The sequence below is a fragment of the Malania oleifera genome, chromosome 12, assembly GCF_029873635.1.
Source record: "Malania oleifera isolate guangnan ecotype guangnan chromosome 12, ASM2987363v1, whole genome shotgun sequence".
NCBI classification, from domain to species: domain Eukaryota; kingdom Viridiplantae; phylum Streptophyta; class Magnoliopsida; order Santalales; family Ximeniaceae; genus Malania; species Malania oleifera.
In genome coordinates, this window is record NC_080428.1 from 4,908,933 (window position 1) to 5,053,111 (window position 144,179).

A 144,179-nucleotide genomic window follows, 5' to 3' on the forward strand; every position below is an offset into this window, starting at 1 on the left:
GGGTATGATAGTGTGGAAGTGTTGAATGTCTCTGATAGAGATTCGGGAAAAGAATAGATATTAGATTCAGGATGTTCCTTCCATATGTGTCCATTGAAAAACTGGTTCAAATCCTTTACATGCTTAGAAGGAGGTCATGTTATCCTAGGAAACAATAAGTCATGTAAAATACAGGGTCTAGGGACTGTGAGGCTTCTAATGCATGATGAGATTGAAAAAGTGCTAAGAGATGTGAGGTATATACCTGAGCTGAAGAGAAACTTGATTTCTCTTGGTAGCTTAGATAAGACAGGGTACACGTTTAAGTCTGAAAGAGGTAGCCTAAGAGTATGTAGAGGTTCACTGGTAGTAATGAAAGGGGTGCTAAAGAATGGGTTGTACACCTTAGTAGGAAAGACAGTGATTGGTGAGGCTTCACCTATCAATCACAGGGTAGAAAATCAAGTTTCCTTGTGGCATAAGAGGTTAGGACATGTTAGCCAATAGGGCCTAAAGGAGCTGGAGAAACAAGGGGCTTATTGGAGATAGGAAACTTGAGGAATTGTCATTCTGTGAGGAGTGTGTCTTGGGTAAGTCTACTAGGGTTAGTTTTAAGAAGTCCACTCACACCACAAAACAGACTCTTGATTACATACATTCAGATTTGTGGGGCTTGCTACGGTTAGTTCTCATGGTGGTTGTAGGTATTTTCTATCAATTATAGATGACTTTTCTAGGAAAGTATGGGTTTATATTCTAAAACATAAAAGTGAAACTTTTGTAAAGTTTAAAGAATGGAAAACCTTAGTTGAAAATCAAGTTGGCAGAAAAGTTAAAACACTGAGAACAATCAATGGATTAGAATACTTGTCAAATGAATTTTCTAAATTTTGTAAAGCTGAGGGCGTAGCTAGACATAGGACTGTTAGGGATACTCGCCAACAGAATGGATTAGCTGAAAGGATGAATAGGACTATTTTGGAAAGGGTAAGATGCATGTTAGCCACTTTAGGTCTGCCCAATACCTTTTGGGTAGAGGTGGTGACCACTGCTATATACCTTATTAATAGGTGTCCTTCCACAGTTTTAAATTATAAAACCCCTCAAGAAATATGGTTGGGTAAGCCTGCTGATTATCAAGGTTTAAAAGTTTTTGAGTGTGTAGCCTATGCCCATATTAGAACTGATAAATTAGAGCTTAGGGCTATTAAATGCATTTTTGTGGGATACCCAAAGGGGGTTAAAGGCTATAAGCTCTGGGTTGTAGAACTTGGAAAACAAAAATGTATTATTAGCAGGGATGTAGTTTTTAATGAAACTAAAATGGGGGGAAAACCAGAAAATTCAGATGACAGTGTAGACACTCTGATACTAGTGACCTGCAGCTTGAGGTGGAGCAACCCTCCACTTCTCATAACCATTTAGAAACAAATGCTGCTGATTTTGAGGAGCAAAACTCAGAAACAGAAACCTCTGAATTAAGTAAAACTTACCTTCTAGCATGGGATAGGGAGAGGAGGGTCATAAGACCTCCTCAAAGGTATAAGGAAGCTAATATGACAACTTTTGCTCTTTCTGTTGTTGAAACAGAAATTGAGGTAGAGCCTAGGACTTTTAGAGAGACCATGGATAGTAAAGAGGCTGAAAAATGGATTCTTGCAATGCAAGAAGAAATGGAGTCTCTAAACAAGAATGAGACATGGGTGATGGTACCCAGACTAGAAAAATATAAACTCATAGGATCCAAGTGGATCTTTAAGAGGAAAGAGGGAATCCCTGGAGTTGAACCACCTAGGTATAAAGCTAGGTTAGTAGCTAAGGGATTTACATGAAGGGAAAGGATTGACTATAATGAAATATTTTCCCCTGTTGTGAGGCATAGTTCTATTAGAATTCTATTATCATTTGTTGTTGTACATGACTTGCATTTGGAACAACTTGATGTTAAAACTGCTTTCTTGCATGGTACTTTAGAAGAAACAATTTATATGCAACCTCCCTAGGGCTTTGATACGGAAATGAATAAAAATCATGTATGTTTATTAAAGAAATCTTTATATGGGTTGAAATAATCACCTAGACAATGGTATAAATGATTTGATTCTTACATGATTCAAAATGATTTCTGTAGAAACAATTATGTTGGTTGTGTTTATTTTAAATCATGTGATAAATGTCATATATATTTGCTATTATATGTTGATGACATGTTGGTTGCTTGTGGAGACATGGATATGTTACATCAAGTTAAGTGCATGCTCAAATCTGAATTTGAAATGAAAGACTTAGGACCTGTTAAAAGAACACTTGGTATGGAAACAACTAGTGAAAGAAATAAAAAGCTTCTCTACTTGTCTCAAAAGTCTTATATTTCAAAGGTATTAAAAAGATTTGGAATGAGTCATGTTAAATCTACTTCTATTCCTGTTGCACAACATGTTAAGTTGTCTAGCAAACAGTATCTTGAAACTGAAAATGAGTCACTGTTTATGAATAGAATACCTTATGCTAGTATGGTTGGTAGTGTAATGTATGCTATGGTATGTTCTAGACTTGATCTATCTTATGCTATAAATCAAGTGAGTAGATTTATGAGCATACTTGGAAAACCACATTGGCATACTTTGAAACAAATTTTTCAATACTTGTCTGGAACAAAACAGCAAGGATTAATATTTGGTAAAAAGGATATGCATTGTGAAATAGGATTAAAAGGATATGTAAATTCTGAATATGCTGGAAATCTAGATACCAAGAAGTTTTTGTCTGGTATGGTCTTTTCTTTTTTGGGTAGTGCTATAAGTTGGAAATCTCACATGCAATCGGTGGTAGCCTTGTCTACCACGGAGGCTGAATATATTGCCATGACTGAAGCCTTTAAGGAGGCTATATGGATAAAAGGACTATGCCTAGAGTTAGGAATGTATAATGGAACCGTTACAATTTATTGTGACAATCAAAGCACCATTCATTTGGCTAGGAATCATGTTTATCATGATAGGTCCAAACATATAGATGTTAGGCTGCATTTTGTGAGAGATATTATTTCTAGTGGAGAAATAGAAGTAAAGAAAATTCCAAAGGAGGATAATCCTTCGGATATGATGACTAAAGCAGTACCTAAACCCAAGTTTGAACATTGTTCGAACTTGGTTAACCTTGGAAGCTGTTAGTATTTTGTTTTGCAGGAACCGCCATGGGAGATGCTAAGGAGGTGCAAGGGTCACAAGCTTTCCAAGGTAGAGAATTGTAGGAGTGTCAAGCTTGATCTGGGACAAATCTGAATCGTCCATGCCGTTGGAGATCCAACGGCTGCTGTGTCTCAAGCTGTTAAGGTGGGGCATTGTTGTAATTTGCTTCCTTTCTCTTTGTTTAGTTGTAAATAGAAAACAACAGGGGCTGGGGGTCGGAGGCTCTTAAGTTTTACAGCAACGCACAAGGTTTTCTTTGCTCTGGCCATGAGAGACTCTTGCAGAGCCGTAGCGAGACTTCTGCTTCACCAGCCGCGAGAACATTCCCAATTGAGAGAGGAGACCTGCAATGAGGAAGCCATCACCGCCAAGAGATCTTTCAGCCGTAGCGCACGGGAGAGGGACACGGTAAGAGGTGGGTGTGGCATTGGGTATCTCCAACGAATGTTCGCACAAGGGTAAGGCAAGGTAAAAGCTCAGATTTAGTTTCTTGGGGAGGGTTTCTTTTAGGGAAGTCAGGGAGGAATATAGGGAGAAACCTAAGGTTCTTTGCAGGTGCAAAGGGGGGATTTCTTGGATTATTCTTGGGCTGATTTCCAAAGGAGATCTGTAAGACAAGAAAGGGTAAATCTGTGTGTACTTGTATTTATTTCCACCGATTTAATATAGTTTCTAGAGGTGAGTTTCTACCGTGGACGTAGGCCAATTTTTGGGTCAAACCACGTAAATGTGTTCTTGTGGATTGTGATTGTGGCATGTTTATGTTTTGCTGAATATTATTTGGTGAACATATAATTTTCTTGATCAGGCTTAGCACACACACGCGCGTCAAAATAAACAGGTTTAAGTTTAGGTGTGATTGTGGTTAATGCTTGGACAAAATCAGATTGTTATTGTGGTTTGTTTGGAATTAATTAAAATTTGAAAATAGAATTAGCAATTAGCTGAATTACACACAATAGGTGGAGATGTGGTTCATCCCATAGGGACAATCACACTACCTGTCACAATGGGGACGACCCCGCAGCTAGTTACTTTGTTGATAGAGTTCTTGGTGGTTGATCGGCCATCGGTATACAATATCATATTGGGCTGCCCTTTTCTTAACGTAGTACGAGCTGTAACATCGACATACCACGTCAAAATGAAATTCCCCACACTGCATGGGACAGAGGTGGTCAGGGGAGATCAAGCAGTAGCTCGGAACTGCTACATTATGGCCCTAAAAGGAAAAATGGAGGCAAGAGAAACCCTAACCATGGAAGATCTAGAAGTAAGGGGGAATATCCTCAAATCAGCATAGTAGATGAAGATATTACTTGCATACCTCTATGTGGCCACCAGGAGAGAACTATGCAGATTGGGAGTCGCCTGCATGACACTCTAAGAGCAGAGCTAAGCCAGCTACTGAACAAATTCGCGGATGTGTTTGCTTGGTCTGCTGACGATATGCCAAGTATTGATCCTGCCATCATAGAGCATAGGTTGCAAGTGGACCCCAACCACTGACCTGTAAAGTAGAAGAAAAGGAGTTTCGCGATGGAACGAATTAAGGTAATTGATGAGGAGGTAACAAAGCTGATCCAAGCAAACTTCATCAGGGAGGTGAAATACCCGGAGTGGCTAAGCAATGTGGTCCTAGTAAGGAAGCCTAGAGAAAAATATCGCACCTGCATAGACTTCACAGATCTAAATAAGGCATGTCCGAAGGATAACTTCAATCTCCCCCGAATCGATCAGCTGGTAGATTCAACCTCTGGGCACGAACTTCTCAGCTTTATGGATGCATACTCAAAATACAATCAAATCCCCATGCATCAGGCTCACAAAGAGAAAACGTCTTTCATCACTGAAAAGAGGTTGTATGCTTATCGAGTGATGCCCTTCGGATTAAAAAATGCAGCAGCCACGTACCAGAGGTTGGTGAACAAGATATTTAAAGATCATCTTGGCAAAACTATGGAGGCATACATAGACGACATTCTGGTAAAAAGCTTGAAAGCTGAGAAGCATTGCGAAGACCTTAGAGAGACGTTTGAACTCTTACGCAGGTACCACATGAAGTTAAACCCATCAAAATGTGTGTTCAGTGTTTCGGCTGGAAAGTTCCTTAGTTTCATGGTGACGCACCGAGGTATAGAGGCCAACCCAAAAAAAATAAGAGCACTGCTAGAAATGGAGGTTCTACAGATGAAAAAGGAGATACAAGTCTTAACAGGGAGGATAGCCTCCCTCAGTAGGTTTGTCTCTTGCTCAGTGGACAAGGGCGTACCCTTCTTCAAAGCACTAAGGAAGAAAGGAGGATTCGAATGAGGGGAGGAACAGAGCAACGTCTTTGAACAGCTTAAACAGTACCTCAACTCCGCACCTTTGTTGAAGAAGGCAAAGACAGGAGAAGACTTATACTTGTACATAACCTCAACAGCAAATGCGGTCAGCTCAGTTCTAGTCCGAGAAGAAGGCAGGCAGCATCAACCCATACATTACATTAGCAAGATGTTGAGTTGAGCAAAAAAGAATTATAGCACCACTGAAAAGGCAGCTTTCTCCATCATTTGTGCTGCACGAAAATTTAGGCCCTACTTTTAAGCTCATAAGATAACTATGCTGACCAACCTACCACTGAGATAGATTCTCCAACGGCTAGAAAGTTTAGGGAGGATGATGAAGTGGTCCATTGAATTGGGCGAGTTTGATATACAATACTTGCCAAAGCAATCGGTCAAGGCCCAAGTGCTCGCTGACTTCGCAGTAGAAAGACCCCCGAAATAACGGGAAGATCAGATGTATGGGCGCTGCACGTTGACGGGTTGTCAAACATAGCCGGAGGAGGCGCAGGATTTATCCTCATGGCACCGGATGGTACCGAGACTCTCTACGCACTAAAATTGGAATTCTTAGCAACGAATAACGACGCTGAGTACGAAGCTTTGTTAGCAGGTCCACGACTAGCAGAAGCATTGGGGGTAGCGCAAATCAAGGAGTCGAGTGATTCCCAGTTGGTAGTAGAGCAGCTGAAAGGAAAATTTGAAGCTAGGGATTAGAAAATGAAGAAGTACCTGGCCAATGCCCAATAATATGCAAAGGCCTTCATTCACTTCGATATAGAACGCGTGCTAAGAGCGAAGAATACAAAGGCTGACGTGCTTGCGAAATTGGCCTCGGCAACCAGCTCAGAATGGAGGGATGCCATTTACCTAGAGCGGATCGTGAAACCCTCATACGAGGACTACGATATTAACTTACTGCATTCCGAAGTCAAATAGGGAGACAGGAGGGCGCCTTTATTGCATTACCTCTGCGACGGGTCCCTATCAGGGGATAATAAGGAGTCCCTTAAGGTGAGAAGGAAAGTGGCGAGATACACACTGATAAATCAGGAGCTGTTCAGACGATCTTTATCGCTGCCATACCTTCATTGCCTGAGTAGAGAAGAAGGAGACTACGTGTTAAGAGAAATCCATGAAGGGATATGTGGAAACCATCTAGCCGGTAGGGCATTAGCTCATAAAGCCCTACGACAAGGGTTTTATTGGCCCACGATGAGGAAGGACGCGATCGAGCTCGTCAAACGATGTGACAGCTACCAGCGCTATAGGGGAATACCACACACACCCTCCAATCCTCTCTCCCCTCTTGCCAGCCCCCTGCACCTTCGCCTAGTGGGGAATAGATATTTTGGGACCTCTGCCTCCGGCAACTAGACAAAGGAAATTCTTGTTGGTAGCAATCGATTACTTCACAAAGTGGGTAGAATTCGAAGCCTTGGCCCATATAACTGAGCGGAACATCACCCGATTCGTCTAGACATCGGTGGTCTGTCGATTCGGAATTCCGTGGGCCATAATCACCGATCACGGGAGACAGTTCGATAATGAGTGCTTCAGAAAATTCTGCTCGGACTTATCAATTAAACTACTCTTCGCGTCAGTAGCACATCCCCAAAGCAATGGACAGGTCAAAAACATGAATCGTACCATACTATACAGTTTAAGGACAAGGCTTGAATCTATGAAGGGAAGATGGGTGGAAGAGCTCCCCTCCATCATCTGGGCATACCACACAACCCAGCGAGCCGTGACAGGGGAAACCCCATTCATGCTAGCCTTTGGGGTAGAAGCTGTCATCCCGGCAGAGGTGGGTATCCCCTCTTGGCGGAGGCAATACTTCAACGAGCAGGACAACAACGAAGAGCTCAGGGCAGAAATAGACTTTCTAAAAGAGAAACATGAACAGGTCGGCATAAAAATCGCCGCTTACCAACAAAGGGTGGCAAGATACTACAACCATCGAGTAAGAGTGCGGAACTTCCAGCCCAGAGACTTGGTCCTCAAGAAGAATCGAATTAGCACACAAGAATCAGGCTCGCACAAGCTAAAGCCAAACTGGGAAGGTCCATACCGAGTTGCAGCAGAGATCAAACCGGGGACATACAAATTGGAGGAGATAGGGGGAAAGAAAATTCATAACACATGGAACTCTGATATGTTGAAAAAGTAATATTCATAAAGTGTTTCATACAACATAGAAATAAATTTTCAATTACAGCAGTTGTACTACTTCAATAAGGTTAAACAAAGCTACAAACGAAATTTCAGCAGTCTAGCTCACTTTGTTCCCCTCTCCCGCTTCCTCCTCTCCCCCCTCTTCCTCTTCGTCCATCTCCTCTACAGAGTCTGGACTCTCTTCTCCATAACCGTGCGAACACACACCCTCCAAAGGGAGATCCGAGTGCTTAGTTCTCACTTGTTCCCAGCACCTCCTAAACCCTACTCGATAGGTCTTCACGGTGTCAAAGACAAACCGCCAAGAGCCCTTATACTTCTTCACTGCGGTTCGGGCCACATCAGTAACGGTAGCTGCAGGAATTTCCTCTCTGCGGATCCGCTCGATTTCCGCCTGAAGGGCACGTTCCTAGTTCTCAGCATCGTGGAGTTCATTTTGAGAAATTACATATTTCTCTCTTGCATCCAATGTCTGGCGGTACATCTCGGCCACCTTTTCTTCTTGCGCCAAGGCCATTGTCGCCAGCTGAAAAGAGAAACAGGGGAAAGCAGATTAGTAAAACTCCACCGTAAGAGGAAAAATAACCCAGCTGAAAAGTATATCTGATAAGAGGTGTGTCGGATCTTCGCTGAAAGAATGTCAGGAAGAGAGCACTGAGCCTACACATAGTCCTCCACATGGACCGCCTGGTGTAGAGTGGAGGCAGAACGGGTCAGCTTATGAAAATTTGCCTTAGTATAAGCCGTGGGGACTGGAGGAGGAGCCGCAATGTTCTCGCTAGTAGGGGCTTCACTATCACCTACAGCGGGTGCATCCCTCTAAGATGATTCTCCCTCGAGCTCCCTTCTCTTCTTTCTGCTCCTGCTTACTCTCTGCTTCTTAGCCTCCCCCATAAGAGATTCGTATTTTTTAAAATCCATATCTGCAGAGATATAGAGAAAAGATGAAAACACCAACAACAGCGGGAATATCCGAACGCATATATAGAAATCAAAGGCTAGATAAGACTTAGGGAAATGGGGCTAATCCCCCACTGCAAGAGGACACGCTCCTGGAGTAGCTCCTCATGAGGGACAATCCTTTGCTCGCCAAGGACTCGCAATTCTTTCAAGATGGCCTGCTCATCAGGGGAGAGCCTCAGAAGAATGTGGTGCACCCAAACTACAAAGAAAAGAGCGAAAGGAAAACAAGTAAGTCAACGGATAACCTACACGCAGCCCTGCATAAAAAGGAGGATGGGGATAGACAACGTTATCGTACAGAGGAGCATACCAGACAAGAGAGCCCATATAGTTCAACTCTCCTGAGGCAAAAAAGTACCGGGACTTCCAATTGTGTATGGAAGAGCTGCCCGGTGTGAAAAGCTTATAACCTGGCAAATAGTTGAAATAATACAGTTCCTTCTCTACAAAGTGCTTTTGCATCTGGAAACAACTCCTAAAGAGAGGAACTGTGGGCTGATGGCCCAGACGAAGCAGGAGGACGAAAAAACAGGTAAGCTAAAGGTAGGAATTCAGAACCAATTGTGAGGGGGCTATTCGGCAAAAGCTTAGTACGTTAGAGATAAAGAGTGGAAAAGGGAGTCTGAAACCTAGATCCAAATAATCAGTGTACAGACAAAGCTCCTTAGAGCCCGAATCAAAAGCTGATTCTGAGCTGGTAGGCAGCCGAACAGTAATATTAGAGGGGATGGCAAAAAAGTATCGAACATCCTGTAGATCCAAGGGAGTCAGGTCACATCGAGCGCTCTTTACAGTAGTCGGAGCCCTCGCCGATTGCGAGGAAGATTTCATCAGGAAAGTAAAAGGTGGAACGAGCGAGAAACAAAGCTTTTACAAACGGATCAAACAGGCGAGCCTCCCATGAAAACAAGGAAGGCAAAATGCCAAAACAGATCAAAACAATAAATTTTGCGTGAAAACAACAAAGTTACCATACAAGAAAAGATCAGGCAAGCAAAGTTCAAGCAAGAACAGTGAAAAACATAAAGAACAATAAAACAAACATGCAATTCAATGCAGAGACGGAGAAAAGCAGGGAAAGAGGATAAGGGAGAGCGTACCTAACAACAAGTAGGGACCCCTTTAGATGAAGATGAGAAACGAATGAAGGGGCCCCTGCCTTTATAGAGAGAGGGCTGCATGAATCCCCGAGGAAGCAGGAATCTCGAAAAGTCTCGTCTACAAAAAAAAGGATTGCGTCTCGAGAGAAAGGACACAGAAATCCTTGTACATACGAAAAATCCCTGTACGCGCATGGCCGTGACGCCAATGCTGAGAATTCGCAACTTCCCGAGGATATACAACGCCTTAAAAGGACAACGTTGCTTTGGAAAAAGCATCAGACTGACACCCCCATAAATGAGAACATCTCATTTATGTGACTTCCCAAGGTACGACACACTTAAACATGCATTTATCACACTTCTGCAGGATAGATGATGCCTTAAAAGGACAACGATGTTGCCTTAGAAAAAGCGTCAAACTGACACCCCCCATAAATGAAGACGACTCATTAGGCGAAATGGGCCCAACTGACGAGTACGACTTGTGAGGCCAACAACAGCCCAGCAAATGAGCACGACTCATTAGGCGAAATGGGCCCAATTGACGAGTACGACTCATGAGGCCGACAACAGCCCAGCAAATGAGCAGACTCATTAGGCGAAACGGGCCCAACTAACGAGTACGACTTGTGAGGCCAACAACAACCCAGCAAATGAGTACAACTCATTAGGTGAAACAAGCCCAAATGAAGAGCGCCGCTCTTGAGGCTAACAACAAGCCAGCCGAGAAGCCGCACAAGAAAGCTACTCGGCAAAATGTGCTTCATGTAGCAACTTGACAAGATCCATCCAAAGAAGCGCTTCATGAAGTAGCCCAGCAAGTATGCTCCATAAGGCAACTCAGCAAAAACTGCTCCGTAAAAAAGTTCCACGAAGCAGGTCGAAAAATTTGCTTCACAAGGTAGCCCGGCTAGAACTGCTCCGCAAAAACGCTCCATGAACCAGCCCGGCCAGAACCAATTCAGTAAGATTGCCATTGAAGCGGCTCGGAAAGATCAAGTCGACAAAACCCTATTCGACAAGCAAGCCATAAATCATCTCGACAAAATTGCTTCACGAAGCAACTCGACTAGAGCTGCTCGGAAAAAGTGTTTCACGTGGCAGCTCGAAAAAAGCTCTTCATGAAGTAGCCCAGAAATTCTGCTCCATGAAGCAGCTCGGTAAGACATGCTCCGCAAAAAGAACTTCATGAAACAACTCGAAAAAAATTCTCCATGAAGCAGCCTGGTAGAAGCGCTTCATGAGACGATTCGACAGATTTGCTCCATGAAGCGACTCGACAGTAGCAGCTCAAAAAAGGACATCTTGGAAAAGGATAGCTCGAAGGGACAGCTCGGCAAGAACCAACTTGGCAAGAACCGACTTGGTAAATTTTCTCCATGTAGCGGCTCGGCAATAGCAGCTCGAAAAAAGTACAATTTAAAATAGACAACTCGGCAAGAACCAGCCCGGCAAGAATCGGCTCAATTAATTCGCTCCATGGAGCGGAGCTTAGAAAAGAGCTTGGCGAAGAAATCGGCTCGACAAGAATCAACTCGGTAAAATTGCCCACTTAACAGCTTGGAAAACACCTGCCCGGCAAGAATTAGCTTGGTAAGATTGCCCTTGTAGCGGCTCGGAAAAATCAGGTCAGCAAAACCATGGCCAATAAGCAGGCCATAGAGCAGCTCGGCTAAAAAAAAAGGGCCTAGGACGCAGCCTGGAAAAACAGCTCAATAAGGTTAGCCCAAGTAGCAGCTCGGCTCGGAGCAACAACTTGGACAAATAATAATTTCGAGAGCATCATATACGTATCCGCAGTAAGAGCGAAAATGCGGGGACACAACAACTTTTCAAAATTCTATCCAGAAATTTGAAACTGAAGGGGGGGGGGGACAACTGATATGCCCAAAATAAACTAGCCAATAATAGCAAGTCAACACGTAGCCTGCACCCTCCTGAGTCAAACCTTCTGACGAGAGCAATCAACTCCAACTCAATAAAAAGGAGGAGAAATCCACGCCAGCGGCTTAAATAGTCGAGTGATAGGCACAAACACTTTATGACCTTGGAGCGATTCACGCCCCCACGCAATGAAGACTAATCAATAAGGGTCAACTCGAGCCCCTATAAGAAGGGATGTGGGGAAGAAGTCAAGGTTAGTCATTCAACTCATTCTACTGTTGCATTCAGCCTCTATAGAGCATTCCTTTCACTTAGGCATCGGAGTGATCCCCTAGAGTATACCCTGGGTCCTCCAAGTCTTTCTGTTTCCATCTTTTTCAGCCCCCCCAGAGATCAAGAGTAATCTTATCAGTCATCACTGATTTTATCCCGCAACATTGTTCATTTGGGCACAATCAATTGACACCATCTATGGGAAACTACTTTTAAATGATTTCGATAAGATCAATTAATTAGGATTACTCTCAAAATCAAGATGATACATCTTGGATCCCATCATAAAGAGGACTAAGGTCTCAAATTAGGCAAATAGAATGAGTTGGCCTCACTACGCCTCTTATATCTTCTATTGCAATATATAATGTAGTTGAGTTGTAAGCATTAATGAGGTATCTTACAAAGCCAATCGACTAAGGGATGAAAATACTGCCAACGAGACAACCAATATTGTTGAATCATTACATCAAGCCCAACACTTATCAGATACGAAGATGTGAATTGAAGTGTCTTGTTGACTTATGCTACACAATCAAGGGAGACATCAACCTTTAGTGGGTCTAAGACAAAGGGTTATTGTGACGGTGAACATAAGAAGATGGGTATTTCAAAACACGAACCTTGGCAAATTTTTGATCTTGGGATAGGACTCTTTAATCTACATAGAGACGGTGTAAAGAATACGAAGAAAAAATATGTGTTGGCTTAATGGATCAAGCAAAAAAAGGAAGAGTGAGAGAGAGAGAGAGAGAGAGAGAGAGAGAGAGAGAGAGAGAGAGAGAGAGAGGAAAGTACCCGAGGTGCTGGAAAAAGTGAGGTGCCAAAAAAACTCTAAAAGTGTCTAACAAAGGAAAGAAGGTTGTTGCTCTAGTATTAGATCCCTACAAACACTCTCTCCCATTTGTTAATAGTATTTTAGATGTGTTAACCTAGTTAGAAAACTAAGGGGGATGGATTGGATGTTTTATAAAGAATTAAATTTTAATAATTTAATAAAAAAACAATTATGCATAAGTAAAACTAGTTAAATCACCTTACAAGAAATACATGCTTTATAGTGTTTCAACCCTTTAGGTTGAATATGTAAAATTAGTAAAAGAGGGATTAAGATTCAAACAAAGAAATTTAAAAGAAAGACATTCTTTGTTCTCTTCAAACTTCATAAGAGAACTACTAGATATGAAAGCATCTTAAGGGAAGAAAATAAAAGAAATAATTCAGCATTTGGAACATATTATTAATACATAATACATAAACTAAAATGTGGCTAAATTTGTTGAGTAGTAACCACTACTTGTCAGGAGATACAAAAAAACCATCTATAGATTCAATAATTTAACCATTTCCTTATTTGAAACCTATACTTTTGATATAAAGAAGTTATGGTCGACCAAATATTATATTTAATTTGTTCACTAAATCTCAAAAAATAAACTTTGTACAAGAAAGGTCATGTTATAAATGGCACAACACTTGCACACCACAAGAACAAGTGTGTCACATCCTATAACATGGTACCGGACAATATTGATAAGAAACTATTAAAAATTTCAAAAATAAACAAGTGTTCCATGCATGTTGTATCGATCTTTTTACAAAATTGCTATAGAATAATATTTTACCTATTAAGTAGGGGTTATTCGTAAAAATCAATATATTCACAATAGATTTTGGTGTACCCTTTAATCTTCACTACTATAGTAGACCAAGAAGGAACACGTGACAACTAATGTGTCATTGAAAAAATGCCTAAGCTCCACCTTGAAGATTGGTGTGATTGAAGTTGAACTTAAGCTAAAAGATTTGGGATCAAGCCACTTAAATTTCTTGCCTCTAAACCTTTAAAGTGTATGACCAAGTTTGAGAGCATTAATAGCAGAAAACTTTGAACGATGAAAAAACTTAGACCATATAAGGATCAAAGGGTCATTGCAAGGAGTCAAAAATAAGAAATAGGCAGTTGAATCCATATACACATATAGTTATAACCTTGATCCCAAATAATGAGATTGCAAAAAAAGAATAAAAAGTGGCTGAAAAGACTTGCATTCAACAACAAAATAGTTGACATTGAGAATACTAACATGACTTCTCCTCTACCATAAGTGAACATATGACACCAAATGACCATGATACAAGAATGTAAGGAATAGTTGATAAGGCAAAGATGCCAAGGTTTGTTTCTTGTAACAACAATGACATACATGATAGGAGGATAACCAAAAATTTTCATTGGAGGAAGATTTACATAAAGAATACGAAGATTAATAAATGGATGATTTTTTTTCCCAAAGATCGAATGCTCCTAGAAGAGAACAAAAGACTAACTAAATAAAATTATTATGTAGGATGTGGAGGCCATCCCTACCATTAGACCCTACTCAAAGGGTTTAAATGGATTTGAACGGCCCTGCAGGAAAAATTGAGAAGAAGCTTATTCCCAAGACAGCTATCCAATTTGGTAGCCTTCTAGCCGTGGAATTTGATTAAAAACTTATGTTTGTGATCCCTACAAAGTTCAAAGCCGAGGAAGCACAAAATTTAGATTAAGAGTCACCTTGGCGCATATCAAGTGTAATATTTGAACCAACAAAAATATAGAGCCCATAATCATTATAGGTTTTGAAAGCAAGTATATTGAGAAGACCTTAATAGATATGAGGCAACAACTTAACTAATTGTAGATGAAGGTCATTATACGTGGTAAGACTAGTAACAATGTTTTAGTTAACCATAAGGATGTAATCAATATACTAGCCTCAACAATGCTAATGAAATTATCTATTTTTGAATTGGTATGAATTTCTCTAAATGTATGGAGCTTCACTAGGTATAGTAAAAATACAAAGATGGATACAAAAAGATTATTATTATTTTATTAATTTTTGTTTTTTTTTTGCATATGTATATGTATATGCTTAATTTCATGACAATGGTGCCGAGGAAGCACAAAATTTAGATTAAGAGTCACCTTGGCGCATATCAAGTGTAATATTTGAACCAACAAAAATATAGAGCCCATAATCATTATAGGTTTTGAAAGCAAGTATATTGAGAAGACCTTAATAGATATGAGGCAACAACTTAACTAATTGTAGATGAAGGTCATTATACGTGGTAAGACTAGTAACAATGTGTTAGTTAACCATAAGGATGTAATCAATATCCTAGCCTCAACAATGCTAATGAAATTATCTATTTTTGAACTGGTATGAATTTCTCTAAATGTATGGAGCTTCACTAGGTATAGGAAAAATACAAAGATGGATACAAAAAGATTATTATTATTTTATTAATTTTTGTTTTTTTTTTGCATATGTATATGTATATGCTTAATTTCATGACAATGGTGCCGAGGAAGCACAAAATTTAGATTAAGAGTCACCTTGGCGCATATCAAGTGTAATATTTGAACCAACAAAAATATAGAGCCCATAATCATTATAGGTTTTGAAAGCAAGTATATTGAGAAGACCTTAATAGATATGAGGCAACAACTTAACTAATTGTAGATGAAGGTCATTATACGTGGTAAGACTAGTAACAATGTGTTAGTTAACCATAAGGATGTAATCAATATCCTAGCCTCAACAATGCTAATGAAATTATCTATTTTTGAACTGGTATGAATTTCTCTAAATGTATGGAGCTTCACTAGGTATAGGAAAAATACAAAGATGGATACAAAAAGATTATTATTATTTTATTAATTTTTGTATTTTTTTTTGCATATGTATATGTATATGCTTAATTTCATGACAATGGTAAACAAAAAGCAACCCCATATGCTTAATGGAAATGTCCAAACCAACCTAGCTCTTGATGCATATAGTTTGTGCAGTTTAAGGATTGAACTGTCTATGATACACTCCATGCTTAACCTGTTTTATTTTCTCAATCATGGCTCTTGCCCTATTAGCAGCCCCCATAACTTGAAGAGTCATCTCACATGCCTGGTGATCCAATGCCAAAAACATGACCTCCCAATATTTATAACATTGCTCCTAAGACTCAAGGAGTGATCTCATTAAGTTAAAATTAGGCAAGGAATCTTCCACGAGTTTCTTTGTCGTACTAGAATCTAGTATAATGCATTGTTCGATAGAGTTTGGATTTATTTGAACATAGGTGTTTTGATAATAAAGGATTTCCTAGTTTGGATGTGTACAACTTAGATAATATTGGGGATTCCATAGTAATATCTATGGAATATCAGGGAAGGTTGCAACAATTAATTAATCACCTAAGACAACCTAGAAGAGGAGAATAAAATGAGCAAAAAGATAAGGGAATTTCACGTAAGGGAATTTCACGTAATTAAATTCCATGTGAAAGCACCATTTCGCTTAAGCATAGGAGAGTTTTTGGGATCACTGACTCTAGTCACCCCTAGTTATTTCATAGGTATTAATTAAAAGTACTAATAGGAAGCACTTCATTGGAATTCAGTTCAAAAACTGATTTAAAAACTTGGCACCATATGTGGGAACATTAAGTGAATAGCTATGGTTTGCTCATGTTCTTGCTAGAGAAATAAATAGAGGAGTTTAAGAAGACAAGTTTGAACACTGATCTTAGTGTTATATTGTTAGGAGAACCCTCCAAACAAGAAGAATTTGTATGAGGAGTAACTTCATGAGAAGTTCTTATGCAAGATTAGTTCCAACCTATACAAGGGCAAATGTAGCTACTAGAGCAAAATGTTTAAACACTATTATCAAATGATAAAAAAGGCAAGAAGAAAAGTAACCAAAATATAGAAAACCCAAAACCCTAAAGGATAAGGCAAATGAAACCCAAAGGAGTTTAGCCCCTTCTAAACACTGCATAGTGTATAGGCCGAACAAGCAATTTATGCATGTCAAAAGAAAATTTGAAGCTGGAGAGTGAAACCAAAAAATGAAGCTAAAGATTTGAGTAGATAATATTTTGTGGATATAAAATGAGATAAATGAAGAAATTCCATTCTTAAAGGAAATAATGGTGAACCTTTACCTATTAATTCTTAGATGCTGGTTATGGAGTCATAGATGACATCACAAACTTTATAGATGATCTTAAGACGTTCTAGGCTCTTAAGTTGTTGCACAATGCAATGATGCCATCATGTGTTGCATTTTTCTAACAATTCAATATTCTATTTATGAGTCTTTTGTCACTAGTTCACATGTGAGAAAGACTTCCCTAAGCCTTGTCAGAGGCCTAGAATCGTTAAGGGAATACCTTTAAGGTTTTAATTTTTGAAGTGTTAGAGGTTCACAAATGTGAACAAGGAGTTTCTGTAGCCACTATGATGCATTAGCTAAAGCTTTCTAAACTTGTTTTTCCCTTTTAAAGAAGCTTTACAAAACTTTTCCGTTATTGTTAAATGACTAAAATGATATTGTAATAGAAAAGAAGTAGAGTATGCAAAGACAAAAATTGAACATGAGAGAGATGATAAAGGGAATGAAAGAGTTATTGAAAACTTGAAATCATCAGAGAGAGAAACAAAAAAAGAATATAAGCTTTTACCAAAGGAGTAAATGCCAAAGAAAAAGTTCAACCACTTTAGTCCTTTAAACACTTCTAGAGATCAAATGGTGATGTACATAAGGGAAGATCCAAGACCATAGTGGTTAGATACCATACCAGGAATACACACACTGAGGATTGCTTGCTATTGAAGAATGCAATTGAATCCTTTATCTAGAAAAGTCCATTAACAAGAGCGCCTAAATGAGCAAAGATGGATCTTAAAAAATCTGGATCATTCATATCATTTTCAAACCAAGACTATAAAATGCTGCAACTACTCCCTAATGATGCTTTGGTAGTCACCTTGGCCACTGCAAATGTTAATGTGAAACGTGTTCTAGTTGAGAATTGGACTGACATATATACTAGGGGTGTTTCATTATATGAAAATTGGTGTAGATCATTTATGTTGTTTTTTTCAAAAGAAAGCATTTTTTTAAAAAATAAAATCATGTGAATTTTCAACATAACTCGTAACACATTCAAACTGAGACATCCGATCATCACATTCTAAACAAATAGTTGATCTACAATCGAGAAATATATTATTATCGTAATCTATCGTAGTTGGGTTGCCACCGTCATTGGAAGTGTAATAGTACTGTAATAATGAACAACATCCCCTTTTAATCCTACCAAAGGAGTAGCTATTGGCTCAAACGGTTGCGTTCCATCTTCATGACTTCTAATACAAACCAAAACATTATGTTTAATGAACTCTTGTTGTCAATTAAGATCCTTATTGCAATTACCAAGGATACTACCAATGCATCATTATGAGGTGTCTACACTCCCTTGATATCCTCCCATATAAATGTAATTGCTTCCCTTGACCTTGAGCTTCTTTTGCCTCTCTTGGTCCTCCTATGCATCTTGGTGTTCAATCATATAAACTTGCCATGCGTATCCTTATAAGCAGCACCACTATCTCCTCCTAGCAATTCCACCAAATGTTACTAGAATCTCCATTGTCACATGTTCTTCTCCTGGTGTAGACTCTAGTCTCTTGTCTTTCTTCACAAATATTTTCCCTTTCTTCTTTTACAAATTTCAAAAAATGTTCATATCAAATTAAAGCCTCAGTCTCATTTTTCAAGTGTATGCAATCTTTCGTATCATGCACATTGTCTCCATGAAACTTGTAGTACTTCACAAAATCATGCTTGTGTGGTGGGGCCTTTATGGCTTCATGCCATCTCATATAGCCTTTCTCATCAATTTGCATCAATACATAGGTACAAGAGACATTTAGGGGAGTACGTCTTTGGTACTATGGGTTTGCCTCCCATCCATAGTTGAATTAGGATGCTTATGACTATCATTTTTCTTCTCCCCCTTCAACACATCTTCTATACTCCTTTACATCCTTTCTCTTCAAATCTACTTTGTTCCTCCTAGTTGTCATCACCTTATCCAGGTTGATATATATATTTGCTCAAGCTATTAATTCACCCATGTTTGCTAGGGTTTCTTGCCTAGTGATATCAATAACTCTGGAGGATGAAAATGGTTGTTAAATCTGCCAAAGTCACCTCATGGTCTAGATCCTTAACCTCTAGAGTAGTGCGAGTAAACCACTGCATGAACTCTGAGAGTTATGGTGTATTCCCAAGAGGGGGGGTGAATTGGATATTTAAAAAATTCTTTCTAGGTCAATTTATCCCTATTTTAATTCCACAACCAGTGTAACACAACTTAGGATCTTTCTAAACAAGCATGAATCCCACAAATAATAATGTATGCAAATATTTAAAATAATTATATTATTCAGCACAAATTGAACATAAGCATACAAGTGCGGAAAGTAAAGTGTGGTAATTAAATAGAGTAGGGAAGAGGGAGCACAAACACAAAATTTTTAATGAGGTTTGGAAACTCCAGCCTATGTTCTCGCCTTGGGCAAACCACCCAAGGATTCCATTATCCGCTCCTTAAAACTGGAACGGAGCTTCTTATTACAATCTGCTTCTTACCAGGGCGAAGCTTCCCTTTACAATTCATTGCTTACACGAGGTGTTGTTACCTCTTTACAATCCGCTGCTTACACGAGGCGTAATTACCTATTTTCAATCTGCTGCTTCCACACGAGGCGTAGCTACCTCACCAAGGTTCACAATCCGAACCGTATATACAAATGATATAAGGAATGAATTTTTCGTACAATGAAATGCTTCTCAATAAGTTGAGTTGTACAATATAAAAACCTTAATGCACTTTTAAATGATTTATAAAATTTGAAGCTTGGTAGAGTAAGGATATTCCTCTCAAAAATATTTTTCAAGTAAAAATGAGAGAGTTGAATGATTTGCTCAAAGTTACCTTGTAAAACTCAAAATATTTTCTCCAAAGGATTTTTCAAAATGAAGAGTATGAGAATAATATTACTTCAAGATTGACCTTTAAAAACAAATAGCAAGAAGGCTCTCAAGCAAAATATATGGAAGAGAATATATGCTCAAGCCTTACTTGTATAACCCAAAAGAATTTCCCCAAAAAGATTTTCAAAAAGAAAGTGTAGGAGAAAATAGATTTTGATATTCAAAGCGAGTATATAGATGAATAAGAATGAAAGAATTTTCAACAAGACTTTTCAAGTATCTCTCCTATCTTATCCAAGTGTATAAACTTGGTATTTATTGGCAAATTGGAGATATAGCCATTTTATGGCCTTTGGGGTATTAAAATATGAATAGATTTGAAAACTAGCCGCTTTTTGCTCGGACACCCTTCAGTTTTTTAGGTATAATTTTTTATATACAACTTCAAATTGGACTTTCTTGATATCAACAAAAAGCTAAGAGAAAATCCCAAAACTTTTATGTTGAACACTTTTTAGGATAAGGAGTTTTGATTGATAAAATCGCTTATCAATGAGACAGAAGAAACATGAAGGGAATTTTTCTACTGCAGATACCCTTCAGTATTTTGTACATAACTTTTACTATATAACTCCAAATTGAACATACTTAGTATCAACAGAAATATAAGGGAAAATTCCACAACTTTTCTATTGGAAAATTTTTAAGATAAGGAATTATTGATAGAGAAATGTACTCATCAATGCGACGGAAGAAGCATGTAGGGTTTTTTTGAAGAAAAAAAAAAAACTTGTTTTGGAAAAAATGTTTTCATGAAAAGTTTATGCCCCTAAGGTTAATCTAAGGTCTTGGTCATTTTGTAAGAGCTTAAATTCCAATCATATGATTATGTATGCACAAATTGAAACCTAATTACTATTACAACTTAAAGAATAAATAAAATCTTCATGCTTCTGCTCCTTAATACTCCATGGAATACACCATAATTTGTGCTCGATTAGGTACTCCTTGGCTTCCATTTTGCATCTCTCATTTGCACCTTCTGCATCATAAGTCTATTCAAAGACTAAACGCACAAATGAGATGCCGTGATTTGTCATAATCAAAATAGGGATCGGACTCAAAAAGTCAACAAACTCTTTGATGACTCTTTCTCACCTTAGATCAATATCATGAAATGGTTTTGGCTATCTTTCAATTATTGATGAAATGTCCAACAAATTATTGCTTCAAGTTTGGAAAAGTCTTGGTTGACCTTTGTTATAATACTTGATACCAAGATCAAGCATACTCTTCACTATTATCTTAAAAGCTCTGCACTAACATTTTGAACGTATTGGAGTTGAGGTACCAACATACTTATTAAAAATCATCATCTTGAACTTTGAAGGTAGGAGAACCCCTATCACCTCATTAGTTGAGGGAAAATTTGAAACTTGATGATTTTTCTCCTAATGTGATTGATCCTGGATTGACTTTATTATCTTCTCGAGCCAAACATCAATCTTCTAAAACTTCTCTTTATACTCCAAGGAACGAAGTTCTTTGACATCCATGTTGTTGACGTCTTTTGAGCCTGATGCCCTTTTTGCCTACCTTGAAATGGTTTTTGGGGTTTCTTCTTATTGTATGGGTGTTAGAGTTTCTTTCTCTTTCAATGATGTAGCTAATGGATTTGATGTTTGGTTCTATGCTACTGGGGATTCTTTTTTATTTTTATTTTTTGCTGCAAAATGTCCCCAACCATAGCCTCCCCACTTTCATATGAAAAGCTGAAAACTAGTCCATTGGAACCATTGGCTCTTGTGGTGAACCACCTAGGTTGTGCCAATCGAATTGACAAAGGGGAATTGTCTCCCTTTGAATGACTAGAATAAGAATTATCCAATGTTGCCATGATCTTGTGTCACTTCTTTAGACTCGACAGTGGGCACCAAATTGTTGTTGTCGAAATTCATTAGACAGCTCCATAAACTCAATTTATTAAAAAGAAAGTAAAAAGAGGTTGGAGTACCTGACATGTGCTTCGTGGAATCTATTTGATGCTTAAGTTACAGACCAAAGAAGTAATAGAAAATATGACAACAATGTAAAATGTTTGTTGTTGTAAGATGTTTTAACTTCCCCCTTAGGATTCCCTTTTTATATTGAAAGACCCTCTTGGTATTCATTACTTGTCGCCTTCAATCTAAAGAGTGTCATAGGAGTTCCACTCTTTTATTTCTAGTAGGGGTTATGAGCCCTTTATTGACTCTTCTTAATTACTTTTAATAACACCTCAAGGTAACTATTGTAGATATTATTATACTCACCATCAACTAGAACACTACATACTTATAGTCACATTTTTGTAAACCAAACACCTCCTTATGGATTTCTTTTTTAAGTGATATTATTTAAAGATAGGGTTTTACAAACGAACCAAACCGCTTATGGGTGATTCGAAAGTTCGATAAAAATTCATTTACTATATAAAGGATTCGAAGCCTAATTTTGAAGCTTGTTTAATAAACAATTGGACTCGTTTAATAGGCTTTGATTAGATTCACCATGGGCAAGATTAACAAGGCTCAGGCTTGAATGACTATGAGACTAATTTCTCACACATGAAATAATCGACGCGGTTCACCAGTCGGCATCAGCAGATCATTCCATCTCCCTGCACGTGGTTCCAGTTCGTAATCTACTCTTCTGAGCTCCTGCAAGTTCTCTCTCCAGTTCCACCGCAACCGTCTGCTCGGTTCTCCCTGCAATCAGGTAAACGCTGGGGTTTTCCCGCTCCGATCCGCTGCCCTGCGAGTATCCGACTCCGAGGTTGATCTTCCAGTTCTCCTCTCCTCTCCTCGGACTCATATTTCCCTTTCAATTAACCACAATATCTCTATTTCCATGCATCTTTCGTTTCCTTACCTGTCACTGGTTTCAAATGCTTGAATGCAGGTTGCTGCAATTCTGTAGGAGAAAAATTGAGGGATGGATTCTTCTACGATGCTATTTAACGAGCTCAAGGTCTGAATCTTTTTTTTTTTGGGAACATTTGTTTGAATTCGGCTTATTCATTTCCCCCAACAGGCGGCGGAGCCATTTTTCTTGTTGGCGGGTCCCAATGTGGTTGAATCTGAGGATCACATTCTGCGAATGGCCAAGCACATTAAGTCTATTACTTCAAAGTATGCACACTTTCGCCTTTAATTTTTTTTTTTTAATTTTATTTTGGGTGCAATTTCTGTGTTTAATTGCAGATAAGATGGTTTAAGAGCAGATGGGTTTCATCCATGTTTTACTAGCCGTCAGTGTGTTCTACAACTTCAAATTTACCGTTTTTCACTTTTCGGAGAAGAATGGAAATTATGGGGATATCAGGAAATTATGGATTTTTCAGAAATTTAAAATGAAATTATTTTGGTAAATTACTAGTGTATTCATGTCTTGAAAATATTGTTATTAAATGATGACTTGTAATGACGAGGGCATTCTAGAAATAATGAGGGAAAATATTGATCGAAAACTACCTCCCCTTCCCTTAATTACTAGAGAGATGATATATTTTGGTAGGATAGATTTTTCTTTTATTTTTTCATTTTCTGCTCTTCTAGTGGAAAAGGTGATCAATGTGTTTCCCTTTTTTTTTCTTTAAAATCTGACTTATTGATGTCTAATATAATTGAGAATTCTATTTTTGGGATTTTATAGAGTTGGCTTGCCACTGGTTTTCAAGTCAAGCTTTGACAAAGCTAATCGGACCTCTTCAAAATCTTTTCGGGGTCCTGGCATGATTGAAGGATTAAAGGTTGTGGCTGTTTTTATTTTGTTGTAATTGTTGTTTCCACAGTTTGAAATGTCTTCAGTGCAGATTGAATTACACCTTGGAAAACAGGATAACCAGCGGCGTTTAACATTTTGATAATGTAATCCAATGAAAAGTTTTTTATGAAGAGAACATTGGAAATTTTTAATGAAATGTTTTAATTGCTGAAAATGACAGTCATTCTTAGTAAAGCGAAAAAAGTGTTAAACATATTAACATACTACATTCAATGTAGTGTGGGTGCACTAATAGCAGAAATTTTAGGAAGCAGCGACACGAATGTTGAAGATCTTCATATAAATTTAGTGAAAGATTTTAGGGAAAAACACCGATCTCCTTTGGCATTTGGCAAAAATATGTTAACCTAATCCCACGAAGTTTGAAAAATAAACCTCTCTTGAAGTTTCAAAATCCAATAGACCTTTAAGGACATTTAATTTTTGGGACACTTATACGCCCTCCGTGGGCTTGAAGGTATTTTAATTAGGGGTATAAGTATACCAATAGTCAAATGTTTAGGGAGATCCTTTGGATATCTGAAACCTTAGGAGAGATTTGTGTCTTTTTGTCAAATCTCAAGGATGGTCTAGGATTTTTGAAACCTTAGGGGAGGTCCATGTCTTTTCTTCAAGTTTAGTGTCTTTTGTCCAAGATTTAAATATAAATTTTTCAGCCACAAAATGGTAAGCAACTACGTGCTGTATTTCTTGCAACACAGGCATGTAGTATTAATAAGTAGCAGACCATTTTTGTACAAATTTGATTACATGCACACCGTAACAGTGCAACTCAGGAGAGAAACAAGAAACTTCAAAATTGGAGTCATGCATTGAATGCAAAGTGAAAGAAATGAAGAAATCATTTAGGAAACCAAATTTCATATATTTTCATACTTGAGAACCTTTGTATACTTGAAAAGTTAGGGGAGTTCCATGGGATTTTTGAAACCTTAGGGAGACCTATGAGATTTTTGAGACCTTGGCAACTATAGGCAGTCTTGCTATTTATTCATGCAGTATTAATGTGTAACAAACTGCTCTTGTCCATCTTTCATAACATTCAAACCATAACAATGTGGCTCAAGAGATAAATAAAATACTTTAAAATCAAAGTTTTGCACTGAATGCAAAGTAAAATAAACCATTTTAGGAAACCAAAATTCCATATCTTAGCGTATTTGAAAACCTCTATATGCTTTAAAACTGCAAATTTTAGTTTAGTTTGATCTGACAAATGTTGGAATTTTTTTATCCACTACTAAGAACAATACTTGTGCAAGATTTGATAAAAGCACATGCAATATTTTGCTGGAAGTTCAACATTGAACATCATATACAAACTTTTATGTTTTATTAAATGTGCTTTTGATTACTATGTTAGGCTACCTTTTACTAAAATAGGACATCAATTTTTGCTATATTTGTTTATTTATTTTCCAAGGATGTTCCTACATTTTTGTTTCAGATCCTTGAAAAGGTGAAAATAGCATATGATATTCCCATTGTTACTGATGTGCATGAAACTAGCCAGGTAAATTTCTTGCTCACTCTCTGAACCACTTTTCTTTTCTTTTTATTTTATTTTTCTAATGTTTCCTTCAAAATTCAATAAAAGGGTGCTTTAATTTTTGGTTATGCTGGTGAGTTATGTTTTCTATGAGATGCGGAAATCCCCATGAACGATTTTAAGCTTTTCAATGCACAGGTGGAGTCCTGGTTTCTATAATCTTCATGAATTCTATGAATGTTAGAACTTATTTGTATTTTTATTTGTAGCTGACATTTTGTTGAATCATCAATCGGTGGGTATAGATGTGAAATTTTGATGAGTCAAAGAAAAGGAGAGAAGAACAACAAAAGAAGGGTTGATTTCTTGGGACAAGAAAATTTTCTTTTTTTGTTTTCAATGGTTGAACTATTTAGCTCATTTGCAATTTTGAGGGCATATTGATTTGTCCATGCAGCCACCAAAGGAAAACTTGAAGGGCTAAATGTGAAACCAAGAATAATTTGCTTTTGGAGTTGATTGATTTTTTGAGACGTGAGGGGCTGGAATTTAGCATTCCAAGCTTTTTATTCTTTTGCAGTAGTTTATATGGAATATTAGAAACAATTCTCTTTAAGGCTCTGAAGCTCTAAATTCATGAATTATTGTTGTTGCTCATAAGCACTTATATTTAACACGAGAAAAATTTTGGACTTTCTAAAAATTGCATTAATTTCCAACACTTCCTTTTAATGCCCTTTCTACATGCCTATCAATTCTCTAGGACACAAAAAAATCTCTCCTGTGTGAATGCGTTGGTAATAGTGTGAGCCACCTGCTTTATGAATTTGCAATATTTCAAATTTTCAATTGTAATTCACCTCTTCCAACTATTCTAATGAAGTGATGTTTTATGCCAATGTGCTTGGTGTGGTCATGTGTGACATGAAATTTAGTAATGGCAATGGCTGATTAACTATCATCATAGATCCAATGATGATGGTGTATAGCATAGTTATTAGAGAACACTAAAACAAACCACGAATTGGTACAGAAGTTTCAAAATGTGGTACATTTTTGTTTTGGAATGCTAAATATGTTGATCCAAAAATAATTCAATATTTTTCACATAAAAAATTTAATTGGGAATCATGGCATTGTAATTCTATTTTATGTCATTATTAATCTGTTTCACAAAAGAAATCTCTTCTAGATTTCAAAACACCTCGATATCATCACCAAAATATACAAGTGTTGTTACACATTTTTTTTTTACCAATATATCTATAGAAGGATACCCCTAATGTTCCACAATATAGAGCCTGCTGTGTCCTGCGGTCTCGTTCCTGTTCCACAAAATATTCTATGTTCTAGGTAAGATTGGTGTACGACATTGTTGATTGGTAACGTGGTATTAGATGGTGGTGGAAGGAAGGTAAATATGGGTGCTATTTTTAAATTGGATTATGATAAAGCTTAGGATATGACATGTTTGGCCTTCTTATATAGAGTGCTAGAGATGTAAGTTTTTGAGCCAATTTGGAAGAAATGGATAAAAGGTGGTCGTGTTCTGGGAATATGCCAATGATTGTCTATTGCTAGCATAGGGATTGTTTCGATGCCTCTTGTGGGTTGACGTACGAATGCCTTTCTCCTTTTTGTTTACATTTATGGGGGAATTGGGGATGTTGTGAGCATGAATGGACTTTGAGGACCTCTGTGTTATTAAGGGGGTTTAAGGTTGGTAGGTATGAGGTGAAGTGCCCCATTCTTCTATATGCCGATGACACTATTTTTCTCTTGGAGGGTTGGAAGAGAGTTTACATTTCTTTAGGGGGTGTTATAATACCTTTGAGCTTGAACACAAAGCAATGTGTGATTTACCTTTCCCTTCAGGGTTTGTGTGGCTCTTGTCATGGACTCTTCCAAACAAGTTAGCCTGTGGTTACTCGATCAAACCCGGATACATGAGCATCATATAGATGACACGAGCCAAGGAGGGAATATCTAGAGTAATATCACAAGGAACCAAGAGCACGAATGGGGCAAGAGTTGTATACGTAATAGACATCTACAAAGCAATAGCGCACACAACAAACATGCTCACAATGCACATGTATGAAAGGGTATGCTTATATCATTCAACATGATAACAACATATTCATATACTCAAAAGTTTAGATTACAATGTAAATCCATGAAGTATTACATATAGTGTCATTATCCCCCTTTGTGATCCCCTTATTCTCCCCCACTCAATTTGTTGGCATCCTCATCAACTTGCAGTCTAAGAAGTCCTCAATCTTTTGTTCAGAATGTGGCTGGTATTCGGCTTTTTCGTGGTGTCTCAGAATTTAGGAAGTCTTGAATATTCTGCATGGAATGCTGAAGTTCGGTCTTCTCCCATTGATTTCTTCTTATCCCAACACTTTCTTTTGATTAGGTACTCCTGTTTTTTGATAACTTGCTTCCTTGATGACTTTGTACACAGGGATTTCTTCAACTTCTTTTGTTGTAGCCTGCTTCCTTGAAATGGGCAGTCTCCTTGCTTTCCTTCAGTTTCAATCTCCTGCATCTGCATGGTACGACTTCAAGTTGGTAACTTGAAAAACTGCCTAGATTGGTGATTCAATGTGGTATGATGCAACTTTTTCCATCACTTGGATTGGTTCTTCATACTTGCATGAGAGCCTTTAAAACATTTCTCATGATGCAAGTACCAAGTCCCCAACTTCTACCTGTTGTGGATGTTGCCGCCCATTTCTTTGTGCATTTTGAGGGTTTATTAAGATAATATTCACCTGCATTTTTTCTCCATTCTTTTGTAAAAGGACATGTTTTTGGACTTTTTCCATAGTATGGGTCATTGAGGGTGTGTGGCAAAGCTGGTTGTGACCCATGACAATCTTGAAAGAGCTTTTGTTAGTCATGGAAGCCTGCTGAGGGTTAAAACAAAATTGAGCTACATCAAGTAATGAAACCCAAAGCGTTGCATATATTCTTATAACAACCGGTTAAAGTGTTTCGTTTGACCATTTGTTTGTGGGTGGTAGCTTATGGAGCGGTTAAGGCTTGTTCCCATGAGACAAAAGAGCTCGGTGCAAAACATTCTCGTAAATCTGGCATCTTGTTCACTAGTGAGGCTCTTTGGAGCTCCCCAATATTTCACCGCATTTTCTGAAGAATAGCTGAGCTGTATTTTTTTGTAAAAACCAGCTCAAAAGTCCTATACAATTACTACTAAGATAGCATCATAGCCTTTAAGTTATGGAAAGGAAGTTATGGAATCCAAGGAAGCACTCTCCTTCAGTCTTGCATTCTAACAGCTTGGTAGTCTTTTGCCTTTTGGATTTATCCTATTGACATATTAGACTATATTTTTTGTATATCTCATCTCATCCTCCTCCATTTTTGGGCAATAATGCCCTTGTCTAATTGGGAATACATTCACTGCTGACCCAAATGACTCACTCACAAGGTGTTATGACATTCCTTAGAATCCTTCTTATGTTCCCCACTCTAGGCACATACAATTGTTGCCCTTTGTCATGAGGAGATCGTTTCGGAGTTGTCGAGTTTTTCCCACTTTAACCAATATCATCAATGCTTTGGCTTGATGGTTAGTACTCAGGTGTTTCTTGCTGAACCATAGGGACAAATTTTAGCCGACAGTGCTGCTATAGTTGATGGCGAACTTATTTTTGGAAAAACTGTATTAGTCGCTTATATGCCATGAAAAGGTTACGACAATGAAGATGCGATACTCATTAGCGAGCGTCTGGTATATGAAGACATTTATACTTCCTTTTCACATATAGAAATATGAAATCTAGACTCATGTGACAAGCCAAGGTCTTCAAAGGATCACCAATGAAATACCTTATTTAGAAGCCAATGTACTCCGCAATTTAGATAAAAATGGAATTATGACTGATCAATGATGTAACGCTGCTAGCATGGTTGTTAAAACTGTGATCTGGATTGAATGATTGTGGGATCCTTCATTCCTACTTTACCGAAACAATCCTAATCCACATAGGATTGCAAATTGGTAGGATTGCTAAGATCACATTAGGATCGTAAGATCCTATGATGCAATACATTTTTTAAAGATCTTTACCTAATTACTTGCACAATAGGCTTGATGATTGTCCTAAGAAATGGACAACTTAGGAAGTGATTTTAACTAACATTAACAAAATTGTGGACTTGAAAATTTGTTTCAAGGTTGACGTTCATTAGGTGATTCAAACTTCAAACATCATTTTTAAGGTTGAAAATGATATTCACTACACTAATGTATTTTATGCTAATAATGATGATGATAACGATGGTTTAAATGAAGGGTTGGATTAAGTCTCCTATGATTATCTAGGTGATACTAACAAACCAAATAGTGGCTTGAATGTTAACATATATGTTAATAAGCTGATTGTTAGATGAGGGCCCTGCCAAAATGCTACTTGTTATTTTCCTAGTCATGAACACTTGCTAGACATTTTTTGTTTAGGTTTATTATATTTGAATTTATGATAACATATAAGTGCATTTTGTATATCTGCTTTATATCTTTAGTAGAATCTTATGATTCTCAATCTAGTCGTCTGATTTGATCTTGCAAACCCTTGTAGCGATCCCATGTAGGATCTCAACTTTAACTACCTTGTCTACTAGTTGATAGGTGGTTGACAAGTTTTAGTGCAGCTCTTGAGCTCAACTTTTTGGTGTCTACCCCTTGGTTGGCCTTTTTTTTTTTTAATAGGAAAAAAGATTCATTCAATAAAGATAGAATTTACAAGCGGGATAGATGACATCTCCTTAACAAAGTCAGATAATCCTCAGGAAAACCAAAAAGAAAATTGTAAAAATAACCAATGACAAAAACTCAGGGCACCCTTAGAAGAGACTTCCAATAGTGCTAAACTTCTGCAACACACATCGCCTTGAAATTTCCATAGCCCATACACCATAAAGAAGCCATGAACAGAATCTTTTCCCGCACCAACCAATATGATAACTTCTTCCTTGCAAATATACACCCATTACGTTCCTTAAACACTGCAAATATAGCACAGTTACATAATGCAATTCCTTCCTTCTTCCTTCCAAACCCCACAAAAGAAATTGCCAAGAGCTCCTCTACCGTTCTAGGACAAACCCAGCTTTCTTCAAAGTAATTGAATAACTTGTTCCAAACCTTCAATGCATAATGGCAGTGCGGGAAAAGGTGTGAAACAGACTCTGAACAGTTAAAGCACAACATGCAAATATCAGGAAGGAGAGTCTTTAAAGTTCTCCTCATCCGCAACAAGTCATTAGTATTTTTCTTATTAAGCACAACCACCAAAGAAATGCTTTGATTTTAGGGGGCATTTTGACCTTCCATACAACCTTGTAAAGTAGAAAAGAGGAATTTGTTTGGACCAAGATTTCAAAGAAAGATTTACAAGAATAGACTCCCTAAGAATCCAACAACCAATATCGACAATCATTTTTAGAGGATACCTACAATTATTCAACATAATCAATAAATAAGATAACTCAGTAGTTTCCCTATCATTCAAGGCTCTTCTGAAATGGAAATCCCAAGAGGGTAAAGGACCGTCCAAGCCTACTCTAAACGAAGAAATGAGATCATTTGCCCTGACCTGAATCGAAAAAGGTGAGGAAAATAGGTGGACAAAACAACATTTCCCATCCATAGGTCTTTCCAAAAACAGATATTACAACCCTTACCCAAACAAATTTAGTATGGGGAATAAAGAGAGGGTAAATTTGAGATATAACTTCCCACAAACTTTACAAAGAGTATTAAAACCCAAATTAGTATCCCATCCATTCCCACCAATTCCAAATTTACTTTTGATACTCTATGCCACAATGAAGAAACCTCTAGCAGGAACTGCCAGAGCCACTTAGCTAGAAGAGCCATGTTTCTAGACACCAAATTTCCAAGACCAAACCACCACCCTCCCTCTTAGTCCTACAAACCACCTCCCAACTCACCCAATGATCCATAGAACCCGCTACTCCCGACCAAAGAAAATCTTTCATAATTCTCTCAATCCTACTAGTGACTCCCATTGGAATTTTAAAAATAGAAAGAAAATTTCACAGAATACTAGAAATGCAAGCTTGAATTAGAGAATCCTCCCTCATGAAGAAAAAAAAGCCCCCTTCAACCCACCTAAATGCCTGGACACTTTCTCCACCATAGGATCCTGAAAACTAGATGATCTAGGATTACCTCCCAAACCCCTAGATAGGACATTGGCCAACCCAGCTCAACGCACCCAACTTCCATGGCTAAATCCCTAAACGCTCTGCAGGCACGTTAATAGCTGCAATACCACTCTTATCCAAGTTAATCTTAAGCCATGAAACCTTTTCAAAGATTTTAAGGAGCCCTAAAGTATTAATGAAAGAAGGCTTATGATCCTCTAGAAAAAAACATAGTATCATTCTCAACATGAAGGTGTGACACCATGATCTCCTCCCTACCCACTTTAAGGCCTTTCACTAAACCTCTATCCACTGCCCTTTCTACCATTCTACTCAAAACATCAGCCACTAGCACAAACAAGAGCAGAGAAAGAGGATTTCCTTGTCTAATCCCCCTCGTGGCCTTGAACCAAGATTTAGGCTCACCATTCACTATCACCGCAAAATTCACATTAGACATACAACATTTCATCCATCTACGCCATCTATTTTGAAACCCTTTCCTCACAAATATCCTATCCATAAAGTTCCAACTCACTCTATCATAAGCTTTTTTCGAAGACCGACTTAAAAAGCAAGCCCCTTCTTCTTCCTCCTTATATCCTCAATGGTTTCTTCGCAATCAAGATTGCATCCACAATCTGTATACCCCCGACAAAAGCACTTTGGGCTTTAGAAATAGTCTTATCAAGCACCACACTTAACCTTTTAGCTAGCACTTTGGTGATTATTTTATAAACACTTGAAACTAGACTAATTGGTTTACAGTCAGAGATTTTGATAGACCTACTTTGTTTAGGTACGAAAGTTATAAACGTAGAATTAATACTCTTACTTAAAACCCATTCTAGAAGGGGAGCTTAGGCGCAACGGTAAGGTTGTCGTCGTGTGACCTGGAGGTCATGGGTTCGAGGCATGGAAACAACCTCTTGCAAAAATGTAAGGTAAGGCTGCGTACTATAGACCTATCATGGTCCGCCCCTTCCTCGGACCCCGCATACGCAGGACCTTTGTGCACCGTGCGGCCTTTTTTTTTTTTATACTTAAAACCCATTCCAATAGAATTCATTGAAAACCTTCATTTGGTCATTCTTCACCACAGCCCAACAATCTTGATAAAAAGTTAAATTAAAACCATCCGGCATAGGAGCTTTATCCCTTTCCATCCCAGAAATTGTAGCCCTAACTTCTTTTTCCTCAAAAGGTCTCTCTAACCAAGCTATCTTATCAACAAGCAAAGGATTATTCTAATCCTTCCACCATTGGTCTACTCACATCCTCTTTAGTATATAGATTATAATAAAAATCAGTGATCTTAGAGGCAATTACATTAAGATTTGAGATAAACCTCCTTATCCACAGTCAAATTCTTCCTCATTTTTCCATTGGCTATCCTATGGAAAAATATAGAATTTCATTCACCATCTCTAACCCATTTAAGCTTTTGTCTTTTGCCTCCAACTTCTCATATCCTTAAAAATTAGCTCTTCCAATTCGTTCTTAAGAGAAACTTCTTTAACCTCTTCCCCCCTATAAAATATCACTCCTTCCTCTCTAACTCTTCCAACTCTCTTAAAATAATAGACTTTTTACTCCTAATGTCTCCAAACACCTCCCTATTCCACCCTTCCAAATTTTCTTTCAACCTCTTCAACTTCTTCTTAAATCTAAACCCCTCCCATCCCTTTCCGCTTGGGACCCCAAGGCACTTTCCTAGATTCCAAAGTTAGGAAAATGATCAGAAGTGGGTCTAGGTAGTACCACTTGAGAAAGATTAGGAAACCCCTCCTCCCAGTCAATGGAAAATAAGAACCTATAGATTCTTCTAGCGACCTCCCTAGCCCCACTCGTCGACCACGTAAAATTAACATTGCCCAAAGGAAGATCCCTTAACCCACACTCAAATAACCAAATCAAACTTTTGCATAGAGACGTTAACCCTGCAACCCCCTTTTTTTTTTCTAGAGGGAACCTAACTGCGTTAAAATCACCTCCCACTAACCGCCTAGGTGAGCATGAGCCAGAAACAAAAAATAGCTTATCCCAAAAATTTCCCCTAAGAGTAGGTCTAAAAGGACCTTACACTGAGGGAATCCACTATTGATCCCTATCTCTAATATCGAGCAAGATAGAAAGAGAGAAAAAACCCCCTAAACTCCCCACACTAGTAATAGACCTAGTGTCCCACAAAAATGCCACCCACTGCGCCTTGAGAAGGTAAAAAGCCCCAATCCTTACACCACTCTTCCCAAATCCCTGTAACTACCTCTCCGTCTATTAACTCAAGCTTAGTCTCCTAGAATAAGACAATATCGTAGGAATTCCTTAACAAAACCTCCCTAATTAGACTTCTTTTCCTAATAACATTTGGACTCCTAACATTCCAACTAATAATCTTCATAGTCTAACGTGCTTACCCCCTTTCCCTGCCCCCTTCCCTCCCCCGTAATTGATGGCATAAATCAAAATTTTAAACTTTTTTTCCGACTTTTTTTCCCCCTCTTGTAAGTTCTTGGACTCACCCCCAATTTAACTTCAACTCTTGTAGGACTCACTAACTTCAACCAAATAACATTTAAGAGCTCGTTTGACTCTTTATAGCCTTTCTCACTAACCCTTCAGCCAACACCAAAGTCACTCCCCTCATTAGTTCCCTCATTGTGGCATAAAGAATCATTATAAAAGAAGGATTGAATAGGAGTAGGAAGAATACCTTTTCAAGGTTTTGGAAGAATTCGAATCGCCCACCGGAGTAGCTATCTCCTCATCATCTTGATACGTGAAGGACTAAAACCAACATCCACCTTAATAGGAATAAGCTTAGGAGCAGAGGACAAATACCCTTCGTCAATTGAAGTTATCGTTTGATCAAAATTGTGTTTAATAGAACTATCTAATCCTTGGCCAATACCAGAGGACAATAAAGAACTCTCTTCTTGTGCAAGCTGAGCTGTATGAGATTGCTTCTTAGTAATAACTCTTCCGCTTTTTCGTCAAAACCTAAATCTCCAACAAGTTCTTCCCAATTCTCTTCTCCTTCCATATCTAACTCCTTTCTTAACTGATTGACTAGAAGGTCGAGTGGTCATCATCTACTTTTGAGCTCCTCTAATCCTCACTGAACTCATCAATTTTAGTATCTTCATATACATCTGAATGTGTCTCTTTGCTGCAACTTGGGTCAGTTTCATAAGAGAACCTACCCTCTTTCTACTATGATGATTTTTGTACCAGATCCTCTATACATACCCATTGCCTAGTTAACTTCTCCACCCCTGATTTCACCTCTAGGTCTTTGGGAAGATTAGTCATATCCTCTAAGGATAAATTAACTTGAGTATGCTTGGTGGAAGCCTTCATCTCTGGGCTGATTTTTGTATTTTCTTCTACATTTCTGGTCTAAGTATTGTCCTTGCTAGTTTCTCCATCAATCTTTTGGACTTGGGTACATGGTTTTAAATCGCGGTAGCGGGTAGCGTAACGTAACGGTAACGGGTGTAACGGGAAGCAGGAGTAGCGGATGTTACATAACGGGAAGTGGGTGTAACAGCCGTGAATTTTTTTGAAGCACGCACAACCTTGTGCATATTAGCGTACTTGCATGTTTTAAACTTTTAGTCATTCTTAGAAAGGGTTTTAGTGTATTTTGGACCCTTTAGTTCGAGTAACTAAGTTATTTGGTAAGGGCAACAAATTTACATTTATTTTAAACCATCATTGATAGAAAATTACGTGTGTGTGCATATTTATACTTCTCATTGTTCTTATCTGTGATAAATTCTTATGTGTGCTAAATGAATTAATAAAATAAAATACATTATACACTTCATTAATCTATTAGACACATAAAACATACGAATAATATAAATATAAAATAGCTAGAAAAGAAAGAAGGTTGAAGTTGAAAAATAAAGAACATAAATATCACATTACTAATATTATTAAAAAAAAAAAAATTTCCTAACAAGTTAGTATTTTGAAATTGTTAATTAATGCATCTATTGTGAGTATTTAAAGAAATAGTAAATTTTGCATCATTGTCATCCTCATTATAATCTTTTCCCCCTCTTGCGACTTGGTATATTGAGAATGATATATGAAAGAGAGAGAAAAAGTGAGAAGAAAAAATAAAAAATAAAATATTTTTTTGGTGTAAGTTGGGTACTAACCTTTGATCTCTTCTAAGATAGACCCAACTCCCCTTTGGATAAAGCTTGGCCCACTATTTTGTTTCCTTTTAGTTGCCCATTTAGTGACTATAAGAGGCCCACTAGTAGTAGGCCCAAACTTCCCTCTTCCAATCATAGAATTATATTTAGAAGCAAATTAAAATTGTGATTGGGTAGGAAAGTTGGAAAATCTTTCCTGATATCATGAGATTCTCCAACTTTCCTTTTTGAATCCCTCGTTCCCCTTGTTGGCACATCTCTAGCAACTTCTATGAAGGATCATCTCTCTGACTGCCTTGAACCCCCACTTAGATCCCTCCTTAACATCTTGTGGTTATTTATGTTCAAGACACCACAGTATGAACTTCTAAATACAATCTACTTGCCTTGTTCAGATGAGAACTAAAATGGAGATGCGAAGAAATCTCTTTAGCCTTCTTTGTTCTTACTCTCAAGGACCCAAATAAAGCTTCGTTTTACTCCTACAATCCCCTTTTCAACTTGTAGGAATCTTCCTTTAGAATTGGATTGCAAATAGATTGAGACCCAGGGTCCTTCGCCTCGTAGGTATAAGCCTCCTTGAGAGAGCTTGTCAACTCCTCGATTTCCTTCACAAATCACCCCTAGTAACTTAACGAACTAAAAAAGTTCCTCTTTCTCTAGTAAGATGTGACTTGTGAGAGAAGTTTCTTCTTGCAAACTCTGAAATTTTGAAGTCTGAAGGCCCAAGACGATTAGCATAGAATATTTTGTGATTGACCTGAATTGAGGAATGTCCTCTCTGCCCAAACAACTTCTTACATGATATGCAGCTTGTCTCACCCATTTTGCAATACCACCTCTAATCAACTAGAGTCACGAAGAAGCCAAAAATCACCTTGCCAAACTTGAGACTAAGACTCGTAGCTGAGTAATCTCCGAAAGCCAAGGATAATTTGCCTTGAAGGGACTCGAAGATCTAATGGGATGATCTGAAGGGATTCGAGAGGGTTTTTTGAAAAAAGGATGGAAAAAAAAAGAAAATGGGGCTCAATAGATTTTCGTAGAAAGACACTCGACTAGATGGACAAATGATCAACTATGATAAAGTTGAATGATCACTCTTTATCGCTAATGGAACTGTGCGAACCCTAAAGCCATGGTTGACTTGCTGAATGCATCGCAGGGGCTGTATGAGAATGACAAGTCTCATTGATGACTATAAGGTTTGAACTCTTTGAATGTGTAGAGTCTACGATTTGATTCGATCCCAGGTTAGGGATAGTTGAGAAACTAAAATTCAGGCTAAAAGATGAGGGAGAAGGATGTCCGGTGTAGTTTTCCATTCTCGCTGTTGTGAAGGGTGGCAGTGTCGTGCAGGATGGTCCATCTCCTCCAAGACAAAATTACAACTAAAACATATTTGGACTCTTAAATGCATGTATCACCACATTAATGAGATTTCTAAACCAAATGCTTAGGTCACATATTGTAAAGTTTGTTGAAGTGTGCTTCAATGATATCTTAGTTTATAGGAGGATTCCAATTTCCTAGCCACTTGGTTGGCTATTCCTACCATATATTTAAAATGGAAATCGAACTTCGTGACCATTCTTGTCAACGAGCTTGTTTTGAGCTTGACCTCATATAGGATGTGGAGTGACTACCACATTATTTGTTTCTACCAAAAATCTCCTGATTGTCAAGAGATAATGCCATAAAGACCGAGTTAGTGTACCCTAACAAGGAGCTCTTGCTCTTGGAGCAGTCTGCATTGGTTAACTTTTGACTTTAGAAAGTGGCTAGTGGTCCTTTTTGCAAGAGAAGCCCTCTTAGAGAAAAATTGGTAACATCAATCTCGAAAGGCTTCCTAACATTCGGGAGAACTAATACGGGTACCCATTATCTTCTATTTGAAATCATCAAAGTTTGTGCTTGCCAGTGCCATTTTACTATCTTCTTCAAGATATCTGTTAACGACATAAATCTCCCAAAATACCCCTTAATGAATCTTCTATTTTAGTTGGCAACTTTATGAGGAAGGATGGTAGTTTGTTATGGAGGTGGGTGGTTTCCACTTGCACATTGCCTAAACCTTCCTTGCATCCATTTGTGTATGCCCCTCTTCAATTATATGGCCCAAAACGTTGATATTTTTCTATGCAATGACACATTTCTCCCTTTTGAGGTAAGAGTTGATTTTCTATGAGTTTGTAGAGGACTTTCTATAAATGTTCCTTGTGATTTGATAGAGTTGAGCTACAAACCACGATGTTGTCAAGGTAGACAACCACAAACTTGTCAAGATATTCTTAGAAAAGTTGATTCAGTAGGGTGCAAAAATGGTATTTGTGTTGGTTAGTCCTAAAGGTGTGTCAATAAATTCAATTGCTCCATGCTGAGTAACACAAGTGGTTTTTGGTTCATCTCTTTGCAATGTCAACTTGATGGTATTCCAATCTTGGATCCAATTTGGTAAAGTATTTGACACTGCTTAATTGATCAAATATGTTTGTGATCAAGCAAATGGGATGGTTGCTCACACGGTCACCTTATTAAGTATGCAATAGTCAACACACTCCTACAAGCTTCCATTAGTTTCTTTTGGAACAAGACGATGCACTAGAAAAGGCTTTAGAGTGTTGGATAAGCCCCAATTTAAGTTAACTCATTTAATTGTCTTCATGACTCAGCTCATATGGTTCGGGGCTTGAGTAGGTGGCTTCACTATAGGAAGGATTTCAATTTTGAGATCAACAATGTCAAGGTGGTACTACTGGAAGGAGTTCAATTTCAAGATCAACCATGTCAAGGTGGTATAAAGTTGATCCAACATTACTTCTTGTAATTCCTTTAGCACCTCATTTATTTCATTTGGATGAGGATTTTATTTTTATTTTTATGGTACTTAAAGTTACATGAACTTTGTGAGCTTTGTCCCAAAGTATTAAGAGACAATTGGCTGCAAGTTCTAGGATAGTTCAAGTAATCTTGAGAAAGTCCATCCTTATCAAAATCATCTAGGGTGCAGTTGTGAGGTCCATTGTCCCAAGCCTATACCCCAAGTGATATGTTACTCTTGAAGCGAGTTCCATAGTGAACAAGGCTTTCGAGTTCACTGCCTTAAACTTCTTTGAATCCTTGTCCACCTATAATTTCAATATTTGAGCTTCCCCCAATTAGCAAAAAAGTTATGGGCATGGTCTTATATTTCCACTTTCCATCATTGTCAAAATTGAAATAGCGTTCAATTTCCTTTTTACAAAATTCTCATCAAAATTTCAATGAATTACCCGAAATTTATCAAAATCTTGAGATTTTCTTGAAATTTTAGTAAAACTTGTCGAAATTTTATACATAGAATGGATTTACTTGGAATTCAAATGTGAGATTTGAACATAGAGTGGAATTTCTCTCTTTATTATTATTTTTATTGAAACCGAATAGGCCTTTGAAATTATGTGAAAAAATAAACTTAGATAGTAGCAACAACATTTTATTTAACCATTTGTATATAAATTACATTTATTTGCATAATTATTATATTTAGTTGATTTTTGAATTTCATTTATATTAACTGAATATGCTTACAATTGTTATAGTTCAGTTCAACTACCACATCTCATACACAACATACTTGTCATTGATGTATTTAATTTGTATTATATTAGTTCCAAAACTTATATGTTATGCCTATTACCATTTCTCAAGTTTCATAAAAAGAATTCCATGCTTTACTAGTAATTTCCATCATTTTTTTAAAAATAAAAAATCGAATTTGGCATTCAATCAAATTTTCTTGTATTTTAAAGCTTTGAAATTTTAGTCAAAATTTTAAGACCTTGGTTATGGGTGGTGCCAAAGTTAATCATAGCTTTTGTATTTTTTCCATTAAGAACTAAGCCAACATACACGAGGCCTTTTAGGTTTTGTTCTAATTTATTTGTTGTTCAATCTCTCCCAAAAATCTCAAAGATCCCACCATATTTTGTTTCTTCGACAGATCCTCCACTAGGGTTTCCCCTTCCTCTTGTAGTGTCTTCAAAGCACCTAATGTGCGTTTGTTAGGATATTCTACTACTCGACGAGGCGCCTCGCAAAGGAAGTAGGAAATGGCAGGTTAGGTTTGTTCTTTGAGGTTCGTGTTTAAGCTTTTTGAGTCTTTGAAATTGAAGGGCTTTCTTTCCCTCCTGAGATTGAAAAGCCTTCTCTGCCCTTCCCTGCTCATAGTTTTAACCCATCTTATTAGGCCTTAGCTCATTATTGGTTATGTTGTGTTCTACCTCTTTGGATAGCTTTTTGAGGAGTTACTTAGTTGTTTAGCAATGGCAAGAGCCAAGAGGAAAGGGAGGTCCTAGACCCTTGTCTTCTTGGCTCTTTTTTAGGCCAAGTCTTAAGCCCTATGGGGAAACTAAACATCGGTGCAAAGACTTCTTGTATGCATTCTCGAATAGAGCCATTTTTTTTGCATATTAAAGAACTTACAGGCGACATATACCACATTATGAAGATAAAATAGGCATTAAATGGGTCTTTCACGCCCTCCCACGTGTAAATGGTGCATAGGTTTTGTATTTGCGCTCTATTTTATTAATAAATTTTCTTTTATCCTAATTAATTTTTGTCCTCATCATAACTTGGCATCATTTGTGAGATTCATGATCGCTATTGTTACTTTTGCTTCATCCAATTTACTTCCAGTGGCTTTGAAATACAACTATAGGTTAAAAGGTTAGATATAAAATTCCTTGGCATCTTGGGAATTGTTGTAAAGAAGGTTATTGGTAGTTTCATTTGACCCTTGTCAGTTGTTCCATCCCAAACTTGTTGATCCTTTGCACAATCACATTCAATTTTGCATTCATCTCTTGCATTTGGCTTTGGAGTTGGGCTATTGTGTCCCTAATCTCACCAACTTTATTAAGATCTCCTCCTTCCCCCAATACTTCATTTACTCTCTTGTCAACTCCTTGATATTACCTGCAAGATTGCAAGTATAGAGAAATTCTTAGAAAGCTCCCATAGGGTGGCCTTAAGCTCTTTGGCCCTCCCAAGGAGTTAGTTTTGACATCATATGCTGAAGCTCATTTAGCATGGTCATGAAGGCATCCATTCATTCAAAACTCCTATGGGAGGCCTCAAACTTTACTGGCCTCTTCTCCATGGGTTTAACTTAGGGAATAAAGCCCTCTTGTTTGGCTGACCTTTCCTCAAAAGCATTTGTATGCTTCAAAATCCCTTTGGAGTCCCTATGGGTGGCCTCAAGCTTAGACACCCTTAGATTTGGAAAACTTCGCCACCAGTGCCTAAATTTCATCAAATCTTGTGTCCAGGGTTTTGAGGTCATAACTATCATACTTGACATATATTGTAAATAGAGAGAGAGACCTATTGTTGAGGGAAGGTCGTCCATTTTACCCAATTATTCAACATGGTATCAAAACATGATTCTGAAACCTAAACCCTAATTGTTATTACCATGATCAAAACCGAAGCCTAAAACCCAAAATCCGCTGCATGTCTACCATCATAGAAGAATTTCCAGCAACACTATAGCCCTAGAAAACAGCCAGCAGCTGCCGCAAGTCTGACCAGTTGCTGGAAATTTCCTTGACAACACTGCCAGTTCAGGAACACAAAATCTACTATAGATTTTGCAAAAACAACACCATAGTCACTCACAGACACTGCCGATCTGCCCCCCAATGAAATCCCATCTCCAGGAAGTGTTCCACGCGCCCTCACACGCTGGTCGAAAGCTGCCAGGCCTGTGAAGCTACTTTCAGGCATGTTTTTTATCTGAAATCATCCAGCAGTGATCCTATCACTCTATTAACATGTTGATGGAGTTTTTCGTGATGTTTTTTGTCCAAAGTTCTCAACTTTTTTAATTGCTCATGTGCGGTACCCAAGGAATGGTTGTTTGATACTTCATGAAGCCGTTTATCAATGGTTATTGAGTTTGTTGGGTCTGAAACAGTGGGATTTGCTGTGTTTTTTGATTCAATGTTCTAATTTCTTCCATATACCAAAATATCAATTTTTTGGGCTTGTGTTTTGCTCAAAGATCCAATCTTTGTTTTGACCATGCTCTCCTGGTAATTCGTTAGTTGTTGTTTGGTGTTGGTAAAAGTCATTGTTGACTCTCTTGGAGCAGTGGTAGTGTTCATAAGCTGTTTTTTGTGAGGCTGTGGCAGTGTTATATAAGTTTGTTGATGATTTCTCTATGGTAATTTCGGTGGTTCACATCTCCAATTGTTCCAATGCTATGTGTTGCTTTCTTGGGGCTGCGTCTGAGTTTCTTGGTGCTATAGCAGCCTTGTGCTGAGAAATTTGTGACTTGTTCGCGGTTGTTCCAATTGTTCCAACAAATAATCTTGTTATCATTGGTATGAGTTTGTGAGTGTTGGGATGGAGTTTGCAAATCCCAAAAGTATGGTTCTTTCGTTAGTCACTTGCTTGAGTGAATCGCATATTGTGACTATATCAGAGGAGTATTCAAGGTTTCTACAATATCAATTGTCTCAACAAGAATCTTGTCACATTGCGTATTTTCCCAGAGAGATAATCCTACAGTTTGTATGTCATTTGGTTTCTTTCCCACTAGTCCTTAGGTTATTGATTCTGCTGCCACCATATAACAAGTGCAACCAACTTCTTTTTTGACCTCCAGTATCTTAAAAATCTACCTCAAGTTATCCTTGCTGATAGGTCCACTATTGTTGTTAAGGGGATACGAACAGTAAATCCTACTCCTTCCTTATCTCTTTCTTCTGCTTTATACAGTACAATTTGGTGACTTCGTAAGCTTACTAACTAACATGATATTGACATAGGACATGAGGATCGTGAACTTTACTACTTTGAGTCGCCTTCACCCAATTGCCTGCACAGTCGCAACTACACCGCTTCAAATCCATTGTTGCTTTGGTCATCTGTCCTTGGACAAGTTGAAACAATTAGTTCCTACATTGAGTTATGTGTATAATCTTGAGTGTGAGTCTTCTCAATTGGAAAAACATCATTGTGTTTCCTTTGTTTCCTAGGTTGACAAACTGGTGGTTAGTCCTTTCATGCTAGTCCATTCCGATATTTGGGGTCCTAGTCATGTCATGTCGAAGTTGGGGTTTCGGTACTTTGTTATGTGTATTGATGAATACTCTACTATGAATTGGTTATATTTAATGAAAGATCGTTCCAAGTTGTTTAATATCTTTTGCCTTTTGTTCCCAAATAAAGACTCAATTTGATATGTCAGTCGAGATACTTCATAGAGATAATGCTAAGGAGTACTTCAATACCCAATTCAGTACCTATATGACTAATTCTGGTATGATCCATCAGTCCTCTTGTGTCCACACCCCACAACTAAATGGAGTTGCAGAGTAGAAAAACAGACATATTCTTGAAGTCACTCATACTCTATTGCATCAAGTGAATGTCCCCAAAGGTTTTTTGGAGTGATGTGCTCACAACTTAATCCATCAATAAAATGTCATCCTCTGTCCTTGGTGGTAAAATCCCATATTCACTTATCTTCCCTAAGGCTCCTTTGTTCTCCCTTCCTCCTTGCATATTCGGTTGTGTGTCCTTTGTCCATCAATTAACTCTAAGAATGGACAAGTTGGATCCTCGTACTATCAAATGTATTTTTCTGGGCTATTCCTATACTCGAAAGGGATATCAATTTTATAGTCCTACTTTACATCGATTCTTTGTCTTTGCTGAAGTCACATTTTTTGAGCCTACATCATACTATAATTCCTCAAGTTCTGTAGACCTTGATGCGTCCCTTCCTCTGTCTTGCCTTCCAAATTCAAACCTATTATCTGTGCCCAATCCTCCTACATCTTCATCCAATTTGAGTCCTTCTCGTCACTTGGATGATCCCAATTTGTAGGTATACACATTGCGACTCAAGGGAGGAGTGCCTCCTCTAGCTTCTACTACTTTGCCTCTAGTTCCCTCATTGGATGATCTTATTTCCCATGATGTTGATCTTCCTATAGCTGTTTGGGAAGTTAAACGCACTTGTACCCAACATCCAATCTCTATTTTTGTTTGTTATGATTTCTTGTCACCTTCTTATTATAGTTTTATTCGTTTTCTTTCTTTTGTTGCTCTTCCAAAATCTATTTCTAAAGCCCTATCCCATTTTGGGCGAGGACTGCAATGGTTGAAGAGATGCGTGCACTTTGGTACCTTTTCCTTCTGATAAGTCTGTGGTTGGTTGTTGCTAGGTGTACAATGTGAAAGTCAATCCTAATGATTTTGCGGCTCATTTGAAGGCTTAACTTGTTGCTAAGGGATGTACTTAGGCACATGGTTTGGATTATTTAGACACATTCTCTCTGGTTGCTAAACTTGCCTCAGTACGTTTGTTCATCTCTTTAGCCACCACTTGTCATTGGCCTCTACATCCGTTATATGTGAAGAATGCTTTCCTACTTGATGATCTTCATGAGGAGGTCTACATGAAGCAACCACTTGGGTTTGTTGCTCAGGGGGAGTCGGGCTCAGTATGTTAGCTTATGAAATCATTATATGGATTAAAACAATCTCCAAGAGCATGTTTTGGCCGTTTTAGTGTTGTAGTACTTGAGTTTGGCCTCTATCGGTATGTAGTAGATCACTCTATATCTTATTGCTATACTCCATCTAGTAGGATTTTTCTTATTGTGTATGTGGATGACATTGTGATCACTGGTGTGATGATCGAGGCATCCAAGACCTAAAGCTTTTCCTACAAAGTAAGTTTTAGATCAATGACTTGGGGATCATTGAAGTACTTCTTGGGTATAGAAGTTTCGAGAGCTCATACGGAATTGTCTTGTCACAGAGGAAGTATGTTCTTGATCTTTTAGATGAGATGGGGATGTAGGGATCCAAACCTTTTGATGCACCCATGGATCCCAATAGTAAGTTAGTCCTAGATATTGTCTAACCCCGGTTGGTACTGGAGACTTGTTTGAAAGTTGAATTATCTCATAGTCACTCGTCTAGATATATTCTTTGCAACAAGTGTTGTGAGTCAGTTTCTTGATTCCTCGAGAACAAGTCATTGGGATGCAATAATTTGCATTTTGAGATATCTCAAAGCTGTACCAAGGTGAGGTATCTTATATCAGGATCGAGGTTACACTCATATTTAGGGATATACAGATGCTGATTGTGCTAGGTCATCTTCCGACCAAAGATCCACAACCGGGTATTGTATCTTTTTCGGTGGTAATTTGGTATCTTGGAAAAGTAAGAAACAAACTGTGGTGGCTAGGTAAAGTGCTGAGTCAAAGTATAGGGCTATGGCACACACTACATTTGAACTTGTTTGGTTGAAGAGCATTTTGAAGGAACTAGTTTTTCTACATTCTCAGCCTATGGAGTTGATGTGTGATAATCGAGTTGCTATTCATATTGCCTCCAACCTGGTTTTCCATGAGTGGACAAAGCACATTGAAGTTGATTGCCACTTTATTTGGGAGAAACTTGTACAGAAGCTTATTACAACCGCTCATGTGAAGTTTGAGTTTCAGCCTGCTGATTTGTTCACTAAAGCCTTGGGAGGTGCTCGTGTGAAATTCATTTGTAACAAGCTAGGAGCATATGATATATATGCTCGAGCTTTGGGGGGGGGGGGTGTTAGTGGTTATTTAGTCATTTAGCTTTATAACTGTGAGCTAGTAAGGGTATTATGGTAATTACAATTGTGCTTGACATATATTATAAATAGAGGGAGAGACCTATCATTGAGGGAAGGTCTTCCATTTCACCCAATTATTCAACATACATAATAGCATCCATGAAGCAATAGAAAACATCTTTGAAAGGGTCTACTTATATCATTCATCCAACAAGATGACAACACATTCATATACTCAAGAGTTTAGATTACAATGTAAATCTTGAAGAATCACATATAGTATCATTATACCCCCTTTGTTATCCCCTTACATTTTCACCATGTGACACAATGTACATTTGGAACAAGCAGAAACCCTTCTCTACTTGGAGCCCCAAAATGAAAAGATGATGGGTTTTCAAAACCCTACTATTCTGTTGCCATTGCAGGAATAGAGAGGAGAAATCTTGATTCTATAGTTGGGATACAGCTGCTTTGGAGGAATAGGCGTTCAAGGGAATGTTCACTTGTGTGATAGCATTAGTGATGCCCATGGGTCGCTAGACATTACCATTTGCTTGCGTGGACGTGTTCCAACTTTCTAATGAAGTGCATTAATTTCTGGTAGTTACTCTATCAAAGTTGTCGTTTATTTATTCATTTTGAAAGGGAAGTGGGCAATGAAAAAAAAATTGATCAAGATTACATTGTGCTATGCAATTTCAGTTTTCATCTTAATCTTTAAACTCAATATGTTTTGTTGCTACCAATAACTTAAATTGAATACCTATTTGTTGATCTTACATTTGTTATGCTTCTCTATAAAAGGCTTAATATTCATGCTCATAAATTTTGTGTTCATTGTTCTTAATATTGTTATTATTTCTTTCTCTATCTCGAAACCAGTGCCAACTTTTAACAATGCAATGTGTCTGCTGATACTGAAGCAGGGGAAGCAGGTGTAGAACTGCTGTTCAACCTGCTTTGCATTGCTATACAAATCTGATGTTTGTGTTTGTGTATTTTGTGATGTTTGTTTATTCTTTTCTACTTTATGTCAATTCCAACAAATGATGAAATGCTTCATTCGCTGTATAATGTTGACAAAGTGTGAAGTCAAAAGGACTGGCTTTCACCATGGCCTGAAGAATTTCTGACTGTAGATTTATTTCAGTGTGAACCAGTTGGAAGAGTAGCAGATATAATTCAGATTCCAGCTTTTTTATGTCGTCAGGTCAATTAAATATTATTTTGACCTTCGAAATGATGACCTAGTGCTTTTGGAATGAGCAAATATCAAGGTCTAGGTCTGAACAGTGTGATTTTGTACCTTCCAATGACAGACAGATCTTCTAGTTGCAGCTGCCAAGACTGGAAAAATTGTCAATATTAAGAAAGGCCAGTTTTGTGCTCCTTCTGTAAGTGAATGTTTTTTCTCAACAAATTTTAAACCCTTTAATGCATTTTTCCATTGGGTTTTATTGGTAAAAATTTCTCAATCATGCATTTTTTTCAGGTCATGGGAAATTCTGCTGAAAAGGTTAGGTTGGCTGGAAATCAAAATGTTATGGTATGCGAAAGGGGAACAATGTTTGGCTATAGTAAGTCCTTCCGGATATGATTTCAATTGCTATATAGGCTTCCAAGCATCATTTTATCAACTACTACTTAATACTTCTGGAGGTTTGTAAATGTTACCAAATTTATGTTTTCAACTTTTAAGGCCATGTAGATTGTTACGTGTAACTCTGTGACAGCAGTGTAGAATTATGATAGAACTGTGGGCTTCACCATTGTGATTACTACCTGTGGGCCCATTAACATTTATTGTGTAACGTGTGGATAATTTGTCTGATCACACATCAGAATTTGTGGGAAGGTTCATGTCGATTGGATTGTTGAAATTTGATGAATTCCAGTGGGTTTTAGGGAAGCTGGGTATGTCTGATTTTGGTTCAGGACTTTTTAAGGATCTTGGAGGACATATTTCCAGAACAGTTGGGGGTCCTTAGCCTCAAACTTTTGTCAAATAGAAGGGGTTGATTTTTGTGCTTGGAGAAATTTAGAGATCAAGGTGTTGATCCTATTCTGTTTGAATTCCTGAGGGTGTGGATGTGTCTGGTTGGAAAAGCCTTCATTTATGCTTTCAAGGAGATTGATGCTGTCAAAGTCGAGGTTTTGAAGAAGAAATCGATGGTCATTGAGTTGGGATGGAATGGTTCTGATTGTGGGTCAGCGAATGTTCGGAGAAGCAACAGTGGGGGTGGGGGGGGGGGGGTGAGAAATTGAGTGTGTTTCAGAGGCTTTCGCTAGGGGTTTCTAACACAGATGCTCTTAGAATTCCTCTGCTGAAGGCTTTGAACACCACTGGCAAACTGTCTGTCTTTGATCTTCAGTTTTCATCTCCTTCTTAGCAATTTGGTAGGTGTGAAATTTAAATTGTTTTGGGATAAATTTAAACTATCAGAATTTTGAGCCTGTCGAAAGATGGGTAGTTTGCAGATAGGTTGAGAAGAAAGGACAAACTAGGCCCACAGAAGTTGGGAATTTACCCAATGAAGCTGCGGATTTGGGTCATTTAAGGGAGCTGGGCCTGTATAATGTTAAGAGAGAGCAATCTGGGCCCAATAAAGTTGTGTATTTGGGTCAGTTAAGGGAGTTGGGCCCAGGTAAGGCATTTGCACAGATAGCTTTTGAGCTGGACCAAGTTAAGCCCACTTAAGCTTGAACATAACTGCTGACGATATTCAGAAGGAAGGAGAAGCTGTAATTCTGCTGTAAAGAGAGTTGGCCCTGAATCTCCAGGTGGTTTAAATAAGCAGAAGCTGGAGCACTTGGTTCATTCCCTAATGATCAAGAGAAGAAGATTAAGGAGAAACTGCCAGAATCTGAATCCCTATTAAATGAGCTCTTTCTTATTTGTTGTCTGATACCCTATTAAATGAGCTCTTTCTTATTTGTTGTCTGATATAAGATATGGATCAAATTCTTGGGATGTCGGTTCAGATGTGAGTTATTATTATGATTCATGAAGATATCGGAAGCATGTGTGAATCTGAAAAAGACATGCTAATAGATCAATATTGTTGGCAGGGAATGGAATTGCAAGGGAGGACAACCTGTCTCTGCTGATTCTGTGAACAAATCTGTGAATGGGTCAAATGCTCAAGTTAGTTTGGAAGACGTTCCTTGGTCCAATCATCAGGAAGATGGGAAGATAGTCCTAAGAAGCTCTCTGAAGAAGCACAGGGTGGTTTTCACCATTTGAGGAACACTGAAAATCAGGTAAGAGATTTCTTTGAGAAGGATTCTTTGGCCATTGTTTCTGATCTTGAGCCTAATCCCATCAATGTTTCTGGTGATTCTATGCCTATTGAGAGGGTGGTTGATGATGTGAATATACTCTCATTGGAGGATTCGCAGCTTCTTATTTTCAAAGAGGTATCTTCCCATCCCCATTCATTGTAATTTTATTAATAATGTCCTATGTCAGGGGGAGGACTCTATTGAGGGCGATGTCAGTTCTATTAGTCCTTTTTTGAAGAGAGGGGGGGGGGGGGTGGTTGAGAAACAAAAAGAGACCTGCAAAAGCTCCGAGAGGATTTGGGTTTAATGTTAGTGAGTCCCTGATCCCTTAGGCTGCCTGGTGAAGGTGGGGTTAAATACTAGAACTTATGAAAGGGTCAAAAAGAAGGTTCAAAAGGGATCTAAGAAGTAGCCTCTTCTATTTATTACAGTGAGGTTAGCTGTGAAGGAGCGGAATAGAGTTAAATTATGAGGCTAATTAGTTGGAATGTTAGGGGTTTAGGGGACATTAAGAAGAGGGGTTGATTCGGAAAGTGTTGCTTAGGTGTTCTCCTGACTTAGTTTTACTTTAGGAAACTAAATTAGAGAATGCATATGGGGAGGGGGTGGTTAAGAGTATTTGGGAGGGGAGGTGTAAGGAGTGGGAGCTTTACTTAGGCAGCACTTTGGAAATGTGTTTCTTTTTATTTTAAAATTTTGTTGCAGTCTTTTGAGGTTTGTGGAAGGAGCGTAATGCGCACTTCCTAGGGAAGAAGTCATCTCAGTTGCTGGTTTGGGAAAAGATACATTATTTGGCTTCTCTTTGGTGTGTGGGACAAAGGAATTTTAAGGGAGTTAATATTCAGCTTAATTGGTGTTTTGTGTTGGAGTGTTAGTTCGTGTTGGTTTTTCTCTCTTGTTTTTCAGTCTTTAGGTTGTTTCGTTTTGTTTTTTATCTAAATTTTCCAGACTTTGTTAAGGAGATATCTTATTCTCCTAGCTGTATATTATTCTATTAATGAAATTGTTGTTTGGCATACTCAGCCCATTACCAAAATTTATAATCTTGTTCTTCTCCCTTTTGGTTTTGGTGGATATTTAAGGCAGAAGTCAATGGTGGGTAACGTCTGTTTTCGATCCTTTTTTCCAGGAGGAGTTGTATGTGGTCTTTAGATTTTGTTCTCTTAGATGGATTGTAGGTGGTGACTTTAATGTTGTTAGGTTTCTTGGGAGAAAAATATTTATATAGGTTTTCTTTGAGTATGCTGTGTTTTGAAAGATTTATTAGGGATTAAGATTCAAGAGATTTTCCATTGGGTAATGCCCTTTTCTCTTAATCTGTGGGTGGGAAGAGGGCTGTTGCTAGTCGGTTAGACATGTTTTTATTTTTTAGTGACAGGGAGGATGTGTTAAATGCAGGTCTAGTAGAGTACCTGTGAGGAGGAGTGAGTTAGTTATTGTTTCTGGCATGAAAAGGGGTAGGGGTAGGCCTAAACTAACGTGGAATGAGGTAGTGAGGAAGGATTTAATAGCCCTTAATCTAATAGAAGAAAACACTCTCGATCGGGTGAATTGGTGGAAAAGGATTCATGTAACCGATCCCATCTAGTGGGACTTAAGGCATGTTGTTGTTGTTGTGTTTTGTTGTTTGTAGAGAGGATGGGTTAAGTGTTCTAATCTTTCCCAATTTTTTTTTTGTCTAGACTTGCTTTTGATTGTTTTTTTGTCTTGTTGGAATCTTCTAAGGCGAAGTGGTGTCCCTATCTTTTTGGTTTAAGAATACGTGGTTTGATCATGATTCTTTTCCTCCTCTGGTTAGAGATCCTTGGAGTGAGGATTTGAAGAAAGGTTTGACATGGTTTAGGTTTATGAAGAAGCTTAGGCACCTTAAGGTGACTTTGAAGGCTTGGAATAGGGAAGTTTTTGGGGATATTAGGATTAAGAAGGCAGTCATTTTGAGCGAGTTGAATTTTTTAGATAGAAAAGAAGAATATGTTACTCTTTTGGAGAGTGAGGAAGCTAATTGGGCTTCGTTGAAGAATGAGTCGGAGTATTTGATTGTTTTGGAAATGTGGAGTTGGAGGCCAAAGACTAAGCCCACATTTGGAACATGTTAAAAAATAAGTAATTTTTCATAAAATTATTGTTTTTATGTACTTGCATCAAAGTGGGAGCCTTGTGCACTGGGTACGGCCTTTTTTTTTTATAAGTACTTGCATCAATAAGTAGTGTTTGGTTTACACTTAAATAAGTATTTATTTCAAAAACTACTTTTCCAAACTATTTTTTTCAGGAAAATAAGTATTTTCTTAAAAATTATTTTTCTGAAAAAATGTACTTGTATGAAAAAGTACTTATGATAAGTAATCCTAGACTAATTTTTATATAAGTAATTTTTCGGATGAGTACTATTTCTAGAAAATTACTTTTCTATAAGTGGTTCCAAATGATCCATTTAAGCAGGTTAAAGAAGGCTACTGTAATACCGCACTTTTCCATAGGTTGGCTAATGGGAAGATGAGGAGAAACATGATTACAGAATTGGATTTGGGTGTAGATGGGGTTATTTCTGATCCTTGCTTGATTGCAAATAAGATTACTAATTTCTTTTCTAATATTTATTCGGAGTAATTTTGTAGACCTATAGTCCGATTTCTAGGAATCGTGTGAGCTGGTTGGAAAGACCCTTTGAAGTGGAGGAAGTGAAGGCAACTATGTTCGGGATGGAGAGGGATAAGGCTCAAGGTCTAGATGGGTTTAATAATGGGTTTTTTTTTTCAAGATTGTTGGGATGTGGTTAGGGTGGATTGGAAAGGTCTTTAATGAGTTTTATTGTAATGGGATCTTGAGCAAGAGCATTAAAACCACTTTCATCACTTTGGTGCCTAAAAAAGTATATATATATATATATATATATTGAGATTTCAGATTTTGGACCTATTAGTTTAGTGACTAGTGTGCATAACATCATTGCTAATCTACTAGCTAATAAGGTTCAGTGTGGTGCTTGATGATACTATCTCTAAGGCTCAAAGTGCATTTGTTTTGGGGGGGGGGGGGGTGGTTCACAGATTATGGATTCTATTTTGGTTGCTAATAAGGTTGTGGAAGAGGTTTGTAGGAAAATGAGAAGGGCATTCCTTTTAAATTGGATTTTGAAAAAGCTTATGCTAGGGTTAGTTGGAATTTTTTGGATAAGGTGTTGGCCAGAAAAGGTATTGGGGAAAGATGGAGTTTTTGGATGAGGGTTTGCTTGTCTAATGCTTTCTTTTAGGTAATCATGTATGGAGAACATAAATCATGGTTTAGAGCATCAAAAGGTGCTGGACAAGGAGATCCATTATCTCCTTTTTTGTTTATTTTTGTAGTTGATGTTTTTGAGTAGATTAGTGGAGAGGGCGGTTGATAAGGGTTTAATAAAAGGGCTGGAAGTGGGTAGAGAGGGGTTTTGCGTATCCCATCTTCAGTTTGCTTATGAGACTTTGTTTTTCATTTGTGATCATACAAATTCTTTTTTGAACATTTTGAATCTTCTTCAATTTTTTTGAAAGGGTTTTTGGGCTTAAAATTAATTTATGGAAGATTGGTTTTTAGTGGCCATCGATTTGACATTTAGTAGGTCTAGAGGAGTTGGCTTCATTAGTGGGTTGTGGTCTTTTGGATTGGTCCTTGTCTTATCTAGGTGTCTCATTGGTTGGTGATCCAAAGTCTGTGGTTTTTGTGATCTGGTGGCAGAGAGAGTTTCTAAGCATTTGGATGGGTGGAAAGGTGTGTTATTTTCTCTAGGGGGCTGCATTATTCTTATTCATGCTTGTCTTGCTAGTGTCCTTTTTACTATTTGTTTGGTTTTTGGATTCTCGTGGGGGTTTCCTTTGGTCTTAGGTTGGGGATAAGAGATCATCTTGTCGAGTGGGAGATTATTTGTAGGTATAGGTTGGAGTGGGTTTGGATCTTGGTAAGTTGGTGTGTAAAACACTGCTCTTCTGGCTAAATGGTTATGGTGGTTTCCATTAGAGAAATCCTCTCTTTGGCATAAAGTCATTAAAAAGTAAAGGGTCTTGGTAAGTTGGGGTGTAAAAACGCTGCCCTTTTGGCTAAATGGTTATGGTGGTTTCCATTAGAGAAATCCTCTCTCTGGCATAAAGTCATTAAAATGTAAATTTGGATTGTGTTCAAATGGGCGGGATGCTAATTTTGGAATTAGATGTTTTTAAGGAAGCCTATGGAGGTGTATTTCTCATATTTACCCCCTTCTTTTTCCTCGTACTAATATTGTCTTGAGTAATGGGTTGGATTCGTTTTCGGGGAGACATCTGGGTGAGTAATGTTGCTTTTCTTGAATTCTTTCATCATCTTTATCATTGGAGATTTGGACATAATGAGATTATTTGCTTTTTGAATTTTGAAGGTCTTCCCTTTTCCTAGGATTTCCATTTTCAAAGAACTATGAATGATAGGGAGGTAGAGTAGTTGTCTTCTTTGTTGATGTTATTGAGGACCTGCTCTCGTTCCTTTAGCGTGGATGGTCATTCTTGGTCTTTAGACTCTATGGGGCGTTTATTTATGCAATTTTTTTTTCAATTACTCGATTAATGCTAATTTTTCCTATCCATTCTATAAAATTATTTGGAAGTTCCCTCAAAGATAAAGGTTTTATATGTTTGGTTGTTCTTAATAGAGTTAACATGAACAATCTGTTCTGGAGTAGGACACCTTCAAAGGCAATTTCTTGCAATATCTGTGCTCTGTCTTGATAGTTTGGACACATCATCTCATTTTTTCCTGCACTGCCTTGTTTTCTTGGAATATTTGGAACAAGCTTTTTGGTCTTTTGGGAGAAAACTGTGTTTGTCTGGTGTCAGTGGAGGATTTGTTAGCCACTTCTTTTTTCTGATTTTGGTAAAAGAAAGGATGCTGATGCTTTATGGATTTGTTCGGATTTTGCAGATTTTTGGGTTTATTATTTGAATGAAATGCTCTTATCTTTATGGGGAATATGTTGAATTTATCGTTGTTACGGGAGAAGATTCATTATTTACCTTGTTTTGGTGTTTTTCTTCTGGTTGTTTTAAAGGAGGGAGGTTTTCTAATATCCAAAGGAATTAGTTGGCTTTGTTAGTTTGATAGTGGCATTTTTTTATCTTTTATTTTTTTATCCTTTCTTTCTTTTGTCAGGAGGATTTCTTGTTCTCCTTCTTGTATATTCTTCCTTATCTAATAAGTTCATCTCTTTTGCTATCAAAAAAATTGAAAATCTTCTTGAATTTTTATTTATAAAGATGAATTTGGAAAATTCTAGTTTTTGCGTGAAAATGATTATGGAATCATTAAGAAGTCTTCTACGAATCTACTTCTAGATTTAAAATTAGCAATGACTCCCAAATTAAATAACTGAAGTGATAGAAGCCTTAAAATAAGCCACCACTTTTAAGATAGGTTGCAGGAGTGTGGTTTGTTAAGAGAGGAAGATAGAGCTAGGGGAATTGACGTTTGTAATGAGTTGGAGGTATTGTTGTTGAGGGAAGAGAGTTGACTCAAAAATCAATGATTAGTTGGGTTCATGAAGGGGAAAGTGATTCTAGATTGTTTCATTGGGTGACTAATGATAGGACGAGGAAGAGTCTGATCAAAGAGTTGGAGTGAGATTCTAGAAAGGTGGTGAGGGATCATTTGCAGATTGGGAAGGAGCTCACTAAGTTCTACAAGGTGTTGTATATTGAGGAGTGCAAGAATAGGGTGATGGTTGAGGGGCCTCAATGGAAACCTCTTGGGGAGGAGGCTGCAAATTGGTTAGAGAGGCCTTTTGATATGGAGGAGAAGTAAGAGTTGTGTTTGGCATGGATAGGGATAAAGCCCCGGGACTAGGTGGTTTAATGATGGATTTTTCCTAGTATTGTCGGTAAGTCTTAAAAGATTGAGGTTTTTGTGGAGATCCATAGGAATGGGATAGTGTTTAAGAGTATTAACTCTACTTTCATTGCCCTCATTCCAAAAAACTTGGACGTCAAGGAGGATGAAGGATTTCAAGTCGATTAGTCTTGGGACTTATGTTTATAAGATAATAAGTTTTTTTTTTTAAGGATACAAAGAGTTGTTTGGGGATCTAGTCTTTGTTAAAGAGAGACTGATTTTAGATGCTGTTTTGCTAGCTTATGAGGTGGTTGAGGATGTGAGGAGGGATAAAACAGGCATGATTTTTAAATTAAATTACAAGGATGCCTATGACATGGTCAATTAGGGTTTCTTTGATAAGATATTGATTAAAAGGGGTTATGGTTCTTTGCAGTATAGTTGGATTAGCAGTTGCCTTAGCTCAGCTAATTTGTAGATGATTGTTAATGGTGAACCTAAGGATTGGTTTCGAGCTTTAGGGAGGTTAAGACAAGGGGATCTGTTATCCCCTTCTTGTTTACGTTGGTGGTCGATGGTTTGAGTAGATCTATTCTTCGCACTTAGGATCTAGGAGTGATTAGGGTCTTTTGGTTGGGGAGGAGGAGGTGAGGTGCGTCATTTGTAGTTTGCAGATGACACTTGTTGGAATTGGTGTATTCCCAAGGGGGGGTGAATTGGAATTTTAAAACTTTCTTCCTAGGTATAACTAATCCAACAACAGTATGCCACAACCTAGGGTCTGTTTAGAACAAATACCAATTACCCAACAAGAATTTAACTGAGCAGATAATCAAGGCAAGTTCAGCAGGCTCTGTTTATCCCAATCATTCACAATATTTAAATCATGCACACATTCATAATAAATTAAATATAAGCAAACATGTGTAGGAAATTAAAGTGCGGGAATTTAAGAACAGACACAAGATATGTTATTGGGGTTCGGCCAATACTGCCAACATCCCTGCCTCTAGCTCGCAAGCTTGAGAATTCCACTATTGCTCACTTAATGGGTGGAGTGACACCATATATAATACCAGGTCAAATTACCAGGGCTGACCTCAACCTTTACAGTCAATCCTTACGGGTTAGATTAACACCCCCTCAAGCCACGCCTGGAATATAAAAGATAATTAGTATAATTTTCGTGTACAATATACGTGCTTCTCCAATAAGCAGATATGTACCAATACGCACAATACAACAACAGATTACACTTTAGTATGATATGAATGTATAAGTTCAATGAAGTCTATATCCCAACTCTCAGTTGTATGCAACTATAACAATTTACATGTGAGAGTGTGTTAGCAAAGATTCTTTGAAACAATATATATATAAATATATCAACCACAAATAATGTTTCAAAGATTTCAAGAGTATAATCAAATATCTCAAAAATTAATTTCTAAAGTTCAAGCACAAGAGATATTTGTAAAACAAGCTTGTCAAAAATATTTTCTTCAACACACAAGACAAGCTTAAGAGTCTTGCAATAAAAGTGCAAAGACTCACAAACTTATAAAAGTTTCCCCACACAATAAATTTATGGATTAAATCAATGGGGAAAAATTTTTGGGCTCAACTCTCTTTAAAATCAACAATCAATCACAAACATGAGAGTATAAGCTTGCAATGGAAGTGTAGGTAATCTCAAAATACTCTAACTGAATATGATTTTGCAATGGAATGAGTAAAAGGTGAGGTATATAGGCTTGTATATGAAAGTGTAGCTCAAAGAATTTCAGAGAGAAATTTTCTTAATCAAGACACTAATTCATTCTTAATCTTTGCAAATGAGGGTATATATATAGCCTCCAATAAAAATATGACCATTAGGATATAAAGGGAATTATTAAAATTGTTTAATAACCTTTTAATCCAATTTACCCTTAATTAACCTTAGTTACCGCGGTTAAAAATATGACAACCCGAGAGTTTTGGTCGCCCGGTGCATAGGCTTGGTCGCTCGAACAGACACAGGTAGAAAAGTTGTTTTTTGAACTTCGGGTGCCCGGGGAAAGGTTCGGGTGGCTGAGTCAAGGCGATTTTCTGAACGTTCGAGGTTCGATCGCCTGGTGAACGGTTCAGTTTGCCGAACTTGTTAGTTCGGTTGCCTGGGTTGAATTTGAACTTAAAGTTCAGGCGCTCGGGGAAGGTGAAAAAGTCAACATTCATGGTTCGGTCGACCGTGAACAGTGCGTTCATTTTAGGTTTGGTCGCTCGAGCCAAGTCAGCCTTTTTGACTTTTTACCTATTTGGTCAACCGAGGCGTTTTCAACGCTCTAGGTTCGGTCGCCCGAAGCCCTTTCAAACTTATGATTTTTGAGCATAAGTTACCCTTGTTTGCATACTTATGATTTATAAGATAGAGATGATTTTTCCAAGTGATGTGCAAGGACCTAGGGTCATTCTAAGGTCTAGGATTTATAATTTAGCCTATAAAAAATGGCATTCTTTTCTATGGTCTTTTGAGCTTATGCATCTTATCATGTATGCAATGCAATTATTATAGTCCATAATATTACAGACCCAAAATATAAAACAAAATGCATTTATAGTATAGCACAAATGTCTTCTCCTTCTTCTTTTGCTCCTCTAATTCGTCATGGAGTATGCCGGATAATATGGTCTTTATGTTCCTTTTGGCTTCCATCACTTCCTTATGTGTGCGCTAAAATATTAAGCCTGCTCAAGCACTAAAAACACACATAAGTAACTCGTGGTTTGTCATTAGCAAAACTAGGGATCGGACTCAAAAAGTCAACTACACTATTTCTAAGAAATTAGTGTTGAGAAATCTCTTTAAGGTTCTTACTTTGCTAAGCATTTTTGAGAAGATTGCGGGGCTGAAGGTAAAAATTTCTCCCAAAATGGTTTAGCGGGTATTAGTTTGAGTGGTAGGGAGAAAGAGGGTTTCAGACCTCTAGCAGGGTGCAATACTTTGGCTTTGACCTATTTCATACCTTGGTCTTCCTTGTGCGCCCCGGGGGGTAGGGTGGTAATCATTTGTCAGATGCTTTCTAGGATCTAGTGACGGTTGGGAAAATATTAGAGAGGTGGAAGAAAGGCTTATCCATTATTGGTGGTAGAATACTCTCATTAGTGCATCCCTCTCTAACATTTCCATGTATTTTTTTTTTCTCTTTCTAAAGTCCCAACAAAAGTGGTTAGTAAGTGTATGCTTGTCAAAAGGCAGCTCGTATGCGTGCCAAGATGAGGAAGTTGTTTGAAGAGGAGAGAAAATTCTGGTGTGATAGGAACAAAGTTTTTAAGGAGAGATTCTAACGGAGAACTTAGTATACTGGAAGACTCTCTTAGAAAGGGGGTTGGGTGTAGCAATGTGGAAAGAAAAGCAAGGACGTAAGGAAATGGGGAGATTTTTCAAATTCAGTGAGTGATGATTGTAGTGAATTTGACTGAGTTGGGGGCTTGTCGTTGGATGAGATTTGAAAACAATATGAGTATGTTTTTTATTCTTGCGATGAAGTAAAGGATTTATCTAATGTTCTTGAATGGTCTGGAGGGAGTGTATTTTTGAAAATGACGGTTTGGTCAACAATTTACAGCGTAGGGATGGAATATTGCTCACTCTCATGGAGGACATTCCCAAGGACATAGTTCAAGATCTTTTGGATAAAATGGATTTAAATTTGAGTAATATTGGAGGAAAGGAAGCATGCTTGGATGGTGGCAAAAGTCAAAAGTTGAAGGGTCAAAGGGAATTAGTAAATTTTAAAAGCTCGGTAAATTATGATGGGAAGGGTTTGAGAAGGGGGTTTTGTTGATTAATTTTGTCTAGTTTCATGTTGCGATCTTCTATTTTCGTGTTTTTTGTTTTTCTGCTTTTTTGGTGGACTACTTGTCCCCACATGTTCTGCCTTCTTTTTTCCCTATCTAATATACATTCTTTTATTATAAAGAAAAAAAGAATGAGAGATTTCTTGTGATCTCATTTCATGGAGGACAAGACGGATTGCCTTGTTAGTTGGGAGGTGGTTAGGAGACCTAAATTTGAGGGGGGATTGGAGCTTGGAGATGTGGTTTCTAGGGACATTTCTTTAATAGGTAAATGCTTATGGAGCTTCCCCATAGAGTCCAATTTGTTATGGCATTATGTTATTAAAAGAAAGTATGGAATTAATTGGAATGGGTGTGATACGAGGTGGAAAATGGCATTTTTACCCACCCAAATCCCTAGAAGGTATCTTGTTATTTCTTTGCTCTCATTCATTTTAAAATGAGTTAATGGTGCCAAAGTCCATTTCTAGGAGAATTGGGTGAGTGTGATATTTTGTTGGAATCACTGGTGCTGCATTTGTTTAGACTTTCTTCTATCATGATGCATCTATTTCAGCTTTCTGTTTTCCTAAGGGGGCTTTGTTTCTTGGGATTTCCTCCTCTTTAGGAGTCAATGAAAGAGAGGTTGATGAGCTCGCTTGCTTATTGGATGTTTTGGATTCTTATATTCCCACTACAAGAGGTGATGCTAGGCATTGGATTGGAGACCCTTCAGGGTCCTCCTCAAAGTCCTTTTTTTCTCATCTCAAAATATCTGCAAATCCTAGCCTGTTCCATTTGGACAAAGGTGTGGAAAGAAAAAGTTCCTTTTAAGATTTGAGCTTTCTTTTGGACCTTGGTTCTCACCATGATTAATACTAATGACTTGCTTCAGACTAGGAGGCCTCATAAGGCTCTTAGACTAGATGTATGTATGATGTGTCGCGAGGAAAACGAAACTAATTATCCATGAAAGATGCATAAATCCATTCATCAATATGATTGAGAAGAAACACATTAAGCAATAATATTCATGAAGCAAACCTATACTTGTTATCATTCCAAATCGTAATCACATATGATCCATCATGAAGAATAAGCGAAGAAAAATATGATCATTTTTTATTTTCTATGGACCATCACGTTCAATTGTATGTGAATATGATCTTTGCATATTATGGATCGACATATTTGCTCAAACATGAGAGCAATGATAAAAAGATATATTCTTGCATAATCAAGGGATAAACATATCGGGGTTTTGGATTACTTACTAGTAAAGTTTGAGGTTTTGAGAAGAGCAGGAATGGAAGATTTTTTGCCATTGTGCAATTTTTGCAATCCTATGGATACTTTGGCTCTAGAGGAATGCTAGAACCTTCAAGGGCTGTTCTAGATCTCCTAGCTTATTATGGGGTAGAGTGGTGTTTTTGGCATCTTTATGGCCCCTTTCTTTTGGATTTTCTATGGGCTTTCTCCATCTGACTGCCAAAAATATTGGAAGGCAAATCTAGCTTAATTTATTTGTTTGTTTGCACATTTCATGTTGTCTTTTGGAGGTTATCTCATTATCCTTTCCTCGTAATCCTGTTCTATTTTTGTTAATCAAGATTTTCTATTATACCAAAAAAAAAAAAGAAGACTAAACATGGAATAAACATTAATGATATGATATCTACATAATCCAAGTATGATATTTAATTAAATGAGGTAAGCAATACAAACATAAACTTTACCCTGGATCCTCATGTTTAACTTAACATGAAACTGTAAGTGAAAATAGAATTGTTGGACCGTGACTTGACTAAGCCTATGTCATAGGGTTAGGTTGAGCTAGCCTTGGGAATAGATAAACAATAATTAATAATTTCAAAAAAGAAAGCTATTTAAATAAAAATGAAGGACTAATCTATCAACAAAAATGCACAAAGATGTTATGGCTATAGATATGTGTTTGAAGTAAAATCCAAGGTTGCTTACTTATCCTTGTCTTGGATGGGGAATCAAATCCCTAGTAATTCAAAAGTCTCAATGAAGAGAAAATACCACTGGTACATGAAGGAAAGAACCCAATCAATCAAGAGAAAACATGTAATTGCATACCTTGAAACAAGAAGCAAAAGTTGTAACAAAACCAACTAATTGATTGTACCAAGTACTGTCATCTTAGAACAAATGTAAAAGGCTCCTTCTTGACTCTATTCTCCAATAGCTCGATATCCATTTCCAAAAGAGGCACCTTAGGCTTTTATTTATAGAAAACATGTAATTGCATACCTTGAATCAAGAAGCAAAGGTTGTAACAAAACCAACTAATTGATTGTAGCAAGTAATGTCATCTTAGAACAAATGTAAAAAGCTCCTTCTTGACTCCATTCTCCAATAGCTCGATATCCATTTCCAAAAGAGGCACCTTAGATTTTTAATTATAGACAAATTGGAGTCCTAGGTTAGGGTTTTGCCTTAGAAACTAAGTCAGCAATCTATGGGCCGAAAGTAGTCTAGAAGCTCATTAAAAATCAGAAATGTGGTATCTTAACTTGTGGCACTGCAAAGGGTACTAGATTGAAAAAAATGGCAAGAAAACAAACCTAGAGAAAGGGTGTCTTCTGGCACTTGTGGCATGCACCCCTGTTGCCTGGTAACACCCATCCTGCACCGCCCATTTCCAAGCTTTCTTCTCTTTTTATTTTGCCCTAATTTGAAATGTGCATTGCCCGAACACAAAATTAGGTTAAAACACACCCAACTCAAACTTTCTTAATACATGTACAAAATATCCTTGCAAGGTGTGTAATCTGCAAACTGAGTTCTTGATGGATTTAAGCTTAAACCCGTACAATTGAGCTTGGTGCACAAAACCAGGCTTCTACAGCTATTAACTGTGGATTTTGACTTTAATAAGCCTATGTTAATTTGTCCTACTAGGCAAGTTGTGCTCCATAAACTCTTTAGATTAGCGCCACTTTCTGTGTGATACATGCTTATATATTTCCAATATAGAATCTTGTGCGACTCAAAAAGTGACTTTCCTTGTTTGAACTTCCAAAAGTCAACTCTGCTTCTGTGTTTCTGAAAGGTTATCCTGAACTAATTTCTAAATTTTGGACTAAAGATTAGGATGACGTGCATTGTTCCCTTTCTTTTTATTTTTTTTCTTATTGTTTTAATTGATTCTATTTTTGTCCTTTGAATTGCAGATGATTTGGTTGTTGATCCACGCAATCTGGAGTGGATGAGGGAAGCTAATTGTCCTATTGTAAGTAAAAAATATTCATTGTCATACATTTCTGTATATTGTTTGTAAAACAAGTGTGTCTTTGAAGTTAACAGAGATGAAATAATTGCACATGTTATCTTGCACATTTGTTCTTCTGCGTGAGGTCCTGTGCCTGCTATGTTTGGTTTTCTGTCTTGAAATTATGAAAACTAAAATAAACTTTAAAAATTGCTATTTAAATGTTAAAAAGTTGAGAAGTTTGGAATTGAAAGAACATTGTCTCATTGTCATCTGTTCATAGACCATTGCAATTTGATTTTAGATTTGATGGGGTGAATGCATGCCTGGGTGCAAATCATTTAAGCTGTTCTTTTTACAGTTTTATAATATTTAGTAATTGAATGTACCTGTAACAAGTACTTCTGCATGACTATAAGAAGTCAATATTACATGCACACATAAGAACTAAGATGTAGAGATGTCAGCACTCACCAACGAGGGGGTTAGGTGATGCCGGACGCCAAAATAATTGACGGGAGAAAATTAAAAGAGAAGGTAAAGAAGATGAAGATGAAGAGAAAGAAAGCAGAAGAGGGAGAGAGAAAGTGGAGAGAGAAAATGGGCGCTTGAGAGAAAAACTAAGAAACATATTACAGTTTCAAAATCTCAATCAATAGTCCAGAAGGCAGTGGTTCAATAAACTAATCCTAACAACTAAAAGTTAAAAAATAACCTCAAAATGATTTAAATTCTAAAACATCCAAACATCCCAAATTAAAATGAAATTCTTAATTTTGCATTTGTTGAGTGCCTCTTCCGTACCTACTTTCACTTTGGATAAAATTGTTTTGCAAGCAAAAGTTTTTTTAAGGTTAAGGCTTTGCCCTGAATAATGGTTCTTAGCAGAATTAATACAAAGAATTAATGATGCAGGTATGAAGTTCTCTCAAAGATTTTAACCCAAACATGTATGTTGTGTGCAGTTGTTGTCAGAGAAAAACTTAAGAGGGCCCCCAGGGGTATGGAGCACTGCCTGGCATCTGCCCGTGGCCAATGAACAACTGCCTGGCTTCTGCCTCTGTCCAATCATGGTGAAGTTCCCACTAGGGTTTCAAAGGGCCACTGATCCTTCTGCGATGCTTGAAGCTCTTTGCTAGGGTTTGAAGCTCCGTTTCGTCCTGATGATCACTCTTTTTGTGAAGTTTCTTAGGCTTGCAACCTTTTGCCTTGATGTTTCTCCTGGCGACTGGGTCTCTTGAGACAATGAAGAAACTTGGTGACCATTCTCTGCGTCATTCCATTGTGCCAGGCGACCATGGAAGACCTCTCTTGATGGACCCTGACCTTTCCATTCCCATGATCCTAATTCCTTTGTATTGTTAACTTAAGCCAATAAAATTTCTGTCTTTCTCACCTTGTCGTTTTTTCTTTTCTCTACTTTTTTCTGCTATAACTTCTTTCCAGTTCTATAACCCCTTTCAGCAATTTGTCCTCGGCTATCAGAGTCTGGTCAACCTACTTCAGTGTGTTTGTTTTTTTTCTTGCATTTGGGAAGGCTTTTGAGCAACTCGTCACTGGTTTTCAGAGTACTCTTGAGCCATTTCAGTGAGAACCTTTGATGGTTTTTTAGGGCTTTCTTTGACCATAATAAATCTTCGGTCATGATATTTTCTGTCTCCATTGATGGTGAAATCGTTCTCCTTTGAATGATTCCCAATTCGCGTGCGCTCAGAATTGGGGAAAGATCTGGAGTGGGGTCGGCTATATGAATCCTTTATGCGATCGTGGACCATTTCTTTTGATAGATTCAAAGATATTAAATCCTTACTCACTATCTCCTCCAAAGTTATTTTAGGTCTACCCCTACTCCTTCTACTGCCCCTCACAATAACTAAGTCACTCTTCCTCACAGGTGCACTATGTGGCCTACGTTGTAGGTGTCCATACCATCTGTGTCGCCCCTCCCCTTTCTTATCTTCTATAGGCGCTACCTACCATCTCAGTATCCTTGGGTAAAAACAATGAGAAATCCAGGTAGATCACTGAGCATGTGTCTGATATCAAATAAATTTGGATGCATAATTGTAATAGAGAAATTCTTTTATTCCAGGGGAAGATTCTCTCTGAGAATTCCAGGGGCTAAGGAGGCTTCCGGTTGGTGGTCTTTTTGCAAAACTTTGTTAGAAGGCAAAAGAAAAATAGATAAACAACCACAGCAGAATCTAGGTCTCTCTTGCAAAAATTGTGGATCAGAGACAGTGAAAAATGAAGGTAGAAATCCTGAGCTTAATGTGTTCACAAGTTACTGCATCTTTGCAGAGATGGTAAAGTATGTAGTTTATGGTGATTAGAGCTGGAATATTTCTGGTGAAACTAGCTAGAAAGCTCAACAAGGCAAATCACTGGAAATTGAAAGAGGAAATCTGGGAGGGACTTATTCTTGGAACTTTTTCAGACCTAAATCTGGTTCAAATTCAGAATTTTATTCTCTTAAAAATGGGCTGAAAATCATTAATATAGAGAATAATTTTTACACTATTCGGTTTGGGCCAGGGGACCTATGTTTGAAACCAGTCTACCCATTAGGTCCAAGGTGGGGCAAATGGGCTGGTCTAGCTTGGATAGAAAAGGAAAAATGCAGTTTTTAAATACTCAGGGCCTGAAGGGGATTTTTCTTATGATGGGGGCTTGATTGTAAACAGTAAAGGGTTTTCAAGGGCAGTAACAGAAGGGAAGTCAGAGCAGCAGTTGATTTTGAACAAGGAGGACAATCAACTTTTGCCAATTATAGACAATCCACAGGTTTCAGAAACACAGAAGGAGAAGTCTGGGAAAGGTGTTGCATTTCAAGCACCTAATCAGATCTGCCGAGAGTGTATTGGGGATATAGCAGAATTTTCAGAGTAATTGTCATGTGAAGACTATACAAGAAAGGCTGGTTATGCAGAGAATATTATGGAAACTAAAGTAATAAACAACAAGAATTCAGGCAGGGCTTTGGATTTGGAAAGTACAGTTTCTTATAAGCAAGGAAGTAGCGAAGGGGTGTTGTCGGATAACCAAAAACTGGATCATATATCTGACTGGGATAATGAAGTGGAAGACTGGTATGAAGACAAGAATAATCTGCAACTGGATCAGATTCAGGAATATGAGGATGAGGGCTTTCCTACATCTCAGCTGAAAGCTATAGTTAATTCAGTGGATGCTGTAAATTCAAAGAACTATTTGAGCAAGTGTTATACTGCTAACTCTACACAAAAGGCACTCTTGAAGGAGATAGGGAATCATGTCAAATTGTCTTTATTCTGATCAATCTGGTAAGTTTCTTTCAAGTTTCTCTATAGGTTCAAAAAATCTTTTGGATGAGAAAGCTTTGGTTGCTGATAAACTCTTGAGGAAATCTTTGTGCTGTTCTTCTCCTCTGAATCTTAATTCTGCATTTGTTACTTCTGATGTTCATTATGAGTCATTTAATTCTGGCAAAGGGATCCTACCTATGCCTGGGGCTGATATAATTGAAACAAATTGTCTTTCTTGGCAAAGAGATTTAGATTCTGTAGGAGTGACTTTAATTCTTGATCCACTGGGAGGTGAGAGGGACAGTTGGAACCCACAGGACCTTTTAGATAAATTGAGGTGCTCTGTTGTTAACCCATTAGGCCTGGAATTCAAAGGCTGTGCCCCCTAGAACCTATGAAAAAAAAAAGTGGGAAAAAAACTGCAAAATTTAGCCTCTTGTATAAACTATGGAGGGTGAGGGGGGGGGGGCGGGGGGGGGGGGAAGGAAAAGAGGGTTAGGGGCAGCACATTTGTAGAATGAAGATACTGAGTTGGAAAGCTAGGGGTTTGGGCTGTTTTGATAAACATCATCAGATTAAATATATTATATTCAAGGGTGCCCTGACATTATTATGATCCAAGAATCTAAATTGGAGATGGTGGATGGTTTTCTTGTTAGGACTTAAGAGCATCTGTGATTCTAGATTTAAAGACTGGGTGCGGTTAGCGTCTACTGGTTTCTCGGGGAGCATGGTTATTATTTGTCATACCAGATTTGCTTGCAAATTGGATTTTCTCATTGGTTCTTTTTCTGTCAGTTCACTTAGAAGTCATAGTTTAGGGCCAATGGCGGTTTACCTTGGTTTATGGTCCTAATGATCCTTGGCTGAGAAGTATTTTTTGGGAAGTGTTAGCTGCAGTTCATGGCATGTGTTCCCCTAGTTGGTGTTTGGGGGAAGATTTTATTTCCATTCGTTTTGCAAATGAAAATTTGGGAGGCTCCAGAATATTTTCAAGCATGAGGGGTTTTGTTATATCTATTAGGGAATGTGAATTGAGGTACATCGCTCTTTCTAATGCTCTTTTTTCTTGGTTTTCTGATGGCTCTAGATCTTTAGCTACTAGGATTGATAGGTTCCTGCTCGCTATAGATTGGGAAGATGCTTTCCTACTCTTACCTGAGAAGCACTCCCTAGAGTAGTTTCTGACCATTGCCCCTTATTCTTGAATCAAATCCTGTTAAATGGAGCCCAACTCCGTCTAGATTTGAAAACATGTGGCTTACTCATAACGATTTTTGGAGTTTGATTAGGAGTTGGTGGGGGGAGTATGCTGTGGAAGGGTGGGAAGGTTTTTGCTTTATGAAAAAAACTGAAGTATTTGAAAGCGAAATAAAAAACTTGGAGTAGTTAGACCTTTGATGATGTTAGATCTAGGGAAAGGAATATTCTTGAGGAGTTGGGAGCAATTTATAGACTAATTGAGGAGGGTCGGATTTCTAAGGACATTGCTGGAAGACCAATCTAGTTGTCCAATGGGTTTGAGCTAGTTTTTTTTTTTTAGGGAAGAGAAAGTACTTAAATTTTGATTTGAATGGAAATTTCGATGGTCTCAATTTATGGAAATTTCAAAGGAAATTTTGAATTTTGATTTAAAGAAATTACGGAATTTTATAGTAAATGATGGAAATTTACAACAAAACTTTAGGAAATATTAAAATAGATGATTATGCTTAATATGGTATCAAAATACATTAAAAAATGCATGTATGGCAAGTTTTTAGTATGTAGGGTATTAAACTGCATATTGTAAAACAAGCTATGAAGTGAAGAACATTCAAATAATTATAAAATTTTGAAGCTATTCCTTTGATGATTTAAGCCAACAAATTTATCATTTTAAATAACCACATTTTCAATAAATATCATACATTTAATGATCTAATACCACATGGAGTTTCTTGGTGGCTCAAAGTCATCTCTCCTATCCCTATCATTGGGTCTTCGAGATGACGTATATTGTTTTCAATAATCACTCCATGTCATATAATTTCCAAAATATTGAGTATAGGTGTACATATGTTATTCATACTCCTCCATAGTCATCTAATTCATGGCAATTTCTACTCGGCTAGAAGATCTTCTTGTACTAGGATGTCTTCTTGCAGGGTCTGCTTCTTGTGTATGTCCATAGAATTGTTTTGCATTTGCATGCTAGCCATACCCATATTATTGGCCTATTTGTGTATGAGGTGCAATAGTTGTAATATAATATGTATATTCAACATATTCATAATATAATGTGTATTAGACATACTCGGTTAATATAAATGAAATTCATATCTCAATTGAAAAAATTATTTATTATGCAAATAAAGATAATTTAGAGATGAATGGTTAAATCAAAGTTGTAAGTTCAAATTTTCATATAATTTCAAAGTCATTATAATATTTTGTTTTAGTAAAAAAATAAGATAAATTAAGAGGGAAGTTTCACTTTATGTCTATACCTCGTATTTGAATTCCAAGGAAAATTCATTAAAATTTAGATAAGTTTCGCTAAAATTTTGAGATTTCAATAAATTTTAGATGTTTCTCTAAAATTTTGGCGGAAGTTATGTAAAATGGACATCCACTACCATTTCAATTTCGAGGATGATGGAAAGCAGAAATTTCGACAAAATTTTTGACAATTTTGTGGAAATTTATGATCATGATTATTCCTCTAGTTTTGTCAATCAAGACAATATCATATTCAAATAATATACACGATGTAATGGAAAACCACCAATGGAGAACTTTGAGTCCTTATCTTGACTACCATGTAAACATCTAAAGTTCACCATTTGTGGTTCTCCATCACCATGGAACCTTATTTGGATATTTCTAGCAAGTTTATCCATCACTATAGCAAAAGGATAAGGACCCAAAGTAAATCCTTGATGTGTACCTATTTTGATAAGAAATTCCTTAGACTCTCCTACTTAATGACATCTATATACCTACTATATACTCCATTTTGTCTAGAACCCACCATAGAACTTCCCTAGGTACTCTTATCATAAGGTTTTGCTAGGTCAATAATAATCATGTGCAAAAGCCTCATATTCTTCCTAAACTTGTCCATTAATCTTCTTAATAGATATTTTGCTTATGTGGTTGATCTCCTAGGCGCCAAAGGAATGGTTTTTTTGTAACCCTGGTTTTAATCGTATTCCAAAGTTTGATTGTATGACTCGTATGTTTAATTCCACAATAATTTTTACTAATTTGAATATCAACTTTATTTTTTGTATCTATATCCTTTTCTTCAATTATAGTTTTGGTTGATCATGGGTTGGGAGGTGATCCGTCCTTTCTTCCTCTTTCCTCATAAGATGCGGCCTAACTCTCAAAAAATTCATTTGCTGCACTTAGGTCTTCTACTAGTCAGAATTCTAAACTATGCAATGGCTATTTGAATACTTTTAAGAAATTTTATAGCTACAAATGCAAAAACAGTTCTCCACATCCTTACTAGGTATGAGTTAGACTACTCGTGTAGGATGGAAGTCAGCCTGGTAAAACAGATTTCATCCTGCCACCAGGGTTCCTAATCGCTCTATTTAGACATTTCCTTATCAAGGTGTGCTAAAGCTATTCATAGTTGGTATTTCTAAGTGGCAAGGAGGGCTTTGGGCAAATAGCAACTTGAAAGTACTTAACTTCAGTTCCAGTAATGAAAGATGTGAGTTTAGGAGTGGATTCCGTTCATGTGGCATTTTCTCAGTCCTTATAATATTGTTAAATAAATTTATAAACCATATTATTCTCTTATCAAATGTAGTAAAGATAATCATGTATCATCCTGCCAAGTAGCGTTCTACGAGTTAGTTGAATATGGTCCTAAATTTTGACATAAAATGGCATTTTCAAGACTGAAACCTATACACCTGTGCCTAACAGCCCGAGTCTTGACAGATGCATGCATAGAAAACCTCCTCCTTGCATATATTGAGGATCATTTTGAGAATCTTTGGTGGTAAGTGCAATATTGAAGAAGTTCAGAGCTTAGTTTTACTAAAAGCAAGAGTTGGACATGATACTAAATTTGGAATAAAATGATGTCTCAATACTTGGACTTGTATGTTGATAGATGATTGGTGTGCACTTTCATGGATAGATGACTGGTGTGATGTTTTTGATCAGATGACAAGTGTTTTTACGTATATTTTAGGAAATTCAGCCTGGATAAGCCAATGCCAATCTAATCTTAGTATTCATAGACCAAAACAAAAGTATAAAGATAGTGGTCAATAGATGCTAACTTCACGAGTTGGAGATAAGCAGACTCAATGCCAAAGAATTTCCCGCCGCTACCATATTTCCTGATAAATGCAAATCAAATAGATGGAACATGAAGCACAAATCAGTTAATGACTGGGTCATGAAACAAAGAATTCTGTTAGAAATGCCACATTCTTGAGGACTATTATAATCGTGCTCAAAGCTAGCATGGATTTGGTATAATAGGATATAATATAATTGGGATGCAAGAAAATGCTCTAAATAGAACATAATAGGGGGAGAAGGCTCTGGCAGAGGAGGCTAGATGAGAGGTGGCTAGGGTATTCTGCATGAACGATGGGATGATGAAGGTTGGGTGGGCTTGGCTTGGGTCTTTGAAAATTAGTTTAGACATGGGCTGGCTGTTTTTGAGAGCAATAAAGACCTTTAAAATTTTCTGATGGTCTTGTTAGTTAAGGAGGCTCAAGAGCAGAGCCTGATTCTATACCGGGCGAGTTTAGAGAGGAGAAAATTCAGCAGGGTGAATCACAGTTTGGCCAATCGAAAGGGCAAGCCTGAATGCGTAGTCAGGGTTCCAGTCAAAAAGCCTTCTGATGAAAACCTGTGAGGCTACAGGAATTAATCTCTCCTCAGAACAGAAGAAAGATGCGTGCAGCTCAGAGCCTTGATCGTCTTCTAACAAGCTCTATGGTGGTAAGAGGAGAGAAGCAGTTGCTCTGAAAACAAAAAATGGAAAAGGAGGTAGAATCTGATAGATGGGCTGCTAAAAATTCTACTAATTTTCTAGGGTGTGTCTCTCCTATTCTGGAGAAGAATGATAGTATGCAGAGTTCCAGGATTGAGTTTTGGGGGATCTTCTTCTAAGAATTTTAATTCTTGTGGAGTTGAAAATCAAGACTTTATTGCTTGTTTGAAATTGAATTAGATGATAAGGGAGTCCATTCGAATAATTTGAAAAATCGAAAGGTTATTGCTTGTTTGAAATTGAATTAGATGATAAGGGAGTCCATTCGAATAATTTGAAAAATCGAAAGGTTTACGCTCGCCGTAAGGAAGTGCAATTGGGTTTTGAGAGGAGGAAGTATTTTGAAGAAAATGGGGATTCATATGATGACAAAACAAAAAAAATATCTTAAGAGAGATTCTAAAAGTGTTTTAGTACAGTGGAGGAGCCAGCTCGTGAAAAGTCCTCTTATTGTACATCTCTCTTTTGCTCATTATCATGTTGCTAGTAAGATTTGATGGTGTGGGTTTGTTCAATATAGATCAAAGGGAAATCCTTCAATGTGAGATTGAATGAGGTAGGGATGGTTGGAGCTCTATTTGTTCTTGAGAAGAATCGTAAATGCAATCTGCAATCAGTGGGTATGACTCTTCAGCCACGACTTCATGGTTTTCTCAAGGGTTCTCATCTCCTGTTGGTTGGTTGAGCAAGGGCTTTTGAAGATTTTTCAAGTAGGTTATGTGAATTACTGGATGGGGGATTCATGCGACTAAGGCACGAAAGTTCTTGGAAATAGGGCATGGATGGAGGGGTGAAAGATATTTCATTTTTGTTCCTGAATGGCTGATAGGGATGGATTGTCTCGATTTGGGGGTGCTTTTATTGCTTTGGAGAGCTCTTGTTGGTCAAGCTCTAATGTAGCAAATAACAAGAATGAAAATTGCTCATGAAGTCTAATCGTTTCTGATAGGGTAGGTGATGGTGGTGATTGATCAATCTCTAAGAGTGTGCAGGAGGTAGTCTATGCTTGTGGATAAAGAATGCAAGAGAAGTTCATTTAGTCAGCTACACACAATCAATCAACGATGGTAGGGGCATTGCTTCCAGCTGAGCAACTAGGATCAAAAGCGGCTAGGGTTTCTTGCAGGGATGATGGGTTGACGAAGATTGAGTGGGCTGGGCCTGGCTTATTTTTCGATTAATATAGACTTGGCTGTTTGAAAATAATAAAACTCTTTTAAACTCTTTGCTGGGCTTGCTAGTTAAGGAGGCCCAAGAGCAATTTTATGAATGAACACTAGGCTTGGGTAGTGAAAAAACACAGTGGGGTCAATAAAATGGGCAGGCCTGAAAGTCTTTACAAGTCCCTGACCATAAGGAAGCCCTACCACCCAAGTCTGGTGAGGTTGTGGGAGTTCAGAGTTCTTAAGAGCAGAAGCAAGATGAGTTGTGTTCATCTTAGAACAAGGTATAGGGTGTTCTGATTGGCCCTGATTGTGCTCCTCTTTTTCGAACAACATCCTCGGTGGTCTTGGGGAGGGATGCTTCGATAATTGTAAAGAGCAGGCAATGGAAGTAGGAAGTCATGTTGCTTCTCCTCAGCAAGAGAAGAATGATAATAGGGGGAGTTTCAGGGATGAAAGGGAGGATTCTATTTTTAAGAATCTTAACTCTTGGGAGTTTTGAAACCAATACTTCATTTTTGTGTCAGTTGGAAATCTAGCTCATAAGGGAGTCAATTTGGATAACTCGAGAAGTGGAAAGGTCTACATCTGCCATAAGGAAGTGCAAATGGGTTTTGAAGGGAGGAAACTTATTGGAGATAAGTGAGATTGGTGAAGTGACAAAACATATAAAATTATTAAGAGAGATTCCAATGGTGCTCTAAGTATAGTGGTGGAGCCAATCAATGGGAGGGCCAAATTGTGCTAGGGTAGTAAGAGATGGGGAGATGTTTCGGATGAGGATAGTTTAGGGAGTAGTGATTTTGAATGCGAAAAAGGTTTACTTTTGGGTCATATTCAGGATCAGTATGGATTTTCCTACGATTTTTCTACTGATTGCATTGGGGATTTACATTATGTGCTGCCTCCTCCTTTAGAAGGCTTTGAGGGACTTGTTATGTTTGAAGATGAGGTTACTAAAGATGAACGTTGGGTTAAGGATGGAATTCTGCCTCCTCCAGTTCCAGAAATTTCTAGGAAGGACATTGAAACCCAGAGTTTGCTGGATGACTTGGGCCTTGATGGGGGCAAATCTATAGTGAAGAAGTGTCAGAGGGAATTAGCTAATTTGAGGTGTTCAGTAAACTATGATGGGAAGGGATGAAAAAGGGGATTTCATGGCTGATTATAGCAGACCTTTTGTTTTGCATCTATTTTTATTTTTTTCTTTTTGAGTTTTTACTTCTGTTTTTTATCTTCTTTTTGAGGATTTAATATCCTCCGTATGATTGTACATTCTCTTTCTCAATTATTTTCTTTATCATTTAAGAAAAAATGTATAGTGGAGGACCCAATTGTTGAGAGGATTAATACTAGTAAGGATAGTAAGATATGGAAGGATGAAGTGCGGATAGTGCTGATTTCGAATGTGACGTGGGTTTACTTTTGGATCAAATTTAGGTGCAGTAAGGATTTTTTCTGACTTTTCTTCTGATTGTCTTGGGGATATGTCTTATGTGCTGACTCATCCTCTAGAAGGTTTAAATGGGAATATTTTTTAGAACAATGTTTCTAAAGAACTGAAGGTAAAAGATGGAATTCTGGCCAATCCAGTTGAAGAATCTGCTGAGAAACATTCAAACTCAGAATTTGTTGGATAGCTTGGGCCTTATGTTGGCTAATCACAGAGGAAATGAAGTTAGGCTTGATGGTGGTAAATCTGAGGCGAAGAAGGGTCAGAGAGAATTAGCGAATTTATCATTTATGGAAAGCCCAAGTCTTGGTTTAAAGCATCTAAGGTGTTAGACAAGGGTGTCTGCTTTCTCCTTTTCTATTCATAATTGTTCTTGATGCTTTAAGTAGGATATTTAAGAGAAGAGTGGATAGAAGCTTAGGGAATAGGGTGGCATATGAGGATTTATTTATCTCACATTTTCTGTTTGCAGAGAACACCATCCTTTTCCTGTTGAATGACGTGGATAATTTTGTTAATGTGTTACCCATCTGCAGATTTGTTAGAAATTCTTGAGATTGAGTATTGACTTATCTAAGAGTGGGGTAGTTGGCATCGGTGTAGACTGTAGAGTTGAGTGTTCTTTCTTATTATAGTAGGGTGTCTAGCTGTGGTGTCTTGAGTTGACTTGGTCTATTACTCAGGAGTTCCCATAGATGCTAATCCCAAAACATCTTGTTCTTGGGATTCGGTTTGCAAGAGTGTGTCTTAAGAGGTTGGATATGTGGGATAGGGCTTTTTAGTATTCATATTACTCTATTCAGGCTTGACTCTTCTGTATTGTTATGTTACTTCTTTGTCTTATAAGATACCAGTTTATGCTGGAATTTTTATGGTCAGGAATGGGGGAAGGACGAGGGATCATCTTATGAGCTGGAAGAGTTGGGTTTGAGTAATTTGGTGTCCAAAAACATTTCCTTGGCAAGGAAGTGATTATGGTGGTTTCCTTTTACATGACCCTCTTAAGGCACAGGGTAATCTGTAGTATGCTTTGACACTAGTTTAGTCGCAATAGTATGAGCTTTTAAAGAATGGTTGGGATTCTAAAGTTGGATCAAAGATTATTTTTGTGAATCCTTATAAAATTGTTTCAAAGATATACCATGCTTTTCTGCCTCATGTTCGTTACAAGGTTGGTAATGGGAAGAGAATCCACTTTTGTTAGGATCATTGGGTTGAGAATGCTCCTTTGATTCAAGCTTTTTCTCATCGTTCTTGTTTATCCAGCCTTCATGATGCACCAGTTCTTTGATTTCTTCTTATTTTTGGGAGTGTAGAGTCTTATAATTTTATATTTTTGAGGAACAGGAATGAGAGATAGCGATCTGATTGTGCTATTGAACGCACTTGCTCCTTTTCATAGATTTTTGGGGAGCAACACCAGAACCTTTGGGTTCTGGATGCTTCCGAAACCTTTATGGCAAATATGTCTCTTCTCATTTGACTCATGTTCCTAGTGCTATTCTTTCCCCAATATATTCTTTTATTTGGAAAACTAAGGTCCTATAGTTGTGGAAAATAGTTCATTTTTTATTTCTGGCTGACCAAAAAATTACAAAAATGCAACTATGTTTTTCAATTTACAAAGTTTATGTGGAGAAGCTCGAAAACATAAAAAATAATGATAATAAAAGAAACTGCTTTTCTAGTTTTTTATACAAATGCTGGAAAACTAGAAAACATGATAGTATCTCTGTAGTTCTCTAGAAAATTAGAAATGAAAAGGAAACTGTTCCTGACAACTGAACAGGTGCTTTCCACAAAAAATAATGACTTTAACTTGGACTATAAGATTGATATGGGTGATTTGCTTTAAGGGAGAAGGCCAAATGAGGCACTATCACCATATGCGTGTGTTCTTAGAAAATGGGGGCACATTTTTACATTTGTTCTGCATTGATTTTTTTCATGGAATATGTGGAATCTGTTTGGTGTTTTTGGAGATTGTTGGGTTTGTCCTCCTTTGGAATACCTTTTTCTTCCTCATTATAGGGGTTTTGGAAAGGAGATGGAGAGGAGACCTCTTTGAAGGTGTACGGATTTTTCTATTATTTGGTGCATATGGTTCAAGAGGAATGCTAGAATCTTCAAGAGTATTGCTATTTCCCCTAGAGCCTCTCTGCATAAAAGCAGGGTTAAGGCTGCATACACTTTGATGAACCCTTCTTTCTTTTGGTTTAGAGTAGTGTAGAGTGTTGTTTCTCACATTCCTTTGATTTTCTGCTGATATCATTTTTAGAGGCGTCTCTTTAACAGATATGCTGCTAGACTAGAAGCCTTGCTTCATTAGTTTTTATATTGTTGATAGTTTTTCATTATGTTATGTTGTTTCCTTGAGTTGGTTGGTGTATTTCTAGTCTTAAAGTGTAAAATGGTCAATTTATTATAACAGAAAAAAAATACTAGAATGGTTTTTGAATAAATCTGTCTTGCTTATCTTCTATATTTTCCCTTTTATCTTGCTTTAGCTTGTACCCATCTCTCTTTTTTCTCACTTAATAAATTTTTATTCACTATTAAAAAAAAAAAACATTTATGTTAGAAGTACTCTTTGAGGACTAATGCTCTTCTCTTAAAGCCCAAATTCTACTTGGAAATTCTTTAATTGTTGGATCATGAATGATTAAATATATTCTTATATGATTTCAGTGATTTTCAATCTGTGTTCCTTTGGTGTTCCCAACATATATTCCAATTGATGCAAAAAACAATTTTGTAGTGATATCACAAATTTACTTCTGAAGAATCTCACGGTCTGAATTGTTATGCTACAGGTGGCTGATGTTACACATTCATTACAACAGCCTGCTGGGAAAAATGTATGGATTGTTTCATTTCATGTTTAAAACTTTAAAGAGATTGCCTTGCTGTATATTTTTATGCAGTTTGTAGCAGATCTAGAAATATTGTTGTACATCATGATAAGTGTTTCAGACTATACTTCTTTTTTGGTCAATAAAGCAGAAAGAAGTATTACTACGTGGACCCCCAGTGGACGTCTATGCATGTATAAACTCATTGACAAGCCAGATCTAACTAAATCTAAAATGTACTGCAAATCCTCATCTCAAATCCCAGTGCACCAGAAGTGTAAACTCTTTAGCCACCTATCTTTGAGCCTTGAGAGGCACACTTTTCTCCCCTCTAAACACAGTTCTGTTTCTTGCCTCCATAGAGCCCAAAAAATAATGGGAGGGCTTACGATAAAAGTTTTATCCTCTATACAAGTCTTTAAACAAAACCAAGCCCGTCACTCCCAAGCTATTGAATCTGCCATAGTCCATGATAAACCCAACATTGAGAGAACCCCATTCCGGAACTCCTTAGACCTCTTACAATGGAGAAGGTGGTTTAGAGTCTTAACTGCTCCTTCACATAGAAACCACTTATTCACCAAAAGTTTATCCCTCATCAAAAGATTAGGTATAGTCAAAATTTCTTTCCCATGCTGCATCCCTAGCGGTGAAAGCAAGAAATCTTGGCAGGGCCTGTCACATCCCACTGTCACATCCCAATCATAAGGTTTGCAATCTAATGAGACTAGAAAAGTTAAGGAGGTAAAGACATGGAGGGATTTTTCATATTCTGAAAGTGAATATAATGGCAATTTTGATTGTGTTGGTGGTTTGTTGTTGGATAAGATTTGAGAGCAATATGGGTATGTTTCTGACTCCTGCGATGAAATAGGGGATTTATTTTTTTATGTCCATCCACACCTGTTGGAAGGTCTGAAGGAAGTTTCTATTTTTGATAATGATGGGTTGCTGAATAAGTTTCAGCATAGGGATGGAATTTTGCCTACACCAGTGGAGGTGATTCCAGAGGAGTTAGAATCTCAAAATTGTTTGGATAAAATGGATATAAAGCTGAGTGATATTGGAGGAAATGAAGTGTGTTTGCATGGTGGCTAAAGTCAAAAGTGGAAGGGTCAAAGGGAATTAGTGAATTTGAAGAGTTTTGTAAAATATGATGGAAAGGGTTTGAAGAGGGGGTTTCTTAGTTAATTTTGTTTAGTTTTATTTTGGGATCTTGGATTTTTTTTTTTTTTCCACTTTTCGTCTCTTTTTATATGGTGGACTCCTTGTCCCGGCATATTGTACCTTCTCTTCTTTCTACCTGATATACTTCTTTTGTTATCTAGAAAAAAAAAAAAATCAACCCAAAGGCATTTGTAATTTTTTCAAGATGTTGGGAAAATTTTTCTGCAGCTGCTTTTGTGAAAATTTACTTTCCAAAAATCATATTTTCATTGCTAAGAGCCAAAGTTTCAATTTCCAGGAAATAAACTCAGCATGCTCAATATCAACTCTAGAAAAGCCATAAATTTTGAAGTTTATGAATGTAGACAACAGTGAAGGGAAAGATTTCTTAAAATTCTTTTGTTATGAGGCTATGAGCACCACTATTAGCAATATATGTATCGGCATGTGGTTGAGGGGTTGGATTGGTGTCTCATTTCATGTGATCAATTGGAGGGGTGGGAGAGGCCTTTTGAGGAGGAGGTTAATTAGGCAGTGTTTGCATAGATCATGAGAATACTCCCTGGCTGGATCCTTGGTGGGTTTAATATATATTTCTTTCAGTGGTGTTGGGATGTGGTTAAAGTTGATACAGTGGATGCGTTTAAGGATTTTATTGCTAATGAATGATACCTATAAACTTTATTTCCATTACCTTACTTCTAAGATGGATCACTATCTTATGGTTAATGTTTTTGGCTTATTTTTTTATCATGTGCGTGTATAAGATTATTGCAGACATTCTTGCTTACAAAATTACTGAGGTGTTAGGTGATACAATTTCAAGCTGTCAATCTACTTTTGCTGGTGAGAAGCATATTTTGGATGCATCCTTGTGGCTAACGAGGTTGTTGAAGATGCTAGAAGTATGGACCAAAATCTAATTTTTAAATCAAATTTTAAGAAAGCTTATGATGGGGCAACTGGGAATCTTTTGGATAAAATGTTTTGGTTCAAGCTGGGGAGGGTGCATTAGGGGCTGCTCTTCTACTGCATTCTTTTCAGTTGTTATTTATGGAGAACCTAATATTTTGGTTTTGGCTTCTACAATTTCAGAAAAGTGGATCTGCTATGTCCTTTCTTTCTTTATTTTGGCTGTTCATGCTTCGAGTAGGATGATACAGAGGGCTGTTGACGGGGTTTCATCCAAGGTGTTGCAGTGGGGAGGGATGTTGTGGTTTCCTCGCATTTGCAATTTGATGATACTATTTTATTCATGTCTGATGATAGGTCCTCATTCTGTAAAATTATTAATGCTCTACAGGTTTTTGAGTTAGATTCAGGGCCTACAATTAATTTGGGTATGTCTGGTCTAGCTACTCTGAATTTGAGTCCAGAGGTAATCTCTAGCTTTGCTGCTCTTGTGGGTTACAGTGGCCTCGTCGTATTTTAGTTTTTTAGGAGTTCCTTTCGGCGGTAATCCTTGCTCAGGGAGATTCTGGGATCCTGTGGTTGCAAGATTTCTAAACAAAGGGTGTTTTTCTTCCTTGTGGGGCTGTATGTCTTTGATCCAGGCTTGTCTTTTGTTGATTCCTCTTTATATTGTTCTTTTTGCAGCCACATTGGAGTGTATTACGAGAAATGTTCTTGGTTAAGCATGGATGCGAGGAGGGATCATCTTGTGAGTTTGGGAGGTTATTGGTAGGTCTAAGTATGAAGGGGGCTTGAGTCTCGGTAATTTGGTGCCTTAAATTGCCTTGGTGGGTATATGGTTATTGTTTTTTCCTTCGAAAACAAATTCACTTTGGAACACAGTAACCAGAACTAAACTTGGCGTGCAAGAAAATGGACGTGATGCAAATGTTGGATGAGGGGTTACTCATTAAAACAGATGGAAATTCATTAGCATGTATCTTCCCTTTTCTTTCCTTGTACTAACTAAAGTGGGAGACATTGATTCCTAAATCATAGGTCTAGACTCATCCCTTTCATTAAAAAGGCTTGAAAAAAAATCAGTTCTTTTCATTTTCTATCAAGTAAGAAACAGAGACAACCTCACCCCCTTCTCCAGCTCCTCACTCCAAGAGTTCCTAACCAAAGATCAAAAAGGCTATCATTGGGCCACTTGTTTTCAAACCTAAGCAGAGTAGGACCCCACTTGACCTTGCTAGATTAACAAAAAACAGGAAAATAATCTGACTCTGGTCAAGAAAAAACACTCTGGGAAAGATTGGGAAACTGCTCTCCCCACTTACCAGTCAATACGAAGCAAAACCTATCTAACCTACCAGCAGCCAATCTAACCCCAACCACAATCCAAGTAAAAAGAGCATGTTCCAAAGATAAAATCCCTCAAACCACACTCCCTAATAAAACTATCAAAATTATTTAACTTATAAAAAGAGCACCAAGTTATTTGTCGTATTCAACTTAAACATTTACAAGTTCAACATTTTTCTCTCTCACAACCATGCAGGGTGCTGTTAGTCAGGTTTCTCAGGATCAGTCAAACTATTACCAGTGGAACTCTGATTTTGCACTGGTGTGGACCCACTTCACGTCTGCTTCCAAGGTTGGGATACTATTCACCTACTCACCTAGGGAGCCTTGCCACGCGCTGCTTCTTGTTCAAAGTGTTGTTCCTTAATGACAAAGTCCTTACTGAAAATCATCCAATAATCATACTGGTTTGTCTCACAGGGCCTCATGTTTTCCCAAATTGCTTTCCAAGCCAGCTGATCTCTCTCTCTCTCTCTCTCTCACACACACACACACATGCACACACACACACACACACACACACAGAGATTTAACTATAGAGAGGGATAATGTAATTGAGCTCTACTACTCAAATGCTGGGTGGAATGAGTCCTTGCCATTTGGCTATCCTTTTTCATCATTTTTGTATCACACTGAAAAAGAGGTTTTTCTTAGTAGTCCCTTGTAGCATGAATCTACTTTAGCGCATCTCTCCTTTGATGACTTCCATGCTGCATCACCATCCTAATTGTCCACCTTTTTTATATTTAAAAGAATCTGAGGTACCTCACCTCTCAATCTTAACCTTGCCTCTCAAAAATCACATTCTAAACCAAGCCAAATCCTGTAAATATTATGTATTATTACAAGAGCTTTTCTGTCACAAACCAGCATGCAAATATTTGAATTTTTCGGCTTAAAAGGAACATTTCTGCACCACTGATAATGCCAAAAAGAAAATTCTGCATTGCCAGCCACACATTGCTCGAAATGCTCCCAACCCTTTCTAATCCACTTCCCAACCCGCTCTGTATGTATTCCTTCCTCCTCACTTAGACACCCTTTTTGCTCAACCCATAGCTCCAGTAACTCTTTTCCACAGATATTATTCTGCACAAAAATGGCAAGTCCATTTTCCAAGTTTAGTCTTGTTAAAATGGAGGGGCTTGATTCCAAGCCTCCTAGTTTCAGAGGTTGTTCCGTACTTTACAAGTTGATTCTTGAATTCCTCACTTTTACTCCACAAGATTCTCTTTTGCACATATTAGAGGTCTCTTTGCAACGGAATAATTTAGACTTCCTTATCACTTTTGATTGATATCCCCCCCACTTGCTAATTTCCTTTCATTATTTCCCCATTGTTGTTGTTAATATTCTTATCTTTTAATTTAGCTCCACATCAAAGGTTGATGCCCAGAAGCTTTCCTGAAAACTTCCCTGCACCCATTCCCCCAAAGGAATCAGCTCAATCTAGTTTAATTTGACATTCAAACCCGAAACCACTTCGAAAAATAAGGGGATGCAGCATAGGTTCAAAGCTCGTTCAAACTCCGGTTCACAAAATAAAATGGAATTGTCAGCATAAAACAAATGAGAAACCCTCATTTGACTGTTTTCTTTTCCCACTGCAAACCCCTCCAAAGCCCTACATCAGTAGACTTGGACACCATTTTCCTAAGAACTACAATAACCAAAACAAATAGCAATTAGGGTGCAAGTCTCCCTAGCTTCAACCTCAAAAAGAAGATTTGAAGGGGTAAGTGATGTAGGGGTGAAAACATTTCCTTATTCATTTTGGCCATCAGTCACCAAACTGTATCTTTTCCATCATAGTCAAATGCCTTCATCGTATCGAGTTTGCGAGGAACCACTTTCCTCCCTTTTTTAACTAGAGTATCCACCACTTCATTGGCAATTAATGCAGTGTCAAGAATCTGTCACCCCTCCATGAAAAGCATACTGCTGTGGTCTAATTGCTTTCTCTACCACTTTCTTCGATCTTGATTTTAGGACCTTGGAAATAAGCTTATAAACACTTCCCACCAAGCTAATTGGGTGAAACTCATTAATATTTATTGCCGCATTCTTCTTGGGAAGCAAAAGTATTAGATTACCACTTCACCTAGAAGCGTAAGTTGTTAGATTGTGGGCCAAGATCGAGCCTTAATTCTCCCCCACATGTGTCACCCAATTGCCCATGGAGAGGTAAACAGATAATGAAAAACATCCATTACAAAGCAGAAGATAATTTTAATAATTGACTATATACTTGAGCAATAAGAATAGAACTCAAGACCTCCTAGGATCCATGGCTTTGATGCCACGTTACAGAACCACTCCATCTAAAAGCTTAAGCTATTAGGTTGTATGCTGACAATGTATATCAAGCCTGAATAAAAACTACAAAAGTTGCAATAAAATTGTCATCAAATTCACTCAATGCGTGCTACTAATTGAAGAGTTGTTGAATCTTTTTGGACTCTTAATAAGTCATCTGGCCCTGAGGTTATCTCCAGAAAATTCATTTCAATGCCTTATACGCTTCCTTTTACTAAAATAAACCTCCCTAATAGGTCTTTTAACCCCAAATTCATACTAGACATCTTGTAAAAATTACAAATGACTGACCTCATTTCTCCTTCCTCTTAAAACACCTCCCTATGCATCTCCACCTTGTTAACTAAATTATTTCTTATGATTGGCCCCTTCATAGAAAAAAAATTATATATATATATATATTGTTCATATCCCCAACTTTTAATCAAAGCGAGCTATATTTCCAAGAAGTTTCCTCCAACCCAATTGTAGTAGATGGCTACTTTCTATTTTCTATTCTTCTCTCATTCTTTTCCCAATTGAAACCCATACCGTAGGCTCCTCATCGAGCAAGCCTACCTCTGCATGTGACATCCTTTGTTTCACCTTCAATTTCCCAATTTTTTTTTTCCACATAGCACAGACCTGCACTAAAAAGCCACTACCACAAGTAAATCTCCAGATCCTTCTACCCTCAACAACATGTTTTCTAGTTGGCAAGGGTTAGACCCCAACTTAAATCCTCAAACATCAGGGTAGATTGATTTAACCAAGAAAAAAAAAAAAAAAAAACAAACAAAACAACATGGGTAATTGGTGAGCAACCTGTGGAAAATGATCCCCCCCCCCCCCACTCAAACAGGAAATGGAATCTGTCAATCTGCAAAAGTGAAGGGCATTCACTGAAACTGGACCTAGGCCCCTTATAAAAGAGGAAAATCAACCAGAGCATTAATCTGCAAAAACTCAGACCTCATGGAAGCCCCTGTGCAAGTCGTTTTTGAAACCTCTTCACTCCTTTCATAAACATAGAGAACCATATTAAAGTCTTCTCACAACACCATCCCATCTTTCTCTGAGTTTAGAACTCCTATTGCGCAGCAAATCTCTCACCTAGACTTCCCTATGCAAGCCAGTGAAGAGCCTCACAAACTCATTCACCAGGGACTTAACAAGGCAATTCACAGTGAAATCTGCTACCCAACTGTTTATAACCTCCGATGTCTTCATATTCTATAGCACCATCATTCCCCTGCTATTCCTTTAGAAGGCAATTTGATCCGAGTGTTGCTTCTGCCTTCCCAGATAATGTTGACTGATTTGCTTATTTAAATTTTCCCATTTAATTTCCTGTAAACCTATCACATTCCATGAAAAAAATTCAGAGTTGCTTATATCATAAAATAAGACATCCACCTGCCTTTTCCCTTGACTCCTTTATGATAATTGACATAATATTCCAGCTTTGCTTAGTTCCTTGTTCAACTCCCTGCTTATTTTCCTGTTGTTTACTTTGGCAGGCTGGAAAGGTCACTAAACAAGCTTTAAAAAGATTGATTTCGCTTGACTAATTTTGATCACTTTGGCTGCCTGGAAAGGTCACTAGACAAGCTTTGGAAATATTGATTCTGTTTGACTAATTTTGAAAAAAAAAAAAAAAATTTGATTGTTTTTGTTTTGGAGGATTACCTAAACTTCATCCAATGGATTATATCACCTTTGGCTATGCAAAAATTTTGCTGCACTAGTGTATTGTATGGTGGACATTGAAATAGGTTTGTCAAGAATTGTATCACGAAATGCATAATTGATGTATGTTTTACACAATTTTTTCCTCTTGAAGCTCGCTGGATTTGTTTGTTATGCTCCTTGCTATGGCTGTCTCATGAGTCATGCCTTGACAAGAGGGAACATGCATCAATCAGATCAGAACAAAGGAAATCCTTCTATTTGAGGCTGGATGAACTGGGGGAAAGGGTGTTTTTTTTTTTTTAGTGTTCTTGAGAATAACTCTGTTTGAAATAGATGCGTGTGGATCTCGTCAATGGCAGCATTCAGCAAAGTGGTTTTCTGATGGTTTGTCTTTGGTTTTCTGTAGATGAGGAAGTTGTTGTTGAAATACTAGGTTGGGAGGGTGATGAACTGCATGGAAATTAGGACTGCAAAAATGGGTACATTTTTGGAGTTAGTGTTGGGCTGGAACGGGAAGTGGTTTCTGTGTTTATACCTGGTGGAACTAAAGGAGATGGTTGAGTGTATTCGTAAAAGAATTTTGTTCATTGATTGAGTTGGTTTTCCTGCTATTGGTATGATTTGTAGGGTATAGTGAGAACAACAAAAACTCAAAGTTCAATGAGAACAGCAGAAAATTCTTTTGTGGAGTGAGGCTGTTAGGTTGAACAAGCATATGATTGTGTTAAATATGGTAGAGAGATGCAAATGGAGGCAATAGGAACTTCGGTGTCATGGGCAAGAATTTGTGCATGGTCAGCACAGTGTTAGATCAATCGGCCAAGATGTTGGGGTGGATTGGACTAGGTTGCTTGATCATTATGTTGGATTCGGGTAAGAAGTTGGGCCAGCAGAGTTTGCTTAGCAGACGGCCAGAATGGTGTTAATGAGGCTTGAATTAAATTTCAAGAAAGGCTTGTGATTTAAGTAATTATGTGAAGGCCCAGAACTGCAGTGGGTCATTTGTTCAGGGGATCCCCTCAAAGGCCCAGAATATGATTGTTTGGGTGTGGTTGTGGGAAGGTTCGTCTAACACCACAAGGGGCGAGCAAGGGGCATGCCAGTGTAAGGATTAGGAAGCAGGTAGGTTCTCACGTCTTTATAGAAGGTGAGTTGCAGAGGTGGAGAAGGGGAGACCAATTTTATCTTCTCCTAAAGGAAATGTGCTTACGGGTTAAGGATCTGTCAAATGGATTTACTGAAGAGGATATGGAAAGCGTTAATGCTGTGAGAGTTTTTAAACATCTATTATTTGTGGCAGGTGATTGCAGGACTACCTGTGGGGGAATAGGAAAGCAGAATTCTGCAGAAGAGTTGTTGCACAAGGGATTAAGCCATTAAGGGCATGGTTTTAAAAATTGGACAGGACTGGCCAGTCCAACCAGAACCAGCCACCAGGCTGTTCTGGTTAACATCTCAGAACCAGAAATGACATGAACAGCATTGACCTGGCCGACCAGGTCTGAACTGGTCGTGGACTAAACCAGGTTCAACAGTGGGTCAACCCTCCCACTTAGCTTAAAAATGACAATCACATCAGTGGCATGCATTATATCCAATTTATATATCATCTTCAAATAAATTATGTACCAGTTAAATAATATATGTAAATAACAAGAACTACACACACTCACTCACAGAGACAATACAGAACACCCTCTCTCCCCCTGCCTTTCAAAATATTTGTTCAACTCAATAGTAATAATTACAAAAGGTTTCAAGAATATTTTAGAAAAAATAAGAAAAGTATTAATAGTTATTATTTTTGGTTCTTCTTGACTAATTGTTGATTTTGACCAACATCTTTGTAATATTATATGGGATTAGTGTAATATTATATTTTTGCAATATACATGTGTACATACATATAAATAATATATATGTATATATATGTTATTATCACTGCGTTGACTTGCTGATCCGACCAGCCTGACCAAAGCCACTGAGTTGATCACTGGTGATTAATTTGGTGCTTACTCTTATGAACCAATGAAATACTTATGGTTTGATACATTATAAATTGTCATATAGCTATTTCTCATATAGCTGGAAGGTGGAGGAGTTGCCAGTGGAGGTCTTCGTGAATTAATACCATGCGTTGCAAGGACAGCAGTTGCTGTTGGAGTGGACGGAATTTTCATGGAGGTAGAGAACCAGACTGTATTTTATGTTTAATTTTTGTGATATAGGAGTTATGTAAAGTGACTATGAAAAATTTAATGCGAGGCCACAAGGAGTAAATTGTAAGTGCAGTACATTGTTGCTATTTCAGTAACTCACTATTGTATTTTTATAGTAATTATATGTTGAAAAGTCATTTGCTTGCCAAGTCACTACTAAAATTAAGTACTTATTTAAGAATTGCTGATTAAACTGTCTATTACAGATTATAATTATCAATACAAAGAATAAAAGATAAGCTCAGCACAACAGTTCCTTTTTGCTTGCTTTACATCACTTACTCATGAGATGTGTAAACCTTGCAAATTTGAGAGGATGATCCTCCAAAGCCCCCAGACTCCATAATCCCATTCTTTATTTCCTGAATTTCAAGCTTTTAAGGGCTTCTTTTGTGCGTTCAGGTGCATGATGATCCTTTGAATGCCCCAGTTGATGGTCCCACACAATGGGTAAGTTTCATTTAATTCTTGCCTGCTCAAAATCTCCACCTTCTTTCGTAGGAGCCCGTTCCATCTGGAGATTTCTTTTGTTGAGAAAAGTGTTTCAGTTAGTTAACAAATTTAATAATTCTGGCTTACTCATGATAATAGCCACTGCGCCACCTAGAGGAACTTCTGGAAGAACTTGTGGCTATAGCTGTAAGTCTTTTGTTCTATCTTTTGTATAATACATGGCTGACATGCATTCTGTCTTGTCTGAAATTTTATTGTCTTGACAAGTGATTATTGAACTGGTGTTATATCATTATAACTGTTGTTATCACTGACGCTGCTGCTGCTGTTGTAAATGGCTGCTGATGTAATCTGTTTCATTTTCCACCATTGTTCTAACTTCTAGCACATTTTTTTGAGTTGAAGTAATTTTATTGCTTGCAATTTGTGGGATGTTTACTGAACAAATAATTAACTTTCCCTTTTCCTCCCCACTTTAGTATGCATTTGATACCTATGATTAAACTCAATACTGGTGGGGTTGTTACCAGATTCAGTTGCAAGTGATTGATCCTATATGGTGGTGATTTCAAATCACCCCTTGTGATAAGATCATTGGCAAACTTGGGGATAGTCATCCTATCCTTGAGGACCTGATCCAAGATCATCCCAGAGCAGTGACCTTGGTGAAAATTCTACAACTAGCTTCTCCCTTCTCAGGCACCTCACAAACAAAAACTGGGGTATTCCATCAGGAGTCATATCAGTTATACCTTCTATTTACACTGTTATAGACTTCTGTGCACATTTGATAGTATTTATGTACATATATAAATGTATATTTAAATATGTGTGTGTAAATTTATCCCCTGCTGCAGAAAGCTCCCATACCACATTGTGATCTGGAGGAGGCATGATGTATGTTGCCTTACCTCTGCATTTTGGACTGGTTTCCATGATTTTAATAAATACAATTAAACTATAGTTACATTATAATTAATGAAATAATACAGAAAATTGGACATAATTATAACACGATAGGTTGACAGTTCTAGGTTAGTTTTGGTACTAATTATGTAGTGTCTGCTCTTTGATAATTGGAACATGACACACAAAACATGATAATCTAGGATTACTAGGGAGAGATCACGTCTGCCCAAGATGGGTATCACCAGTACATCACTCGGTGATCTTGTTTGGATTATTTAATTCTTCCATGCTGTACGTTGTATCACAAAGGGGGAAGTGCAAAACACGCCTGGACCGAACTGGTTTGTTTTGTCATTTATTCAATCTATATGCAGGCTTTCCAATTGTTACTGAATCTGATTGAAATTTTCTTGAAGTCTTTGTTTGCCCATTGATGCTAGACATGTCATTTGAAGATAATGTGCTTGGTAACTTGACATTCTGCTCTTTTGGTTGTGATGAGCAAATTCAACTCCCTTTTCCTTAGCTCTGGCAGCCTGAAGTTTGCTTATAGCAAGCTGATTGGATGGCCTCAGCCCCCTGTTTGGAAATATAGATCTTCTGCATGCAACATAAGTGGATTCATTCAAATGCTATGGAAAAAGTAAATGAAACATGAGTTTGTTTTATATGCAAAATAAAATCAGTTGATTCAATCTTCATGAGAAATTCAGATGCACCAATTTCATTGTTTGGCTGAAAATATCCGTGGTTGGAATCTGTGATGCAGTGGCCATGAGCCAAGATAGATGTCATGGTGTCATCAATCTTAATTTATGTAATTATTAGGCTGTCATCTGTATTTCACTTGACCTTTTTTTTTTTTGCTTGTTGACATTTCGAAGACGGTAAGCAAGGGAAAGCAACGCTTCAGAATTGATCTCACACCATTCCGTGATTAGGTCAATTTTTCGGGGCTTCTCATGCATAAGGAAACAACCGTAAGAGCTTCTATGGTGCGTTATAAAATATCTTTTTTTAGAAAAATATATATTATGCTATATAAACAGTGCAAAACAGGGATGTGTGATATATGCTTGAAATCATGCTACTGCTATTCATTGCTTCAATGGTGTATTCCTCTTCTTCTCTTTTCCTGATAAGATGCTTCACTGGTGTCATTAAAATAACCTCACTTGCTTCTTTATTTTAAGGACGATAACACTTTGTAAAGCATAGGCAGGCAGTAACGGAATAGCTGTGAATTTTTTTCGGTGCTTCCAATTATAAAATACTTATGCTTCCAATATTTGTTCCTTTTGATGTTAATCACTTAACAGTTTAATAAATGATAAAAAAAAATAAAATTTTTCAATGTTAATGTTATATAGATGCCAACAGTGTGGTTTGTAACTTGTGCAATATATATGATTATTACCATCTCTTCAATGGAACTATTTTGAAAATTGATACTGCAAACGAGCTTTAGCATGGTTTGGGGCAATTAGGTGTGACTTGAGGTGTTTTCTTACTGCTATGTAATCCACAGGTCTTAAAATCCCAACTTTAACTCAAAACACTGCTCTGCTCTGTAACTTGCTTAAAAAAGAGGTAGTTGATAATTTTAAACCACTGCTCAGCCTCATTCATCATGCAGACGATGACATTAATCATATGCAGGCTTATCTAGATGCTTTTGCTCCTGCACCTAATCTAAACCTGGCTTATAAATAATTACATCACTTTGTTTAAATGGTCTCACTTGGACCTCTTCTAAGAACTTGCTAATTAGCATTTTCTTTCAAATTGTAGGACAAACACACACACGTGCTGCTTCTATGTGCCGTGCGATGGTCTTTGGGCTACTTTTTTTATATTTTAACAGCCATTTTATTTGTTTGTTCGACACCCGTTTATGAGCCAGAAGCTCAGTGTAGTACCTTAATTCTCATGTATTGAAACTCTGTCTATTTATTTATTCCCATTTCAATGTGTTATATTAAATTTAGGCAAATAGTAAATTGAGCATGCTTCATTTTCATTTAATGCACCAAGATAGTGTTTGGGAGCTTGGATTTGAACTTGGATAAATTTCAATATAATTTTACATTATATCTTTACCCAAATTCAATACAGATCCAAATTTATGACCGGGGAAAACTTATTTTCCTATCCAAATGTGACGTAACAGGAAATTGGCAATGTGTTACGTGGAGTCACTTGTACTGTGGGGCAAAATATGCTTTCAGTCTGGTTTGAGTTGAAGGAAACAGTCATTTTGAGTGCCTCTTAGCAACCTTAAGCCCTGCTCATTTATTAAAAATAGTTTTATTTTCTATTTCTAATTTTTAAAATAATTATAAATATGTCACTTTGTTTTCTGGTTTGGTAAATCTGCATAAAAATACACAATCCTTTTATTATTTTCTATACAAATCTTGAAAGCTAGAAAATAATGTGGCATTGTATAATTATTTAGAAATCCAAAATGAAAATTGAGTATTGTTTTCTACGACAAAATAAACCTTTAGCAATTTCTAAATAATCTTTTAATACTAGAGGAAAGCAACGTTGCTAAAATAACTATTTAAACATTTTTCATCAAAGTATGCTTTTGCAAGCCACCGTTTGGAATTTTAGAAATGGAAACAACATCATGCCACAATTAAGGGATTTTTTCTTGTTATTTTAAAGTGGTGAAAGATGAACATTGCTAGTTTTATTTCTCTACAATTAGTTTTCACAAATATTGAAAACCAATTTTTTATGGATCTCAGTTATTGTGGTAATGCGCCTCAATATCCAAATTGATTTTTGTGCATTAAACCATTCATTAGGGTATAATTAAAATGAAAAATCAATAAATTTTCTAACATCATGGACTTTCAAATGTCCCATGAGGCTAAAGATATGTTTTCTAGAATTTTTTCACATTTTATAAATTTTATTTGGATTTTTTCAATAATTTTCACCTTTTTATTGACATTTTATGATTCTCCTTTAAACTAACGCTATCTCAATTAGAAGGTAATCCTCATGGCCTCGATAGGACCAACATCAATGCAAGTTTAGAATATGTCAGATGGTTAAGGTGCTTTGATTAAGATGTCAAGATCCCCTCACAAAGAAATCAAGCATGCCAAAACACCCCACGAAGATAAACATACATTCACAAACTAAGATCTAATTGCATGCAATTAAAAAATGAGAGAGAGTAATCTTTGGCTTCACATAGCTTTGTTGATTCTCCTTTCTTTAGTTAGACGCATGCATGCCTAGTCTTCAAGTGTATCCAAATGGATTCTTAAAGTGTATCCAAATGGAATAGTGAAACAAGATTTTCCCAACACATTCAAACACTTTCGGGGAGAGAGATAGAGAGAGAGTGTGTGCGTGCGTGTGGGGCGGCCAACAATTGCAACTGTTGGTGTGAACTAAAAAAGGTGATTTTAATTTTCGTGGAAAACATGCTGTAATGGAGTCGCCACTAACCTTTTGAAGTATGGTTAGAACAGTTGATTACTACCTAATTAAGGGTTGAATCGGTTTGCATTACCAAAGTCAAAGATCGGGAGTTCGGTTACGCGAGGGCAAGGTATTAGCACTCCCCTACACGCCCATTCTACAAATGGTACTTGATTAATTAGAATATTATTCCAAAATAAATTTAACAATCTTTATAAATTACCCCCTTTAGAAAAAATACACAAACATAAATACTATAGAAGTATTTCCTCAGAAATAGGTCACAAGGAGCTTAAGGAGCTCATGTCCTTTATTTAAAATCATCGTGACAGGAAAATCAAGAAAATACTTTACAAAATACACTCCCAAAACTGTGAAATTCTATAGGATTTTTCCATGTACTAGAATACTATTTTGGGAGGTTTTGGGAACTTATTTGGGGATGAAAAAGAGTGTCAAAAATGATTTTCAAATCTCAAAACAATTTTTGGTTTTTTCTTTAATTTTTCTAAAATTTTCATAATCTTTTCATATCTTTTCCAAATTTTTTAGTTGAATAACAAAAGAAAGATGAATAAGGCAAAATGATGAAATGAATTCAAAAACACTTTTTTTGAATTTTTCTTAATGTTCCTAAATTTTATAATTTTTTTGAAATTATAAAAAAGATAATAAAGCCAAAATAACAAAAATCGAGTCAAATTTTTTTTTTCTTGATTTCCTTTAAATTTTTTGTGATTTTTTATGATTTTTTTTTTGAATTATTAAAAATCTAAATAATAATATAACAAATAAAAAATGAGCTAAATCGGCTCCACAATGGTTTAGGTGACCAAATCGGTTCGGGAAAAACCAGTCAAAGGGGAGGTGGTCAACTGATTTAAGGCCTGGTCAGGGTCATGCCACGCGTCACCCCACGAGTGGGTGAGCGAGTGCGGGTGAGGACTAACGACGTGGCAGCATCTTGTCCGTTGCAATGATATGTTGATCAAAGCGTCGCGAAAGAGCCACATAGCGCTCGTATCATGTGGAGGTGGAGACGCCAAGCGTTAATGAGCGAATGGAGGAGCGGGTTCCGATTAGACGCTTGGTGTGGCGCCATCGTGGCTGCTGCAGCGCTGCAAGGATCGAACGGATGAAGATGAGCACACCCAAATTGCTGACATGGCTTCCATCTGAACCGTCCCCTGAAAGCACAGATCGTGCGGTGGGCGTTGAGGCACGATCTGGTTGTTGACGTGGAGAGATTTGAACCGTTTCTAGGAAAAACACAACAAACAGTGATGAAGGGGACCACGCAGCCTTCTGATCGAACGGGCCAAAACGTGCCACATGTTGTAATCCTAGGGTGACAAGGCTTAAGATACTTAAGCTGAAATTTTTGTTCTTTCCACATTTTTCACTCCCCTTCTCTCTCGAAACCCTCTGTTTCCTTTCTCTCCCTCTCTGTTGTTCGAACACCCAGAAACCCTAGTGTAACAACCTGCTTAAATTCCATATTTTTTTTTTCTATAATATAATAAACTATAATAACAAATTCAACTAATCATAATCCACCTGAACCCGTGGGTACCAGGGATATATCAAAAACACAATGCAAAAGCCTAAGCAGCAGGAAACATAAAATCATAAATAACTCATAATACCATATACAATATCATCCATCACAATACTAGAGTTTCTACATCCACTGTAATAACACATATAAACCACCCAAGAGAGTCCTAGGGTCACTTCCCGCAACATCCATCTGACCCTATCACAAAATACATACCCTTCAGAGAGGGCAGATCAGTCGTAACTATCTCAGTGGAGTTTTATCCGCTCTCCTAGCCGGGGCTCCTGAAATGTTTATAAAATTTCAGGGTGAAACACCTCTCAGTAAGGGAAATAAACTAATACTAGTGTGTGGCAACATGAGTATTTTTATGTTATACATATAACCATATACATAAACATATCCAGTAAAACTGTATGTGTCATTTCTAGAAAAACATGTATAATCATAGCATAACAGAACATACAGGATTTCTTTAAGTATAATCCATCTCATATAATAATAATAATACAAAAGCAACCCTGGTAGGTTAGCTGACTGTTGTCATGTATTACCCCCACATGACTGGGTTGTGTGGCCCAAAGGAGGGACGTGACAATGGTTGGCCAACCACTGTCAAGTTAAAAATACAGTCTGTAAGTCCGATGGGTCTGCCCGACCTGGTCCGTACACCAGGGGTGCTCACACTTCTTCAAACCACATTGACTATCCATCCTCGCGCTACTCCGTACAGCAGCGTTAACACAATATTGTGATGATCACGAACACATAGCAGTGGTATCGTGCAAGTGCTAACCTAAACCAAGTCAACCAAGTTCTAATAACATATAGCATATAATGAAACTGTGATACATGGATATTTCATATTATTAATTGTCAAATCAATATCATCACATCATTTTTCATATATATATATATATATATATCATGAAAATTATCGGCCCGTACGCCAGCAAATCATATCCATAGATCAGCCCGTATACCGGTAAAACATATCCATAGCTCGGCCCGTACACCGGCAAAACATATCTATAACTAGGCCCGTACGTCGGCAAAACATATATAAAACTCTCGGCTCATACGCCGGTTTTTCATTATAAAAATTCATATCATTATCATATTCTCAGAAAACAGTAATTCATCATAATTTCTATTCATGCCACACAAAATGGGTATTATATATATCCAGAACATATCATCATTTTTAACAGTATTTTCCAACATAATGCATAATCATATATATACACACACATATATTTCTCTAAAATCAAATACTATAAAATTATACTTATTTTTCATAAAACATCTAGCTTAGTTTATCCCCTTACCTGATTCCTAAAGAGCCCCTAAGAAAACAGCTCTGCACCCGCAGGGTTCCCCATTCAACACCCTGAAAATGATATTTTCCAAAACTAAAATTTAGTATTTCTACACGTACTACGCTTTCTACAACTGTCAGGAAGTCAAATATTGAGTAGAAAGTCTTACCCTAGATCTGGGAAGGATTCCGAACTAGCCCCACCTACGATCCACTCCGGCAGATATGTAGAGAACTTCCCCAGGAGTGTCGTGGTGGTTTCAGATAGTCTAACCGGCAAGAGATTGGCCCGATATCTTAGAGAGAAGTAAGGAGAACCGAAAGGAGGAAGAGAGAGAAGTTATGCGGCAAAAATCAACCAAAAAAATGGCGTTTAGGGCTATTTATACTATGGCCTTCGTCGACGAGCCACATCATCTCGTCGATGAAGTCATGAAGACAATTCGTCGACGAACTCACTCCTCATTGAAGAAATTTAGAATCGCTCAAACCCACTCTCGGTATCTTATCGTCGACGAAATTCACCCCTGTCAACGAAGTCTTCTTCCGTTTTTTTTTTTTTACTAATTCCATTTTTTGCTCTCTTTATTATTATTTAAATATCATTATTCTTCGGGTCATTACATTCTCCCCACCTTATTAAATTTCCCCCTTGAAATTTACTATTCATATAACTCATCATCCCTTAAAAGCAAAACGATCTACTTATTTTATTACTTACCCTCACTTATGGAGGAGGAATACCATGGTTACATTCCGAATCCTGAGAGATTACATAAAGAAAATAAAATTCTCTCAAAACTAAAATACCACTTACTAATTAAACTACTACATGCACCTGCAAAAGAAATATGACCTAATTATTTACATTTTACCCTGGTTAAACTTCTTAAAATAAATGCAGATACTTCTATCTTATCTGTTCCTCGAACTCCCAAGAAGTCTCTTCTACTGTATGATTCCTCCACAAAACTTTTACCAACTGAATCTTTTTGTTATGTAACTCTTGCACTTTCCTATCCAGAATCTGTACTAGTACCTCTTCATACACTAGTGAATCACTGAGCTCTAATTCACCATAGCAGATAATATGAGAAGGGCCTGAGACGTATTTTCTCAACATAGATACATGGAATACGTCGTGAATTTTGGATAACAAAGGTGGCAAAGCTAGCCTATAGGCCACCGACCCCACTTTATCTAAAATCTCAAATAGATCGATGAACTTAGGAGTAAGTTTACCCTTCTTTCCAAATCGCATAACCCCTTTCAACGGAGCTATCTTCAAAAATTCATGATTACCCACATCAAATTCCAGATTCCTGCGATGATTATCAGCATAACTTTTTTGTTGGCTCTGAGCTGCACTGATTCTATCTCTGATAAGTTGAATTTTATTACACGCTTGTTGTACCAGCTCTGGTCTCACAACTCGCTGCTCACCCATCTCATCCCAAAATAAAGGAGGGGAACATCTCCTACCATACGGTACTTCAAACGGTGTCATGCCAATGTTGGTCTAATAACTGTTATTTTACGCAAAATTCCACTAGCGACATGAACTGAGTCCAACTACCCCCGAAATTTAACACACGTCCTCGAAGCATATCTTCCAATATCTGTATTGTCCTCTCAGTATGCCTATCCGACTGAGGATGGAATGTTGTGCTAAAAGACAACTGAGACCCTAGTGCTTCCTGCAAACTCTTCCAAAAACATGATGTGAAATGCAGGTCTCGATCTGACACAATAGATACTGGCACCCCATAAGAATGAACTATCTCCTAAATATAAATATCTGCTAAACGGTTGAGGGAGTAGCTGATCTTGATAGGTAAGAAATGGGCGGTCTTAGTAAAACGATCAACAATCACCCAAATGACATTTTGGTCGTGCAACGCCGTCGGCAATCCTAACACAAAATCCACAAATATATGATCCTACTTCCACTCTTGTATAAATAAACGGCTGCAACTGCCCTACCAGCCTCTGGTGCTCAACTTTCACCTGCTGGCACGTCAAATATTGGGCTATATACTCGGCAATTTCTTTCTTCATACGACTCCACCAGTACGACTCTCGTAGATCCCTATACATCTTTGTACTACTAGGATGAACTGTATACAAAGATCTGTGAGCCTCCTCTAAAATAGTATTTCTGATCTCAGTATCGGTAGGAACACATAATCTAGAATGGAACCGTAAAGCTCCGTCATCTGCAATACTGAATTTCTCCCCCTGGCCACTCTGCACTCTATCCATCACCTGGCTAATTCTGGGTTTTCTTTCTGAGCAGTTTTAATTCTTTCTTGCAGAGTAGATTGCACTACTAAACTGGCGATACATACCTGAGAACCACTCTCAACCATCTCTATGCCGAGTTTCTCCAAATCCATCATGATCGGATACTAGATCTCCATAACTGCCAACACTAATTCCCCAGACTTCCTGCTCAAAGCATTAGCTACCACATTTGCTTTTCCTAGGTAGTAACTGATGGTACAATCGAAATCCTTAATTAGCTCAAACCACCTTCTCTGCCTCATATTCAATTCCTTCTAAGTGAAAAAGTACTTCAAACTCTTGTGGTTGGAAAAGATCTCACACTGCTCACCATACCAGTAATGCCTCCAAATCTTCAACTCATGCACTACTGCAGTCAATTCAAGATCATGAGTAGGGTAATTCTTTTCATATTCTTTCAACTGTCTAGAAGCATACGCCACCACCCTGCTATGCTGCATCAATACATAGTCAAGTCCTTTCAAGGATGCATCACTGTAAATGACATAACCCTCACCCCTTGACGGAATGACCAATACTGGTGCTGTGACTAACCTCTGCTTCAATTCCTGGAAACTCTGCTTACAGTTGTCATCCCACTCAAATCTGACATTCTTCTTGGTCAGTCATGTCAAAGGCCCTGATAATGCTGAGAACCCTTCAACGAAATAACAGTAATACCCAGCTAGCCCTAAGAAATTCCTGATTTCTTGGACATTCCTCAGTCTAGCCCAATTCACTATCGCCTCAACTTTACTAAGATCCACAGAAATACCATCTCCAGAAATAACATGCCCTAAAAACACGACCTTCTCATGCCAAAAGTCATATTTACAGAATTTAGCGTACAACTTCTTTTACCGTAGTGTCTGTAGTACCTACCTCAAGTTTGTCTCATGCTCCTCATAGCTCCTCGAATAGACCAGTACATCATCAATAAAAACAACAACAAACTGATCTAAATATGGATGAAAAATCACATTCATCAAATCCATAAATATAGAAGGAGCATTCGTTAGACCAAATGGCATAATAAGGAACTCGTAATGCCCCGTACCTGGTCCTGAAGGCCGTCTTCGAGACGTCTTCTGCTTTCACTTTCACTTGATGATAGCCGGATATAAGATCAATCTTCAAACAAACCCGTACACCCTAGAGCTGGTCAAACAAATCATCTATATGGGGTAGAGGATATTTGTTCTTGATTGTCACTTTATTAATCTCCCTATAATCTATACACATCCTTATAGACCTATCTTTCTTCTTTACAAATAGAACTGAATCTCTCCACGGAGATACACTAGGTCATACAAAGCCCTTATCAAGCAAATCGTGCAGTTGATTCTTCAATTCTACCAACTCCTCTAGCGCCATCTGGTAAGGTACTTTAGAAATTGACACTGTACCTGGAAGTAGATCAATAGGAAAATCTATCTCGCGATCAAGTGGCAAGCCTGGTAACTCATCTGGGAACACATCTGTAAACTCTTTTACTACAAGCGTGTTGGCAAGTTTCAATTCATTCTCCGACATCTCCTTCACAACTGCCACAAACCCCTGACAACCACCCAACAGTAGTCTTCTGGCCTGGATAGCTGAAACTAGTTGAAGTGGGGATTACACTCGCAACCCTACGAACTTGAATTATGCTCGTCCCGGACGTCTGAATATCACTTCTCATGAATGGCACTCTATGTTGGCAAAATTAGCTGTTCGCCAATCCATGCCAAAAATCACATCTAACCCATGCATATCCAGCACTATTAGAATAGCAGACAAGATTTTTCCCTGAATATCGATTGAACAACCCCGAAGCACCCTACTACACCTCACTACTAACCCAGTCGGTGTAGATACCAATAGTTCAATATCTAACAACTGTGTTTCTGCCCCACATAGTCTAGTACACTCCAAAGACACAAACGAGTGTGTAGCTCTTGAATCAAACAATGCAATAACTTTAAAAGACTGCCATTTCAGCCTCACCCGGCGTAAGAGTAAACACCCTGGTTGGAAAAATATTCCTCCACTGGCCCCTACGTAGCTCCTAGTAGCCTCCTCAGTACGGTCTAGGAGCAGGAACTGCATCTGGTGGTGTAAGGAAGCCTCGCTCCATATGTCCCGGTTTACCACAACGATAGCAAACAACTCCGCCTGCACGACACTTTCCCCAATGTCTCCTCCCACAAGTTTGACAGACAGGAGGACCCTACACTGCCTGAACCTCGTGACCTCCAGTCTCCTACCTCCATCCTCTGCCATGGTTTCTTCTCCACCATTGATTATGTCTAGGACCCTGCAGGTAGCTCGAAAATGCAGATCTCTTCCTCTGTCCCTGCTCCTCTACATCCAGATGCTCCCCAACCTCTGCCAAGGCTACTCTGTCGACTAGCTTAGCAAAATCCTGAATCTTTAGCACTACAACCTACTTGAATATACTCCGCCTCAAACCTCTTTCAAACTGTCTCGATTTCTTCATCTCATTAAGGACAATATACAAAGCGAAACGAGAGAGCTCTATGAAACGCGCTGCATACTGCTGGACTGATAATTGTCCCTACTTCAGACTCAGGAACTCCTCCACTTTAGCCTCCCTAATAGTAGTTGGAAAATATCTATCGAAGAACAATTCCTTAAACCAATCCCAAGTCATGGCTATCGGCGTAGTCCTCTGTTGCTCCAGAATTCTCAGAGCAGTCCACCACCTCTTGGCCTCTCCCATTAGTTTATAAGTGGCGAAGAGGACCCTCTGTTCTTCTGTACACTATAATACCGCCAAAATTTTCTCGGTCTTCTGCATCCAGTTCTTAATGGCTACAAGATCGACTCTTCCTGAGAATGCTAGAGGATTCATCTTCATAAACTTCTTTATAGGGCACCCATGGCCTGCCAACGAACCACCCTGCTCCCTAGAGCTCCTAGCGATCTCATCCATAACCTGTTGAGCCACGCTATGTAATACTGCGTCAGAGTCGGTCATGCTTGCATCTGAGGGCCCTGTCCCATCACTGCCACTTGCATTGGCACTACCTCCTCTTGGATCCATCATGAAAAACAACAAATGCAACTAGTAATCTCCTTATAATTTACCCACTTAACTTAGCCTCTTATCTCAACACTCTCAGCTTATTTCTAACCTCAGTCCTACATTCTAGGAGCATAACCCGACAATAGTTTACTATGGTTTTCCTAAAATCGTCACCTAAGGAAAAACATAGAAACCACCACGGTAGTCCTGCCTCTAGACTGTAGAACAAATTCTTAAATCATTTCCTATACTCTGGTATCGTTTCCACTGCATTCTAAGGTTTACAGAACCTAGCAACCTAGGCTCTGATACCAAACTGCAGTTATCACACCCCGAACCCAGAAATGGGATCTAGAGGTGAAAATGTAAACCAACTAGTCCCTGTACCATACAAAACATCCAAAGATACAAAACAATGGACGAGGGTCCAACCTCGTGGGGTTCCCAGGCACCCTATACAAATCCAAACATAACAGAATATACGCAGCGGAATAAGGTCTTACTATATACATATGCAATACCATATCAGAGTCTATACAAGAGTAGAAACAAGGTTCTATCACAAACGTACAAACGAGTGCCCAATACCTCTCAAAATGGCAACCCACCAAAACACAATCCTAGCACTTACCCAAGCACTAACCGCAGTACACCAGCCACTACACTCCCTACACCAGGACACTAGTTTCGGTTACTCGAAAGACCTGTAAAAATGTACATACAGTAGGGGTGAAACACCTCTCAGTAAGGAAGAACACTTGTTATATCGGTGTGTGGCATTTGTGTGTTATCATGATGCAAAATACACGCAGTTAAATGCAGTCCAGTACTAATTTTACAAAGTGCATACACGCACACACATGCATACGCACGCCCACAATCTACCTGGTGTCGTCACACCCCTCGACCTGAAGTTGGTTCGCGACAATCCGGCGTTGGCCCGTAGCCAACCCGCGAAGCACAGCGCCACCGACACATGACTAGTCCCAGACTCCCATGGCATCGTACCGGCGCTAACCACTAGATCCACACCCTTTGGTGATCAATCGGTACAGGCTCACGCCCTTGGATATAGAGCCGAACACTCTTGCCTACGTGGCAGGCGATAAACACACGCCCTCGGATATAAAGCTAGACACTCTCAGTATCTGGAACAAATTCGGAACCCCATTCCTACTAGCAATTTAACCAATCACGCACACATGCATGCTCATATAACCAAACAAACCACACCCATTTGGTGATCTAAATCATGGTTTTCCAAACAAATACAGTTTAAAAAAGTTAAGGCATGGTCATCCCTATAACATAGTATAATTCAACATATACATTTGGTTTTCAACAAAACCAGAAAATACAGTCCGTCACCCCCTTTACCCAAAAACTATAATCATGAAAAACCCATAGTTTCCCCCGTTAGATCTCCCTAAATGAGTAGTCAAAACACATACAAAATCGTGAACCACAATTCCACTGAGCCTAATTTCAAAAATAACCGATATAAACACAATTCCCCTTACCTTTTCCCCGAATAGCAAATCCCAAACTCTAAAATCCCTAAACAGCGAACCGAGTTCCAAAACCTACAATCAAAAATACAGAAGATACTCGCAACACTGTTCTCTACTAAACTACTGGATCAAAATTGAAAACCGAGTCTTACCTCAAATTTACGCCAAAACCCAAAAATCTCCGAAACGGGATTTCGATCTGTAGAACTTGTAGAGAATCCTTCCACGATCCTCGTGGTAACTTCAGATTTATGATTCTCACGACGAATGGCAAAGAAATCTAGAGAGATGGAGGGTAGGGAGAGTTCTAAAGAGAGAGAGAGAGAGAGAGAGAGAGAGAAGATATTTGAGTTTTCTTAACTTGGAAGTAATGAAACTTCTATTTATAGCCCTTTGACTCAGGCGTCTTTGTCGACGAGATGGTGTACTCATCGACAAGGTCTTATAGACAGCTCATCGACGAGACGATGGATTCGTCAACAAATCTTGATATCACCTGTTTCTCGAAATCTCTTAGCTTCTCCTCGTCGACGAGCCTTTGAACTTCGTCGACGAACTCTGACTTCGTTGACGAATCCTGCTAAATTCCTAATTTGCCCCTCTCTTATTTATTTAAACCCATTTATCATGGTTCAAGTTCTTACATCCTCCCCTCCTTATAAAAATTCCGTCCTCGAAATTTGTCATCTCTCATTCACAAACTCATACATACAGCTGAACACATACATGCAACTCCAAAGATAAAATGGTGACTACTACAGCGCAGTCCCATCATAACACATACATACATACATACCCTCACTTATGGCGGAGGAATATCGTGGTTACAATATAAACTGTCTTAGGAGTTCACAATATACACACTCCCGACGACCAACCACCTATCCCAATCCAAAGTAGGATAACGTACAAGTACTCAAAATAACTGTGGATACTTCTGGCGTATTTCTGTTTCCAATTTCCAAGAAGCTTCCTCAATCTCGTGGTTCCGCCACAATACCTTCACTAACGGTATCTCTTTAGTATGAAACTTCTAAACTTTACAGTCCAGAACCTGAACAGGTATCTCCTCATACGCTAAAGTATCCCCAATTTCCAACTTATCATAATTGATAACATGTGATGGATCCAGCACATACATTCTCAACATGGACACATGAAATACATCGTGGACCCTCGAGAGTGCTGGGGGTAGTGCAATCATGTAAGCTACCGGACCCACTCGCTCAAGTACCTAGAATGGCCCGATATACCTCAGGCTCAAATTTCCCTTCCTCCAAATCTCATCACTCCTTTCATAGGAGCGATACGCAGAAATACCTTACCTCCAACCTCGAACTCTAAATCACAGCGGTGAACATTTGCATAACTCTTCTGCCGACTCTGAGCTAACTTAATCCTCTCTCAGATCAAACCCACCTTCTCAGACGCCTTCTGCACAAGTTCAGGTCCTAACACCTGACGTTCACCAACCTCATCCTAATATAAAGGAGATCGACACCTCCGACCATACAAAGCCTCGAACGGTGCCATCCCGATACTAGCCTGGAAGCTGTTGTTATATGTGAACTCTACGAGTGACATAAACTGTATCCAGCTACCACCAAAGTCTAACACACAAGCTCGCAACATATCTTCCAAGATCTGTATCGTCCTCTTCGACTGTCCATCAGTCTAGGGGTGGAACGCTGTACTGAAAGTAAGCTTCGTCCCCAATGCCTCCTGCAAGTTCATTCAGAATTGAGAAGTAAACTTTGGATCTCAATCTGACACAATGGACATTGGTACCCCGTGCATTCTCACAATCTCATGCACATACATATCTACTAACCTACTTAGAGGATAGACAACCTTCATTGGTATGAAATGAGCAGATTTCGTCAACCTATCCACGATCACCCAGATAGCATTCTACCCGTGAAGTGCTGGCAGCAATTCGGTCACAAAATCCATGAAATATGCTCCCATTTCCACACCGAAATAGACAAAGGCTGCAACAGCCCTACCGGCCTCTAATGTTCAGCTTTTACCTACTGACACGTCAGACACTGCTCCACGAACTGAGCAATCTGTCTCTTCATATCGGACCACGAGAAAGTCTCCCGCAAGTTTCAATACATCTTTGTACTACTCGGATGTACCGTATATAAAGAACGATGCACCTCCTCTAGAATCGTCCTTCTGATCTCATCATCGTTCGGAACACACAACCTAGTCCCAAACCTCAGCACACCTTTCTTAGAGATGTTAAACTCTGTAGCTAGTTCCTGCTGTACCTTTTCTATAACCTCTATCAACTCTGCATCACTAGCCTGTGCGGCTTTTATATGCTCAAACAAAGTCGACTGGACCACCAAGCTAGTAATGAAAGCATGATGATCACCACACACTAACTGTATACCTGAGCTCTCCAAGTCCCATCTGATGTGACACTGAGTTACAACCGTAGATACAACCGTAGGTCTTGACTTCCGACTCAAAGCATCAACTACCATATTAGCCTTCCCCGAGTGATAACTGATCGTGCAATCGTAGTCCTTAATCAACTCAAGCGACCATCTTTGCCTCATATTCAACTCCTTCTGCGTGAAGAAATACTTGAGGCTCTTATAATCAGTGAAGATCTCACGCTACACACCCTATAAATAGTGTCGCCAGATCTTCAGTGCATATACAACAGCAACTAACTCTAGATCATGCGTAGGGTAATTCTTCTCATACTCCTTTAGTCGCCGAGAAGCATATGCTACTACCTTACCCTGCTGTATAAGCACACATCCCAAACCCTTCAAAGACGCATCACTATAAATCACAAACCCACTATCCCCCGAAGGAATGGTCAAAACCAGAGCAGTAACCAGTCGGTGCTTCAACTCCTGAAAACACTGCTCGCAATCACTGGTCCACTCAAACTGTACCCCTTTCCTGGTCAATCGAGTTAGAGGCCCAAACAGTTTAGAGAAACCCTCTACGAACCGACGATAGTAACCCGCCAGTTCCAGAAAACTCCGAACCTCCTGCACACTCTTCGATTTCGCCCAGTCGACTACAACTTCAACCTTGTTAGGATCAACTGAGATACAACCCTTAGACACCACAAGGCCTAAGAACGCAACCTGATTCAGCTAGAACTCACACTTCTTCAGCTTAGCATACAACTTCCTCTCTCGCAGAATCTGTAGCACCAACCTTAGATGATTCTTATGCTTTTCCGGACTCCTCGAGTATACCAGAATGTCGTCGACGAACACCACTACAAATCAATCTAGGTACTCATGGAAAACCCTATTCAGTAATTCCTGCAACTGCTTCTTCAACTCTCGAAGTTCAGCTAGAGCCATCCGGTATGGAGCTTTAAAGATCAGTGCCTTATCTGGCAACAACTCTATTGCAAACTTCACCTTACAATCCGGAGATAAACCGGGTAAATCATTTGGAATCACATCCGAGAACTCACTGACTACTCGAATATCCTTAAGTCTCAATTCATCCCGTGGAGGTTCCTTCACACAAGCTTGGTATCCCTGACATTCGTCCAAGAGTAGCCTCCTCACTTGTAGTGCCGATAGAATCTGTGGTGGCGGACGCACACACGATCCTACGAATTCATACTCCAGCTCCCCAAGAGGTCTTAATACTACCACCTTCCTACGACAGTCGATCATAGCATAACTGGAGAACAACCAATCCATCCCCAGTATAACGTCAAACCCCAGCATGTCGTATACCACAAGATTCACCGGTAGCAGCTTCCCCTGAATTACCACTGGGCAGTCTACCAACATCTTCCTACAGAAAGATACACTCCCCAATGGCATAGTAACAGATAACACCTCATTCATATCTTGGGTCTCAACCCCACACCGTCCAACAAAATTCACAGATATAAAAGAATGGGTTGCACTCGAGTCAAACAAAAGCAATAATAAAGTGCATGTCACTACGTTCCTTGTATGCTCAGTGTCCGCTGGAGGAAGAGAGTATACTCTAGCCAGAGCTATATTTGTCCAAACGGTTCCCTGAGGTATCTGGTTGCTCACTCGGTTCACACTAGATGCGGGCACATCTCCCTTCGGTGCATGACAGTCGCGAGCCATGTGACCTGGCTCGCCATAGTTGTAGCAGTTACCCTCGAAAGATCGGCACTCACCCTCGTGTCATCTGTGGCATCTGATACAACGATCCCTTGTCTAGCTCCCCTAGGAACTCTGGTGCTTGGTATTCTAACGGTGACCCGAGCTCTTGCTCCTCTTCTTCCACGATCCCTGACAAGATCCTGTTTGAGAACTAGAAGGTACCGTCCTCTTCCTTGATTCCTGATCCACCTCATCCTCTCGGATACCGATCTCAATCACCGTGGCTTTATCCACCAACACCGAGAACTCGTGGATTTGAAGCATACCCACAAGTCTGCGGATATCCTTCCTCAAACCTCCGAGTCTTCTCGTACTTGCTCGAGATCAAACACAGTACAACTCTATGTACCGAGCTGCATACCCTTGCACCGTTATACTCCCCTGAGTCAGAGCAGAAAACTCATCCGCCTTCGCATCACGTACTGAAGCTGGGAAGTATCTGTCAAAGAACACCTTCTTGAAACGGCTCCATGACATCTCCTCAGGACTAGCTCTCTGCTTCTCCAACAGACTCATCACAGTCCACCATCGACCCGCCTCCCTAGATAGATGGAAGGCAGCATAGAGGACTCGTCGCCTATTCGTGCAGTGTAGGACCTCCAAGATCCTCTCAGTTTTCTCCATCTAGTCCTCTGCTACCGTTGGGTCAAGTCCTCCAGAGAACGTCGGAGGATGCATGCGTGTGAACCTCTCAATGGTGCACCCCACAGCAGTAGGAGAGCATTCGCATCTCCTCACACTCCGCCCAATCTCCCGTAACACCTGCCTCGTCAAACCTCAAGGCACAGAAGGGGACTCATCACTCGCAGTCTCCTCGGAGCCACTTCCCAAGTCATTATCCTTGGGCTTCATTTTGCATCACAATAGGAATCTATGAGTATCCCTACAACGCATACAACTAACATAATGATCTATCACTAATCGTGTTAATCACTCCCTGCCAGGTCTAGGTCTGTCCTATCGCACCAACCCAAAAGTCATCAATGATCTACCCTGGTTTTTTTGGAATCGTCATCCTAGGAAAAACATGGAATACCATCGACAAATCCCGGTCTAGCAACCGAACAACCTCAACCAACTCTACCCATATCCAACATCCTATACTCTGGTATGTACTCACAACTAAGCCTAACCAAGTTTACAAGACCTAACAACCTGGTTAGCTCTGATACAAAGTTGTCACGCCCCGAACTCGAAAATGGGACCCAGGGGTGAAAATATAAACCAACCAGTCCATGTACCATACAAAACATCTAAAGTTACAAGACAATGGATGAGGGTCCGACCGAGTGGGGTTCCCAGGCACCTTATACATATCCAAACATAATAGAATATACGCAGCAGAATAAGGTCTTACTATATACATATGCAGTACCATAATAGAGTCTATACAAGTGCAGAAACAAGGCTCTATCACAAACGTACAAACGAGTGCCCAATACCTCTCAAAACGGCAACCCACCAAAACACAGTCCTAGCACTTACCCAAGCGCTAATCACAGTACACCGGCCATTACGCTCCCTACACCAGGAGGCTAGTTCCCGTTACTTGAAGGACCTGTAAAAATGTACATACAGTAGGGGTGAGACACCTCTTAGTAAGGAAGAACACAGGTTATATCGGTGTGTGCCATTTGTGTGTTATCATGATGCAACATACACGTAGTTAAATACAGTCTAGTACTAATTTTACACAGTGCATACACGTACACGCACGCATACGCACGCCCACGATCTACCCAGTGTTGTCACACCCCTCGGCCTGAAGCCGGTCCGCGACAATCCGGCGTTGGCCCATAGCCAACCCGCGAAGCACGGCGCTACCAGCACATGGCTAGTCCCAGACTCCCATGGCATCGTACCGGTGCTAACTGGTGAATCCACACCCTTCGGTGATAAGCCGATATAGGCTCAACCCCTCGGATATAGAGCCGAACACTCTTGCCTACGTGGCAGGCGATAAACACACGCCCTCGGATATAGAGTCGGACACTCTCAGTACCTGGAACAATTTCGGGACCCCCGTTCCTACTAGCAATTTAAACAATCACACACACATGCATGCTCATATAACCAAACAAACCACACCCATTTGGTAATCTAAAATCATGATTTTTCAAACAAATACAGTTTAAACAAGTCAAGGCACAACCATCCCTATAATACAGTATAAATCAACATATACATTTGGTTTTCAACAAAACCAGGGATACAGCCCGTCGCCTCCTTTTCCTAAAAACTGTAATCATGAAAAACTCATAGTTTCCCCCGTTACATCCCCACAAATGAGTAGCCAAAACACACAAAGGACCATGAACCATAGTTTCACTAAGTCCGATTTCAAAAATAACCGATATAAACACAATTCCCTTTACCTTTTCCCCGAATAGCAAATCTCAAACTCTAAGGTCCCTAAATAGTGAACCGAGTTCCAAAACCTACAAACAACAGTACAGAAGATACTCACAACATTGTTCTCTACTAAGCTACCGGATCAGAATTGAAAACTGAACCTTACCTCGATTTTATGCCAAAACCAGAACATCTCCAAAACGGGATTTCGATCCGTATAACTTGTAGCGAATCCTTCCACGATCCTCGTGGTAACTTCATATTTACGATTCTCGTGATGAACGACAAAGAAATCTAGAAAGATGGAGGGTAAGGAGAATTCTAGAGAGAGAGAGAGAGAGAAGATATTTGAGTTTTCTTAACTTTGAAGTAATGAAACTTCTATTTATAGCCCTTTGAATCGGGCGTCTTCGTCGACGAGATGGTGTACTCATCGACGAGGTCATATAGACAGCTCATCGATGAGACGGTGGATTCGCGATGAATCCTGATATAACCATGTTTCCCAAAATTCTCTCAGCCTTCTCCTCATTCAAAGAGCCATCTTAAACTTCGCGATAAGACTTACATGGACTTCGTCGAGAACTCTAGCTTCGTCGATGAATCCATGCTATTCCCCCAATTTGCCATCTCTTCTGTATTTAAATCCATTTCTCACATTTGAGGTCTCAAGTTAAACGACTGCTTAAATTCCCATTTTTTCTATCATATAAAACCACCCAATAACAATAAGCAAAATTATTAATCCACAGGAACGCAAGTGGTATTGTGGAATCGAAAAACCACAATGACGGGAAGGCCTAATCAGCAGGAGAAAACATAAAATTAAAATAACTCATAATACTACAATACAATACCAGAGTTTCGACATCCACGATAGAAACAATATAAACCACAAGAGAGTCCTAGGGTAATTCCCGCAAAGCATCTGCCCTATCACAAAATACATACCCTTCAGAGCGGGCAGATCAATCGTAACTATCTCAAGGCTTCCTCCCCTCCTATCCGGGGCGCCTAACATGTATAGAATCGGGTGGACATCTCTAATAAGAGAAATAAACAATACTAGTAGTGCACATGGTATTCTGGTTATAATATAAAATATATACATAACATATCCAGTAAAAAAAAACTGTAGTGTCATTTATGGAAAAACATGTATATCATAGCATAACAGAACATACATGATTCTTTACGCATACTCCTCTCAAAATAATTAAGAATACGAAAGCAAACCCTAGTAGGTTAGCTAGGTGTTGCATGTATCACCCCACATGACTAGGTGTGTGGCCGAAGTCGGGACCCTGGCCAATGGTTGGCCGACACTGCCAAATCAAAAAGTACAGTTTGTAAGTCCGATGCGGTCTGCCAAAACCTAGTCCTTTACACTAGGTGCGCTCACACTTCTTTAAAACCACATGAACTATCGTCCTCATGCTACTTCAAAAGCAGCGTTGTAAAACAAATATCGTGAGGATCACGAACACATAGCGCGAGCACCGGCAAGTGCTGGCCTAAACCAGCCAGCCCCACGTTTTAAACATGGATTATAATGGAAACTGTGATACCCTGGATATTTCAATATTAATGTTCAAATCAATATTATCAATTCCTTTCCTATATCTAATCAGAACTCATTGGCCCGTACGTACGGGAATTTCATCTTTTCGCCTAAAGTCGGCTGTACGACCGGAAATCATACCATAGCTGGCCCATACGTCGGCAAATCAGATCCATCGCCTGGCCATATGCTAGCAAAAACAAATATCCATAGCAGGCCCGTACATCGGCAAAACATATCCTAACTTGGCTCTGGACTCGGTAAAAACATATAGAAATATCTGTCAGCCGTAGCGATTTGTTATTCTTATGTCCCCCTCTATCTTCCTTATCATATCCCAGAAACCGTTAGTTGATCATAATTTCTACTCTGCCCCCAAAAATGGTCTTGGTTGCCTATGTCCCGCAATTCCTCCTTTTCTCTTAACAACATTTAAAACCTTCATGCACCTCCTCTCTCTCTTTGTGCCCTTCTCGATACCCGCACCGGTTGGCTTCTGGCACCTACTCCATTTGTATCTATCACGTCTGTGCAGAATTGTGTGCACCCACCTATGATTGTACGATCCCGATTGGGCACCAAGCACGGTAAACTGCATACTAAACTGGCGATACATACCTGAGAACCACTCCAACCAGCTCTATGCCGAAGTTTCTCCATTACATCCATCATGATCGGATATAGATCTCCATAACTGCCAACACTAATTCCTCAGACTTCATGCTCAAAGCATTAGCTACCACATTTGCTTCCTAGGTAGTAAACTGATGACAATCGAAATCCTTAATTAGCTCAAAACCCCTGCTTGCCTCATATTCAATTCCTTCTAAGTGAAAAAGTACTTCAAACTCTAGGTCGGTTGGAAAAGATCTCACCATGCTCACCATACCAGTAATGCCTCCAAATCTTAACTTCATGCACTACTCGTCAATTAGTTCAATTCAAGTATCCATGAGTAAGGGTAATTCGTTAGCATATTCTGTTAAACTGTATTAGAAGCATACGCCACCACCCTGCTATGCTGCATCAGACATAGTCAAGTACTGATTCAAGGATGCATCACTGGAATGACATAACCCTCAACCCTTGGACGGAATGACCAATACTGTGCTGTGATAACTCTGCTTCAATTCCTGGAAAACTATGCTTACAGTTGTTCATCCCACTCACATCCTGACATTCTTCTGGTCAGTTCGATGTCAAGGCCCTGATATGCTGAGAAAGAACCATTCAACGAAAAACAGTAATACCAGCTAGCCCTAAGAAATTCCTGAGTCTTGGACATTCTCAGTCTAGCCCAATTCATATCGCCTTCACTTTATAAGATCCACAGAAATACCATCTCCAGAAATAAATGCCCTAAAAACACGACCTTCCATGCCAAAAGTAATATTACAGAATTTAGCGTACAAAACTTCTGTTTACCGTAGTGTCTGTAACCTACCGTCAAGTTTGTCTCATTGCTCCTTATAGCTCCTGAATAGACCAGTACATCATCAATTAAAAAACAACCACCACACACTGATTAAATATGGATGAAAAAAATCACATTCATCAAATCCTAGAAATATAGAAGGAGCATTCGTTAGACCAAAATGCATAATTAGGAACTCGTAATGCCCCGTACCTGGTCCTGAAGGCGTCTTCGGAGACGTCTTCTGCTTTCACTTTCACTGATGTAGCCGATTAAGATCAATCTTCAAACAAACCAGTACACACTAGAGTGGTCCAAACAAACATCACTATGGGGTGGTTGGTAAGAGGATATTGGTTCTTGATTGTCACTGTTATTAATCTCCCTATATTTATACCACATCCTTATAGACCTATCTTTCTTATTTTACAAATAAATAGAATGAATCTCTCCACGGAGATACACTAGGTCATACAAAGCCCTTCTCAAGCAAATCGCTTGCAGTTGATTCTTCAAATTCGTACAAAAACTCGTCTAGCGCCATCTGTAAGGTACTTAGACATTGACACTTGTACCTGGAAAGTAATCAATAGGAAAATCTATCTCGCGCTCAAGGTGAAGCCTGTAACTCATCTGGGAACACATCTGTAAACTCTTTACTACAAGCGTGTGGCAAGTTTCAATTTCATTCTCCGACATCTCCTTCACACTGCCACAACCCCTGACAACCACCCAACAGTAGTCTTCCTGGCCTGGATTAGATGATGAAAAACTAGTTGTAAGTGGGATTACATCTGCAACCCTACGAACTTGAAGTATGCTCGTCCCGGGACGTCTGAATATCACGTCTCATGAATGGCACTCTATGTTGGCAAAATTAGCTGTTCGCCAATCCAATGCCAAAAAAAAATCAAAATCACCATGCATATCCAGCACTATTAGAATAAGAGACAAGATTTTTCCCTGAATATCGAGTTGAAACAACCCCGACAAACGCAACCTACTACACCTCACTCACTAACCCAGTCGGTTGTAGATTGTTGTAGATACCAATAGTTTTCAATATCGAACAAATGGTTCTGCCCCACATAGTCTAGTACACTCCAAAGACCACAACGAGGGTGTAGCTCTTGAATCAAACAATGCCATAACTTTAAAAGACTGCCATTTCAGCCTCACCCGGCGTAAGAGGTAAAACACCCTGGTTGGAAAAATATCCTCCACTGGACCCTAAGTAGCTCCTTAGTAGCCTCCTCAGTCGGTATAGGAGCAGGAACGGCATCTGGTGTGTAAGGGGAAGCCTCGCTTCCATGTCCCGGTTTAACCACAACGATAGCAAACACCAAACAACTCCGCCGGCACGGACACTTTCCCCAATGTCTCTCCCACAAGTTTGAAAGACGGAGGACCATACACTGCCTGAACATCGTGTGACTCCAGTCTCCTAACTCCAGCCTTGCCATGGTTTCTTCTCCCCTTGATTATGTCTAGGACCCTGAAGGTAGCTCGAAAATGCAGATCTCTTCCTCTGTCCCTGCTCTCACTAATCCAGATTCCCCCAACCTATGCCAAGGATACTATGTCGACTCGTTAGCAAAAAATCCTGGAATCTTTTAGCACTACAAACCCTACTGAATATACTCCGCCTCAAACCTCTTCAAAACTGTCTCGATTTCTCATTTATTAAGGACCAATATACAAAGCGAAACGAGAGAGCTCTATGAAACGCGTTTGCCATACTGCTGGACATGATTAATGTCCCTACTTTCAGATCAGGAACTCCTCCACTTTAGCCTCCACTAATAGTGTGAGAAAATATCCATCGAAAGAACACAATGCCTTAAACCAATCCCAACATGGCTAGCGGCGTAGGCCTCGTTGCTCCAGAAATTTCTCAGAGCAGTCACCACCTCTTGGCCTCTTTCCCAATTAGTTTATAAAGTGGGCGAAGAAGAGGACCCTCTGTCTTCTGTACACTATAAACCGCCAAAATTTTCTCGTCTCTAATCCAGGTTCTTAATGGCCTACAAATGATCGACTCTCCTGAGAATTGCTTAGAGGATTCATCTCATAAACTTCTCTATAGGGCACCATGGCCTGCCAACGAACCACCCTGCTCCCCCTAGAGATCATAGCGATTCATCCATAACCTGTTTGAAGCCATGCTATGAATAATGCGTCAGAGTCGTTCATGCTTGCATCTGAGGGCCAGTCCCATCACTGCCACTTGCCTGGCACTACCCCTCTTGGGATCAATCATTGAAAAACAAACAATGCAACTAGTAATCTACTTATAATTTACCCACTTACTAGCCTCTTATCTCAACACTCCAGCTTATTCTAACCTCAGTCTACATCTAGGCGCAAACCGGCAATATTTACTATTGGTTTCCTTAAAATCTCACCTAAGGAAAAACATAGAAACCCCCACGGTAGTCCTTTGGCCTCTTAGAATGTAGAAACAAATTCTTAAAATCATTCCTATACTGGATCGTTTCCACTGCAGTCTAAGGTTACAGAAACTAGCCACCTAGGCTATGATACCAAAACTGTCAGTTATCACACCCCGAAATCCCAAAAAATGGGATCTAGAGGTGGAAAATGTAAACCAACTAGTCCCTGTACCATACAAAACATCAAAGATACAAACCAAATGACGAGGGTCCAACTCGTGGAGGTTCCCAGGGCACCTTATACAAATCCATGCCAAAAATAAAAGAATATTACGCAGCGGAAATAAGGGTCTTATATATACATATGCAATACCATATCAGAGTCTATACAAGAGTAGAAAAACAAGGTTCTATCACAAACGTACAACGAGTGCCCAATACCTCTCAAAGGGCAAACCACCAAAACAATCCTACAGCACTTACCCAAGCCACTAACCGCAAGTACACCAGCCACTACAATCCCGTCCACCAGGACACTAGTTTCGGTTACTGAAAAAGACTGTTAAAATAAAAATGTACATACAGAGGGGTGAAACACCTTCAGTAAGGAAGAAACAAATTGTTAATCGGTGTGTGGCATTGTGTGTTATCATGATTGCAAAATACCGACGCAGTAAAATGCAGTCCGAGTACTAATTTTACAAAGGCATACGACGACACACCAAAACATGCATACGCACGCCCACCAATTTCTACCTGGTGTCGTCACACCCCGACCTGAAGTTGGTTCGCGACCAATCCGGCGTTGGCCCGTAGCCAACCAGCGAGCACGCCGCCACGACACATGATAGTCCCAGACTCCCAGGGCATCGTACGGCGGCAACCACTAGTCCACACCCTTTGGTGACTCAATCGGTACAGGCTCACGCCCTTGGATAGACGAGCCGAACACTCTTGCCTACGTGGCAGGCGTAAACACACGCCCCGGATATAAAGCTAGACACTCTCAGTATCTGGACAAATCGGAACCCCATTTCTATAGCAAATTTAAACCATCCGCACACATGCTGCTATATAACCAAACAAACCACAACCATTTGGTGATTAAATCATGGTTTTCCAAACAAATACAGTGAAAAAGTTTAGGCTGGTCATCCCATAAACATTAGAAATTCAACATATACTTTGGTTTCAACAAAACCAGAAAATACAGTCCTGTCACCCCCTTTTACCCAAAAAACTATAATCATGAAAAAACCCATCGTGCCCCGTTAGATTCCCTAAAGGAGGAGTCAAAAACACATACAAAATCGTGTGAACACAATTCCACTAGCCTAATTCAAAAATTAAACCGATATAAACACAAATTCCCCTTACCTTTTCCTCCGGATAGCAAAATCCCAACTCTAAAATCCCTAAACAGGCGGAACGAGTTCAAAACCTAACAATCAAAAATACAAAAGATACTCGCAAACACTGTCTTACTAAAATACTGGATCAAAATGAAAACCGAGTAGTCTTACTAAAATTTTCGCAAAAACCCAAAATCCTCCGAAAGGGATTTCGATCTGTAGAAAATTGTCGGAGAATCCTTCCACGATCCTCGTGGTAACTTTCAGATTATGATTCTCAACGAATTGGCAAAGAATCTAGAGAGATGGGAGGGTAGGGAGAGTTCTAAAGAGATGACGGAAGAGAGAAAGAGAGACGAGAGAGAAGATATTTGAGTTTTTTAACTTGGAATTAATGAAATTCTATTTATAGCCCTTTTGGGATCAGGCGGCTTTGTCGATGAGATGGTTGTGTAATCATCGACAAGGTCTTATAGAACAGTCTCATCGCCGAGCGATGGATTCGTCAAAAAAATCTGAATCACCTGTTCATCGAAAATTTCTCTAGACTTCTCCTCGTCGACGTTTGAACTAGTCGCACGAAAACTCTGACTTCGTTGACGAATCTGCTTAACAAATTCCTCATTGCCCCTCTCTTATTTATTTAAACCATTATCATGGTTCAGGTTCTTAAATCCTCCCCTCATTATAAAAATTCCGTCCTCGAAATTGGTTACTCTCATTCACAAACTCATACAATTACAGCTGAAACATACATGCAACTCCAAAAGATAAAAGGGGACTACTACAGCGCAGTCCCACATAAAACATTACATACATAATACCCTCACTTATGGCGGAGGAATATGTGGTTACAATATAACGTTTAGGAGAGCCACATATACACACTCCCGACGAGCCAACCACTATCCCAATCAAAGTAGGATACGTACAAGTACTCAAATAAATGTGGATACTTCTGGAGTATGTCTGTTTCCAATTTCCAAGAAGCTTCATCAATCTCGTGGTTCCGCCACAATATCTCAATGCGTATCTCTTGAGTATGAAACCTTCTAAAACTTTACAGTCCAGACCTGAAAGGTATCTCCGCAGACGCGAAAGTAATCCCCCAATTTCAACTTATAATAGTGATAACATTGATGGACCAGCACATACATTCTCAACTGGACACATGAAAACACATCGTGGGACCTCGAGAGTGCTGGGGGGGGTAGTAAGTGCAATCATGTAAGCTACGGACCCACTCGCTCAAGTACCTAGAATGGCCCGATATACCTCAGGCTCAAATTTCCTTCCTCCAATCTCATCACGCCTTCATGGCGCGGATACGCAGAGAAAAGAAAAACCTTACCTCCACCTCGAACTCTAAATCACAGCGGTGGTGAACATTTGATAAACTTTATGCGACTCTGAGCTAACTTAATCCTCTCTCAGATCCAAACCCACTTCCAGGAAGCCTTCTGCACAATTCAGGTCTAACACCTGCAGTTCACCAAACCCCATCCTAATATAAAAGGAGATTCGAACACCTCCGGACCATACAAAGCCTCGAACGGTTTGCCATCACCTGATACTAGTGGAAGCTGTTGTTATATGTGAAACTCTACGTGTGACATAAAACTTATCCAGTACCACAAAAGGCTAAAACACACAAGCCGCAACAATCTTTCCAAGATCTGTATCGTCCTCTTAGGACGGGTCCACATTCTAGGGGTGGAACGCTGTACTGAAAGGTAATCTCGTCCCAATGCCTCTGCAAGTTTCATTCAGAAGGAGAGAGTAAACTTTGGATCTCAATCGAACAATGGACATGGTTACCCCGTGCATTTCACAATCTATGCACATTACATATTACTAACCTACTTAGGGATAGACACCTTCATTGTATGAAGAATGAGCAGATTTCGTCAAAAACCTATCCACGATCCACCTGGTAGCATTCTACCGTTTGAAGTGATGTGGCAATTCGGTACACAAAATCATGAATATGCTCCTCCCATTTCCACACCGAAATAGACAAAGGCTGCAACAGCCCTACCGGCCTCTAATGTTCAAGCTTTACCTACTGAACAAGGCAGACACTGCTCCACGAACTGGCCATCGGTCTCTTCAATCGGACCAGAGAAAGTCTCCCGCAAGGTTTCAATTACATCTTTGACTACTCGGATGTACCGGTATATAAAGAACGGGCACCGACTCTAGAATCGTTCCTTTGATCCTCATCATCGTCGGAACACACAACCTTAGTCCAAACCTAAAGCAACCTTTCTTAGAGATGTTAAACGGTAAGCTAGTTCCGTGTAACCTTTTCTATAACCTCTATCAAGCTGCATCACTAGCCTGATGCGGCTTTTTATATGCGCAAACCAAAGTCGTGGGACCACCAAGCTAGAATGAAAGAATGATGATCACCACACACTAACTGTTACCTGAGCTTCTACAAGTTCCCCATTGATGTGACACTGGTTACAACCGTTTAGATACAAACGTAGGTCTGACTTCGATCAAAGCATCAACTACAATATTAGCCTTCCCCGAGTGATTAACTGATCGTGCATCGTAAGTCTTTAATCAACTCAATTGCGGCCCATTTTTGCCTCAGTCAACTCCTGTCTGCGGGAAGAAATACTTGAGCTCGTATAATCAGGGGAAAGATCTCACGCTACACCCCCTATAAATAGTGTAAGCCAGGATCTTCAGTGCATCTCCAAACAGGCAATAACTCTAATCATGCGTAGGGTAATCTTCTCGATACTCCTTTAGTCGCCTGAGAAGCATATGCTACTACCTTACCCTGCCTGTTGTTAAAGCACACTCCCAAACCCTTCAAAGACGCATCACTATAAATCACAAATCCCACTATCCCCCGAAGGGAATGGTCAAAACCAGAGCAGTAACCAGTCGGTGCTTCAACTCCTGAAAACACTGCTCGCAATCACTGGTCCACTCAAACTGTACCCCTTTCCTGGTCAATCGAGTTAGAGGCCCAAACAGTTTAGAGAAACCCTCTACGAACCGACGATAGTAACCCGCCAGTTCCTAGAAAACTCCGAACCTCCTGCACACTCTTCGATTTCGCCCAGTCGACTACAACTTCAACCTTGTTAGGATCAACTGAGATACAACCCTTAGACACCACAAGGCCTAAGAACGCAACCTGATTCAGCTAGAACTCACACTTCTTCAGCTTAGCATACAACTTCCTCTCTCGCAGAATCTGTAGCACCAACCTCAGATGATTCTCATGCTCTTCCGGACTCCTCGAGTATACCAGAATGTCGTCAATGAACACCACTACAAATCAATCTAGGTACTCATGGAAAACCCTATTCAGTAATTCCTGCAACTGCTTCTTCAACTCTCGAAGTTCTGCTGGAGCCATCCGGTATGGAGCTTTAAAGATCAGTGCCTTATCTGGCAACAACTCTATCGCAAACTTCACCTCACGATCCGGAGATAAACCGGGTAAATCATTTGGAAACACATCCGAAAACTCATTGACCACCCGAATGTCCTCAAGTCTCAACTCATCCCGCGGCGGTTCCTTCACACAAGCTAGGTACCCCTGACATTCGTCCAAGAGTAGCCTCCTCACTTGTAGTGCCGATAGAATCTGTGGTGGCGGACGCACACACGATCCTACGAATTCATACTCCAGCTCCCTAAGAGGTCTTAATACTACCACCTTCCTACGACAGTCGATCATAGCATAACTGGAGAACAACCAATCCATCCCCAGTATAACGTCAAACCCCAGCATGTCGTATACCACAAGATTCACCGGTAGCAGCTTCCCCTGAATTACCACTGGGCAGTCTACCAACATCTTCCTACAGAAAGATACACTCCCCAATGGCATAGTAACAGATAACACCTCATTCATATCTTGGCTCTCAACCCCACACCGTCCAACAAAATTCACAGATATAAAAGAATGGGTTGCACTCGAGTCAAACAAAAGCAATAATAAAGTGCATGTCACTACGTTCCTTGTATGCTCAGTGTCCGCTGGAGGAAGAGAGTATACTCTAGCCAGAGCTATATTTGTCCAAACGGTTCCCTGAGGTATCTGGTTGCTCACTCGGTTCACACTAGATGCGGGCACATCTCCCTTCGGTGCATGACAGTCGCGAGCCATGTGACCTGGCTCGCCATAGTTGTAGCAGTTACCCTCGAAAGATCGGCACTCACCCTCGTGTCATCTGTGGCATCTGATACAACGATCCCTTGTCTAGCTCCCCTAGGAACTCTGGTGCTTGGTATTCTAACGGTGACCCGAGCTCTTGCTCCTCTTCTTCCACGATCCCTGACAAGATCCTGTTTGAGAACTAGAAGGTACCGTCCTCTTCCTTGATTCCTGATCCACCTCATCCTCTCGGATACCGATCTCAATCACCGTGGCTTTATCCACCAACACCAAGAACTCGTGGATTTGAAGCATACCCACAAGTCTGCGGATATCCTTCCTCAAACCTCCGAGTCTTCTCGTACTTGCTCGAGATCAAACACAGTACAACTCTATGTACCGAGCTGCATACCCTTGCACCGTTATACTCCCCTGAGTCAGAGCAGAAAACTCATCCGCCTTCGCATCACGTACTGAAGCTGGGAAGTATCTGTCAAAGAACACCTTCTTGAAACGGCTCCATGACATCTCCTCAGGACTAGCTCTCTGCTTCTCCAACAGACTCATCACAGTCCACCATCGACCCGCCTCCCTAGATAGATGGAAGGCAGCATAGAGGACTCGTCGCCTATTCGTGCAGTGTAGGACCTCCAAGATCCTCTCAGTTTTCTCCATCTAGTCCTCTGCTACCGTTGGGTCAAGTCCTCCAGAGAACGTCGGAGGATGCATGCGTGTGAACCTCTCAATGGTGCACCCCACAGCAGTAGGAGAGCATTCGCATCTCCTCACACTCCGCCCAATCTCCCGTAACACCTGCCTCGTCAAACCTCAAGGCACAGAAGGGGACTCATCACTCGCAGTCTCCTCGGAGCCACTTCCCAAGTCATTATCCTTGGGCTTCATTTTGCATCACAATAGGAATCTATGAGTATCCCTACAACGCATACAACTAACATAATGATCTATCACTAATCGTGTTAATCACTCCCTGCCAGGTCTAGGTCTGTCCTATCGCACCAACCCAAAAGTCATCAATGATCTACCCTGGTTTTTTTGGAATCGTCATCCTAGGAAAAACATGGAATACCATCGACAAATCCCGGTCTAGCAACCGAACAACCTCAACCAACTCTACCCATATCCAACATCCTATACTCTGGTATGTACTCACAACTAAGCCTAACCAAGTTTACAAGACCTAACAACCTGGTTAGCTCTGATACAAAGTTGTCACGCCCCGAACTCGAAAATGGGACCCAGGGGTGAAAATATAAACCAACCAGTCCATGTACCATACAAAACATCTAAAGTTACAAGACAATGGATGAGGGTCCGACCGAGTGGGGTTCCCAGGCACCTTATACATATCCAAACATAATAGAATATACGCAGCAGAATAAGGTCTTACTATATACATATGCAGTACCATAATAGAGTCTATACAAGTGCAGAAACAAGGCTCTATCACAAACGTACAAACGAGTGCCCAATACCTCTCAAAACGGCAACCCACCAAAACACAGTCCTAGCACTTACCCAAGCGCTAATCACAGTACACCGGCCATTACGCTCCCTACACCAGGAGGCTAGTTCCCGTTACTTGAAGGACCTGTAAAAATGTACATACAGTAGGGGTGAGACACCTCTTAGTAAGGAAGAACACAGGTTATATCGGTGTGTGCCATTTGTGTGTTATCATGATGCAACATACACGTAGTTAAATACAGTCTAGTACTAATTTTACACAGTGCATACACGTACACGCACGCATACGCACGCCCACGATCTACCCAGTGTTGTCACACCCCTCGGCCTGAAGCCGGTCCGCGACAATCCGGCGTTGGCCCATAGCCAACCCGCGAAGCACGGCGCTACCAGCACATGGCTAGTCCCAGACTCCCATGGCATCGTACCGGTGCTAACTGGTGAATCCACACCCTTCGGTGATAAGCCGATATAGGCTCAACCCCTCGGATATAGAGCCGAACACTCTTGCCTACGTGGCAGGCGATAAACACACGCCCTCGGATATAGAGTCGGACACTCTCAGTACCTGGAACAAATTCGGGACCCCGTTCCTACTAGCAATTTAAACAATCACACACACATGCATGCTCATATAACCAAACAAACCACACCCATTTGGTAATCTAAAATCATGATTTTTCAAACAAATACAGTTTAAACAAGTCAAGGCACAACCATCCCTATAATACAGTATAAATCAACATATACATTTGGTTTTCAACAAAACCAGGGATACAGCCCGTCGCCTCCTTTTCCTAAAAACTGTAATCATGAAAAACTCATAGTTTCCCCCGTTACATCCCCACAAATGAGTAGCCAAAACACACAAAGGACCATGAACCATAGTTTCACTAAGTCCGATTTCAAAAATAACCGATATAAACACAATTCCCTTTACCTTTTCCCCGAATAGCAAATCTCAAACTCTAAGGTCCCTAAATAGTGAACCGAGTTCCAAAACCTACAATCAACAGTACAGAAGATACTCACAACATTGTTCTCTACTAAGCTACCGGATCAGAATTGAAAACTGAACCTTACCTCGATTTTATGCCAAAACCAGAACATCTCCAAAACGGGATTTCGATCCGTATAACTTGTAGAGAATCCTTCCACGATCCTCGTGGTAACTTCATATTTACGATTCTCGTGATGAACGACAAAGAAATCTAGAAAGATGGAGGGTAAGGAGAATTCTAGAGAGAGAGAGAGAGAGAAGATATTTGAGTTTTCTTAACTTTGAAGTAATGAAACTTCTATTTATAGCCCTTTGAATCGGGCGTCTTCGTCGACGAGATGGTGTACTCATCGACGAGGTCATATAGACAGCTCATCGATGAGACGGTGGATTCGTCGATGAATCCTGATATCACCTGTTTCCCAAAATCTCTCAGCTTCTCCTCATCAACGAGCCTCTAAACTTCGTCGATAAGACTTACATGGACTTCGTCGATGAACTCTAGCTTCGTCGATGAATCCTGCTAAATTCCCAATTTGCCCATCTCTTATTTATTTAAATCCATTTATCACAATTTGAGTTCTTACAGTAACGACCTGCTTAAATTCCACATTTTTTCTATAATATAATAAACCACAATAACAAATTCAGCAAATCATAATCCACCTGAACGCGTGGGTATTGTGGATATCGAAAACACAATGCGGAAGCCTAATCAGCAGGAAACATAAAATTATAAATAACTCATAATACTACATACAATACCAGAGTTTCTACATCCACTATAATAACACATATAAACCACCCAAGAGAGTCCTAGGGTCACTTCCCGCAAAATCCATCTGACCCTATCACAAAATACATACCCTTCAGAGAGGGCAGATCAATCGTAACTATCTCAACGGAGCTTCATCCACTCTCCTATCCGGGGCTCCTAAAATGTTTATAAAATTTCGGGGTGAGACATCTCTCAATAAGAGAAATAAACTAATACTAGTATGTGGCAACATGAGTATTTCTGTGTTATACATATAACAATATACATAAACATATCCAGTAAAACTGTATGTGTCATTTATGGAAAAACATGTATAATCATAGCATAACAGAACATACATGATTTCTTTAAGCATAATCCATCTCATAAAATAATAATAATACGAAAGCAACCCTAGTAGGTTAGCTAGTTGTTGTCATGTATCACCCCCACATGACTAGGTTGTGTGGCCCGAAGGCGGGACCTGACAATGGTTGGCCGACCACTGCCAAATCAAAAGTACAGTTTGTAAGTCCGATGGGTCTGCCAAACCTAGTCCGTACACTAGGTGCGCTCACACTTCTTAAAACCACATCGACTATCCGTCCTCATGCTACTTCATACAGCAGCGTTAAAACAATATCGTGATGATCACGAACAAATAGCAGCGGCACCGTGCAAGTGCTAGCCTAAACCAAGCCAACCAAGTTTTGATAACATATAGCATATAATGAAACTGTGATACATGGATATTTTCATATTATTAATTGTCAAATCAATATTATCACATCATTTTGCATATATATACATCATGAAAATCATTGGCCCGTACGTCGGCATTTCATATTTTTCCATAGCTCGGCTTGTACGCCGGCAAATCATATCCATAGCTTGGCTCATACGTCGGCAAATCATATCCATAGCTCGGCCTATATGCTAGCAAAACATATCCATAGCTCGGCCCGTACATCGGCAAAACATATCCATAACTTGGTCTGTACGTCGGTAAAACATATATAAAACTGTCAGCCCGTATGCCGATTTGTTATTATAAAAATCTATATCATTATCATATTCCAAGAAAACAGTAATTCATCATAATTTCTACTCATGCCACAAAAAATGGGTATTATATATGTCCAGAACATATCATCATTTTTAACAATATTTTCCAACATAATGCAAATCATATATATATTGTTGACCTTATAGATCACGCCCGGTTTTGATTATGACAAATACTCATTGTATCTAATAAGTATTTGAGATTTTGTGCAAAAACTATGATTGTTAAGATCAAGATGGGCACAAAGCAAGTAAAACCTGAAGACCAATTTATATTCAGTATAGCAATATATTTCATTTGTAGAAATTGGTCTGTAATAATAATTAGGGCTCTAGTTTGTAATAAGCTCACACACATCACATGCATGTTAATATGTAAGCTCAAAACAAACCATAAACTAAAGTGACCTTAGAATGACTTTAGGGTTTACCCTTCGGTTGACCGACACCAGACTTTTTCGGTGCCTCTATTTTGGACAAAAATGACCTTAGGACACTCACTTTTACACTTGCATGTATTAGGCACTTGAATAGGGTGAATGTGTATTGAAACGGGACCAAAATGCACACTTTGTGCACTTTCGGTCAACCGGCCAAGGCAGTTCATTTTGCCCTGGTCGATCGACACAGGCCTGGGTCAACAGTTGACCAAGTCCCTGGTTGACCGAACCAGGTAGTTCAAAAAGCCTCGGTCGATCGAAACCCCCTGGGTCAACATTTTGACCATCTGGTCAACCGAGCCATTTTTGTACTCTAACTACTTGATCGACCGAGGGTCCTTAGGAAAAATCCCAACGATCTGGTCGATCGAACCAGCCAGTTCAAAATGGCTCGATCGATCGAACCTCATAGAAATGGGAAATCGACCGAACCTTTAGTTCAATATTCTCCTGGTCAACCGAACCATATAAGATCTAGTCGACTGAAACTGTTCTGGTCGACCGGACCTCTCAGGTTGCCCTAATTTTTACCACGGTTAAATATTTTTTAAACAGGGTTAAAATATTTGAAATGTCATTAAACTTTCCTAATAATGCACAATAGGTCCCTAATGGTCATATCTCTTCCCATGTCTATATATATGAAATCATTTGTGCAAATTAAGGTGGGATTAACTACTTTGATTAGGAGAAAATCTATGAAATTTCAAAATCTTATAATATTCATATCTAAGCCCTAACCACTCATACTTACCTTCTCTTATTGCTCAAAATCATTATAAGTTGATTGAGTGCTTGATTAGAAAGGTTTACTCTCCTTGTTCTGCTTGGTTGATGCGATTTTATTGAGAGCAAAACCTAAGTATTCTTAGGGGACTTTGTTAATAAGTCTCTCCTAAGAAGACTTTTATCTGATCTTTTGAGGTTGTATATTCATTGCAATATCTTAAGAAGATCGTATAGTATTTTGGTTGCAAAATCTTTTCATAATTACTTTCAAATATCTTGTGGTATTTATTTTGATACAACTTTGAGAAGATATGTGTTTATGTCATAGTGATCTTTGTTGCAATATTCATTCACTCATATATTAGTTGCTGAATACAAAGATTACACATCTTTTGTAAACCAAACATATACATTACTAGAGCATCATACGATTGAGAAAACTCGCTCATTAAAATATACACATATATTGTTTGGCTAGTATCTTTGTGTGAACATCTTGCCTGAATATCTTGTGATACAAAGATTGCTTGATTGATACTCTCACGCACTTATTACACTGATAGTAAATATATATATCTGAGAGTTGAAATATTGGACCACACTAAGCTTACTTATTAAATCATATTGTAGTGTTTGTAATTGCGCGTAACTGGGTACACATCTGCTTTACATGAAAGCATAATCACTATACCACTTGATTATAATACTCATCTGTTGTATTTTTAAACACGGCCCTGAAAAGGGAGACTAGCCCTGGAATAGTCCCGGATTGACTTAGACTCGGTTAGGAAAGTTAGGTGCGCCCTCCTGTTAAGGCATGTAGGTTGAGGTCAGCCCCACTAATTGACCTGGTTAAGGTTGAAGTCAGTCCTGTGCTAATTGACCTGGTTATAATCGGTGTCGCTCCACCCTTAAGTGAGCTTTAGTGGAATCCTCGGGCTTGCGAGCTAGAGGCGGGGATGTAGGCATAGTTGGCCGAACCCCAATAACATATCGTGTGTTTATTTACATTTTTGCACTTTGTATTTACTGCACGCATATGTTATTGTGTGAATGATGCACTTGATTTAAATTTCCGCACATTACATTATTGGCGTATTTGGAACTGCATAGAAAGACCCTAGGTTGTAATATTCAGCTAACATATAGTTCAACCTAGGAGAAAAGTTTAAAATTCCAATTCACCCCCCTCTTGGAAATACACAAATTCTAACACACACACACACACACATATATATATATATATATATATATATATTGTAATGACCCAAGGAATAATGGTATTTAAATAATAAAGAAAAGAGTGAAATGGAATTCGAACAAAAGGAGGCAGCAGACTTCGTCGATGAAGTGGAAGTTCGTTGACGAATTTTCTATTGACCTCTTCAACGAGGTGACGTGGCTCATCGTAGAGAAGATACCGAGAGAGGTTTTTAGGCAACTCTAAATTTCGTCAACGAAGGAGAGAGTTCGTCAACGAGTCCAGCTTTCTTGACCTCGTCGACATGGTGACATGGCTCGTCGATGAAGGCCAGTGTTTAAATAGCTCGAACTTCATTTTTAAGCTTAATTTTTGGCCCAAAACTCTCTCTCTCTCTCTCCTCCCTTCGGTTCCCCTCCCTTCTCTCTTCGATTTCGGGCCGGATTTCCACTGGTTTAAGGATCTGAAGCCACCACGACGCTCTTGGAGAAAATCTCTGCATATCTACCGGAGCGGATCGTCGGTGGAATTCCGTTGAAATTTATCCCTGAGTTGAGGTAAGGCTTGTAACACCCCAACCTCGAAGGGTCTGGGATATTAACTTTTTACTATTGATTTAGAGCGGAAGTAAATAAAGTCAATTATTATCAAATTAGAGCGCTAATTATCCATATTACAATCATTTATTTCAAAAGAAGAAAAATTAGACAAACATAAATATCTGAAATCATACTAATATTTCTAATCAATCTTTATTTTTCTAATCCCGACCCGCATGCTTGCTAAGCCTGATTTTCGACATGCCCTTCAGAGTTATCTGAAATAAAAATATGATTGGAGTGAAACGACGCTCAATAAGTAAATAAGATTATTATTAGTGTGTGGCCAAAATGAGTTTTTAAAAAATTTCGTAAAACAATATTTAATACTATAACTTCAAGACTGCTTTTAGAATAAATATAAATTTAAAAATTACTACATAAAACTTTTACCATCAATTACAACAGTTAAATTTTATAATCATATACTATAACTGTTAAATTAAACTTTTAACTTTAAAACTGTAAAAATATTTAATGATAAACATACATATACTTTTCCTTATACGTTTTCCTTAGATCGTCATTTAAGCACTAGAATGATCCTTTTCATGTAAACTTACACTTTTCCTTCAAATCATCAGTAACTTTGTACACGTAATTAAATATGTATAAACATATATTGTAAAAATCACCCTTAAGCCTATTTGTCGTAAGTCATGTTTACCCCCATGACTGGGTTGTGCGGTCCGAAGACTGGACTTAGCTGGCTGGCCTACCAAACTAAATCAACATACGTAAACTTTAAGTGAGATTTTCCTTATTAAGTCTTGGTCCGGAACCAGGTGTGCACTCAGGAGAAATCCACTAACATAAATAACCACTCTGTAAACAGTGTGAGTGCACTCTGATCCGTTTAAATTTTAAACTGCGATATCGAGTATCTGTAACTTTGAACTTTCGTTGTCATAAGGAGTTTTAAAATCATCTTATTATAATTTATGCAATTTAAAATAACATCGTGAAAATCTCATCTTTACTCATATTTTCATAAAAAAATGTAACGTAGAAATAAACTCATGTCACACAATTTTTGTGTTAAAAATTTATATAATTTTTTTTTTAATAGAAAAAAATGCTAAAAATTTACCCGAGGGGATTATAATATTTCTTAACCCAAAAATAAATGCAAGTATATTAAAGATAAAACTGGTATAATTAAATATACGTAAAAATAAACTCATAAAAATTTTATGGAACTAAGTACATAATTGAAATTTACTTACAAAACAAACTCAGGTATGAATTTTAAATAAAAAGGAAACTAACATAATCAAATTTACTTACCTTCTTCTTTTACCATGTGATACGAACACAATAACTATCTTTAAGAAATGAGATCGGAAAGAGTAGGTGAGTGAGAACTTATTCAAAATTCTCTCTCCACCACAAATTGTTTCACTCACTAATCTTTCTCTTCCTTGGAAAAATTGTTGTGAAAAAATGAAGGTTAAGAGTTTCCTATTTATAGGAAAATTTTGGGAAAGAAATGGAATTTATAAAAGTGTGGGGAGATGGGTGAAATTCTAATTTTTTTAAAATTAAAGAATGGGCAAGGAATGGGCAAGGTATGGGTTGAGTATGGGATGGGGATGGAGGCCGTGTGAGAGTGTTTGCCACCATTTCCATTAAATAAATTTTTACTTAATTTTTTACCTAATTAATTAATTAATTAGTTAATTAATTATTTAAATATTTTATTATTTTATTATTTTTCTTAATCATTATTATCATTGTTATTACTTTTAAACTATTTTTAGTATTTATTTATTTTTGAATAAGAATTAAATTTGAATTTTGAAAACTCATGTGGGCTCCACACAACTTCGAGATCCGAATGGATCCTACGTAACTCCAATAATCCTCATACGATTTTATGAGCCCTACACAGCTTCAAAACTCGTGTAAACCTCCACACGACTTCGAGACTTATGTGGGCCCCACACAATCTTATGGGCCCCGCATAGGATACCTAAATTATTACTATTTTATCATATATTTTTACAGATTATGTCAGTCAAAACATTATTTTATGTACTTCTTTACATATATAAACAATGTCTATCCTGTTTTATCTTATGAAATTCCATTTTGACCAAGCCGACCTCCAAGGAGCGACTGAGCCGCAATGGGCTCTGAGTACTCGCTTAAACAAGGTCTTTCTTAAACATCAAACATGAAATCAAGGATCCTAACAGAAAAACACTTTCGTTTTGATACTAACTAAATTACCATCATTATTATTCTTTTTTTTTTTTGGGTTATTACAAGGCTTTTTATACCGAATTTGGTCTTTTCATAGTTATAGGAAATGATATTCATGTGAAAATCCTGAAGTTTAGTTATGGGGATTGTTGAACTTAGGGTATTGAATGGGGAACCTTGCGAGTGCAAGACGAGTGAAATTAGGGGGTTTCTTTTCAGTACCGGGTAAGGGAGTAAACTAAAGCAGTTATTTTTCATCCAATTTATTATTATTTATCAGCAAATTAATTTTCAGAAAAACATGTATTATATTAATATATTATGGTAAAAATGCATATTTGGGAAAATACTACTGTTATACAAAAAATGCGATTTTAAAATGAAATGTACGAATTTACTCAGCTTTGTGTAGTATGAATATTACTTTCATGAAAAGTATTATGATATGACAATTTTATGAATAAGCATATTTCAGGAAATTATGAAAAAATGCAGTATATGATAATTTTGAAGTACGTGATAAATGACTTATTTACTCAGAATGATATGTATGAGATTTTCAGTGCAATGCCGTGTATGTTATATGTTTTCGGCGCGAGGTCGTATTTATGAAATATTCGACGCGAGGTCATATTTATGAAATATTTGGCACGAGGCCGTATTTACGAAATTATAGAAAATACTATCAATTCATTTATGTTAAACGTCATATTATCATGTATTATATGTTATCAGAACCCGGATATTAGTTTAGTTCAGTTTAGGAGCACAGTACCGTAGCTTATAGATCACATATCAATGATCAGATTGGTGCAAACCATCCCACGAGGGGGTGGGAGATGGATAGTCGATGTGGCTTTCAGTGTAGAGTTGTAGACGTCCACCTAATAGTCCGGACTAGGGTGTGGCGGGCCCATCGTACTTATAGACATTTTTGACTCGGCAGTGGTCGGCCAGCCATTGTCGAGTTCCGCCTTCGGGTTGCACAACCTATCATGGGGGGTAATACATGACATCAGTTAGCTATTCATCTTGGGTATGTTTTCAGTATTATCAACTATAACAGATATTTCATGATCAGTATGAATTATTAGAAAATATGAAAGTATATGATTATTCACTATGTTATGATGTATGTTTTCAGATATATAAAATGTATTGAATATATAACTGCATTAAATATTTATGTTGCCACACAGTCGTATTTAGTTTATTTTCCCTTATTGAGAAGTGTCTCACCCCCGAACATTAAATGATTTTCAGGAAACCCAGAAGGACCGGCGGCCGTGGCCGCCGTTGAGTTTATTGAGTCACCCCACTAAGAGGGTAAGTGTTGTGCTAGGATCAACGGTTTTTGTTGTAGGATCCTAGGAAATACTTTTTGGTGTTTTTGGGTATTTTGGAGATTGTATATAAATACAGAACGTGATGGATTATAGTTAACTCTGGTATTATGTATTTTATGGTTTTGAGAATGTGATTTATATTTACTGCTGCTTAGGTTTCCATTGTGAATGACAGGTGTCCACGTTACCCACGGGTTCGGGTTGACTATTTTATTTACTATGTTTTATTATATGATTAAGATAAGCAGGACGTTAAAATTTGGTATCAGAACCTAGGATACTAGGTTCTGTAGATTCGAGAGTGCAGCAGTAATAATAACAAATGATATGATAAGGGAATTTGAGGTCTAGTTTTGTGGTCTAGATGTAGGACTTCCGTGGTGATTTGTGTTATTTTCCTGGGGTGACGATTTCAGGAAAGTCATGGTAAACTATCGTCAGGTTGGGTATCTAGGTTACAGGATTGAACCTTGAATTAATATCAGAAGAGATGAATTAATTAGGAATAAATACTATATTTGTTAGGGGATAAATGTAGTGAAGGAGGTTCTGAGTTAAGTTATTTATTTTTCAAGATGGACCCTAGTGTCAGTAGTGCCCATGCTAGTGGGAATGAGGGTGCTGGACCCTCAAGCTTTGTAGGCGGTGATTTAGATATAGTTTTACGCAGCGTGGCACAGCATGTTATGACTGAAATTGTCAGGAGTTCAAGGGAATAAGGTGGTCCATCGGCAGGCCACGATAGCTCGATCAAGAAATTCATAAAGATGAATCCTCCGGCTTTCTTAGAAGGAACAGATCTTGCAGTCGCTGAGAACTGGGTGTAGAAGATAGAGAAAATATTTGCAGTGCTGCAGTAATCTGAGGAGTAGAGGGTGTTGTTTGCTACCTATAGATTGACTGGAGAGGCTGGGAGGTAGTGGACGGCAGTGAAACTCTTGGAGCAGCAGAGGACGATACCCGTGGAGATGACATGGGAGCGGTTCGAGGAGATATTCTTTGATAGGTATTTTCCGGCTTTGTTCAGGGAAGCTAAGATTAAGGAGTTCCTGAATCTGAAGTAAGGACAGTAGACCGTACAATAGTACGCGGTGAGGTTCATCGAATTATCTTGCTTCGGCCCGTACATCATATCAGATGAAGCAAAGAAGGCAGTTTGAGAGAGGCCTGAGGAGAGAAATATATAAGAAGGTATTGATATTGAAGTTACATGATTTTACTGAGGTTGTGGATAGAGCCACTATAGCAGAGATTTGAAAGCGATTAGCAGCTGAGGAGCAGAGGCAGAAGAAGAGATCCGCGCCTTCCGGTTCCCAGCAGGGAGTCGATCGTGGTTTGTGGAAGAGAGGTGGCTATTATAGAGATCAGAGGCAGAATACCGGGAATCGGGGTTTCCAAGGTGTGCAACCATCTCCAGCTTGCCCGTCTTGCGGGAAGAGACACCCGGGGGAGTGTCGTGCCGGGCAAAGTGTCTGCTACCGGTGTGGGGAGCCAGGACATATGATGAAGGACTATCAGGCTCAGATTGGTGCTGCTCCTGCTCTTAGACCTACTTGAGGAGGCTACCAAGCGCCACGTGGAGGCTAGCAGTGGAATATGGCCCCAGCCATGGTCTTTGCTCTAACGTCGGGTGATGCTGAGGCGACCGGCGACGTGGTGACGGGTACGGTTAATATGTTTTCATTTAAATTTATTGCACTATTTGACTCAGAAGTCATGCACTTGTTTGCATCTATGGAGTGTGTTAAATTGTGTGGGGCCGAAATACAATCACTAGATGTTAAATTGTTAGTGGCTACACCGACGGGGTTAGCACTGAGGTGTAGTAGAATACTTCGTGGTTGTCCAGTTGATGTTCAGGGAAGAATTCTATTTGCTGATTTGGTAGTGCTGGACATGCATGGGTTTGATATTATTTTCGGTATGGATTGGCTAGCAGCTAATTTTGCCAGTATAGACTGTTATGCGAGAGAAGTAATATTTAGACTGCCAGGAAGACCAGAATTCAAATTTACAGGGTCATGAGTGCAGTCTCTACCTCAGATGGTCTCAGCTGTTCAGGAGAGGAGGCTACTTCTGAGTGGTTGTCAGGGATTTGTAGCTTTCGTGAAAGAAATGTCGGAGAATGAATTGAAGCTCATTAACACGCCAGTAGTGAAAGAATTTATAGATGTGTTTCCAGATGAATTGTCAGGTTTGCCACTTGATCGTAAGGTAGATTTTCCTATTGATCTACTTCCAGGTACAACGCCGATCTCTAAAGCACTGTATCGAATGGCGCCAGCAGAGTTAGCAGAACTGAAAGATCAGCTGCAGGATTTGCTTGATAAGGGCTTCATATGACCTAGTGTATCTCCATGGGGAGCTCCAGTACTGTTCGTGAAGAAAAAAGACGGGTCTATGAGGATGTGCATAGATTACAGGGAGATTAATAAAGTGACCATAAAAAACAAGTATCCTCTACCTCGTATAGATGATTTTTTTTACCAGCTTCAAGGTACACGAGTATATTCTAAGATTAACCTCAGGTTAGGCTACCATCAGGTAAAGGTGAGAGCAGAGGATGTATCGAAAACGGCTTTCGGGACTAGGTATGGGCATTATGAATTTTTTGTTATGTCATTTGGTTTGAGGAACACTCCTGTGATATTTATGGATTTGATGAATATAATTTTTCATCCATATTTAGATCAGTTTGTGGTTGTTTTTATAGATGATGTATTAGTCTATTCGAGGAGCTATGAGGAGCACGAGATACATTTTGAGGCAGGTTTTGCAGATGCTCAGGGAGAAGAAGTTGTAGGCAAAGTTCAGCAAATGTGACTTCTGACTCGAGAAAGTTGTGTTTTTAGGACATGTTATCTCAGGAGATGAAATTTCTGTGGATTCTAGTAAGATTGAGGTGGTAGTGAATTGGGCTAGACTGAGGAACGCCCAGGAGATCAGGAGTTTCTTGGGGTTAGCTGGATATTAACCGTCGTTTTGTTGAGGGATTCTTAGTTCTATCTGGGCTTCTGACACAATTAACTAGGAAAAATGCCAGATTTGAGTGGGATGACAGCTGTGAGTAGAGTTTTCAAGAATTGAACCAGAGGCTAGTCACAGTACCTGTATTGATCATCCCGTCAAGGGGTAAGGGTTATACTATCTACAGTGATGCGTCCTTGAAGGGACTTGATTGTGTGTTGATGCTGCATGGAAGGGTGGTGGCGTATGCGTCTAGACAGTTGAAAGAATATTAAAAGAACTACCCTATCCATGATCTTGAATTAGTTGCAATGGTACACGCATTGAAAATTTGGAGGCATTACCTGCACAGTGAGCAGTGTGAGATTTTCTCTGACTACAAAAGTTTAATGTATTTCTTCACTCAGAAGGAATTGAATATGAGGCAGAGAAGATGGTTAAAGTTGATTAAAGATTTTGATTGTACCATCAATTATCACTCGGGGAAAGCAAATGTGGTAGCTAATGCGTTAAGTAGGAAGTCTGTGAGACCAGCGATGACAGCTATGGAGATTCAACATCCGATCATAATGGATCTAAAGAGACTTGGCATTGAATTGATAAAGAATAATCCTCCAGTATGTATCGCCAATTTAGTGGTACAACCTACTCTGCAGAAAAGAATTAAAGCTGCTCAGAAGGAAGACCCAGAATTAGCAGAGGTGATAGATAGAGTGTAGACTAGTCAGGGTAAGGAATTCTGCATTTCAGATGACGGAGCTTTACTGTTCCATTCTAGATTATGTGTTTCTGCTGATGCTGACATTAGGAGGAGGCTCACAGATCTTTGTATACAGTTTATCCAGGCAGTATGAAAATGTACAAGGATCTGCGAGAGTTTTATTAGTGGAGTGGTATGAAGAGAGAGGCTGCCGAGTATGTAGCCCAGTGCTTGACATGCCAGCAAATAAAAGCTGAGCACAAAAGGCCGGTAGGTTAGTTGCAGCTGCTATTTATCCCAGAGTGGAAGTGAGATCATATATCCATGAATTTTTTTGCAAGGTGGTCGTCGACATCGTATGGCTAGAATGCGATTTGCGTGATAGTAGATCGATTGACTAAGACTGCCCATTTTCTCCCTATCAAGATCAACTATCCCCTCAGCTGTTTGGCGGAGATTTATGTACAGGAGATACTTTGTTCTCATGGGGAGCCAGTATCCATAGTGTTAGATCGAGACCCGCGTTTCACGTCACAGTTCTAGAGAAGCTTGCAGGAAGCTTTAGGGTCTCAGCTATCGTTCAGCACGACATTCCATCCTCAGTCAAACGAGCAAACTGAGAGGACAATACAAATATTAGAAAATATGCTTCGGGCGTGCGTATTAGATTTTGGGGGTAGTTGGACTCAGTTCATGCCGCTGGTAGGATTTGCATATAATAACAGTTACTGGTCCAGCATCGGCATGGCACCATTTGAGGCTCTATATGGTAGAAAATGTCATTTCCCATTATATTGGGACGAGATGGGCAAGCAGCGAGTTGTGGGACCAGAGCTAGTACAGTAGGCGTACGATAAAGTTCGGTTCATCAAGGATAGAATCAGTGCAACTCAGAGCCGACAGAAGAGTTATGCTGACAATCGCTGCTGGAATTTATAATTCGATGTGGAAGATCATATATTTTTTAAGATAGCTTCGCTGAAAGGGGTTATGAGGTTTGGAAGAAAGGGTAAACTTAGCCCTAAGTTTATCGGTCCGTTTGAGATTCTAGAGAAAGTGGGACTGATTGCCTATAGGTTAGCTTTACCACCTGCGTTATCCAGGATGCACGACGTATTCCATGTTTCTATGTTAAGGAAATACGTTCCAGACCCCTCTCATATTATCAGTTATGGTGAATTAGAGTTCAGTAATTCACTAGTTTATGAGAAGGTACCTGTGCAGATTCTGGATAGAAAAAAACAGGAACTACGTAATAAGAAGATTTCTCTGGTAAAGGTTCTATGGAGGAATCACGCAATAGAAGAGGCTTCCTGAGAGTTCGAGGAGCAGATCAAACAAAAATACCCGCAACTGTTTCTGGAAGTTCAGATGTAATTAGGAAATGTAAATAAATATGTAGTATTTCTTTTGTAGGTACATGTAATATTTTAGTTAGTAAGTGGTAATTTAGTTTTGGGGGAAAATTTTCTTTTGTACATGTAATCTCCCAAAACTCGAAATGTAACCATGGTATTCCTCCGCCATAAGTGAGGGTAAGTAATAAAATAAGTAGACCCTTTTGTCTTCAAAGGATGATGAGTTGTATGATTAGTAAATTTCGAGGACGAAATTTTATAAGGAGGGGAGAATGTAATGACCCGAGGAATAATGGTATTTAAATAATAAAGAAAAAAGTGAAATGGAATTCGAACAAAAGGATACAGCAGCCTTCGTCGACGAATGCGAAGTGTTCATCAACGACGCAGCACCTTGGGCAACTCCGAACTTCGTCGACAAATTTTCTATTGACCTCGTCGACGAGGTGACGTGGCTCGTCGACGAAAAGATACCGAGAGAGGTTTTTAGGCAACTCTAAATTTCGTTGACGAAGGGGAGAGTTCGTCGACGAGGAGCCTTCTTGACCTCGTCAACAAGGTGACGTGGCTCGTTGACGAAGGTCAGTGTATAAATAGCCCAAACTTCATTTTTAAGCTTAATTTTCGGCGTAGAACTCTCTCTCTCTCTCTCTCTCTCTCTCTCTCTCTCTCTCTCTCTCTCTCTCTCTCTCTCTCCCTCCTTTGGTTCCCCTCCCTTCTCTCTTCAATTTCAAGTTGAATTTCCGCCGGTTCGAGGATCTGTAGCCACCACGACGCTCTTAGAGAAGTTCTTTGCATATTTGCCGAAGCAGATCATCGGTGGAACTCCGTTGAAATTCATCCCTGAGTTGAGGCAAGACCTTTTATGTTGAATTTGGTCTTTTCATAGTTATAGGAAATGATATTCACGTGAAAATACTGAAGTTTAGTTTTGGGGATTGTTGGAGTTAGGGTATTAAACGAAGAACCCTGCGGGTACAGGACGAGTGAAATTAGGGCGTTTCTTTTCAGTACCGGGTAGGGGAGTAAACTAAAACAATTATTTTTCATGCAATTTATTATTATTTATCAGCAAATTAATTTTCAAGAAAACATGTATTATATTGATATATTATGGTAAAAATGCATATTTGGGAAAATACTGCTGTTATACAGAAAATGTGATTTTAAAATGAAATGTACGAATTTACTCAGTTTTGTGTGGCATGAATATTACTTTCATGAAAAGTATTATGATATGACAATTTTATGAATAAGCATGTTTCAGGAATTATGAAAAAATGCACTATATGATAATTTTGAAGTACATGATAAATGACTTATTTACTCAGAATGATATGTATGAGATTTTCGGCGAAAGGTCGTGTATGTTATATGTAAAGACCCGAAAAAATTAATATGATTAAAAAAATAATAAATAAAATAACAGATAAATAAATAAAAGGAATGGCGTGGGAAAAAGAAGAAAAAAAAATTAAAAATAAAGAAATTAAATTAAATTAAGAAAAATTAAATAATTAAATAATTAGTTATTAAATTAAATATTTTTACATTGGATTAAAAAAAAACTAATTGAAGTAAGAAGAATATATATATATATATATAAATATAAAGTTAAAGTTAAAGAAAGAAGAAGGAGGAGAAGTTAGAGGCGCAGACACACCCCCCCCCCCCACTGAATATTTCTTTACTGCATGCTCAACCACCTCCGTCTCTGTCTCTCTCCTTCTCTCAATTTCTTGATGAGTTTGCAACGGATCGGGAAATGGAAGGTTTCGTTGGAATCTTGGTTCCGCTGCCCGACATTTCTACTAGAGCAGATTTTTCATGGGAACGACTTAGGCACTACTCCTTGGGAAAGGTAACTTTTTCCCATTTTCTCAATTTCGTTGTTAATATGTGGTTAAATCGACGATCGGACACCACCATGGGATCCTAGTCGTCGTCGTCGTCATTTTGGTGCAAGTAATTTTTCAATTGGGGTTTTTTAGGCCCCACTCCAAAGCGAGAGTGGGATTTGAGAATTTGAGATTGGATAAATTTAAGGGTATTATTTCTTATTTAGGAATTATGGCCCTAGAAAATATTTAAATAATATTTTATTTAGGAATAATTTATTGGAACTAAGAATTTAATTTCAGCGTCGGGGTCCCTGTTGGCGTAGTTCAAGAAACAAAGTAAGGGGAAATTATATATTAAATCATATGTTATAAAATTAAAAGCAATAATTTATGTTATATTATATGTATGTTTTGGTGTGAATTATTAAAATGTCAGCCATGAAATTTATGTTTTCTGAGTCTAGAATTGTCGATATAGTTATGTATATGTGAAAGTGAACGAATGAAAGTGAAAAGAATTTTCTGATGAATTAAATAAGAAATGAAATGTATTTTGAGCATATAAATGTTAAATGTGGGTTGGCTTATTTTATGTGAAGTATGTATGAATTTTACTATTAAATTGTGTGGCATGAGAATATGTGCAAATTATATGTTAAATGTATGAGATGCAGACTAAGTAAGTAAAACAATGAGAATAAAATGTGATATGGACAATGTTGCCTGTGTATGTTAAATGCAACCATGTAAACAATTGAAAGATGCTAGATAAAACAGTTGAAAGATACTGGGTAAATGTACGACAGCTGAAAGCCGGGTTAGCAGATTCTAGCGCATTTCTATGTGAACTAACTGTTAGTAGATCTAGCTAATTTTTATATGGATTAACTGTTAGCAGATTCTAGTGTATTTTTATGTGGACTAACTGATGACGGCTAAAGAGCGGCTGTAGTACAAAGGAATGAAATGAAAACGTTATGCAATGAAATGACAATTTAATGACAATGCACTGAAATGAAATGTGAAACGTGAACGATACGAATGAGAAATAGTCACTTAAAGTGAAATGCAATGTAATGTTAAGCTATGAATATGAACAGATGTGTATGATTGAATAATGATAGAAAGAATGATGTATTATGATATTAGAAGTATGTATGTATGTAGAACATGTACGATTGGGCGAGGCGTACCTTTCGCCAAAGGGCTTGCTGAGTAAGGCGAGTGCACTAGTAGCTATAGATGTGGCAGTAGTCGCGTAATGTACTAGGGCAGAGGGAACCTACTTATATGAGTGGGTAGATTTCCCTATCCTTAGGGCCTTTGCCGGTAAACTTTTACTTGAATAGTGTGAGTACGAGATCAATTTATCACTTGAGGGCTTATTGAGTAAGGTGAGTGCCCTGGTTTGCTTTAGTTATGACCTTTGGGTTGCCAAATGTATCAGAGCAGAGGGGTGCTACTTGTATGGGTGGGTAATCACCCCTATCCTTAGGTAATTTCGTGGGTAAAATATCTTATATGTGTTTGAATAGGATCAGAAAATGATTTCAGAAATTATGTTAAGGATTTGCATATGTTAAATATAAACTCATGTTGGTCACACACTACTTTAATATATTGTTTCTTCCCTTACTGAGATGTGACTCACCCGAATATGAATTTTTTTTTTTTTAGGATTTCCTCGAGATCGAGCTTTGAGAGCTTAAGGTTTTTATAGCATTATTGGGAAATAGAAAAAAGAAAATGGTATATTTCTATGTTAATTTTGGGGAAAGTAAATATTTATGTTTTATGTCTTTATGTTTTAAGGCTATTGAATAAGGAATGATTGTGAAAATACTGAAATGTTTTAGGAGTTATGTAGATTTATGAAAATGATGGTGATAGATGATTTAATATGGATTATAGTTAGAATTTAAAAACTCTAGTGTTATTTTATATGGAGATTATGATTATATTTTCCGCTGCATATGTTATAGATTATGATTTATCAGGATATGATCAAGTATAGCGCACCGGACCCGAATTTAAGGGTTTGGGGCATTACATTATATTTTTTCGGCGCGAGGCCGTATTTATAAAATGTTCGGGGCAAGGCCGTATTTATGAAATGTTCAGCGGGAGGCCGTGTTTATGAAATGTTTGGCACGAGACCGTATTTATGAAATTATAGAAAATGCTATCAATTCATTTATGTTAAATGCTATATTATCATGTATTATATGTTATCAGAACCCGAATGTTAGCTTAGTTTAGTTCAGGAGCATGGTATCGTAGCTTATAGATCAGATATCTATGATCAGATTAGTGCTAACCACCCCACAAGGGGGTGGGAGATAGATAGTCGATGTGGCTTTCAGTGTAGAGTTGTAGACATCCACCTGACAGTCCGGACTAGGGTGTGGCGGGCCCATCGTACTTACAGACATTTTTGACTCTGCAGTGGTCGGCTAGCCATTGTCGGGTCCTGCCTTCGGGCTGCACAACCCGTCATGGGGGATAATACATGACATCAGTTAGCTATTCATCTTAGGTATGTTTTCAATATTATCAGCTATAACAGACATTTCATGATCAATATGAATTATTAGAAAATATGAAAGTATATGATTATTCACTATGTTATGATGTATGTTTTCAGATATATGAAATGTACTAAATATGTATAACTGCATTAAATATTCATGTTGCCACACAACTGTATTTAGTTTATTTTCCCTTACAGAGAAATGTCTCACCCCCAAATATTAAATGATTTTCAGGAAACCCAGAAGGACCGACGGGTCGTGGCCGCCAATGAGTTTATTGAGTTACCCCGCTAGGAGGGTAAGTGTTGTACTAGGATCAATGGTTTTTGTTGTAGGATCCTAAGAAATACTTTTTAGTGTTTTTGGGTATTTTGGAGATTGTATATAAATACAGAACGTGATGGATTATAGTTAATTGTATTATTATGTATTCTATGGTTTTGAGAATGTGATTTATACATACTGCTGTTTAGGTTTCCGCTGTGAATGACAGGTGTCCCCGTTACCCACAGGTTTGAGTTGACTATTTTATTTACTATGTTATATTATATGATTAAGATAAGTAAGACGTTACATATATATATATATATATATATATATATATAAATATATGTTTCCCTTAAATCAAATACTATAAAATTATACTTATTTTTCATAAAACATCTAGTTTAGTTTATCCCCTTACTTGATTTCTGAAGAGCCCTTAAGAAAACAGTCCTACACCCATAGGGTTCCCCGTTCAACACCCTTAAAATAATATTTCCCAGAACTAAACTTCAGTATTTTTACGCGTACTACGCTTTCTACAACTGTCAGGAAGTCAAATATTGAGTAGAAAGCCTTATCCCGGATTTGTGATGGATTTCGATCTAGCCCCCCCTATGATCCACTCCGGCAGATATGCAGAGAACTTCCCCAAGAGTGTCGTGGTGGCTTCAGATTGTCAAACCGGTAAGAGATTAGCTCGATATCTTAGAGAGAAGTAAAGAGAACCAAAGGGAGGAAGAGATAGAAGTTTTGCGGCAAAAATCAGCTAAAAAAACGACGTTTAGGGCTATTTATACTATGGCCTTTGTCGACGAGTCACGTCATCTCGTCGACGAGGTCACAAAGACAATTCGTCGATGAACTCACTCCTCGTCGACGAAATTCAAAATCGCCCAAACCCACTCTCGGTATCTTCTCGTTGACGAAATTCACCCTCGTCGACGAGCCCAACTGCCACATCGTCGATGAACACTCTGCTGCCTCTTTTTTTTTTTTACTAATTCCATTTTCATCTCTCTTTATTATTATTGAAATACCATTATTCTTCGGGTCATTACACCTAAGGTTTCTTTCTTTCTTCTTTTTTGTTTCTTTGAACACCCATAAACCCTAGGGTTTCTTTCTTTCTTCTCTCTTGTTTTATCGAAGTCCTAGCTCTTGCCTACAAATCTCTTCTTCTTCCCTCTCTAAAATCGCCCTCGGATGTAGATCATCAAAGCCCTGGTTACTTCTCAATCCCTTTACAACTTTTAGAAGTTCACTCCTTTGGAAGCTTCAAACGAAGTCCCCAACCTTCCTTCTATTCTTCTTTTTTCCGTCCACGAAAACCTAAACCTCCTCCTCTATTCTCTTTCCTAGGACTTCTTAGGGAAACCTAACACATTCCATGGAGATCTATGAAGCACCTTGAGCTTGATGGGTGGTTCGTTCGGAGAACTCGAGGACAGGATTGATCAATATTTTGGGTGAGGGATTTTTTGCTACGAGCAAGTAGAACCTCATGCCTTCAGATGAGTATCTTCTTCCCTTTTCTCTTTCTCAACTATTTGTATGACTGATTTGTGTATGATTTGTGCGTGTGCTTTGAACAAAATGGTCAATTTAAAGATTGTTGTTTTGAGGTTTGTGATGATCTAAGCATGGCCAATGTGTGTTGTTGTTTGGGGCCAAGAGATCTTAGGGTTTCTGTTTGGTTGGGGCAAGGTTGAAGATGAGCGAACTTGTCTTAATCCCAGTGAGTGGTGCCAAGTTGATCACAAGAGTCAACCCAGGCGAGTTGTGTGACTCGGGTAAACCCGAGTGGACCACGTGACCTCGTGCACATGTGGGTTTAGGTTAGTGGGGGCTTCAACTTAATTTTCAAATGGGCTTGGGATTCAAATTTTCAAAAATGGGCTTTGGGCTATTTTTACAAAAAAAAAAAAAAAACCCAGGCCGAGGGGTTCTATTTTAAAAGATGGGCTTTGGGTTTTTTAAAACTTTGGTGGGCTTGGTTTTGAAAAACTGGTCGAGCTTCGGGTTAAGATTTTAAAAATGGGCTTCAGGTTTTTAAATGGGAACTGGGCCTAAGGCTTTTTAAAACTTCAGTGGGCTTGGTTTAAAAGACTTTTGGGCTAGGGGTTCATTTTAAGAACAGGCTTGGACTTTTAAAAAAAGCATAAGGGCTTCAATGGGTTTCGGTTTGGGTCGTTCAAACCCGAGTCCGGGTTTAGGTTTTAAGGAAATAGGAGTTGGACCTGGTTCAACCCATCAGTGAATGTTAGGGTTCGGGTCTCGAGTCGGGCATGGGTTAAATGGGTTCTGGTTCAAATCAGAAGATCTGAACCCAGATTTGGGTTAGAGGTTTGGATCAGAGGATTCAAATCTTAGTTTGGGCGCAGGTTTAAGCTCAAGTTCAAAACCTAAGAGGGTACCTGCATTCATACACACACAGTACGCTTGAATCAAACAATTTAGGAAGTGGAGCTTTTGATTTTTACCTTTCTCTTTCTCTCCTTCTTCTTCTCTTCTCCCTCTTTCTGATTGTCAGCTCTGGTATTCTGAATTAGCTTCTCGGCATTGCTTTCTGCTCCTCCACTCTTTTGCCCCTTTACTCCTTTATTGCTTTGCTCTTCTGCTTTCTGTACTGCAGAATTTTTTCTAATAGCTCTCAATTTGCAGAGCTTGCCCTTTCGGAAGCTCTCAATTTGGCAAAGCTTCCCTCTCTCTGGTTTTTCTCTCTTAATTTCTGCAAAACCTCTCTTTTCTAATTCTCTCTTCTCTCAATTTCTGTAGGAATTTTCTAGCTCACTCCTTCTGTGTGCTACAGTGCGAGGACTCCCTTTTTATAGGGAGTTTGGGGTTTCTATTTGGTGCTAGATTTTCCCCTATAACTGATTTCCTTTTCTTAAGTGCAGGGAATATTACTTTTTAACCAACTTCATTCCCTATGCACATGTGATTTCATTGCATTTATTATTATTATTATTATTATTATTATTATTATTATTATTATTATTATTATTATTATTATTATTATTATTATTATTATTATTATTATTTGGATTTCCAGCTAACCAACCCTCTCTATTGCTTCTTTTGTGCGCGGGATTTTGGAAGATGCTTCCAGCTGGCAATGGAGGATTGGAGGGCTTGCATGAATTTTCTGTTTTTCTTGTATTTTTTGAGATTTTGTATGCATTTCCATATGCACGAAGTACTCCCACTTTTCCTGTACTACAACATTTCTTTGTACCTGCTTTTTAATCTCCTTATAACACTTCTTTTTAGTTCTTTATTTGTACAGTTCCCTTGTATTTGCATTTTACGTGTGTACCCAGCTATAATGATCCCAAAAATATAAATACAAGATTAGTGGAATGATACTTGTTGACTCTATAAGTCCAATCCTATTTTGATAATGACAAATCACTTGGTATTTGATCTATACATTGAGATTGTGAACAGGAACAATATTTAGCATACACGGAAGGATAACAAGTCATGGAAGCCATGAAGATTAAAACATACACAACTTGGCAATCCATGGAACTAAAAGAGTAGAAGAATGAAGATGCAAGCGGCAAGTTCAAGAACGTCATAACAATGGGTACTTAGAACTGAATGTATTTACATATTTCATATAATTTAATTCAAAACTCAAAATATACCCTAAACTGACCTTAGGACTCATGCATCTTATGAACATCATTAGGAGATATTTATGGACTTACAGATATTTTTAAAATCCTGGAAAATATTTTATAAAATAGCAAAGAAAGAGAGTAAAGGAGATTTTTGAAACTAAAAAGGAAAATTCTAGAAAATGATCAGTTCAGAAGACCGAACTCCACGTTCAATCATCTAAAGATTTAACTTTAGAATACCGAAATTAAGCTCAGTCGTCTGAAGAATTTCTTCAGAAAACTGAAGATTAAGTTCAGTCGTCTGAAAAATTAATGGTGAAACACAGAACCTGGTAGAAGCACATCAGAAGACTGAATTCAGACTTCAATCGTCTGAACCCGACAATTCAGAAGACTGAACTCCAACTTCAGTCGCCTGGCCTTGTGTCCAGGTTTTTTTTTTTTGAAACTCTAAGGAACTTTAGTCGTCTAAGCCTTAAGCCTCAATCGTCTGCACCTGCTGGAAAGTTAAAAATTTAATTTTTTAAAGAGAGAACACGCGAGTTATTTTTTGATCCAACGGTTAAGATTCATTCTAAGGGCAAGGTTACCTATATAATCAACATTTAAACCCTAGTGGCCCACAAGAGAAAGAAGAGAAAGAACTTTTGGCATACGATTGAGCATATTGTACGATTAGCACAACTTGGGAGAAAACACTGTTGAGTTCTTGATTGGGATTTCAAATCTTATACTTCAAATCTGAGCTAAAGCTACGTTGATCTTCAAAAGACTTTCTTGTGATTGTTGTGCAATCAACTTGGTACTAAGGTTTGGTAAATCGATCTGCTTGTTAATATTTATTCTCATAGAGTTTTTCATCTAAATTGATTTGCTTGTTAATATTTATTCTCAAAGAACTTTTCATCTCAAAATCCATTATTGAATATAAGTTGAGTGGTTGATCTTGAGTGTGCTTACATATAGATTGTTTTGACAATATCACTACTTGAGAAAAGTTTTTACCATTGGTTAAACAATTTTTTATTCAAGTGTGTTTTCAGTTAAAAACTCGATATTTTCGATATCACAAAACCTCTTGATTAATCATCCTTAGTGTTCTATACCCTACTCTTTTGATATCTACAAAACTATCTTTTAAGTTTTTATCTACAATAATTCCTATCTTATCCTTTTGTTTTTCTTTTTCAATGTACCAAAATTTATATCCTGATTTTTCAATTTCTCTAACTTTCTTTCCTACCCGCTTAGTTTCTTTAAGGAAATTATATTAATTTTTGTTTCAATCATTGTGTCTATAATTTCTATGTTTTTATTTTTTAGTATCCTTCTATTCCAAGTTGCTAATCTAATCATAGTCTCCTGAATTAACTTCTTTACTTGCCAATATTTAGAATGATGTGGGAACCCTCATATATTTGACACCGTATCCGGGGGCTGACATGGCGCGTCTCTTCGAGGAGACAACCTATCCCACCCTCGCCCACTTTTCGCTATACCTAGGTGGTATAAGTGTAATGCATTGCTCGTAAAGGATGCCCTAATGAATAATTAGTAAGTATTCATATCATAATGACCGAACAAATTTTATACTAGCAAGCAACTTGACGCAACATTTCTCCTTTACCCAGGCTCAAGTCAACTATATGTGAATAGATAAGTAAATTAAGTGCGTCACAAATGGAGTTCTATGTGTGCGTGTGTGTGTGTGTGCGCACAATATTTACTCTTTTAAATATATTAAAATATTTATACCAATTATTATGAATTTTTCATATACACAAATATCTTAAGTACATATTATATGTACAACTCCACTCATAAACCGTTATATATATATATGTGAAATCCTTACTTTGTGTGTGTATTAGTTAGTAACATTGTAAACATGTGCTTTACGTGATAGAAAACTTACAACTATTATGCACATGACTGACTCTTCACAATAGGGGCCCTAAGCGAATGATTTAATTATGAGTTCTTAATATTTTGTTTAATTTTTATTTTTATTTAAAATTAATTTTTATAACTTTTTGAGATGCAAAATCACTAATTAAAGTTTCATATTCAAGATTTTAAAGTATTTTTTTTTTCTATTGATAATATAGTCAATCCATTTAATCTTTCTCGTGACATAGTTGATCGCAAATAATATTTTATAAGTTTAAGTTTTGAAAAACTTCTTTCTGTAAAAACTACTGTCATAGGTATCGTTAATAAAATTCTATAAGCAATAAATGCATTCGGAAAATAGTCTATCTTTTTTATAAATACATTGAGACTTGAAAAAGAAAGAATTAAATTGTATTTATTTTACACTTTAAAATACAATTTCATTTACTTGATAGTGGGAAAGTCAATATATGGGAAGATAGCATCATAAATAATGTTAATATTATTATATTAAAAAAAAATTTAGGTGCCCCAAAATTTTTGGGGCCCTAGGCAAACACCTCAACTGCCTAAAGGTCAGGCCGACACTGATTATACAAGATATTAATATTTTTAACAAATTTTACAATTATTTAATTTTGTCGATTGAATACTTGCTATGAAATTTTCAATTGTATGGGTTGCTAATCACGCTTTCAATTTGAAGAATAATAAATTGTCCATGTGTACTCATAAACACAAAAACTTATGTGAGATCTTGAGTACATGTGTGTGTATCTTTTGTTAATATTACTTTTGAAAACTTATTTGATAATAATAATTAAGGCACATGATAACAATACAAATATATTAATGAAGAAAATTATTATTTTTCTCATATCTTTTTATCTTTAATAAGAAGAGTAACATTTCCATGTTAGAAGATCATTATGATAAGGCAATTTGGGAAAGAGAACCTCTAATTACTTTTTGTGTGTTACGTGTTTACATTGATAATGGGCACTTAAAAAATACATACTTGTTGAGGAATGTTGAAACTTAATGAATAAGGAGATCCCAAAAATTAAAGGAAAGCGGTATAGTAAGAAACAATTTAAGAATAAATGGGATGACCTTAAAGGATATTAGAAGTTGTAGAAACAATTGGAAGAGAAGGATACATGTCTTGGATTGGGGGGGTCCTCACAAAAGGATTATTGATGCATCACGCGAGTGGTGGCAAGGAAAGATTAGAGGTTAGTGTATGTAGCATAATAATTGCATTTCAATAATTTGTTTGTTTGATTAATAATTTAATATCAATAGCTTTGTTTTAAAGTATGCCATATTCGTCTTTTCGTCTATACATAAATCCTTAAGTTGCGAACTTCAAAAGAAAGGGATTCATCCTAAACTTAATAGCTATTTAGATAGCATGTTTATGAAAACTGTAACAACTAGCGAGTTCACTTGGATGGCAACATCATTAGGTCCAATTTATGGTGAAGAGAGATCTATGATTGATGGATCAAGGAGTAATTCAAGTGATTGCATTGATACTGAAATTAGAGAACATTGTTTGCAATAGATAAAACACACCATCTCATGACAATGACTATAAGAAAAGAAAAAAAGGTAGTTAAATCATTCACCCAAAATAAGAAAGGAAAGAAAGTAGACGGTGCTTATAAGTTGACTCAATGTTTTGAGCAACTTGTTGGGACAGTCGAGAGTAGGAATAAAAATG

The 144,179-nt window shown here is 38.5% G+C and overlaps 1 protein-coding gene across 8 annotated transcripts; it reads left to right on the plus strand.

The window, feature by feature from the left end:
- The first annotated feature begins 22,320 nt into the window (after positions 1 to 22,320).
- Positions 22,321 to 87,960, plus strand: LOC131143775 (2-dehydro-3-deoxyphosphooctonate aldolase). Of its 8 annotated transcripts, none has more exons than XR_009133671.1 (15): positions 22,321 to 22,493; positions 22,677 to 22,745; positions 22,809 to 22,906; positions 23,430 to 23,526; positions 25,009 to 25,074; positions 46,193 to 46,252; positions 46,362 to 46,436; positions 46,535 to 46,619; positions 61,173 to 61,231; positions 74,935 to 74,979; positions 84,472 to 84,570; positions 85,008 to 85,055; positions 85,197 to 85,244; positions 86,852 to 86,962; positions 87,759 to 87,960. XR_009133671.1 is itself a non-coding variant. In XM_058092091.1 (15 exons), exons 2-14 carry the CDS (start codon positions 22,710 to 22,712, stop codon positions 86,906 to 86,908), a joined length of 873 nt encoding a protein of 290 aa, XP_057948074.1. In that variant the 5' UTR covers positions 22,327 to 22,550; positions 22,677 to 22,709; the 3' UTR covers positions 86,909 to 86,947; positions 87,759 to 87,960. The 8 variants fall into 8 exon arrangements, 6 of the variants coding, with proteins under 6 accessions (XP_057948076.1, XP_057948071.1, XP_057948072.1 ...); XR_009133670.1 differs by having other exon boundaries at positions 22,327 to 22,550; XM_058092091.1 differs by having other exon boundaries at positions 22,327 to 22,550; positions 86,852 to 86,947.
- The last annotated feature ends 56,219 nt before the right edge of the window (positions 87,961 to 144,179 follow it).

Coding starts and splice junctions, on each gene's coding strand:
- LOC131143775 (XM_058092088.1), top strand. CDS start 22,710: ATGGATTCTTCTACGATGCTATTTAACGAGCTCAAG. Junction 23,527..25,008: donor GCATGATTGAAGGATTAAAG/GTTGTGGCTGTT, acceptor TTTTTGTTTCAG/ATCCTTGAAAAGGTGAAAAT. Junction 85,056..85,196: donor TTGATGGTCCCACACAATGG/GTAAGTTTCATT, acceptor TCATGATAATAG/CCACTGCGCCACCTAGAGGA.